Source organism: Xenia sp. Carnegie-2017, unplaced genomic scaffold (assembly GCF_021976095.1).
Source record: "Xenia sp. Carnegie-2017 unplaced genomic scaffold, XeniaSp_v1 HiC_scaffold_57, whole genome shotgun sequence".
Classification (NCBI taxonomy): domain Eukaryota; kingdom Metazoa; phylum Cnidaria; class Anthozoa; order Malacalcyonacea; family Xeniidae; genus Xenia; species Xenia sp. Carnegie-2017.
Window position 1 is genome coordinate 1,536 of NW_025813523.1, and position 144,179 is coordinate 145,714.

Sequence of the window (144,179 nt, forward strand, 5' to 3'; positions counted from 1 at the left end):
AGTTTGACATCAGCACAAAGATGTCTGGCACTAGGTCACACGGACATCAATGGCATACAGGAATTAGAAGACAAATATATAATAACAATTCATTAGAAGTTAAAGCAATCAAGCCGGGTACAACATGAGCCGATTGACTTAAAATTCCATTAGACTGAAAAATTTGTTTAGTAGATAATCTGCAAGAATAAATCAATAGAATCAAAGAATTGAGAGGAGAGAATAATCAATTATTGTTTAGTTATGTGAAAGCTTATCAGCCAGTTACCAAGGCTACCATAGCCAAATGGATAAAGATGATTTTAAAAAGTGCAGGCATTGACGTTAATATATATTCCGCGCATAGTTGCAGAGCAGCTGCTAATTCACATACTAAAAAACGAGGAGTTAGTTTATCCGAAATTATAAAGACTGCAGGTTTGGACTTCGACATCAGTTTTTGAACGGTTTTATAACGGACCCAGAGAACAAAGGGATAATTTTTGGGAAGCATTACTACTCTATGATACTAATGAATATTGACTATTTATCAAGAATTTCAGTTGCATAAGCAATAATGTTGAAATTTTGTAAAGTTGATGTTGTTTGTGGTACTAGATTGCATATGAGAAGAACTTTAAAGACTCATGGGACTACGGAGTGACGTAAACTGATGACACGATAGAGTTAATAACTAAACAAGACTTACCTAGAATTTGAAAATTAATTGTAATACTGTCTTGTCATCAGTCAGGAACAGATGAGTCACATGCCCAGAATCCAACCCTCAACTTTCGGCATAATACTCCGTACTATGATTCCGCTCATATTTGCTTTTAAGACTGATCTATTACACTCGATGCACATCTCGTGTGACTCCTACGTTCCTGACTTATGGCAAGACAGAATTACAATCAAACTTAAACTTCACGATAAGTCTTGTTTAATTATCACTTATATACATTATGACCAGTCTCTCTACATCAACAGTATTCTACATCATCTGTAAGTAATTAAGCACGACACTAGATAATTGCACAACTATAAAAAATGTGGTTTGTTATTGTTATTGTGCATGACAAAGGTTTGCGTTGTCACATCAAAAACTTATAGAGCATGCATTCTGAGGTTTTTATTGATAAAGTGTTTGCCAACATATGATGCAATTGGGCAAATGTCGTCAGTAAGTTTTGAGTGTTTTATTTGTTTTTCTATAAATACAATACAACTGACTGCCAAAATTAACTATTAATACCGATTTCATACAAAATTGCTTGCTCAAAGTGTTTGTATTAATTACTTATATTAAACTGTCAATTGACTTTCAGCGCAAGTTTTAGATTATTATTGCACATTTACAAAGCGATTCAATCGCCTTTTGAATTGTCGCTGTCATATGACGTTTTCTTTTGTCGCGATATACTTACCGTTTAACCTTTTCAAGCAAAACGAAAAAAACTGCTAGAGCAAAGTGTTGACTACAACTGTTAGAGCAAAGTGTTGACTACAACTGCTAGAGCAAAGTGTTGACTACAATGGCCAGAGCAGGTGCATGAGAACTAGAAAGCAATAGACCCAAATTTCAAAGTTTTAACAATCAGTGCATATTAACATGTTTAACTATATCACCAGATAGTGTGTTGCATTTGGAAATGTTATAACGTAGGCAATTATTATTACTACTTTAATTATTTATTAATGTTAGTAACTATATCTTTTCTGTTTGATATTCCAAAACCAGTTTGCAATTATTTCTTGTCATGCTTTTCCATCAGAATTTACTTTTCGAACAAGATTTATTTCTTGAATTGCAAGCCTCCATCTTCGTTTACATGGATGAAACCTTTAGATACAGATGTTATGAAGAGCAATAGAAGTCATAATGATGAGAGAAGCATTTTCCAAGTGACATCCTTTTTTTTTGTCTAGAACTCTCCACCTCCCTCTCATCATGCCATAGGCATGTTCGATAGAACCCTTGCAGAGCAAAGCATTTTCTTAAATTACCTTTGCTTTGGAAACATTGTGCAATCTCTGTATGGCTTTGGAAGCCAAGGGTAACTTGAAAGGCCGAAACACCCACAGTTGTAAAGGTAATCTCCCATAAGAACTAAGGATTAAAGATTTTTTCGGAAATACATGTCCATTATTATTGTCAGTACAAATAGTACAGTTTCTTAGCAGCCTTGAATCACTTCTTGATCCTGGAGCACTGACTGCCACCGATATGAAGCGCTTGTTGTGTCCAATAAAACATATTTTTTCTCACTGAGTACTTTTTCTTAAATCTGTGGAAATTTTTTAAGTTTAGTACATATGTAAGCATGAAAACCATACTCATGCTGCATCATAGGGGAAAGTTTGAAAGACGTTTCTCTGTTCCTCATTCCATTCGTCAATACTTATGGGCAGGTTAGAAAAATGTCATATAAATACACACAATCGCTGTAAAAACGTCGTAAAAATATCTACAGCTTTTGATTCAGCTACACCAAAGAGATCATCAAAATTCAAAAAATTACACCTATTGTGCGTCGATATAAATTTAGTACTACGACAGCAAGTCGATATAAATATAGTACTATCTGAGCTGTATAGGCATGGGCTGGGGAACTATATGTGTTTATTCCTTCTGAATGGGTTTGTCTATTTCCTCTAAAATATAATCAAATATCATTTGAGAGACCTTAAAACTTTTTTCTAATGAATTGTGGTATCAGGTTTGGAACCCATTCGTTTACCAGTTGTTCATTCTTGGCTCATTTGGTCGCAGCTTTTTTCCGTTTCCCTTTAAGAATGCTATCGTCGACAATGCTATGCACATTGCAGTTTCTTTTTAGAATTCTAATGGTTTTAAAAAGCGCTTTTATAAATTTCTTTTTATTGTTGTAAATTAATAAAGTTTAGACTTTTGCCGAAATTTGCCAAAAAAATGTGAATTGGCGCCCAAGTTTTAATTAATAAATTTTGCGCAACTATCACTTTGTACGTGTGGTGCTTCTATGGATAATTCGTTCCGTTTCTATACAAGAGGAATAAAAAAGCTGACGTATTATATGCGTTCAGACGCATTATGCATTTCTTGTATAAAAACGGCCATTTCTGGCAACGAACGTAGTTGAGAGTATTGATGCAATGACTGCAGGAATCGAATCTAATTGTTTGTAAAGTGAGTTTGAACGGATATTAAAAGCGGTTTTCCACGATATTCGTTACCAAACATTCCTCGTAAAAATAAATAAAAATTCCAATACGATGGTGCGATTAACGTACAGATGCGATTTTATCGCCAAGAATTCAAAGCCATCCTCGATACGCAGATCAGCACGTATACAGATACCTTTGAGAACTGTGTTGCCACAATTAAGGCTCTAGTCGAAACTTTAATTAGGGCTCTAGTTGATTCTCCTTTTTTGCACAAATATAATCGTTCTCGCCAAAGACAAGTGAATACATGATTACTAATTTGAGTCTAAAGTGCTTCGACTAGTACATATTATTTTTCAAATTTTGTTGTGTCTTGGCTTGTATACCAAAACTACCTCCCGATTCTATTGCCTTAGGCTTTAACGTACAGCAACTGTAAGTACAGATGATGATACCCGACTGTGACACAACAAAAGTTTTTCTGTCAGTGTAACTCAGCAATAATACGCTTTCTTAAAAACACTTATGCTTACAACATTTATAACATCATGCAATAAACAATGATAAAGATAAGCAAACGCGAAAATCTGCGATTGCCAGTAATAACTATTTCGTTTTGAAAAGTTCCTACTCACATAAGAAAGAAAGAAATGAACTGACACGATACGTGGTTTCTGCGTCTGTTTAATTTCAATAAAATAGGAGCAGAAAAGATCATACCTTTTCAGCTGGTATCCTGTTTATATGTTACATTCTCGAACAATCTGTCGGTTCTGTTTTCTAGACGGATTTCCTCGTTCGTCTATGCATTTGCCTTCATTTTACACCAATGTTACGCAACCTTACCATGTTGGAAATGCAGCGGGATTGTTCCAGAGGGAATTAGATCATCTTGATGTTTATATAATTGCAATCTTTGATAGCATAAGTAGAAAACTAGAGAAAATTAGAAAAGGAGCTTGTCTAATAAATTTATGGAAAACTCAAAGCACTTTTTATTTTTTTCGCAATAGAATTATCAATTATTATTCTATATTAATGTAACTATTCTGATGACGCAAAAGAAATAAAAATGTGTAATGATATGTTAATACAAAGATAACTTGCGTTCTTGATGTAAATTAAAATCAACTAGGACACCAATTATAATGTGTAAATGGTGTTTCATGCAACTGACTAATAGAACAGTAAATTGAAGGGAAAATAAATACTGTAATTGCTCAGTTTCATAAAGTAAGGTGTTAAAACTATAAAATACGTAAAGTTAAATATTCCAAACGTTCCTGGAAAATCGAAGAGTTTGTTGCTATCAATAACAACTTAAGATTTTCTTTTTTTCTTTTCGTGAGCAATTAACTCACTTTACTATGACATTATGGAATAGGAATTTTTTTATTTATTTATTTCTTCCTAGATACGAATGATATAATTTGAATATTATGTTTACAATCATTATTTGTGCATGATTAAGATATTATAGTTTTAAATATGTATTTGTTGTTTATCAACAATATCTTTACGTATAACGCAATTTAATATGGCGATTTATTTTAGAATTCGGTTACATATTCAAAGGAAATTCTGGTGATCAATCTACCTGGGAATTTAATTTTAGTGACTTGACTAAACGAAAACTAGGGCGGAGCTATGTAGAAATGACAAGTTTTCGTCCAAACGCTGTTAATGGAGATTTTTATAATCCTATCAGATTTGATAAAGGAGGACTTGTTTTGTTCGAGGACTATGGTGCTGGAGTTTTCCACAGGCTTGCTTTGCTTCACACTCATCAAGATCTAAATCAATCTGAAAAAGTTGATGAAGTCTCTTTTGAGGTATTTTTCTTATTGACATACATTTAAATAATTTTTACTTAACATGTTGAAGTTTCCAAAGTCCTATGATCATTTTCTTGCCCAAAAAAAGATTGTTTTTCCTTCGTCTTTACATTTTTAGAATTTTTCTTATAAGTTCCTACAAGTATACTTAAAAAAGCAACTTTAGCAACGTCCGGAAAGCAAAGGCCCTAACTTTTGTTTTTTGATGTAAACTATTGCTGTCTAACTATGACACATATAAGTAAAACGTTTTCCTTGCTTGTTCAATACATTCAGGAAAGAACATATGCATCCAAATTTGTTCATAACAGAATGTATACTACACAATAAGGGCCACCCTTGACTTTATTTGTCGCTAATTTTTATGTGCATGCTCCAGTTCCATTATCTTGCATGTTATTAAATTGCTGGCAGCGCTATATCAAAAAATATTGTAAAACCAGTGGTGAACCGGACACTTGACTGTAGTAAAAACTGCTAAAACCTTTTTTAATGTATCGCGTAGTAATTATACTGTAGAAGAATTGTGTAGAAGCGATTCGTGACAGTTTCTACTTTAATACATCCCACTGTTATAAATCTGACTGATCTGATTGCAAAATAGCGTTTTGCCGTAAAGGTGATTACTGTTTTCTTATTAGAGTATTGAGTTTACCCGTTCCCTGATTTTAACCAGAAATCGCTAAATAGTCTATTCTATTAGTATGTCTTATAGATCAATCTCGATTTAATGTAGTCGTTCAATAAACATTTTCAGGTGCGTTTATTACTATAAAAATATATAATGTTAACTGAATAGTCAAAATTGTCTTATACAATTAATATTATCGATATTAATTTACAGTAGGAAAGTGAAACTGACTGTGTGATTCAAAAATTTTTGTTTTCCGTTTTCATTTTCTTAACTTTCGAATGAAACTCGCATGTTTCAGTCTGTAGCTAGGGTTCTTCTACAGGGGCGTATTTGGACGAAAACAGCTAGTCGTGCAATTGCGAGAACAAACATGAAGTTCCACTACAGATAGTGGCAATTTAAGAAGTCCTTGCTGTACGCTTTGTTGTGTTACATTCACTTTTATTGCTTTTGGCAATCACCTTGTAAACGATCCATGTCGACATAATCCGTTTAAGTTCATATAGTTGACTTTGTACGATACAATTAAAATAATCACTTGTTCTCCATACTAGAGCACAAGCAATCTTTCCTTTCACACCAAGACTGTTGGAAACGTTTATCTTTCATTATCCAGTGTGAGGGCAGAGGTTTGTAGTGGCATACAAACAATGTTTTTCTAGAATATAGCGATGCGTGAAAAGACAATCATTCGCAAAAATCAGGAATGGTAACTCTAATTGTTTAAGCTTCAGACGCAACGTTTGACTGTTCTTGATTGATTTCCATGTTAAGAAACAAAAATAAATTCAATAACACAGTTAATAGCTTCTCACGAAAAAATTCTACAAACTGCTTTTCTGCGTATTTCTCTGACTCCAGAAGCCTGTCTGCAACAATATCATCGCGAGCAAACCCACTTGCCAAACCAAAAAACTGCTCATATTTTACGGTGAATGGATTAATCACATGCCCTACGGTACGCATCACATCAACCACCGGTTTTTAATGACGAATGCATTTTGGCTTTTTAAGTTCTTTTCGGCTTCTATAAGGGGGAATAATTTAAAATAAAGGGAATTGAGCTGCATAACGTATGGCCATTGCAGGTATGTAACCAACAGTGCTTGAAGTAACTAAAGTTAAAAAAAGAGCAATTGTACAGCTTTGGTTTGTCATTCGCACCAGCCATATTCTTGCATCTACTAGTAATGGCTGCTCTCCCTCTTTGGGCAAGGAGCCATCTATGGATAGCTGCATGATTTATCGAAAATCCGATGTTACCGTCTTTAGTTTTCGAGTCCTGACTTATCGTCTGCTCTAGGGTCTGGTCGCAAGATACAGCAGAACTCTTAAACCCGACTGTAATACTTCATGAAGTGTAGAATATTGCGTAAACCTGGCATTTATAGTAGGAGGATACACAATTCTTGAAACTGCTGGTATGCTACACAGTCTTAGCATCGTGTTTAATCATGTTCAACCAGGCCAAGGCTCTTCACTATTTGCACTGAAAATCTTGATCAACTAATATATTCGATCTAACTTTTGCGCTATTGCACTTTCGTTGTTTTTGGTGAAAGATTCCGTTGCTTCTACATCCAATTCAGAGTGATCAAAATTCGGTTTTCTTTTTATGCCAACAGAGTATGGGGCTATGTCAATGGTTGGTAATTCTATAGATCATGCGTTTTTCGATAGGATTTCTCTTGAAAACCAATATTGTCAAACACAACACAGATATTTTTTCCAGGAATCAACTCCTTAAGAACAATATTTGATGTATTTATTGTCATATGAGCTAACGTTTATTCATATGCTATTGTTGTGTAAATGTTCATCAATCGAGAAGAACCTGTTATCTCACTGCCATAGCTAGAGATAGTGCCTTTGGCATTTGGGTCCTTAATTTGCTAAAGCATTTATCATACCTGGGCAAATGGCGAAAATCTGGACGGCTTCCTTCTCTCGAACATGGAGATAACTTGAAAGCAAGGGCTCATCTGAAAATCACAACGTCCAAGCAATTAAACTGAAAAATACTGGTGAAACTGATTTCTTAACACTTTCATCGGACAAATCTGTGGCAACAAGAAGCCATGTTTCGTACCACCTTCATATGTAAATGATTTTAGTTTTTATTCATATTAACGATAGATATACATCCATCATATTTCTTTATAAGTAGCAATAATTTACAGCTTATCTTGTTTTCGATTTCTCATTTATTTCTGTTCTTATGGTCATTGCTACATTATAAAAATCCGTTATCGTGGTACCTTTGTCCGCAGGCCTAGCTTTATTTTCACCAATTTCAGTAGAATCACTTTCAGTTAATGAGCTTTAGAAAGCATCCCTATATGCAAGATTCTCAACCACATAACGTTTTTTAGACTATCGGAATACACAATTTCAGTCTTATTTTTTACCTAGTGGAATGTAAAACCAGTTTGGCAAACCGTGACTTCATCCTTTGTTTTAGCCGGCTAGTTTTGTATTTTGATGCATCAGCATTTTAATATTCCACAACAGTGCTCACAAACACGTCTTTAACCTTTTATGTAGAAAACGCCTCTTCCTGAATTATTTTTATTTATACAAACTGCTCGCAAATGGATTCAAATGATGTGCAATAAAGTGGAAGTGTGCTTTTTCATGTTACTGCTTCTTGATCCTCCTTCCCATGACTCAAAAATAAAATGCATTTTTTATGGCGTGGTCTGTGATACTTCATTTCTACGGCAACACAATCTTTGCCTTTGATCTGCGGGAAAGTATTTCGTCACATTTCAACTCTGCTCAACTTACCTCAATCGATTTTTCTGTTGAAACAATGTTATTAATTTTTGCTTTCTACTTATCTATTACCGTAAAACAACAAATGAATTTTCACGTTTGTTTTGAAAAGTCATAAGAAAAAAGAAAATCATCATTCCGAATCACTGTAGTATAAATCCTTCATTTTAAATATTATACAAACAGGGGGTAGAACGTGCTTGTTCTTTGGTCTGGCTGTACTATTTGTTGCAGACGTCGCTAAATCCGGTCCTAAATATTTCTTTGAAATAAGATTATTGGATTCGCTGCTGTCACTGAATTGGCTAACTAACACTGTTGCTTGAAATCATCTGTGGACATTACTAAGAGGAGAGACTTCCTGTGTTTCGCAAGGGCTTAGAATTCCTTAAATTTGTAAACCTCACTTACAAAAATATTCTATAGAATATGACATTGACACGTTCTATTTGATATTCCATGGAATATTCTATAGAAGACTCTAGTAGATTTTGGAACTTATTCTATGAAACTTTCTATGCAATATTAAATTAATATTCAGATAATTATTTGATAGCATATTCTATAGAACCTTCTATGTCAAGTTGTGTAGAATTCTATAAAACACACTATAGAAGATAGCAAAAATATTTTTTATACCATTAAACTGGTGTAGTACCATTTAAAAGGAATACACGATAGAGTAGAAGAATTAATTGTGCAGAAGTATAGCATTTGGTGTTAAAATACGGAAGTAAAAACACAGCAAAATTTTTCTATAATTTTTGTTAAATTTCAAAGTAATCTTATTTCAGGCGCAAAATGAATTAAGTGTCAGCATAAAGACATTAGCACTTGTTACTCATGAATAATGTTCATTTTAGGCTTGTTCTTTGCTTTACTTTTTTTCACTTTAACAATTTGGGTCATACTTAAGTGACTTCATTAATGGAACTTTTTTACATGCGCGCCATGTTGGATAATAAATGATAAATATCAAGTATGTCTACTCTATGGGCAGTACATGGTTTCTTAAATAATGCTACTATAGATAGTCATAAAGGCTTCTTGATGATTTCCAAAATTATGAAAATAACGATCAGAACAAGAAAACTGAAAACAATCCAGTAAAAGAATACGAATGTGGCTTGCTGTCATTAAACACTATGAAAGTCGAGATATCTGAGCTGAAGAAGAAATTACTAGACACTGAAGTCTACAAAAAAAGTCTGAAAAAAGATGCAAAGAGAACAGCCTTTTTCACTGGTCTCCATAATTTCTCGCCTTTAATGGCGGTATGGAAAATTTGTGATCCCTTCATTTCATATCACCGTTCAAATGCACTAACAAAATTTCAAGAATTGTTGTTGCTCTTTATATGATTCCAATCAAATATTTTCTTGGAGGATTTAGCTTACCGGTTCAAAAAATCGAGGGCGACAGCATCATGAATTTTATCAAAAGGATTGATTTAATGAATGCAGCATTTAAGATTTTGATTGTTTGCACTGAAATAGAGGTTCTACAAAAGAATATGCCCAATACCTTAAAACAGAATTTGGCAAACGTGTAGTAGCAACAATCGACTGCTTAGGACTTTTTTAAATAGACCATCATCCCTCTCAGCAAGAGCAATAACATTCTCAAGCTATAAACACCACAATAGTGTGAAGTTTTACATCAGTATTACTCCGCAAGGTGCAGTATCAATTATTTCATGGGCGTTGGAAGGTAAAATTTGAGACAAGCATACAACGGAAAACAGTGGATTTTGAAAAAACTTACTACTTGGTCACATTGTTCTGGCCGACTGGGGATTTTATATAAAAACAAGTGTTGGATTAAAGCAAACATCAATTCAAATACCAGCTTTTACTCGTGAAATAGCACAGCTTTGTGCTGCAGAAGTTGAGGAAAATAGGAAAATTGAAAACAGTAGGATACATAGGATAGAGCGTGTAATAAGACTCGTAAGACGCAAGTATGTTATTTTGCAAAACCGTCTGCATGTAGACCACCTTACTGTAAAAAAAGGAAGCGGAAGCACAATGTGATAAAATTGCCTTGGCGCTTGGTGCACTTACAAATTTATCACCAAATATAGTTCCTTTTAAATATAATTTGCATTTTTTTTATTTATCTCTATAAAGTTCATATTGTTGTACTTAAAATATAAGTAATTCAATTAAAATATTTCATTGCATTTCTTCTTGATGTGTGTTGAGGTTTTTGGGGGGTTCACTAACAAGTTTGAAAACGCCATTTTCCTTTTGGTACTTTGTCAAGTTTCAAGCAGCTGATATGAAACCACGAGATTGTGCATGAAGTATTTTCACAGGCAATTAATGTTGATACTGACAAATTTCTCTGGCAGTAACACACAACATCATTCGGATTTAGTGTTTGCGCCATTTCTCCAAGTATGCTATCTTCTATAGCAACTGGTCTTGTTACCATTTCCCTACCAGTTCAGTGAGAATGGCAATGTTAGTAACTTTGAGGCCAGTTCTTTACCCTTTCGCCAGAAGTTGTAGTCTGGCAGTATACGTTCAATATTGATATCTTTCTCTGTATAGACCACAAAATCACAATAGTCTAAATCGCATATAAAACTTGAGCTTGTACTTCGGAATAGTAAAAATGACTTGTATCCAGTTTTGCTTGACCATCGATTGTCACCAAACAACTAGTTTTCTGATCAACTGCATTTACTAATATTTGATCTTTGTAGCAAAAAAGACATTTAATTTGACACACACCTTTACCACAACAAAGTACTCAACAACCGCATCCGGAGAGGCTCCAATTGTGGTCATTAATAAAGCATATGCAATTCACTGTCTTCAACACTAAAATTATTATGCGTTTCACGAATTTTATTTTGGTATACTTCCCTGGTTGTTAGCTCATAAGAGCATCACCACTTATGAGTGCAGAATATGAACTACCAACGTATACTATTTTGCCCAGGATGATCAGTAATGGCAATTATTAATAAGGTTACAGTACCTTGTGGCTGCTGTTGAAAACCTCTGTGCTTCTTATGACATATTACTTTCACTAAGTTCTTTGATGGTGTGGCATAATTTGAGTGGCAGACTGCTTTTAGCCTCGATGCTCTGACACGACCAGCTCTCTGATTAAACTAAACTTTAGATTGCGATTGTTATCTAGTTTCTGCTTTGATAGACATTCCTCAAGCAGTTCAAATAGTCAAATTCCATATTCTTCTCTTGGTAAATGAATGAAAGTGTTTTTTTACCTCCTTGGGAGTATATGGTTCATTAAACTTTGGAATAATAGATAAAAAACGGCTTTATGTGTTATTTGCGTTAAAGAAAGAATTGACTTCATCAATACGTGGAGTAAAAAATTTTGCTTTTTAGGTGTATCAGCAAATGCACTAGGCTTACAAATTATTGAGTACTTTTTTTAGTGATGTGAAATCAACTTGGTTTATTGGCAAATAAGGTATGCTATTTACATGCCCCAGTGCAAGCTATTTGTTCTCTTGCTGTGTACATGTTATACATTCATATGATTTGACTGCTGATTCAGTGGCAAACATTATAGCTGCAATTTGTCAACAGGCTTCACTAAAACCAGCTATACAATTGCTGTGGGCTAGACCTACTCTTTTTTCGCTAAGAACCATGGCTTCAGTGGATTTTCTCTTTCTCTTTGAGTATGATTAATCTACAGTAATTTGACTAAAACCAGATGAGTCTACTTGAAAACTAAAACGTTATCTTTTATAAACTTCTTACGTGCTTTAAAATTTAAACTTAACACTTACTCGTCTATAAACCGAAACTTTGTCCTTTTCTGCTTGCTTTGTTAATAAAAGTCCAACTCAGCCTGATTAAAAAATTTCAGGCTTTCAGACTTTTATACGCCTTCATTTGCCATAAAACTGAAAAGTAAACACACTAATAGTCGAATTTTTTAAGTCAAAAAAGTCAACCCTGTGTAAGAATTTAAGATAGAGTTGTTAAAATGTACGCTATGTTTACAGTTTGCACCACGCAACCTTTGAAAATACTACGCGTTTTTCATATTAATAAAGTGGTGTATTGATGTTAACATCATCTTTAAGAACGAGGAGTAAACATTTTAGTATGCATTTATATATTTTATATAGAGAGCTACGTAGATGGCTTTAAATGTCCAAACCGCAATTAATCAAGGCACTTGACAGATTTTAGGCTTTATTCTTACATCCTGCACCATAGCACCGCCATTCTTAAATTTAGGATGCGCAACAAAAATTCTGCTTTTGTTGTTGTCTTTGTTTGTTTGTTTTCCCGCTGCATTTTCTTTTAAAAATTCACCGCCGTCAATATAAGTCAGAAAAATATTTTTGCATTTACACTGTTGGAGCTTGCCTCCCTTGTTTCGACAAACAATTCACAATTCACAATAAGTTTTAACTGAGAAAATAGAAGTGGTCACAAATAAAAAATGACATTAGATATGTACACGTAGGCTAAAACAAGTTTACTCAACAGTAAACACGGCTATCCCGATAATCTTGATGTCTCTGTTTAGATGCTGTGATGTTCTCCAAAAATTTCCCTTTTTTAATGTTTTCTAGAGTCTAATATGTAGATTCTAATTGATTTATTCTTGGTTACATTGGTATTTATAAAACAAATGAATAGGAAATTATTGCGTATTTATGACGAAATTGTTAAGATAAAAAATTTTTCTCTCTGGATCATAAAGAAACCATTTACATAATTACATTGGTCTAGGGGAGAATCTTACTTAATGCCATCCACTAGCGATTTTTTTCATATCTCTTTGCAAAGACGGTCATGTATCTGTGACTGCTTACTAAACAAACGGCATACTAAACTAAACTACAAAAAAAGTTGCAGTGACATAATTTTTATACTTAATCTGATAAATGCATTTTATAGTATATCAAGCAGAATGTAAACTTTGTTATATGTATTTGCAAAGTATAAATACTTTTTATAACTAAAGATATGTATTAAAACCTTATTAACAAACTTTTTTAACCATTTTTCGTGACTGATATCTTAATGTGCGCATTTGTCAAACAAAGGGTCATTGAGGTTATCGTGTTCCCTCACTACTTGGCTTATGAATGCTTTAAATTTGGTCAGATGACTAAGCCATTTCCATCTCGAGTGACATGCATTCCAAAAAAAATTGTTTAGGCATGGCATCATTGCATTACCCAAATCTTTAAATGATTTTTCTTATACGATTTTAGAAAGTGCTTTACAAATTTCTCAAACAGATATACAAATTACGTTTGAAAACTTACTTAAAATAATTATAAATCTGAGGATTTAAAATTTTTTGGTAAAGTTTTGAATTATTAAGTTTTGGTAAGTTTTTTATCAAATTATATATACCTGTTGATATTTTTAGCAGCTTTTTGAACCAATGCATTTTGACTCCGATTAAATAAACATTTTCAGTGCTTTCCCTGTTTATCCTTAACCGAGCAAAGTAGAAATGTAAAGCAAAAAGTTACCAGCTCAGATTAATAAAACTGGAAGATTAGGTGGACTATACCATTGCTTTTTATGATTTGAAGAGGGACACTTCATTTTTACTGTACTATTACTTATGTGATGTTTAATTTCGATTTTTGTGTAATCATGATTACATGTATGATAATTTTTTAAAAAAATCAAAAATTGTCATATAAAAACGAAATATTTCGGTTCTGCTTAACCAGTCAAAGGCAATCTATGAGATGTAGTAATTTAGCATACTTCACAAGTATATATTGGGTAAAACATATCAAATAAATCACTAGAATTTTCAGTAGCATACGTACTTTAAGAATCACTTTTTATAAGCCACTACAAATAACCACAGATTTTTTTTTAATTGCGAAAATACTTAAATGAGGACAACATTCAGTGGCTGTGTAGTCTAACCGTATGTTAACTAACCGTATATCAGTTGAGCGTTTGTTCCCGATGGTTTCTGTTTCTGTTTCTGTTTCTGTTTCTGTTTCTGTTTTTGTTTTAGTTTCAGTTCCATTTTTGGGATGTGCTTTTATTAATAGAAGAATAAAATCCATTCCAAATATAACGCTATCAGCGTCATAGTCGAATACACCAAATTTGTATGTGTCATCCAAGTTTTTTCTGACAGGGCTCTTTGAAACAGCTTTAAGATTCTTTAGCTTTGACTGTAGATTTTTAACTAAAAGTACAAAAAAGATTCAATTTGAATAGTAAATTGGAATAGTCAAAAAACCTGTCAACTCTACTTGCATAAACATTTACGTGTATACGGTAGAACTTTGCACTTTCACCCTGCTTTTTCACTATCCCTTTTATTTCTTTACTTTATTTGACAGTTTACTTTTCTCCATCGGAAGCTGTGTACATACACTACATCCTGGTACAACAGCATTTTTTTGTGTTTTGACCATTTGGCACATCTAAGATTTCTCTTTTTTCGACATGTATCCTTCATATCAGAACATTCACCTTTACACCCCTTTGACTAAATGCACTTAGATTCTGCAGCAGCAGGCTTGCGAGTTTTGCTTTGTAAATAGCCCAAAATTTCATAGAGCTACTTTAAATTACGGTGTGAGTTTCCCTTCAAAACATGCCTTAGAAATAGAGGAAAAAAACTTCGATTAAACATGGAAGTCTATATTTAATTTCTTTGAAAACAACTTAAAAGCAGCGCCTAAAACTTTCAAAATTCGAAATTTTTCTTCTTCATCTATTGATAAATTAAATTTTTATATTAAAAAAAAATTAAGATTATTTCTATAGGTACGTACGATATGTTTTGTTACAAAAAAATATCAAAATCAAAATAAGCTATCAAACTTTAATATAGCCTTGTTAATGAAGCTTTGTCGGTGACTATGCACTTCTATCTATATAGTCTCATAATTAGCGATAAAAAGCTTGTATTGCCACGTTTATTTTCCTCCTAAATCTCTTACGTAATGTTATTATTTGTATAATTAATCATAATACCAATCCTTTTGTCGATGCTTTAATTTTTGAGACACGACATTATACATGGAAGGCAAATGTGCCTTGACAAGGACAAACTCAAGATATTATATTTTTGCCTAATTTTTAACAGCGCGATTGTCTTCAGTAAGATATATATTTCTGTTGCTTTCAAACGAATATCAACGACGCCATGTTTTTAAAAATAATTAAATTGTATTACAATGTCAAATATTATTCATGCATATGTTTCACATAGACAAGTCTCTTTTGTTGATAAGCGTACAAAGTATATTAAATTTAGTCTCCATGCTGTCTTCTTTCAACTAATAAAATTGTTTTTACTGCGATAACACATAAAAGAGTTTGATAAAAGTTTCTTATTTGGCATTTAAAAAAACGAAAAACTTTCCTTTTTCTTCTCCTCGCTGTTTTTCGGTTTCGTGCCTTCACTTCTCTAATTTTCGTTTGTAAAAAACATCGTTTGTAATTGTGTCTTCTGGATAATTAAACTCATGTTTCGAGTTTTTTTCTTGACTGGTATTTTAACTGGCTTTACTCTTAAAATCTTTACTATTAAAATCAAATTTAAAACTACGTGCATATTGTATCTCCTGTCCAAAACAAGTTTTCGGACGACTATATGTTTCTGACCGAATCATAGTGCACTACTATGCCTGAAGTAACGATTTTACATAATTCTTTTACTTATCGGAATAGCATATTGAACTGAAAGATTTTATGGTCAATGTACGATTACTTTCTGGCACGACATGGTCATTTTTTTCGTTTCAACAAATAAATGTGAATAATTACAGTATTCTAAGTATTTTTACTAAACTTGTAATGTAATGATTTTCAAAAATTTTTTGTAAAGGTTGACGGAGAAGAATTAATTACAGTACCAACCGCTTGGAAGAGAAATTTTGCCTATCCTTTTCCAAAGACGTTCTTTCGATTTGATGACAAAAACAAAGCTGGTTTTCAATTAACGCACCCAATTTCCTATGCAAAAAGTTTTCGCATCATTACCAGGTGGCCGGGCAGTGAACAGTTTAAAACCGATGATGTATGGAATCAATCAAAAGTGTGTCATGATACAAAGACAGCATGCAACGTTAAGGTATATTTTGGAGTAACTGTAAACAAACTTGAACATGGTGCAAAAATAAACACACATTTTAAAGATTATGTTACCCAAGATATTCACTCATTAAAACGCAAGTACTTGCATAAAATGACATCTATTTTATCTATTATGGCTTCTGAGCCTGAAAAATATGCGCCAGGTATAGGTTCAAGCTGTTCAATGGTATGTCATATTGTAAAACAGAATGATAAAGTAGTCTTGTTTGAGAGCTCGAGTAATGAAGCAGCTAAAGTAATTCAATCAATGCGTGTTCGAGTGTATGATTTATTCAAAGGACAAGCGATCATATCAGAAAATTGGAGGAGAGTTCTTATATCAATGCAATGGGACGGTAAAAAACCACAGGTAAAGGATATTCCATTAGGAGGAATTTTTAATGTTGGCCTTGACTTCATTCGTGAAATAAAAAGTTTGACAACAGGACTAAGAAAAATGAGCTGTGACTTGACAGGAGACGCTGGATTAAAACTAAAGCCATTCGACTGGACGGCATATCTCTTCTATGAAATGCCCTTTTGGAAGTCAGCTAAAATCACAGTTAGTATACCAAATGGATTTAAATCTGCTCTTATTTGTTCACAGTTTTCAACAAAGCTATTAGATTATAAAATATATCACCCCCGACTAACTGGCTACTTTAGTGCTCAATTGACTCAACAAGGTTTTGATTTAAAACACAATAAAGATATTTTTCATTTGCAAAATGAATGGGGTCATGTTGTGGCTGTGAACTTTTTTTGGAGGAGTAAAAAAATCTCACAAGCACAAGAATGGATATAAATATTGAAACAAACAATGCAACTGCTCCAATATTTCCTGGAACCGGATTGGAAGACTTCTTTCACTATTTTCACGACTTTTTTAGAACTAAAAACATCACCGGACCATTTAATGGCATTCCTTCCTTTTACAAAACAAAAAAGATGCGAATGACTAAATGCTTTCGACAAAACACACTGGATCCAATATTGTTTATTAATGGTATTCGAATTTACTTAGAGTCTCACTTTAATCAAAAACCGAATAACTATCGAAAGTTTCTAATGACATCATCGTCATTCAACCAAAATATTTTACCAGATTCCCTTTATACTGTTGTATTGTACTATGGTAGCAAAGGCTCTGGTGGTTTGTACACGGACAAAGTGAATTATTATAGTTTCGAAAATGGTTTGTCTCCCAGATTAAAATTTATTCCTGCAAGAGTTAAATATTTCAACATTCAAAGTATGTACGAAAACCAAGCTGGTGGACTTTCAAACAAAACAGTTGTGTCTTTGGAGCCCGGACAGACTGTGGTTCATACATTTTTTATCTCTGAAAGCAACGTTGGTGTCGTTCTTCGTCGAGAATATCACTCAATAATACCAAATCAAAAGGCAAACGTGGTAGTTGACGAAAAAGAAGCTGGGATATGGTTTTGTCCACAAAGAGCAATAACTGAGTTATACTCTTTACGTCTGAACGATTACCTTCTTCCTCTTCATCAAACAATTGGCAAAAGATCCATTGAAGTGAAGATAACAGCAATTACAAAATGGGAAACGGTCTCAATTCATGTGCTTTCTGTTCTAATTGGAAGCAAATAATTCAAGTGAGCATAAAGAATAATTTGAACTCTGTACCATTTTATTTCAATAAATGCTAATAATAGCTGGTGTTTTAGACTTACAAATTAAATTAGACTAGTCTGTCGTTAATTGTAATTTACCTTCTTTAATTTAATTTTTAATAAAATTTTAATACCATTTAAAATAGATTAATACTATTGTTGAATTATGTTTGTGATATTCAAACTGTTTAACGTACATTTAATCAAGATATATAATAAAGTTAATTGTATGGGATTATCTGAAGTCCGACGTTTGGATTTTGCATTGACTAAATTATTCTTGTCCAAACAAGTGTGGAACAAATTTCTGCATCTTTTGCAGAAAATTTGTCATCCGTGTGTCATGTTATAAATTGCTTATAGAAAGAGCTCTAAAGTTTAGAACGTTGTTTGTAACTAATACGAGTTGCAATTTCTGCAACCTGGCGTTGATTTATTTGCTGGTCCTCGAGCCAAACAACATAATAAACACATTCAGGTACGGCTTATAGAAGAATGAGACAGGTGAAGCATTTCAAAGCTTGCAAAATCCACGTAAAAGTCGATCTATCTTTGGAAGAAAACGATTTCATAGATTAAATGTTAAGTCATCCGTCTTTGGTGCTGCCAGAGGTAAATTTAAAAGGGCTAGTGGAGATTTATGAGCATAACGGAATTTGAAAATAAAGAAAAAATTTTGAAGTGTGTTTCACATTGATGAGTTTAACCAAGAGGAAGATTATAATAATATTTTACACGATTATTACGATGGTGATTCCAAAATTGACAAATGTTAACTCAATTTGTCACATTTTAATTTATACAACAGTTGATTAATATGGGATTAAAGGACACATGCAAGATAGGAGACAACTTTATTTTATTGTAATGCCTATAGCGTGAAAATGAGACGTACCAAGTTTCAAAGTCGTCCGCAATATTTAAAAAGATATTTAGGGTTATAATCGGTAAAAACACGATTGTTTAAGTCTGGGAACTGGGAAAGAGTGACGTAATAGTTGACATAAACAAGCTTTGTTCTTATATCGTTCTACGACTTGCACGCAATTATTGCACGGCTTTCGGTAGTTTGCTATTACTATTTTTTATTTAACAAAAATTAATGGATTCTTCTTCTGAAGAAGCCGATTATGATATTGTTGTCAATAACAATGAGGTACAACCTTACATGTTTGAGCCTTTGGCCAACGCGGAAGGTGGTCATAATAATGACAATTCTTCGTCATCGGAAAGCGAAGATGAATACATTCACAGAATTGGAAATGTTGAATGGTTAGTTGCATTTTATTGATGCTTCATTGTTTTTCCCAAAGTAGAAAGAATGTTTTTATCTTTTAGGTGCGAGTGTAGCTTTAGTGTGGTCATGAGTACAGGACGGGAAAGTTTATGTTGCCAATAGGTAAACAACACTGATCCTCTGATACATGGCGATCATATTTGCATCACACAAGAGGAAGAGTTTGCCACAGTATGTACAAACGAAGCTGTCTTAAAAACAGCTATGGTCGTGTACACACATGACATTGGACCTATGCCTGAGAGTAAAGAAAACGAATAAATATTACCTTAGAAGTGTAATTACGTGTTTGTCGACAAGTGTATAATGCCGATAAGTATCTTAGACAAAATTTTGTATCGTTCAGAGCATTACGCTACGCGGCGTACCGACAGTGGACGGCTTGGGTGCATGGCAGGTTGGGAAAAAAGTACCGACTACCCATACCTTCTTGTGCTGTGGACAAAATCCGGAAAGCATTTCGTTCGCCTTCTGGAGAATACAAAGGATTTGAATATGCTCAACACTACTGAATGGTAGGGCTTATGGCTTATGACAAAGTCTGTTCATTTGTAATTATGTTTATTTCATGTGGGACGTTATTTCTTTTTATTTATTAAAGCGAGATTTATGTTGCTTAATGGCTTCAGCTTTGCTGATTTTTGATTTGTGGTGAGTCAATGGGACAGGTTTTTTTTTCACTCCAGCGACATCAAGAGCTATGGAGAATGTTGGATTAATGCGTGTGCAGTACAAAAGTTCTTTCATCAAGTCCTCAACATATCCTGAAAAGCAAATCATTATTTATGTTGGCTTTGCATTGCACTTTGAGAAAAGGTAAGTGTATTATTCTGTGCTAACCATAAGTGCTGTCAACTTTCAGTGGTTTGATGACCCTTTGTCCTTCTTTTGACTTTGAATAAGCTACTCTCCAAATCAATGCCTCTTCTATTTGCCCACCATTCTTCGTTTTCTGAGGTTTATTTCCATTCTCATTGAAATGAAGAGCAGCAATAAACAATCTACAAATGAATGTTAAGTTTATGTTTATTACTATTGCAGCTTATTGCTTTTGCAATGATGACTTTTTTAAGTAATCACACACTAGTCAAAATTATATTACCTTGCTTCCATTGATCTGTAGAAAAAATGGGTATGTTTTGGTGCAAAAAGAATCACCACTCGGTGGAAACCTTCGATGGATGAAGTCTGCTTCTGATAACTGAGTTTTCCAATATCTCTCATGAGATACTTCGACTCAACAATCGAAGACAGCTCAACATAAGCTTTTGAACCTAAGATCAGAAGTTAGTTAACAAAAAGAAAAAGAATGTTGATGTTACTTTAAAATTTATTTGCCTACAATACCTTGTTTTATCCACATTCTAGGCTCTGACATATCATGTTCACATTTTGGGAATACATCACTATGTCCCTCATGGATGTCACATATATGATTGAGAACTGACAACCACTTTGCCTTGACAAGTTCTTCATCACCATTGCTGGAAGCAGCACACCAGTATACATTGTTGGAAATTGATTGGGCCCAATCCGACAATAATTTGCTACCACTTTTTTTTGATGCTGCCAAAATTTTCTTTTTGATTCCTGTTGGAATTTGATTATTGATGAAATGTGTACAAGGTTGGTTTGTTATGACAATCTATACCTTTTGCTACATGCCATACATCAAAGTAGTGCTCGATTTTTGGTCTTTGTTTTGACATGAAGGATTTGATTAGAGCATGTCTGTCTGGGGTCATTGACTTCACCTTCATGTCACTTTCATCAAACTTTGCCAGACATCTTTTTAATCCCTCAAGTTCCCATGCTCCAGAGTTCGTCACTTCATTGGACTGTGTAACATAATTATGGGAGGATTCTAACCATGTTTTATGTACAGTTGTTGAAGAATTGTTACCTGAACAAGTTGTGTGTCTAAAATGCTGTTAGATTCCAAATCCATGCAGCTATATGACCCATACTTGGCACAATATCCAGGCGAATCACATCTTCCATCTCCTCCAAGATTAATGTTCCTTTCTCTGATTGATTCTAGAAGATGCTTTTGGTTCATATGCCAAACATTTGAAACACTGGTTATCAAATACGCTGTTTGAATATTGCTATATGTACGCTCTGACAGAAATTGTATGCCTGTGTGACGAAGGAATTGAAGAATTTTGCTGGGGCTACTACCACTAAACAAGATGCTGGCAGCAAAGACCAAGTTGCCCAAAGGTATTCGCCCATGCAGAAGTTGGCTATTCCAGTCTCGAACATAACCACAATGACATTTTGCTAGTACGTTAACCATACTACCAGTCGTTTTGGTCACAATGGAACAGCTTTCACCACAACATGGGCATTGACTCACTAACTGTCTCAGGCAACTATCAAACACTATGTATTTTCTCTAATTTTGAACGTCTTCCCTATAACACAAAAATTACCATCAGAATCAGAGAGAGATAAACGTAGCGTTATGAGAAACATAACAGAGAAAAGCAATGTAAAGAATAGTCAGGTGACTGGATAGTTGGTACTAACGTTGCATTGTCATTGTCGGATTCTTCATTTTCGCTTAACTCATTTGAACATTGAGAGTCTGATCCATTGTAGCTATTGCTCATCATCGACGTGCTTTCTGTATCAGACCATACAGCGCTATACTCAAAATGTTCAATTTCACATGACGTCGTCTGTGTGCTGTGATTTTTTGTTGAAATGAACTCAACCTCCGTAGCTTAGCATAAAATTATCGTATTGCTGGATTTTTCACAAAAATCAAAACAGCCGAAATGGAAAGTCTATACCTCTACTTATCATATTTGGCACCTTTGTTTGAGTGGTTCTTGACCTTACGTGTTTTTGCGGACGGATTGTTATGGCTGCTTGGCATTTCACATTGCGCTTCTAAGGTACGTTAAGGAATTTTTTATGAGTTAAAATAACAAAGAAAAGATCAAATGACATTAGTCTGAATTAGTTACCACTGTATATGTTTGTGTTTCGCTGTCTACATATATTTTGACATCTTTCATCTTAGACAAACTTCCTTTGAGGTAAAACGCACAAACATTTTGAGCCGATGTCGACACATCGTGGTCGTCGTCTACAAGAACGTCGTCAATAATCTAAAATTATAAAATTGTCTTCAATTTGGTAATGCTATATAGCTTAGTTTTTGATAAATGTAAGCAAATATTGCTAACTATAACAATAATATTCACCTCTTGCCTTCGTCTCTTCTCAAATGCAGTTCTAACATTTTTTGGCTGCTTCCTTTTAGATGCTACACTTGTGGGTTCCACAGAGTATTCAAAAAATCGTGGGTACAGCATCCTTCTTAAGGCGAAACCGTCTTGCTGTCCATCCTACTGATTGCATCGCTTCAAAATTTTGCACGAAGCACGAACTCTCGAAATGTTGCGAGCACAATTTTGAGCTCTTTGTTGTTTTCCAATTTTTGTTTCGGATTTTTTCAATCCAAATATCTTGCATACGCTTGTTTTCGGGAAACGAAAAAAAAGAAACCTTTTGCTGCGTTTCGTGGCTCTTAGAAGAACCGTTTTTACAATTAAATGCGGCACAATAAACCATATTTTCAATGCTAAAATGACGTGGTGTTAAGAAGTTACCAATATATTTTGAACGAAGCGCACAATTGACTGCGTTTAGCGAATGTCAACTATTACGTCACAACGACATTGGTAGCTGTCGCTATCTCGTCGGGCATTTTCAATACGTTATCAGTAAAGCATCAACTTTAAACCTCCATATCTTCAAAAATATTTATCCTTTGAGTCTCAAACTTTGGTGAACTATTAGTTGGAGCTATACCTTCATGTAAAGTACAAAAATAACAATCCGAATTTTATGTTGCATGTGTCCTTTAAATGAGGAAAGGCTCTGGCGTGAAAATGGGTTATTTATCAACTACACATTAAATGCATTTTAGTTTATGAGTAAAGTGAAGTGAAAAAATACCAAAACCTGATATTAACATGGCTGGCTCTTTAATACTTTTAAAAAAATAGCTAGAGGCTTTAGCCTATTCTTTGTGTAAAATTGTTGTTTTTAATGTGATGCATGAGTAATTTTCAATACGATATGTAATTTCACAAAATCTTTATATCACATTGCAAAGCTCTAACAATCTAACCCACTGAATTCTTCACACGTGCAAATTATGTGACAGATGACAGGCAACTTTACATTGTGACAAATTTGTGGCAAATAACTTTAATGAAAAGGTTTTAACAATTTTAAAGCAGTAAATGTATATTTGTCACTTGTTTATTTTGGCTTAACATAACAGAATTGTGAAGCATCATCAAATACAACACAAGATAAAGATCCGAAAACAAGATCCATAAAGATCCATGGCAAGATTTTGAACTTTCCTAACAAATTAAAACCAGAAATGAAAATGTATTAACTCATTTTCATGTATTCCACGATGCTTCCGCCTTGATCTATTTGAGGTTGGCCAACATTCTTCAAGACAGTAGCATGTGTCAATGTCATAACGGCGCGCTTTTCATGAAAAGAAACACGGCTAATTCTTTTTAATGATCCCATCGAATACGAGTTTTTGTAGAGAAAGCCTATCCTCTCCAAAACAACGGCATTCCTTAGCATCAGTCACCAACTGAGTAAGGTACATACAGGCTACATGCACACTTTAAGAAAAAGTATACTGTTTGTTATTGTATTTACACAAAACAACATACGGACAAAATGACAATTTCTTATTTTATAAAGTTCTCATAACATTTATCGACTTACCAATTATCTAACTGAACGGTTCCTTTGAACTTCGCCTTAAACGCTTGGAGCTCTAATCCATCTGCGTCTTCTTCGACCCAAAATTCTCACTGACAGCGTTCTCTAGAGATTCATTTTCGTACAAATGGACAATAGATTCAGCCACTATTATATCGTCATCGCTGTAATTCAAAATAATTTTTCATTTACTGTATCAGAGTTTCAGTATCCGAACTGCGTTCGCTCTTATTGCTTGAAAAACTCAAATTTTATTGTGAATAAGTGTAAAACATCTAACAAAATACTAGTAAATCAATGCTCATACTTCGACTTCCGTCCTTTTAATTACGTCACATCCGTATAATATTGCAAGATTAAAATTCACACTCATAACGCTACTTTGAGCAAGAATTTATTAATGATTTCTTTCCTCAATTTTAAAAAAAGATTATACCAAAGTTGAGTATAGACAAAATTGATACCCAAAAATTCACTTTGGTAGCACTTTAAACAATATAGCATAATAGGCTTTTCAACACGTCGTCAATAGTGGAAGTTAAGTAAATTTTGGGAGACAAAATCGTGTAACCATAATTCATTTATGGCAATATAAATGAGAGATTAGAGAGAAAATTACCAACATCAGCAAGATATCCTATTGGAGCAAAAGGACCTCGAATGAAAACTATAGGTTAAGGTTTTAAAAATCTGTGGCGTGGTACACATGTTAATGTATTGATCAGATGGTCATCAGCATGCATTTCTGCCAATCCAAAATTATAAGTGACAATTAAGGACAGGATGATGTAACATTGGACTTTAAGTACGTAAAGCTATAATTACATTGTTGATTATGTTGCTAGAAAATCGCACATTTTGTTAACTAAAAAGCTAATGATAGAGAGGTACCAATTTCCATCAATGGTAAAAGCAAAAAGTCGCGTTATCAATGCATGTGGTTTGCGGTTCAGGTGTTAACTGCAAGATGCCCTTCTTGCGGTAAGTGATGTATAGCAACGTTTTAGTACTTTTAATACAACCAAGGGATGTATATTGCTCAATGGTATGCTTTTATATGAGTGTACAACATGAATATGCCTTTTTCATTGACAAACTTTTAAGAAAAACAAAAAAATTTGCTCAGGACAATGCAAATCATGAATTATAAATGTAAAACGCCAAACTAAATTCAATTTCTTCACAACGACAAACCTCGAAGGCAATTCCATTTCTATTGTCATATAACCATGTTTGTAAATGTTGATCGTCGAGGTTGGTATAGTCCTGAGAAGGACTCTTTTTGTTGTTGTTTACTGACGTTTCGACAACCTTAGTGGTAGTCATCTTTAGAGTCAACAAAAACAGTCCTTCTCAGGACTATACCAACTTGAACGATCGACATTTACAAACATGTAACGATACTCCCGGGTTCAAACCATTTACTTTATTACGTCATATAACCATGATGATTATCCAAGGTACATGCGTGTTGCGCTTTGACGCAGTAGTTTCAACTATTCATATAGTTATTTATGGATTGCGGACAAAAAGAATAAAATGCTGATTTCCCACAAAAAGAAGAAAATTCGTATTGTCCGAAAGACTTTGATTAAATGCTTGTAAGATGTATGAGTAGGTTATGCATGTCGGGATAGTATACTTTGAGTGTATCTAACTGTTGCGGGTAAAGTCGCGGGTATAAAAACCACTTTTTTTGTATGGAAAAGTTAGAAAGAAGTCAATGCTAAATGCTCAGAAACTCTTTATTTTTATGTATGCCCACTTGAATGTGCTCTATGAATCAAAGTTCTCTGCTGTCAACATGAAAATATATTACCGGTGCTTTATATATTTAATATATGAGTTTGTTATACTTATTAAAATATACAAAACGTGCGTTGTTAATAAAAGAGAAATTATTATTAGTTTTGAGGGCCGTTAAATTCTTTAACAATTGAAGTTTTAAAACCCAGTTCATAAATGACAAGATATGGTTTATTTATTAATGTAGCAATTTTCTCCTTTCCGCGTTAGCACAAAGCATTTATGTGTTTGTCAATTCCTTTTTGGGGCTGTATACTATCCTATTGTACGCGCAGTCAAAACAATTCTCAATTTTACTCAATATAACTTTTCAGCATCACAGATAATCTTAAACATTTTAAGATTTTACTTTCACAGCGTACTCACTCGCTACTTTCAAAATCTTCTTTTCAAACTTTCCTCAAACACAAGAACCAAATCATCTACTTTTCGGACGAAAACTACCCTTTACGTTGCGAAGCTTATGACACTCTCTGAAACTTGTTAAGTATTCCTTCCTACACCTAGACCAATAATGCTTTTCAATCTCGCTAAATACCTAAACTTACGCTTTACCTCTCATGCATCTTCGTCATTAATATTATGCAGAATTTGTTAGTCTGAAATAGATGTTAATCTTCGTCCAAACATAACAAGTGCAGGAGTTAGTACATCTACATTCACTTCATCTTTATGCACATAAGTCAATGGTCTAGAGTCTAACCTACCTTGTACCTCAATTAATGTTGTTAGCAAATCTTCCTTGTTCAATTTAGCGTTACCAAACACCTCCTCAGAAAAACTTTCACCAATGATACAGTTCTTTTAAAATGCACCCCACCTGAGTGGCTTCGCCAAATTAAACTTCCATATCAACCGATTACCTTCCAAATAGGATTTTACCTCCTTACTTTCATTAATCCCCTTCAACACTTTCTCGGTTGTTTTAAATGATTTGGCGTTATCCAAAACTATTAGCAAGGGTGCTCACATTCTAGCAGTAAATCTTCGCATGCAATTCAAAAAACAACGTGCACTTTAACTATCAACTAAATCAAGATAAATTGCTCTTGTAACACACCAGAAAAATAATGCGATGTATACTTTTACCATCTGTACACCTTCTTTTGAAAACCATGGACGAGCCCAACCTACATTAGAAATGGTGGTGAATACTGAATTCTAAAGTCTGGTAAGCCTGCTTGTATCGGTGTTCTATAAGCCTGTGCTTGATGTCTTCTACAAATCCTGAAATTTCCTATCACCTTCCTCATGATCTTTCTAGCTTGTGGTACCCTGGTAGCTGAACTAAGGTGCTCTTACGGCACTATCATGAACCTACTTGGGGCAATCTTTAATAATTGATTCGGTTAAGCGGTGATCCTTTGCTAATAAAATTGTTTCTCTAGCTTCTAGCTCAAAATCTGTTTTACTAAGTCTTCCTTTACATATAGCTATCCCATTATGCTCTATTAATTGTCTAACCAATTTATCATAGTCAATACGGTCATTAACTCTTTCTGAGCAAATCTAATCAACGCTCGTTCTTTCATTATCGGCTCTCTCGATTACTAAAGTTGCCAAATTTTACCACACAATAAAAAGTGTACCAGCTGTGTGTAAGCCAATGCTGTCTTCCCGACTTCCGCTAGACTTTTCACTGTAGTTTTCACCTCTTTTAGTATTGGCTAATCACAGTCGAGACCTAACAACCACTTCGGTCCCTTCCAACACAGTTCACTTTCCTTAAATTTTGATGCCGTAACGCCCGTAGAACCTAAGTCATCAGGGTTGTCTACACCAGGAAAATGTTTCCAATTATCCCTCCTCCTTAAGCTTAAAATTTCGTTAATTATATGGTGCACAAACTGTTTCCATTCCCCATTACCGATCCAGCACAATGCAATCATACTGCCCAAACTATAGTATGTACCACTCAACTGAACGTAACCTTTACGGCCAACTTCACTGTGCCCATCAACTGTGCTAATGTTCTGGCTGACATAAGTTCTGGTCTAGGAAATGTCTAACTAAGACCTAAGAGATCGAATAATCTTGCAAGTATAATTAGTATATTTTGTTTACTTGGGATGATATCCTTTCCTCTTTCCGCCAATTTCCAGTGCTTAAATACAAAGCGGTCCGACTTACACTCCCATCCAAATCGTAATACTTTTTCATGACATCTGCTGATACTATTTTCGCCAACTGAAGTAGTATACAGAGCGTTGCCGCTGGCACACTTCACCTTGAGAAAGCTTCGTTTCTGGCGCACCTCACAGTTTGAGAAGGAGTATACACAAATCTTAGCGCTCCCGCCCTAGCTAGCGCACGTATTTCTTGTAATTATGCTAACATAATGACAGCGAAGGTCAAACCCTGGACAACGGCTGGAGCCAAAGACAGCCGTCTGACCCCCCAGCGCCTGATCCCCCGGGCCTGCGCGGCCGGACGTCGGGTCTTTTATTTAGAGAGATATAATCTCATAGAGCATATCCAAACGTTTGACAGCCACGAGGCAGGGCAAGAACAAGTGTGCGTGGTTTTTTGCCCTGAAAGCTCACCACATGTGGGCGAAGCTCCATGGGTGAATACTGTTGATTTCATATGAAGTGATTAAGGGAAGGCGTTACAACCATGTCTTAAGTGTGGGGTCGGAACACAGGCAGAAAATATCCTTTGTCAAGCCTGTGGTGCGGATAGGCTGCATCATAAGCTCGTTTATAGCTAGAAACAAGCAAGAAAGAGATTTTCTAGAGTACTCGCCGAATTAATTTTGACATTTGAATTAATTTTGATTTAGAGAATTATCTCGCGTAGGATATAGCACTAAAATTTGCGACACTTGAGATGGATACTGTTGTTAATAAACTTCTGCAACTATATGACCAAGGTGTAATCGACGGACACGCGCTGAACGCCTCTCTTAAGGCTCTTCAATCTCCCGCTGAACGGACACCCACGCAAAGAAATGTCACTCCGCCTATCCCCAAACCGCACAAGGGCAGGCCTATCCCCAAACCACCCAAGCGCAGGCCTATCCCCAAACCACGCAAGTGCAGGCCTACTGAGCCTACTGATCATGAGATGGACGCATACATCAATGAGCTTCTGGCTGAATTTAAACCACGAAACCCCAAAAAGGATCCTCCCCCACCACCTACGGAACTTAAGTGGGATAAAAAGAAGGCCTTCAGCCATCATCTGAGAGCCTGGAAAATGCAGGTGACGAAGGGACACCATCCGAACGCGATTTGAATCAGAAGGTAAAGAATGAGAAGGCAATCGTCAACGTGAAAAACAAAGACGACGACTGCCTCCGTTGGTCTCTAAGGGCTGCGCTGTTTCTAGCAGCTAAAGACGCGCAACAAACGGGCAAGTATCCCACTGAAGGCGGCCTTGACTTTGCGGGAGTGAGCCCACCCACACCACTCTCCAGCTTGAACGAGTAGAGCGTCAGAATGACCTTGCTCTCGACGTTCATGGTTGGGAAGGCGGCGTCGTTCCTTGCCTTCTGAGCAAAGTAGAGAGACCTTGCAAGACTGTGAATCTCTTCCTCGTCTAGGATTCGAAAAACCTCGAGAAACACCACCAAACTTGGATCAAGAACTTTAACTGCCTTCTCAACCAGAGTGGCCACCATAAGCTGCACTTCTGTAAACGTTGTGTTCACGGCTTCACCAGGCAGGATTTGTTGGAAGAGCATAAGCCTGAATGTCGAGGCATCAACCAGGCCGCAGTTCCCATCAGAATGCCAACCCCCGGAAAATACGACAAAATCCGCTTTGAGAACTACCGCAAGCAGCTCAAAGTGACCTTCATAATCTACGCAGACTTGGAGAGCCTGTTTTGTAAGACCGAGGGCCCCGCGCTTAACACAGAAAAGAGCGTCACCCAGTGAACTTCCAGACACGAAGCATGCGGCTACTCATTCATAGTCGTTCGTTCCGATGGTGAAACGCAGCCGCTGCAGCTTTACCGTGAGCCTGACACGGCCAAGCATTTCCTTGAAGCGCTCCAAGATGAAGAGCGTAAGATCAAGACGATGTTGGCTAACCCCGAGCCTATGTACATGACAGGAAAAGACTGGGGGAGCCATAAGAAAGCCTCGAATTGTCACTTGTGTAGCAAGCCCCTCGAAGGACATTCTGTACGAGACCACTACACATACATTCTACATCGAGCACAACATACTTGTGCCAATCATGAAAAACAACCTTATTATTTTTAACAAAGAAAAATCTTGGAACAATTTTATTATATGTATTACAAAAAAAAATTTTTGACATGGGGTGACCTTAATACTATTCTTGTGTTCAAAAAAATTACTAAACAGATGTTTTTTGAAAGCAATCTGCAGATTTTAAAAATATATTAATTCCGTGCATTGAATAGAAAAATTTCTTTCTTTCTTAGAGTTCGAATAACATTTTAAACATGTATCTTTATTTTTACATATATGAAAATCTACATACTCATTAAATTTTGAATAATGCATGCATTTAAAGCAAAATATATTTAGTTTTACATTAGAAAATACTTTAGGACTTAAGATTCAATCCTAGTGAGAATCATTTAACCATAAAAAAATAATTTTGTCACTTATATTAAAGGATTCGTGATTAGTCTCTTTTGAACCATAAATTATTGTATCTAATTTATCTTTTAAAAATGGCCAAACAAAAATTATCTTTTTTTAAATAGTTTTAGTAAATTATATTTAGTTTGTTAATGGAAAAACTTCCCTTTGGTAAATTAGTTTCTTTATAGAATGTTTCAACTTCGTCTTAAGGAACTATTTTAGCAACCGATTTATTAATTTTATTTATTTTAGATGGTTTATCGTCACTATTCATAAACCTATTTCCTATTAATACAGCAAAAGAAAAAAAATAATTCTTAGTTTGAATTTGTAACTTTTCACACTTAATTTGCAAAATGCAATTTATAATCTCTCTTTGATGCTCAAAACTCGACAATTTGTTTCACCCCCTCTCCCTACTATCATCATCAGGATTTAAGTTATAAATAAGATTTTGGTTTTGTTTTTCCGAATTGGTCTTTTTCCTAAATGAGATTTTTTCATTTTTACATTAATTTGGAATAATCATAATACATACATTAGTTTCCCAATCGTTATTTAAAAATTCTGAAATATTACTTTGTAAATAATTTTCAATAAAATCTAATTATCTCTTTATATTGATTTCATTTCAAGGTAATAAGGCTGTCGAAAAAGGTGCTAACTGAGCTTTTTTGAAAGATAATCTAACTAAATCATTCTCAGAGCTTACAGACAATTTTGGTATATTGAGCAAATATTGTAATATTTTTGAAAATTGTTTCAAAAAATCTATTAAATTTTTGAATTGTATTTTTTATAAAAATTTACTACGTGCGATCCTTAACTTCACCATTTAACTTAAAAATTGTTCTTTTATATTTTAAATCAATAAATTTTTTATTTTTTTTGATGTATTCAATTTTTGCGCCAATTTTTGAATGAAATAAATTAACTATATTCATTATTTTACTATTTGAAATAATTTTAATTTTTTTCTTTTGTCTTTGTCAATTTCTTTATTTTTTATTTTTGACATGATTTTCTTTTTCTTTATCTTTTTCTTTATTTTTTTTATCTTTTTTTTTTCTTCACTATGTACATTATCATGACCATTAATTTCATTTTGGAACCTTTTATACACATACAGTTTAGATTTGATTTTATAAGCTGTGTATCGTTGGGTGGTTTACACATGGAATTGCCAATTACTAAAATTAATTAATTAATAAAATGGCTGGAAAAACACTATGTTATATAGACTTTCATTTACTTTTAAATAAAAATGAAAAATAAAAAACAAAAATACTGAAAGAGCCAGTACTATTTCTACCTATGAAATAAGCGAAAACAATAATTGTATTTTATTCTCACCTTTCTTATTTCAACAATCAATTCAAGATTGAAAATCAGATAATAATGATGATAATTCTGTAACGTATTGCGACGTTAATACAATAAAATATATTTTTTTTCGCTTAAAAAAGAATTATATAATATCGAATTAAATCATTCTGATATATGTTTTAAAATTGAGAAATGAATGAAATATATTGAAAGAAATACTGAACTTTATGATGGAATAAGATTAATTTACAAAAATAAAAGAAAGTATACCAAAGATGCAACAATGTGATGGAGTTACTTTAAAGATGTTATAAAAAATTTTAATGACCAATTTATGTTGGATTCACTTGGAAATTTAATTTAAGAGTTAAAATACTCCTAACAGTGGTAAAGGATTATTTGCATATAAAAATTCAATTTCAAAAAACAAAATAATTGCTAATTACGCTGGAAGACATCTTAACTTAAGCCAAGTAAATAGAAAATATGGTGATGGGTGAGCCGAATATGCAATTTGCGATAAAGGAAAATGTTTTTGTGCTAATGAAACAACTGATGGTGCAGCAAGATATGCAAACGATGCTCGTCGTTCACGCTTTAAAACAATTCGTTTTATTTATGAAAAATTTCAATTATCTTATGAAATCATCAGAAAACATTTAACTACATCAATTAATATTCTCTAATTATGGCAAAGAATATTAGAAGAAAAAATTAAAAAAGTGAAATATTTTGTGTATAAATAATATATTTATTAAAAAAAATTTTATTACATAAATGTTTTTTCAATGAATTCATTAAGTACACAAAATTCAAAAAATTCTTTACATGATATATAAATTTATACACCAATAGCAAATTGAAATAAACCCCCACACTGTAAATCCAAATAAAAAATACCTTTTTTTACAAAAGGAGAATCATGCAAATAAATTTTAAAATGATCATATAATATAATATCGTGTTTTTTTGAGAAACTAAAATAATAATAAGGACTTTATTTGAAGAGGGGGACACGTAACAGCTGAAAAGCTGACAAACCTGTGGCCCTCTAACTAGATTATACAGCATTACAAAAAACTGATAAATGAATAAATATATAAATAATTACTAAATTCTATGATAAAAATAGCAGGACACATAAAAAATATTCAGAAAGATAAAATTAATTTATAAAAAATTAAAATTAAAATTAGGTAGTGTGCTATTGCTTAATATTGTTTCAAAGTTGTCCAGGTTTTTATATGAACTTATAAAATGCTTTTTCACAGCTGTCTTGAATAGATTTGTACTAGGCTTTTTTTTGATATCATGGGGAAGGCTGCTCCATAACTTGACTGCGTTAACACTGAATGCCTTGCCACCATCGTTATTTCTTAGGTATTTGGGACACACTAAATTTAAATTGCCATGTCTCGTGGACCTATTGTCAACAGAACTGTTCGTATTGAACAAATCTTTGATATCATGGCACATTTGTTTAGTTTTATTTCGTCAAAAAAAAGGCAACCAGCCTAGTTTAGTGTTGTTTAGTGTTGTTTACTAAAGTTTACAACACTTCTAGAATAAGGGTCTACTCCAAGAATTACTCGGGCAGCCCTTTTCTGTAACCTTAGAGACAGTGGAGTTCTTTAACGTCGCAGGTATTCCAAACCATGCTCCCTTACATAAGGACGGGTTTAATCAAAGCGTTGTAGTATAAAAGTCTTTCTTTTATTGGAAGGTATCTCTTTATCTTTTTCAATAAACCAATAAGCAGAGAAAGCTTGGCCTTTAGACTAGAAATGTGGTCACTAAATGTAAGATCTTGATCGAGTGTTACACCAAGCAATTTATAAGAGGTTACTTGTTCTATTTCAGCCCCATCTACGGTTACTGACAGGTGATTGCCATCAACTAATGATGAATGTAGCCTCTTTCCGGTGATAAGTAATGCTTTGGTTTTAACAGCGTTTAGGACCATCCCATTTTCGCAATAATTATATCTACAAGGAAAATCTTCATTAAATAATAACAACATTATGTACTGTATATAAAAATTACCTCCCTCCTAATAGGTAGATATTAAATAAATGTGTTCAAAGTTTTCATAATCCCAACAACGTATACACCCTAATGTCCCATACAATTTTTGAATAAAATCTATTTTTTTATTGTTTTCTTTTTTGGAATGAAGTTTAAAGAATTTTGAATAAATTTAATTCTTATCTAATTTTTTTATTTTTTTAAAAATTGGTTTTCGATGGGGCTCTTTTCGATCTTAATAAATAACTGCATACAAAATGCAACCGACATAAAAAAGGATGGCCACGATTTTCCATCAATAAAATAGCAAATATCGATAATAAATCCATATCATTGAAATATAGAAACGAAATTATAAACGTTGGGTAAAATGTACAGTTTTTTCCATCAGATAATCATCAAAAAAAGTGTCAATTCATTTTTATTCCTTTCATGATTTTTTTTTACTTTATCTGCAAAAAAATACTAACAAAAATAATAAAAAATATAAAACCATTTAAAAATGAAACAATTGATTTTTAATTGCACATTTCTTTATATACATTGTATAGTTCGAGTTCATATCAACTCAAGGTTTGTATTGATTATAATAAAAATTACAATTGTGTCAACATTTATCAGCGAAAAAAAGGTAAGAAGTTCCAATTTTTTTAGAAAATAGATAAAAAAAGAAATTTGATTTTTTTTTAATAAAATATAAGAAATGTTCATTTTTTTCTATTTATTTACTAAAAAAATTAATATAAAATACCTTAATATCATATTAGGGGAAGGTAAGCATATTGGTGTTGAATAAAGAAAGGTGGAAAAAGATGATATGTATGACGTGCATGACCTTCCCAAAAACAAAGTTGGATTATTTGCAAATCTGACATTTGTAAAGTCAACATTTCGTGAATTTAATAATTTTACTTCAAACCATCTTTCTCCTCTAAAAAGATGTAAACAATCATTATGTACAAAATGTAATTATTGTGAAATTGAATCTTCTGTAGAATCAAAAGTTTTTTCTGTATTTAAAAAAATAATACCATTTTTATATGGAAAAATAAATAAAATGGAAGAAAAACTTGCAGAGAAAAATGATGAATTTATAAATCTTTTAAGAATGGAATTTGAGTTTAATATGAAATAAATGTACGAAAAAAATGGAAAAGAATATGGAAAATTGGAAAAAGACATAAAATAAGACTTTTTTTAAATTAATTTAGTAGAATATAGTGCATAAGTATTACCTAATACTTTTTAAAATAAAATTATTACAAAAATATTTATGTGGAATTAGTTTTGTAAAAAAAACAAAAGAAAGTAAAAGGAAAAGAAAACCATAAAAGAAAGCCTCACAATATTTGTTTACTAATAATCATTGTGAGGCTTGCTTTCATGGTATTATTTACAATGTGTCAAAGAAACTGATAAATGCATCAAGACGCAATAAAAAACAAAATACTAAACCACTAAACTCTTTTAACTATTTTGAACCTCACTCTGATAAATTTCATAATGCAAAATATGATTGCTTTAAGAAAAAAAAGTATTACTTAAAGGATCATTTTCTTTGCAGGGGAAAAATTGTTCATTGGGTGCAAAATTAAAAAGAAAGAATTTCAACGCAACAAATTATCGTTTCGTGAAAACGAAAATTTAAAGATGGATTTCAAAATAGCAAATACCATGGTGAATGGTGATAATAACAACGTAATAGTTCTTAAAAGAACTGTTTTCAACCAGAACATTAACCCAACAATTCAAAGGAGCCGTTATTTTCAGCTAGAATAAGACACTATGCATTTCGGCAGACTATTTGTCAGTTGTCAACGTCTGCTAAATGAGACCCTCCAAATAATGCCATATTTTTAATGTTACAAAAGGTCAATGTCATCTCTATTTTTAGAGATGACACTTAAAACAGAGACTTATTAAACACGTAATCGTTTTGTCGGCAAAGGACAGGATTAATCAATATAATTAATACCGACTCCATGACGCGTATCTGGAAAAACGAGCGACAATTTTAAATAATTTTAAAGTTTTCATCAGAATAAGCATTGGGACAGCGAGTGTTGCATAAAAGATGTTTTCCAATCGCTGAATCATATAGAATTGGATTTTCACTTTCACACCCACGTTTTGGTAGCTGTCGTAAAGGAAAAGATTTATTCCTGACAGAAGCTGGTACATGCTGTACTATTCTTTCACTCAACCTTTGAGAAGTCCTACCTACATAGTGAGCATCACATTCACATTTAAAGTCGCAGACTACATTGCACAGTAAAAAGAAAAGGGCCATTTTAGCCCCATGAGGTCGTTTTGGCTTTTGAAATTGCTAGCCGTATTGGCTAACGATAAGGGCTAAAACAGACAATAGAGCCGTTTTGGCTCCATGAGGGTTGTTTTTGCTCTACAATTGGTGCCAAAATAGAAATATACGGGCCAATTCGGCCCCATGAGGTCGTTTTGGATTTTGAAATTGCTAGCCATATTGGCTAACAATGAGAGCTAAAACAGACAAGAGGGGCCGTTTTGGCTCCATGAGGGTTGTTTTTGCTCTACAACTGGTGCCAAATTGGTTCGAGAGCAACTTGATGACTGCATCGAATCGGGTGACACAATACAAATATGGCGGCCAACTATTTCATGATGCGTTTCGATTGCTGTTTTCACTATGATAACGGCCGTAGATGACTATGATATTGCAGGAAAAATAATATTCTATTATCATTCAAAGTATAGAGTTTTTGAAGACGACCATTTGCTTTGTTTGTAATGGTTTTTAAAGTGATTCAATTGTCGTAGGAGTGAACGGCAGAAAACAAATTATGTCAGGTATTGTCTAGTACGAATGTATTTTTTGCATTTTAGCAGTTTTAATTGCTTTTGAACAAACTAAATCACATATTATGACAAAGATATGATATTTTAGTTCTCAAAAAATTTTTGATAGGCAATATTTCACAATGTGATGATATTTATTATGAACATACACACTGCATCTTTTAAATCAGTAAATATAGGTCTCCTTGCAATTGAAATCAGTTGTATTGCTTTCAGCTGCGACCGATATCGTGGTAAAATGTTACCCAATGTGTAGTAAACAAGTCCTATGTCAAATATAGAGAAAACAAGCAAATTAGTTTAGAATATTTTTAAAGTTGATTTGCAATTTGTGTTTTGTGAACATGACCTCATTTGTGCAACACTTTGTGGCAACACTTTGCTGCAACACTTTGGACAAAAAAGTCAAAATTATAGTAAATTAATTAGGGAGGAAAGGATTAGGTCAGACAATAAATCTGATATAATCTGCAAAGATTAATAAATGTGGCTGATGTAGACCTATAAGTACTGCACCTAGTTTATGTTTTCCTGTCTTGCTTCCCAGGGGATTGACAATTTCTACTTCATCATAATATAATATAATTTGAAGAGCAGTAGGATCGATGGAAAACAAAGGATGGCTTTTAAATTCATTGCCATCACAATAATCTGATAACAGCCCATCTTGTCTTTGGTGTGAATGCAAGACCTAAATAAGTATATATATATATATATATATATAGGTAAGGAGAAGAAAATACACAAAAACTACAATTTCATCCCGACAAGCCTGTTTCGTGATTGCTCACTCTTCAGGGGATTTAATACTTTGTTTATATATATATAGGAAGTTATATATATATAAATGGGATATATATATATAGGAAGTTTATAATTTATGATTTTCCGTATAAAACAGTGCTCGATGCCCGAGAGCAGAGCGTAAATATTGGTAAGGAGAAGAAAATACACAAAAACTACAATTTCATCCCGACAAGCCTGTTTCGTGATTGAGCAATCACGAAACAGGCTTGTTGGGATGAAATTGTAGCCATTTTCTTCTCCACCACTATATATATATATATATATATATATACAAAATGTATAACAATGTGCCCTCCCGGCTATCACCACAGTAAAATGGTGACTCCTGCACTTGGGACACAGGACGTACGGTTTATATATGTATATCATTTATATTCTTGAAATAAGTTTGTTAAAAAATTGAAGCATTGGAGTGCCCAAATGGTGAAAAAATATTGTGAACAAACATAAATTTGGGCAGAAAAGCCAGTCAGCTGCTATATCTAGAATAGCATGCTGTGTATGTCACTAGTTTATTTATGTTTAAGTAACCTGATCTAATATGGCTGGATCTTGCAGCATTTGCTCAAGGCTCTTAAGAAGAGGAATTTCGATGACTTCATCTTGTTTTGGGACTGTTCTTCTTCCAACACCAATTCTTTTCTGAACATGGGTGATTCCCAAGACCCTTTGTTTTGGTTCCTTCGGGAAAAACAAAGATTTAAAATGACAATTAAAAACACTTGAAAAAAATTTGACATGGCAGATAAATGCTTTTATAAACAAAGTATGAATTTCTGTCTATAGGTCTAATTTACTGAAAACCTACAACCACTCCCATAACATCTCTAAAAAAGTTATCTTGTTGCCATTTGCTTTCCATTCCCAGGAAAGGATTGGTCACGACATTTTCCTCCATGAATACATTTTCCAGCAATTCGCAGACGTCTGGCATGTCGTCATTTTCAAGCAATGATAACAGACGACATTTCACTAATTCAAGGGAATTTTGGACGATGGAAGTAGTATTTCTGACGATAGTATTTACTGCTTTTTGAGATAGTTTATGCATTTCTTTAGTTTCTAACAGAAACCGGGCGTTCATCATCCTGATATTCTCCTCTTTGTGGCATATATCGATGTTTGCACCACCATAATCATAGTCTTGAGTAATGTCATTAACTTTTCCTGGCTCACTATTGCGATCTTCATTGGCTTCGCTCATATTTATTTCATGATTACCATTTTTAAAAGAATTTTCATCAATGAAATTATTCAATATATTTGCATGCTTTCTGCGCAAATGAGATTTGTAGCCTTCGAAGGTGTAATAAATACTTGCACAACGTGGTGCCTGAGAAATAACGTGAAAGTTATCCTCAAATTTGTGGTACCGTTTTAAATGATTTCGTAACAATGCCAGCGTTGAAAAGCTCGAAAGGCACATTGAGCAAGTACAAGCCATTTTTCTAAAACTCGCTAAGTCACTTCATATGGAAAAGCTCAACACATGCCTTGCACGTGAATCACTGTGCAAGCCAGCCGCGCACGCGCAATCGCCGCAATGGTCTATTTTATCTTTTTTTTATGGTCTATTATTTAAAAAAGCAGCAATAATGCATATGATAAATCTCCATTCTGTACTCTAATAGGTAAATAAGCTCAAATTTTTCTTAAAGAAATTTTTTCTTTATAATTTACTATAGACATCAGTGGGAGGTCGGGAATATTATTTTTCTGCAAAGCGATCATTTCAGCGGAAATACGTCATTTGGCCGCCATTGTTTTGGCGTCCTCGCCCCAGTAAAGTTAGCCGCTCCAGTTATTATAGAACTCAATGGTCATTTCACTTACTTGCTGATCGTTTTTGTAGTCTAGTCGTAACATTTGCACCGAACTTCTTGCAATGCCTTCATTTAAAGATTTAACCACCTCTGAATTGTCCACGTTATTGAAAAAGAATGGAGTGGATAATGAAGTCATTGAAAAATTTCAAGGTAGTTGTTGTAAATATTTATATGTTAGTATGACGCTTTTTATGAAAACCTAGAAGACATTGCTAAAATTTTGATATGCAGTGGAAAATTTCTCCCAAGTTAGACATAACCAGAGGCGAAACTAGAACGTTAATTGGGGTATATATTCATATATTCAGCTCTGCCCTGCTGATTTCTTTTGTTTGCGATGTTAATTTCAAAAGAAGTCAGCAGGGCAGAGCTGAAAACATGAATATTACCCCAATTCTAGTTCGCCCTGACATAACAGTTATCTTTGAAATATTCTAGGACATTTCTCATATATATAACGCTTTCATTGACACCGTTAACCTTGATCGGCATTTTTTGAGTAAACAACGTGCGTACGACACCCACGTTGTTTACTCAAAAAAAATGCCGATCAAGGGTTAACAATGTAAAAAAATACACTGTTTCACGAGATATCAATCAAGAAATTCTTTTATTACCAATTCTAAAAGAAAAAAACTATATTTATAACGCAGATAAAGGAAATAGTTATTTTCCCAAAATAATGCCAAGGTCGGGCGAAGGTCGCATGCGCTTTCACGTGATTAATAATAGCAGACTTACCGTATGTAAAAACATTCAAGCTTTAAGCAAGAGCTTGGGAAGATTGTTTGATAATGAAAGTGGATTTTTAGCTACAAACTTGCAACTAGGCTTTGCAAAATCTAATTACGATAATATATGCACGTACCTTCTCAGCTGCAGAGATTGATGGAGAACTCTTTCCAACACTAACTAGAGAAGAGTTTAGTGACATGTTTAAGAATCTCCGACAAAAGCGTGCTGCTATTGCAATTTGGTCCAAACTTTCTGGCATGGTACGTACGTGAGCATTTATTAGATCAAACTCTTTCTAAAAACTTTTCAGAATGTTATGTTTATACCAGCAAACGTTTAGTGTTTTTTAGAACTGTTTAAACTTGTCATGCTTATTTTTAAGGTGTTTCATTCCAATGGAAATCCAATGGCTTTAGACTCTCCAGAGTTGAAAAAAAGGAAGAAGCACCATGTTATAAGCTCTTCTGACTCATCTGAAACCGATGATGATAGAAGTGCAATATTTTCTTTTGATGGCAATGCATCCAGTGAAAAAGGGGACTTGGTAAACAAATTTGCCATTTGGTTGATTTTAGCATAAAGGATGAAATTTATTGCTTATTGTATACCAAAAAATGTTATAGCCATTTATGAAATCAACACGTAGTTTTTCCTAGGTTGATATTTGTTCAGTGAAAAAGGTTCCTGACAGTTTTATCGAAATTGACAGTGCAGGAATGCACAAGGTTTGTTTCTTCCTTATTTACATTCATGTACCTTGCTATTTCCTGTTGAATAGTAACAAAAAACTTCAGTGTAAAAAGTTGTTAATGATGAAGTGATTTAAAATAAACAATTCTTTTGACAAACCCAAATCATTGTTAAATTGTGTGCACCATGTGCATTCATTAAAATTTGCAGCATATAATGATATGCTGGTTTAATTTTTTTCTTTAGAGTGATAGCTTACCTGTAACACCAATTCAGGTTGGTGCACTTCTGTTTCTGATCATTTTAACTAGTAATAACACATTTTGTCATGGTTACATATAATAATACATATAGTCATGATACGCAATGGTTCTGTATTGGGGGTGGAGGGTCCTCTAGTTTAGATTAGGCTTTGGTAACTTGTTGCTATACATATTATGTCAAACATTTGTTGAAATCTTATTACCTCTTTATTAATATTACGACATTTCTATTGTTGGTTTTATTTGTATTTTTTTTGTAGTGATAATAGTAACAGCATCACCATAAGTCCTGCTCCTTCACACCCCTCTCCTAAGCTCATTCCTACTTAAACTTGCTGTGAACATTCACTAATAGTTCATTTGTAATTTTTAGTGTCCAAATGCTCTTACTGCAACTACCAGTACCCCAAAAGTATGCAAGTTTATCTTCATTTGTTCAATGAATGGAAATTGAAGTACTTCTAAAAATCTAATTTGCAATTGAGTAATATTTTACTTGTTTCAGGATTGGTTACGGAACTACAAAATTCCAAATCGTGTAAGTACAATACACTAACAGCAGCTGATTTATTACACAGAATAGTAAGAATATTATGCTTAAGTGGTTGGTTAAAGTTGAAGGCTTACAAAAGTCCCTAAGGTTTAAGTCCTTTTAGAGGTGAGCTGATGAATGATCAGCTTTTGTTTAAGAGTTGGTCTCTCAACAGCCATTTCTTTAGCCATTTTACAAATTTGAAAACCACAATTGTATTTCTAAATTTCTGACATTATCTTGCCCCTAAACTAGCCTCCAACCATTTTTTGGGAGGGAGGAAGACAGGTCACAACAAGCGTTTTGTGTTGTAGTATTCTTATGCTGTTGAAGCTGGGTTGAAAACAGAGTATTTACCCCCAAATTTGATTAACGAGCTCATCAGAGATGTCTGCACAAGTGTGCTAAGATTTACAAGCTATCCCAGCAAAACAGAACGTGTAAAGATTGCACTTATGATTGTTGAATCATATCCATTCTTGAAGGATCCACTGTTGGATGCAAACTCAAAGCCATGGGTAAATAATACTTAAAAGTGTTTATAACATTTTGTTCAATTATTGTTTTGTTTTGTTTCATTATACGTATGTGTCAAATAATAATGAATATTGATCACATGAATGTTAGCTTCTTGTAAGCAATAAGACTTTTGCTAAATCATGCCTGCTAAAATCAATAACTGGGTGACTAACTAGCTTTCTCTTATAGGGATCTATTGAGATGAAAATCTATAACCGATTCAAAAAATTGCAAAGAAAGAGATCTAACACGCCTGTTACCAATGTCTTGCAAACTAAAGGCAAAACAACAAAGAAAAGGAACAGTCACTGTTGGACGAACGTTCCCGAGCCTTGCGAAAGTGAAGAACTTACAGCAGTGGTATCAAAAATAAAAAAAGAGTGGCAGTCAGCCAAAAAGGATCATGAAAAAATTCAGGAGTTGATGGCTGCATGCTATGCTTCTAGAAGATCACTTGTCTTGGAAGAAGTCAGAAGAATAGTGGAAGTTGTTGAAATGTTCCCTCTTTTAAAAAACCTGCTATACGTTACTAGCTATAGTAGTATTTTTATCCCATAAAATACGTACATAAGTTTAGCAAAGCTTATAGGTAACTGCTCTATATTTTATTACTACAGATCAAGGCTGAATTTGCAAAAGTTATGGGGAATAAAGACGTAGCTACACAGGTGAAGGAAAACTTCAACAAAGTCTGGCGTCACAGGCTGTTGGCATATGCTGAGAAAAACGGTAATTATTCAGAAGACTTGAAGAAAATGCACAATGCTATTGATAGTGGTATCCTTGAAGAAGGTATTTCAGCTGATAATCAACTTCATACACATCAGAAATTCTCTTGAAGGAAATTAAACTAAGAAGGATCAGCAGTTGTTTCTCGATCAACATTTGTGTAGCAGTGTGTGCTATTTTTTAGGCGAATGTGCTGGTAGAGCAGCTATCAAAATCGCTCAAACTGTCTTCAAGCAGCCAAACAGCAGGAGGACGCCTCGTGTTAAAGAAGCTGTTATCAAAGTTGTTAAGGTAAAACTGGCACTATATCTTTACTATAAAATGAGTATTACCATACTACTTCATTTTTGTTTCTCACATAACAAAAAGTAACTTGTGAACCCTAATGAAAGTAGACACTTAAGACTTTATTGTGTAGTCTCAAGCTAATTTTCTAAATTTTCTCCTGTCTTTTTATCGTAGAATGGCGCTTTCCTTGATGAAGAAATAAGAACACAAATTCAACCTTGTATTTTGGTTGTGGATGACATTTATCAAAGTGACTTAATATATGTAGTGGCAGAAGGAATAGTTTTGTGCCATGTAACGACCAAAAAGATTGGCGATGCTCTGGTTGCTTTGTTGGCCACGTACTATATATACAATATACAATACATTGATGGCAAGAATGTCTATAGCTTTCTTGACATGGCATTATTGGGAATTATCCCAGAGAAGTGTCCATCTTCGGTGAAAAGTTTAGTTGGAGTATTATCAAATGTGTTGAACTAATCATGAATGCACATGCATGGCTATATAGATTATGTTTTATTTCAATTCTTTTTTGTGAAGTTTAAGTTGAGTGAGATAAAAATATGTGCATGTAAACTATTTTAATGAAGGTGTTAAGCACTTGTGTGCTTACGTATATTATACGAGTCTTGTTTATTGTAAGCTTTCAGTAATTTCATTTCTTTCCAGGGCAAGGGGCTGCTTTTTAGCCATTGCGATTTGATGAGATAATGGGGCTAAATTGGCTATTCTGTCTAGAGCTGAATTTCACACAAAGGGCCATTTAGAAAATGGGAAAATATTGACCAGAACGGCCCCATAATTTAGAGCCAATTTTGGCCCTTTAAAGAGGGGCCAAATTTGGCCCCTCTTTAAAGGGCCGAATTTGGCTCTAAATTATGGGGCCGTTCTGGGGTCAATATTTTGGCCCCATTTTGGGGGCTAAAATGGCCCTTTTCTTTTTACTGTGTAGTGTTTCCTTCTTCACAAAAGCCGTCGACATAGTACACTCTACCTAAATCCGAATCTTAAATTTTTTTCTCCGTCATTGAGAGCGTGTTGGATTTTGCAGTTAGTTTGTGCAGATACAAATTCTAGCCACACGATTGTGCTTTGAGATAAGGGTTTATTTTCTTGTTTATTTTAAGATAATTCTTTTATTTTGAGGAAAATTATCTTGCACAAAATGACATTTATCTTTTTTTATTCAAAAACATAATAATATTTGCAGTTTTGCATTTTGGAAGTATGAAAATTATGATGGAATAACGAAAAATGAAAAATTTACGTACAACATAAAGCTTAAGCGTAATTGGCATCAATTAAAGTTTGATTTAAACATAAAAAATCATATCACTTTTTCTGATATTTTTTGCTCAATAATTCTACATTCCGCAAGTATTAACACTTGTACTCTCTCTGACATCCTTTATTCTCATCTGTATTCCTTTGAGTTTATGTCATTTGACTCAGGTGTGATTAAAGGATGGTTTTTGAAGTACAGGCACAGAGACAGCATGGCATATTTCCTGCCTAAAACTAATGACGAAATATTTGGAAAAAATACTGCTCGAACTTATTTTATGGCTATAAAAACTTAGTGTAACATACAAATTACTTGAAGCAAAATACAACTGACAGCACTATATGCATGGTAAACATACTATAGTAGGTTAGTCGACTTTTTAGTTTTTTTAAATTGAGGTTTGCAAATTATTACCAACTTCTTTTCATTAAAACAATAACAATCACCATTTAACTTCAGTGTAAACTTAACTCAAAAGTCATTTAAAGAAGCACAACTCCTAAATTTTATGCATAAACGTCTTAATTAAAAACTTTTTCCAATGTCCTGTTCTGTCGTTTCTCACGGCGAATCTGGGAACATTGAAAAGAGGGTATATGTAACAAAACAGGTTCATCTTTGCATAGCCTTGGAAGAGGCCACTTTTTTGTTGTAAAATTTTAAATCAATTCCATATGGAAACTGACAGTTAAAAGAAATTGGTGGTAAAGCAATTTTCTTGATTTTTGTTTCATTTAATTATATATTCCAAAATAAGCGCATGTCATCCGGATAAGCATTATGCAAACCAAGCAGAGATTGACATATTCCTTGTTGTTTCCTAACTTTACGTATCGTTTTCGTGTCTACGTCTAACAGCCTTCTCTTATCTTGAAAAGGTGTAATCCCTTTACTTTCTTTTAACCATATCCCAATGATCTGGCCGCCAAACATATGACACAATAGGCTGGTATTCTTACGATGAAGAATTGATTCGATGAGGTCTTTCGTGAGAATGATAAACGATTCATCAAAAACTACTTGACCTAAAAGTGATATGATGTTATCATTAGGTAATTAGAAAAGGTAGAAACTTTCTATTGGGTATCTTTTTCTGATTGTTAAGAAAACATATACTTCTGATCTATTATATGAGTGCCAAATTATAGGTGCAGGTCAGCTGTAAATGACTTAATCGCTTTGAATGTTTTGCTTGGAATAAAAAATATATTCATTTCTTATCAATGTGTTTACAATTAATAATATGGTTGCTTTTCATTCTACCGATAAAAAGTGGCATAAACCACTACAAATTTGATAAGATAATCTCAATCACTAAGAATTGATCTTCTCATAGCCAAAACACCAAGAAAATTGAAAAATACTGCAGGAAGTTCATTACAAAAGCCTTTTATCGATATTTTTAGCAGAGGCGGATCTAGAGTATGTCAAATCCGTCACGCGACTGATGTTTGAAATTCAAAAATTACCTATTCATAATAAATAAAAGTTCGTGGCCAGAGATTTGCCAGGCGGAAAGCGAATTTTCAATATGAACATAATAGCCCAACATAATACTTTTAAGAAAGCCATCACAATAATCAAATAGAGAAGGATTTATTAATTACGTTTCGTCTTTAACTTAAGACATCTTCAGATTAATTGAATTAATATATATACACGGGGTTTTAAATACAAGCATATAGTATGGGGTGTTAAATTACATGTGAGAGGAGTAGGAAGTTTAGATGATGGAATAAGTGAGGATGGCGGTATATTAAAAAAGGTGAAGGGGGATTGAGTTGCCTTGGGTGTTAAGGGAGGGTTTAAGTTTGGATATAAGAAGGCTTTCATGAATCATAAGGTCATAATTGTCGGAGGAGGAAGAGAGAATTGAGAAATCATTAAAATCGGCAAGGTGAGATGTATTTCTTATATGAGAAAGAACTGCAGATGGTGGTGGACATAAGGAAGGCTTCCCTGTTAAGGGAGAGATTCCCAAGTGTTCTGATATTCTGGTGTGTAAATGACGCGTGGTTTGACCCACATACGATGCAGAGCAGCATCGACACTTAAATGAGTATACAACACCAGATCTCAGGAGCTTGGGAACCCTATCCTTAAAAGGAAAGAAAGAGGAGAGACGCCTGGAAGAACGAAAAACAAAGCGAACGTTGATATGAGGAAAGGCAGCATTGCAGAGTCGAGTGATTTGAGTGCGAATCTGAAGACAGTGTAGGCCAGTGAAAGGGAGACAGAAGTACATGATTTTCTTAGGAGCAGTGTGAATAAGATCTTTGGGTTCAAATGTATTGTTGAGGAAGCGGTGAACATGATTGTCAAATATGTATGAAGGGAAGTTGTTTAAGGTGAACAATTTTCTAACGACTTCTAGTTCGGTATGAAAGTGCTCATAGCTGGAACAGAGGTTGAAAATTCTGTGAAGTAAAGAGGAGATCAAGGAGCGTTTGTATTGAATGGGAATGAAACTATGGAAATTGGTGAAGAGACCAGTGAAAGTGGGTTTACGATACACGGAGGTGGAAAACTTGCCGTTTGAGCGAGTTATTTTACGTCAAGAAAGGGAGCGTGTTGTCTTTTCCAGTTCAGATGTAAAGGAGATGTTAGGATGTTGGTGGTTGAGATAGGTAAGGAAAAGAGGTATGTGATCCAATGATCGGAAGAGTAGAAAGCAATCATCAACGTAACGTTGGTAAAGAAGGGGTTTGAAGGTGGAGGGACAGTTGTGAAGCCATGAATTTTCATTGAAGGCCATAAATATGTTCGCAAATAGTGGGCCTAGGGGGCTGCCCATAGCCACACCATCAATCTGTTTATAAACTTGGCCGATAAAGAGGAAATTCTGTCTTCAGATGTCATTTTGAGTTGGAACAAGCAGTGTGGACTTTTTTAAATTATTGATGAATGTCAAGAAGATAATTTAAGAATGATTTATGATGTATATGAAAGTAAATTTGTCTTGGAACAAAAATCTCTTATTAACGCATTTATTAAAGTATTAAAAAAATATTTGGATGAAAATGATGATAATCACCAACATATTGAACAAATGAAAAAACTTATGAACAGCAATGTTGAAAAAATAATTTTTTATGTAGCTGAATAGGTTGAAGATGTGTGTGTGTGTTTATATATATAACTTACCCCTTCCATGTAAAAACAGATTGATGGAAAAATGTCTAGTGTACAGAAGTATCAATGTATGTTTACAAATTGTATACAATCCAAAAAACAACTGCTCTTTTTATTTTAAATGTTGTGAAAGATTTTACCCATGTCATTATTGTCATAATAAAGATCATTTTTGCAATGAAAAAGTCACTCCAAAAGATATTTCCTGGATAATGTGTAATTATTGTGGATTTGAGCAAGGGTTTCAACAGTATTGTATCAAGTGTAAGAAAAAGTTGGCTGACTATTTTTGTGACTAATGTAAGGTTTACGATGATTATTCGAAAGATCCTTATCATCGTGTAAAATGTGGTGTTTGTAGAATTAAATTACATAGATCATTTCATTGTGATGCTTGTGGATTGTGTTTCGAAAGGAAAAAGGAAAAAGTCAATATCATATATGCAAGAACGAACATGTTCAATGTATGATATGTTTGGAGGATACATTAACTGGAATCGGGATGTTAAAATTTGGTCACAAAATGCATTATGATTGTTTGACACAATTATTATTAAAAGCATTTTCTAATTGCCCGATATGTAGAGCTGATTTATTAACACCAACAACTATCCCATCAATTAAGCGAGCATCTTTAAGACCCGTGTCTAGTACAACCTGATACTACCCTCAATAAAAACAAAAAAAACATGATTTTTTTATTATATGAAGTATTATATGAAGTATTATATGAAGTATTAGATAAAGTATTTACAAAATGATGTAAATAAACGAATTTTAAGACATTTTTCTAAAAAATACTCCATTGTGTTGTTTAAATTAATTTCTTGGTTGAGTTCTTTTAATTGATCAAGTAATTTTTTTTTCTCTCAAATAGATCAATTAAAAACTTTGCTTCTTCCTCATTTTTAAATATGATATTTCCTTTTATAAGAGAATAAAATTGTCTACTAACACAATTTCGTCCAGTGTTAAAAGATAATATATTACAAGAGTATTCAGGATTTTTAACGATTTCGTTGTTGTATTCTTCAAGTTTTTTTTTTGGTCGGACGTCCTCTCTTTTTTTTATACTTTCAGTAGCATCCATTAATTGTTTTTTTTCCTAACCATTCATTAATATTATGAGGAGGACTCGTAAATACTAGATTGGGATGAGCAAATACTTGATCTTGTTTCATTTGTTCAGGAGGAGGAGTGTATTTCCTTGATTTTGATTCACAGTATAAATTGTATAAATTCAACGTCTTCAAGTTCTCTTAAAATAGTACGCGGTGTGGTGATATTGTAATTTAAGAAAGACATCGTGGTTGGTGACATAATACTTGTAGTTGAGATTGGAGACATGATATTCATAAGAGTTGTATTTTTTTTAGTAGGAGAATTTTTTGTTGAATATACATTATTAATTATGGGTAAAGGAGATGATTTTTAAATATTATCGTGATAAGTATTCAAATGACTTTTACCATCATTCTTTTCTGCTGTATCTTCATCCATGGGTTGTGAAGAATCTGGTGATGATGATGCGCAATTTTGATTTTCGATACAACTTGTCTCAGAACTTGTCTCGTTATTTGTCTCAGTATTTATCCAATTCGGTATGGGTGTTTGTAGAGAAGCATATTCATTATCCTCTTGAAATTGATTTTCTTCTTGAAATTGATTTTCTTCTTGATTTTTTTTTGCTTTTAATTTTTTTTCTTTATTTCTTTTTATAAACATAACGAAACGATTTTTCTTTCTTTTATCTTTCAAATAAAGTAAAAAATCTTCATATGACACGTTTGATGCCATTTTTTCTTTATAATAAAGAAATTTTTTAACGAATAAGCTCTTATATACTAGTCGAATTTGATATAAAAAAAATGTATTTCCTTTCATTTAATCTATTTATGGTATGATTACCCTTGGTTGAACTTACCACATACCCTTGGTTGTACTTGGTACAATCTGATACTATTTTTTACTTAAATTTAGAATATAACCTCGACTTTTAAAGTTGATTGACATTACTGAGTGTCTAGAAGTTACTTATTGAGATGCTTAGCATTTTTTGACGTCAATGAAGAATTACTACATGTTTTTATTACTATATATGGTCATTATATGTATGATAACTTCGAACGCTTCATATTTGCATTGCTTAAATTTTCTTGGTTTTTTTAAAATAAAATTTGTAAGAAATTTGTTTTTTTGCAAAAAAATCATTTATTGCGCGTATATAAAAGACCTGTTGCTTGAAATTGTATGCATTGAAGAACTAACGTGTCATATATTTGTTAAGTTTGTTTTATAAATTGGAATCACAAGGATCAAACGCAAACACATCGCAAATTTCAACTCCAAATACATCTGAAGATGAAAGTCCAAACACATTGCATTGGCTCAAAAGAAAATTTTATTATATAGCTGATGATGATGATGATGTAAACATCGAACTTAGCGAAAATTATAAAAAAATTTGCAAATTTAGAGAAAAAATACTTGACTTGCAGAGTGAATTAGAAGAAACGAAAGAGAAGCTAACGCAAAATGAAGCAAAAATTAACGAATATTCAAAAGAAATTCAAGCTTTAAAAGATGAATTGAAAAAAAAGAAAGAGCAAAAGGAAGCAGACCATATTGAATATTTAAAAGATGTTGCAGGTTTACAAGATGAATGCGATTGTTTAAACAATTCGTTAACTGATCATGAAAAAATAAAAGAAAATACCCAAGTAAAGTTAATATTAGCACAAGAGTGAATTAGAAGTTCTTCTTTTTGTTTTTGATTTAGTTCATTTAATTTTATTTGAAGAACTTCAAAGTGATGAAATATAGTTCATATAAAATTTAATATAACTCATCAAAAATTTTTTTCAAACGATTAATATGCAGTTGTTTTTCATTTTCGGATATGCCAACATCTAAAAAAATACATTCTAAATAATCTTTAGACTTTCTTATTACATTTTCCTTTTTTCTTCTTTCTTCTTCTTCTTTTTGTTTTTTATTTACTTCATTTAATTTTATATCGTGTTCTAATTGTCTTTGTGTTGATTTGACGACTTTTTCAAATTTAATTGATAATTTTTCAATAAAGTCTATCATCTCATCGCAAACTTCTTTCCAAATATGACTTTATATTTTAATATATTTTCTATTCCGTTGTTTATTTTTTTCTTGCGGTCTTTTGTATCGTAATACTCATTCTTTTTGGCATTTTCCTATCTTTTCTTTGTTTGCTTTCACCGATTTTTTTCTCACTGTCTTCGCAATAAGTGTATGGTTGCAAGTGTAGTAAATGAAATAAATGCTTGAATTTTATAGATCAAATTTTGCGCAAATACTACCTTGTGACCTCACTACGGTGGCCCACAAGGGACATGCAACTTACATAAGTATGTTGCTGCAAATTAAGTCGGTTGCTGCAAGTTAAGTCTGTTGCTGCAAATTAAGTCGGTTGCTGCAAATTAAGTCTGTTGCTGCAAATTAAGTCTGTTGCTGCAAATTAAGTCGGTTGCTGCAAGTTAAGTCTGTTGCTACAAATTAAGTCGGTTGCTGCAAGTTAAGTCTGTTGCTGCAAAATAAATGTACTTTAGCAAATATATCATGAAGTATTACCATAACTAAGTTAAAGTTGAATCATTGAATAAGTAAAGAATATCAATATGCAAAAGCGTTTTAATATTAGTTGTTATACTTGTTAATGTACTGTCACATTTGTGGAGGTGTGAATCCCGAAGGGGCAAAATTTTGCTGCCATTACAGAAAGGAGCAACAAAAGGTGAAGAATAGTGGTAACAGTGATGGGATTTCGATTTCCAGTAACAGTGTCAGAGGACTCAGTGCACACCTTACTACGTCTACCCTGCCACAAGAATTAAACAAAGCTCATTCGGGCGAGAAAAAGGTATTGACATTTACGGAATACAAAAAGCGAAAGTGCTAGAGTAGATCTTCATTTTTATCAAAATCAAAGAAGAGTGTGGATGAGAAACATGTGATACAAATAGGTTTAATGAAATATGATGGAAAGACAAAGAAATTCAAGCCAGCTCGTGGCCGTTTAGCGCTTAAAATCTCAGCCAGTGCTTCATCATCAGTAATTTTAAATGCAGCAATTGAAAAGTTTAGGGCTTTTGAGCGGTCATTTGTCAAAGATTGTGAGTATGCACTCCTTTACCTGATGGTTCTGAAGTTGTTTATATTCCTGGAACTTCGGAACCATTTGTCTTGAGTCAGTACAAAAAGGCTTCAGGAAAATCCTACTCAAGGATAACAATGTTCATGGCGACAAGAAAAGATGTTCTTTTTGATTCTTTGCCTAAGGCAGAAGACTTTACATCAGACACTGACTCTGACGATTCTTTTTTGAATGAAGGGGCTTGTAGGTATGGAAACAGTAGCACTTCATGTTTCATCAATACATCATTTGACAACAATAAAGAAACTTGTTTTATTGACTTATCAAAGGATTCTTTTAATCATTCTACCAATACATCTGCAATAATGAATAATCCTACATTTGATGAATCATCCAAACAAGGCTTAACTTTTCCTGCACAAATAGACGATGGATTGGCATCTACTCCTTCATTTGATGTCTTTTCTAAACCTGACATAAACTTGCATGCGGAAGCAGATGATGGATTGGCATCAGCAGTTACTAGTTCAGCTATACAGTGTCCAATATGCTTCTTGCCATTTTCAGTGAAAGATATTGCTGAACATGCTGACATATGTAATAGCTGGTTACTTGATGACACTTCTCATAAGAAAGACAAAGTACTTAGCAATATTGAGAGCTCTGTAAAAGATGTTTTTGAGCTATCATTATTATCAGAAAAACAAGCACACAAAAGTCCAGAGGAGATAAAATCTGTGTTGAAAGAGTCTATAAAACTTTTGAATAATAATATTTTGAAGCAAGACAGAGTCAGAATAAATGTTCGAAGAAAGTTTCTATGGATCGACTTTAAACAAGCACGTCTTACAAAGATCAAACCTGATGACAACTTAAAGGTTTTGTTTATTGGCAATGTGCCATTGATGATGGAGGACCAAAAAGAGAGTTCTTCACAGGTAAACTTGATGTTTTTTCATATTTAACCTCCACAATCACTGAAAAAAAAGTGGTGTTTAAAATTATTTATGTTCATTAATGTTGCTTTTGTAGAATTGTTAGAAGCAGGAAAAAGGAAGTTAATGTCTCGTGGATTTCCCAATTATTCCACAATGGCACTGATGGGTAATGACTTCCGACTACTTGGTGAGGCTATGGTTATGTCTGTCATACAGGGTGGTCCAGCTCCAAATTTCTTAAATGAAAGTATATTCCAATATATTGCAAAGCAAGATTTGTCTGCAGAAAATTGTCAAAATGAGGCATTTAAATCAGCAGCTATTAAGGTATGAAGTATTTTAGAAGATGACCTAACCTTATTGATCTTTTTCATTCTTATGTTTATTTTTATTGCATAAAGTTTAGTTTTATGTTCTGTATTAGAAAAAGTGAAATTGCTCTTTTTTGTATTTTAGTTATCATCCTGTATAACAGATGATGTACTTCATGAAACCATATTGGCAGATGAGATATTAGATGTTTTGCAGAATGTTGGATACACCGGTGTGCCTCAAAAAGAAAGCATCAAATCATCCAAAGACATAGTGCAGTATGTGTTTTTTATTCTGCTAATATTTTTTATCTAAAATTGCTTTTAAAAGTACTTCATCTTAGTATTAATGTATCAATATACTTTCAATTGGCATCGTGTAAAAAATCAAAGTAACCTTCATTCTCACACACCCCTGGGAGTGGCTGCTGGCAAACACTCCTGCTACATAATCATAGCATGATAGTCATAACTACATCAGGAGTTAAAATGACGAATTTTTGCAAAATTGTTTACTCTCCACTCTTGCATAAATGGGTTGCTAGCTTAGTGTGTGCTGCTCACTTAGAGGAAAATAACCCTTTTATTTGCCTCTGCTCACATGCATTAATTGCTTTTGATTTGTTCTTTTCACTAGATCTATTTGTATAAAAGATCAAATCTCTAACAGCGTAGCCCAGCTGCAACAACTTCAAGAAGGCTTGTCTAACTGTAATCTTTTGACGCGATAAGAAAACAGCCACATGTATGGAAGGCAGTGTTTGTGCCGAGTGATATTTTCAAGTTTACTGCTGATGAGTTTCTTGACCATCTGCAACCTCAATATAGTAGCTCTCAAGCTTTGAAGATGAAGGAAGTGGATACCTTTAAATTCTTCAATGATGTAATACAAAAGTTTGAAGATGGTAAGGATACTAATATAAGCACATTAATTCTATACAATAAGGCTTACATAAACAGTGCAGGAACACAATATGTATAGTGCACATATAAATTGTATTCTAGAGTAAAAATAAGATATTCTACAGCATGTTTCATCCGTGCAGAAGTTGCTAAGCTTAAAGGATAACAAAATAAGTTTAATGGTGATGTTATAGATCCATTTCGATGTTTTGAAGACAAAAATTTACCAAATTCGGAGTGCATCGATCTACGCTTTCATTACCAAAACTCTGCAACACAACAATCAGCTCATTAACAAATGAAGTTGCACTGTTATATGTGCGGTGCAATTTTATTTCAACATCTACAGCGTGTGTTATAAGCTATGTTTTTGCCGCTGAGGTAATAATGTTAATGCATTTCAGGTTTGCAAAATATAACTATGACAGATTTCCTGCAATGGTGCAGTGGGTCCAAGGAAGTACCGCCGTTAGGTTTTCCCAATAGATTCAATGTTGCTTTCATCAATGATTGCAAAGATTGCTGCAAATGTAGACCATCTACGTCAACATGTGACTTGCTGGTAAAGTTACCTGTTCATATAGCTTCGGAATGTGAAATGGAAGAATTAATGGTTTCTGCCATTGGGGATTCGTGTGATTTTGGACTTATCTGAAAAGCAGACCTGACAATTGAAACTAATACTTTAATCGACTTGATCATTGCGAAATCGTTTTTTTGATGTTATGGTTATTCGCTTACACTCTAATGTGTTATTAGAAGCGTACGTACACAAACATTTAACATAAACAACATTTACAGCAAAAGTCAAACGTCGTGCCTGGTTTGTCCATGACGTGAAACTCATGTTTTTTTTTGTCGATTTTCCCGTTAACATTTAATCCTTATCATTAGCAGCTTCTACTAAGCATTGAAATAGTGCTAATGCTTCAGTTGCATTATTTGGAAGACGTAGTCCTTTTATTTCCATTACATGTTCGAAATACTCTTTGTAGTCATTTAGTCCTTCTTCCATCTCACATTCTTCCTCCATTTTGTTAATTTTGTCTGTTGGCACTTGGACAATGTAGTCAGCTCCACCAGTTAATTCTATTAAAAAGTAAAGAAGATTTGGCACGCCAGGTATAGTATCATATCGCGAACGTTGGATATAGTGAGTGTTCCAGTGATCAGTTATATCATTGAGTTCATTTTGTAGCACAGATTGGAAACAAAACCAGAGGCACTCCATGTGAAGTAAGTTTCCAAGAAGAACAACCCTATCGTGAACTAGACCTTTAAAAAAATTAATCCACCAGTTGCTTCGACTACGACGAAAGTACGACCACCAATTTTCTATCCTCTGGTTTGCGTGAGAAGAACCATAGCGATGAGCATTCTCTCCTGCCAAGTCATCTGTCCCATTATCTCTAAAATAACATTGCATTGAAGCCGCCAATCCATTCTCTGTGCCACAGTCACTCCATAATAGAAGTGGACATCCGAGGTTTTCTTTTACATTTTTAAGAAAAAGATTTGCAGGCACTTTTGGGTCGTTGTTGGATTTTACCACTTCAAGCCAAATTATTCGTCGGCTGTAACCATCTATAGCCCCATGAATAGGGAATCCATAGGGCTTTAATTTGTCATAGCCTGTAACAATTAGCAATGGTGTGATTAATATGAAATAAAACATTATGTTATGTTTTATAACCAATCAAAATAGGCAAACCAAATAAATCAACGTAGCCATCTTTTGTACTTTAATAAATTTCAAGTTTTCCTACCGTCCATGTGCCAGCAAAAGTTTGGACCGTATGATCGATATACTCGTCGTTGGAGACAGTGAGTTTTCTTTTGCTGGACACCTTGTGGATCAATTTCCTTCATTATTATTGCCACTTTTTTACGTGAAACGTGTACGTGAAATCGACGACGCAGGGCATGCCAGATTGTTCGATATCCTTACAAGCTTCCAGCATCATTTATTAGCTGACGAATAATTTCTTTTAGCCTATCGTCATCAATACAATCATCATTTTTTCGTTTTTTGAAACCATATTCTCTGAGTTTTCTTTTTAAAGTTCTACAACACATTTTAACGGCATGATGCTTGTCTAGAAGTAAGACTATTTCGTTGTATTTATAACCTGAATAAAAATAAGTTTCTATTAAAGTCCTTAAAGCGTTTTCGTTATCTTCAGCAGCCATTTTTATTATTTATTCAGCAGCATACGACAGTTGCAAATCGCAGCCGCAGACTTAATTTGCAGCAACAGACTTAACTTGCAGCAACCGACTTAATTTGCAGCAACAGACTTAACTTGCAGTAACCGCCTTAATTTGCAGCAACCGCCTTAATTTGCAGCAACCGCCTTAATTTGCAGCAACAGACTTAATTTGCAGCAACAGACTTAACTTGCAGCAACAGACTTAATTTGCAGCAACAGACTTATGGAAGTTGCATGTCGCTTGTGGGCCACCGTACCTCACAAACATACTGTTGTTGCGTTTACTTATTTCACATATGTTAAAACTTGCGATTTTTGTCATAACATAAACCTCATGGAGTATTCAATACATTAATGTGTTGAAAAAAAAAATTTGCATTTAGATTGTATAATAAAACTTATATTTTTGATTTTGTTGAAGCTAGCAGTATCCGAATCCATTATCACCCATAAGATAATTGCTTAATAGATGTGATGACAGCAAATGGATTTTGTTTCAGTTATTATTAGTGTTGTCTAAAATTTACATAATTCTGTTTTGAATTTATTTGTAAAAAAATTGTTTCTTTATATATTAAAACTTGCGTTTTTTTTTGTCACAACACAACCTGCATCGATTGTTGGTAATTGAAGGTTAAAATGTGTTTTGTAACTCGTGTAGGATAATGACTTTGACGCCAAACGGGGATTGGTACAATATAATAATAGATGATAAGATATATAAATGTAACATCGCATCGACACCCTCAAGGAATTTATAGAAGACATATTAGAGATGGCGCACTCTGAATTAAAAGAACAAAATTACGATCAAGTTAAAGTTCATCAATATTTTCGGGTGTGTAACGTTGAAATCAAAGCAATCAAAGAATTACAAAAAGAACGCGAAAATCTGATAAAGTTGTACAGAAAATGTTAGAATTTTACTAAATTTTAATACAAATCTTATATTTCGATTTTGTTGAAGATAATGGTTTAATAAATGTGATGACGCCAATGGAAGATAATTTTTTAATAAATGTGATGACAGCAAACGGGCTTTTTTGAGATATTATTAGTATTCTGTTTTGAATTTAGGTGTGATTCTATGTATTAAACATGCGATTTTTATTGTAAGACAAATCATTTTGTTTATTAAATACATTAAAGCGGTGAAAAAATTTTTTTGCATCTTTATTTAATGCAAAAAGCATATTTTCGATTTTGTTGAAGTCAGTGAAAGATTGTACTAGTTACAATTATTGAAGATAATTGCTTAATAGATATGATGACAGCAAACGGATTTTGTTTGAGATACTATTAGTATTCTCTCGAGTTTACAATTCTGTTTTGAATTTAAGCGTGATTTTATGTATTAAAACTTGCGATTTTTGTCATAACACAAATCGCTTTGATTATTAAATACATTAAAGAGGTGAAATCAGTTTTTGTATCTTGCTTAAACACAAAACGTTCATTTTCGATTCTGTTGAAGTCAGTGTCCGATTGTACCAGTCACAGATGTTTAATTGATATTTAATTGATACGATGACAGTAAATGGGTTTGTTTGTGTTCTCGAAGGGCAACTAGCAAACAAAGACACAGTGTTTTGAGATGTAGATATGAACGTTGAAGGCGAAACGGAAACGAAGGGTATTTTGTTGTAACGAGAGTATTTAAGAACGCGTAAATATCACAACTACATTGAAGTTTCTCAAGCTCTGTTGAAGTTATCTTGTTGAAAATCGGTTGGAATCTTAATGGAAATCGTTGACTATTCGCTATTTGTTGAGGAAAAACTTGTACGGGTAAGAGTTTAATATCATTTCCTTTTATTCACGAACTAATTTCTTTTCTCTAGCTACGCTAAAGTCTGTTTATTGGAGACTCTTCCCAATACTGTTGCAAAGACTTTACGTTGTTTGAAATAAAGGTAAGAATTTAATACTATTTGGTTTTATTTACGAACCAATTTCTTAATATCACAATTGCATTAACGCTTCTCTAGCTACGCTAAAGTCTGTGTATTGGAAGGACTATACGTTGTTTGAAATAAAGGTAACAATTTAATATTATTTGCTTTTACTTACGAAGTATGATATTATTTATGGAAAAAATTATAGATGATCACACGGTATAGAAAACGATTAATGGATCATTTGAAAGAGTATTTGCATCATACTGATGAAATATCATACTGGGTTTTTATTATAAAATGTTATTGTAAAGACGTATATCAATTACCCACAAAATTTTTAATGTGGGTGAAAAAACAATTTATTATAAAAGTTAGACAATATGAAAAGAACTTTTATGATATTAAAGATCTTGATAAAGTTTTAAATATTTTTATTTGCATAATCCAAAGAATCAGGGTACGGCTTTTAAAAAAGTACAATAGATTTTTATGCTAGGAAAAATTATGGTTTATTTCGAAAAAAAAGTGTTATGAGCTTATTTAAAGAACTCTGCGAAAGTAAATTTCAGAACTGTCAAAAGTGCAATTATTGTGTAAGGTTCAAGTTAGCCTTAGCAAAATTAATACTGGATTATATTGAAGCTGATTTTTTTCATTTTATTCGTGGAAAGATACAAAGAAAGGATTATTTTCGAATTAAAGACAAATTTCTATTAAAAATATTGCAAAAAGGAAATATGGATTGTACTTTATTAAACACCACCGGATTGTTGGATAAAGTTTATATGCATTTAAAAAAAGATGATAATATTAAAGAAGAAGAATATAACAATGATATTGAAGAAGAAGAATATGACAACGATATAATTGATTTTAATAAAAAGAAAGGTCAGAAAGGAAAATTAATATCTGACAAAAAAGCTATGAAGCGAGTTAACAAAATTAATGATACTTTTTTTTATTAGTAATTTTTTTTGAAATTGAATAATGGAAAGACATTATATCAAAAGTCATGTGCTGTTATAGATCATAATGGATATACTTTTTGTCGTGTAGGACATTTTGGCGGACATACTTGTAATTTTTATTATAATCAATGTATACCCAAAGTTGATATTAACTCTAACTATACAATGTATATAAATATATATGCTATTAAAAATCAATTGTTTCATTTTTAAATGGTTTTTTCATTTTTTTATTGTTTTTAATTAGTATTTCTTTGCAAATAACATAGTGACAAAGAAATTGGTTATATTTGATATCGTTTTTTGTGCATTTTACCCATTACATATCCTCGAAAGAATTAACGGTTATTATAAATTTTTTTATAGTTCAACAATATGGATTTTTTATCTATTCAAGTATTTACCATTTTATTGAAGGAATATCCTGGACACCAATTGTTATATCCCTTGCATTTTTTATGCAGTAATTTACTAAACTTGAAAAGAACCATGTCGCTAATGAAAGTGCTTAAAATTAAACCAACTGTAGAAGATTTAAAATATTCGCTTTATTTTGAATCTTTTTCAAATGATGAAAAATTCAAAACTGTCTACAAAAATGTAGATTTTATTGAATTTCTATATGGTACAGTAGGGATAATACGTTGTTGGGAGAATGAAAATACCGAACATCTTTGTTTAATTTCGACTTATTGGCTACCGAAAGTTTATATGCAACATAAAAAAATATTATTTAATGAAAATTTTTGTTGCAGATATCATTATTTTAATGTAGATAAACAAACGAATAAAATTTTATATGATTATTTCAACATTTATTTGCATGATTCTCAGGTTGTAAAAAAAGATAGTTTTCATTTAAGTTTAGAGTGTTGTAGTGTTGTAGACACGCCCCTTAAAAGTGACAATGACATGTATATGTATAGGAATGAGAAATGTTGTTGACAGACAGATATTAGAGAGCACAATAGATAGATACTAAAGGAAGACGATAAATTCTAAACATTACATTGGCGACGAGGAATAAAATATCAACGCAAACATGGCAACATTTTTATCTCCCATGCCACATTTCAATCCGGATGAAAAAATCGGAGGAAACATTGCAAATAGATGGCGCACGTGGTTGGCAGATTTTAAAACATTTTTAACAGCCAGTAATATAACAAATAGAACTCGGCAACGGGCTTTACTTCTTTATCAAGCAGGACCCCGAATTCGAGAGATATTTCGATAATTTCCAGACCCAGGAGAAGATGATGATCTTGCTAAGGCGAAAATACTTCTTACGGAGTATTCTGAACCACAGAAAAATCGGTTATATGAAGTTTACAAATTTCGACAAGCAAAGCAAGTAGAGTCCGAAACAATCGACCAATTTCATACAAGACTGCGCTCATAATCTAAAAACTGTGAATTTGCTGATGTAGATTTTGAGATAATGGTTCAAATTGTTATTGGTGGACGATCCAGTCGTGTACGAAAACAAGCATTAAGAGATCCTAAATATACCTTAAAAGAAATGTTGCTTGAAGCAAGGCGTGAAGAAACAGGTAACGTACAAGCGGCGGACATCGAAGAGCATTTGGACAGCCACTTTTTAAAAACATACACTAAAAAAACCTACAAATAAAAACTCCCAAGCCGATAAACCACAGAAGATATGCTTTTACTGTGGAGGTAACTACCCCCATTTAGACAAACCTTTCCCAGCGAAGAACAAAACATGCGCCAAATGCGGGAAGTTAAATCATTTTGCAAGCCAATGTCGCAGCCAAAACTTGCAGAAAATCAAAACACCCGCTAAACCACGCCAAGACATACGACCGGTAAAGGCTGATGAGGAGAAAGATAGCAGCAGCGACAATAAATCGGAATACTGTTATGCGGTTTGTAACAACAACAAGCCTAAACGTCCTGAAACGTCAATATCGCTCAACGGACTATATGTCCGAATGACAATTGACACTGGCTCAAGCATAAATCAGTCTAATACTGTTAGAATTGTTATTTTCTTTTAGTCTTAAACTAACAATGTCGATCTATTAAAATGTTGTACGACCATGGTTGTATGAGTCGAAAACTGCCATAATTATATTTCTACCACATTCTTCAAAACACTTTAACACTGTTAGCTTTCTCATCACTCTTTTAAACTTAAACTAGGAATGTCTCTCTATAGAAACATTTTTACCATCGTAGTTAAATAAGCCGAAAACTGGCATATTTTATATTTCTACCACATTCTTCAATGCACTTTAACAATGTTAGCATTCTCATCACTCTTTTAAACTTAAACTAACAATGTTCTCTGGCGAATTCCAAAATTTTAGAATTTTTTTTTATTGGAGTAAAATCCATGACATTGGACAGTTTGAGCAACCTGGCATCTATATTTTTACTTTATTCTGTCACGCCCATGGATCATGCTATATTGAACCTTGGTAGGTGTTTACTCACATTTAATTTAAGTATAAAATACTTTAATCGTTTTCTCACATGGCAAATGCCTGCTGCTTTGATTGTTATATGTAGTGGTATAACATTTTTTCAAGTCATTAGAAGATGAATAAGGTATTTAATATTCTAAATTATTTTACATCAATTTTAAATGGACGTTGGCTATTTTTTGAATATACAGTTAAAACGGTTTTATATTTTGTTCTACTGACAATATCGTTCTTAGTAGTTTTTTAGAATCTTGTTAAAGCTAAAACTAAGAACAGGATTGTAGATGACGATCAGAATAATGTGTTTGCAAATCATAGCCATACAACCTCTTGGATTTTTAACAAAAACGTTTCTACCTCGTTTATCAGTGACATACAACATTTTCAACGAGAAAAAAAAATATCTGCACTCGTGTATTGTGGGACGATGAAGTGCGAAAAAGTTGTGAACAATCTTAATAGCCCATTAATTTCTGCAAAAATTTTGATTTTACCTGATGTATTAAATGAAACTCCATTTAAGAACTGGTATGACTGTCACATTTTGCCAAAGATATTGACTGGCATTAATTTTGAGTGGTATTTAACAAAAGATGTTTTTATGGCACATTTGTGGCGTTCCAAAGGAAATTTTTACATTCCCTCATGCAGAATTTTCTTTTCTATATCTTTTATGATGTCTTGCTCTTTAATCTTGTGGATAAGAGTTTCAATCTCTACATTCAACTTTTCAACATCCAATTTTAAAGCAATCACTTTATGAATACCTCCAAAACCAATAACCATTCATGTATTGAATACATAACAGATAAAAGTTTCTCATGATTTCAAGTGATTTTTATTGAGCTTTCGACTCGTTGCACTGAGCCTTCATCAGAACAAGGATATTTATTTACACGCGCTTTTAGCTTGGAGACGTTTAAAGCATCTAATTGGATTAGTGGGTGGATTAGTGGGTGGATTAGTGGTGGATTTAGATGGTGTATATTAATGGTTCTTTTTGCGAGTTATGTTGAATTCTACGTCAGATGACAATCCGAATGAGATGATACAGAAATTTGCAGAAAAAATACATTTCTTGTTAAAACCATCATGAAGACACTTGAATCATTGTTGTTTTACTTGCTTCCTATTGGTTTGATGGTTCGCCTTCAAAACCGCTTAAACCAAGCATATCAAGTTGTCGAGGACTGTAATTTAGAAGAGCAAGAAAAGAACGATTACATCTTCTTCCATATGCACGCCAAAAGACGCATGTGTAAATACGTCAAAACAGCACCAGGTTTGAAAATCTGTGGTTACCGCCTTCCAACCTTCCAGGCTTTTATTCTGGCGGCCTTTGGTCCATTTTTCGGTTTTTTTCTACATTGAATATTTATTCACATCCACGCAAAACAGAAATGAATTAGCTCTGAACATATTCTTTATGAACAACAAAATCTTTTTTAGAAAAGCCAAAGGGGACTTCAAGTGTCTTGCAATGGTTATTATTTCTTATATGAAAATCAGATTATATAATTCCTTCTGCAATAGTTAATCCTTTTAATGTCGTCAGACTAAAGCAAAAGTTCATAAGGTCCAAAATTTTACAATTAATTCTCGTATTGAGCTCTTAAAAACAGGAACTTTTAAACTACGTTGTAATAATGTTTTGTTTGAATTATCATGTAGTTTTTTATATGCTTTAGTTAAAAATACTGCAAGAGCGATAAACCCTAGAAATATGTTTATGCCTACAACATAGGATGCAATTTTTGATTATTAACGTTATTTAAAAGGATAATTAAGGGGTAATTAAGAAGTTTCAGATGTTTTTGAGATGATGTTTAAAAATAACTGTTAGTGGTTTTACTCAAGAGTATGGAGTAAACAGAACTTAGTAGTAGCAAATGACTTATTTTAGCAATCCTAATAGGATGGGGGACAAAGAGAAAGATAAAGAGAGAGATTGGTTGGTTTTCAAATAATTATCGTTAGAAAAAATTCATCGTGTTCTTCTGCACGATTTATTGAAAAAAATGGTTTTATTTTACTCTTTACAGTTTGTTTCTTTAACCTTATAATGACTTGCATTGCATATCATTTTGTTGGAAAAATAGCAGTTGATATAAATACAAGCTACATGCACACTTTAGCTTGATTCAATTCACCTGTATCGACTGCCAATTTGACTTCGCCAGATCCAGATATATGGATAAAACATGAGTAACATGACATACTTCTATGTAAACAATATCATGTCGATTTTAAAGAATACGATAGACAATTAGACATGTTAAGTATGACTTGACCACATACTCACTGCAATGTTGTTTTTAATAAGTCAAAAGAAACTGTCATTCAATCTATATTTCATTCCCCATTTGATAAATGTGCCAGAAAATGAGAAAAAGATAGTTTGATAACAATATGCGTTGCAAGACAGCGTAACACATTGTTCCTGCTCGCCCATGACTTTAGGTTTAACAACCAAAGAGGGTAAAACTGCGATATTCATGTTGATTTTCATAAATAAGAAAGAAAGAGTCTTTCCATGAAACAAGAAACCCATCAAATGTCACAGTTTTTATAATTTATTGTACTAACATTTTTACTTGCTAAAACATACATATTACTTGAAGTCGTTTGAGAAGTTTCTTTTCTCTTAAATTTATTCTTACCTTTGTCATTTATTATAGTAAAGATGTAAATTTTTATTTTAGCTCTAAGGACTTGAGAGTAGAAAACATTCAGGTGTAAAATAATCTCTAACATAAAAGAAGATTCCGCTACTGTACTGGGGAAATGCCAGTAAATTTGATGATCAATTTTCACATGTTTTGTACTTGTTGCGAAGTATGTCATTTTGTACGTTTTATGTAAATTTTTGTGAATTAAAAATGCTGTGAAAAGTACAAAATAAATTGCCAGCTGATGCAAAAATCATTTTTCACCTTAATGATTTGGTCCTCTCAAGTGTTTTCATCAGTCGCCGTGTTGGGGTGAAATTCCAAACAGTGAAAAGAATTTCTGCTAATTTTATGTTCTGCTGAGCTTCGACACTCTCATCTCCCAACATGGCCTATATGACGTCAAAAGCAAACAAATTATAGCTACGTTTGAATGAAAACAGCCCCAAACATCATTAAATATTTGTTAAAATTGCCTCTCTATTATTACAAAACAGCGATTTTGTGCACGTTATGATGACAAATTTCCATATTCCATTGAAAAGCGTGTTTCGAAAAACATTTATCAAACGCTTACACTTGCTGGCATGGTGACCATGTTTATTTAAATACATATGCATATTTTAAGCTGACAGTCGTTTCAAAACTACCTATGGATGTTTTTATTCATCACGGCATATATGCTTTTCAAACCAACATTATTATTATAAAATCATCACTTAATAGAAATTTGTACAACATTATTCCAAAATAGGTGACAGGAGACTACTTTGAAATACTTTACCACATAATTCGTTTTCTAAGTCAGAGAGCGAGGGAAGTCTCGAATTCAACAGAGTATATTTGCTCTTTGAAAATCCAAGATTTCTTAAAAATCGTATGCTAGAAATGAAAAATCGAAAGCAAACGTCGAAATTAATGCTTTGATTAACATCTATCTAAAAGATAGCCAAAGAAAAAATTAGCAACAGAATAAAAACAAACACATGAACCTGAAAAAGGATTGAAGTCACTAAGCAACAAGTCAGTGAAACAAATAAAAAATATTTATACCTCATCTTGTTTTTTATCTTGTTCTCCATCACCATGCTCCACGTCTCTCCGTCAGCATTCTCCTCGTAGGGCCATCAGCCTCCTTCTCGTAGCATCATCAGCATGTGTAAATACGTCTCCATCACCATGCTCCACGTCTCTCGTAGCATCCTTCTCGTAGCTCCGTAAGCAACTTCCTCGTAGCTCCGTCAGCATCCTCTTCTTTTCATCAGCCTCCTCTTCGTCTAAACGAAAAATCTAAGAACATGTTAAGATTAGGACAGGAAAAATTACAACGTACTCCTGTATCTTCTTCTTGATCTTCATCCCTTGTACCTAAAAATAAACTGAAGAAGGATTTATTTGTTTGATGGTAACAAACAATTGCAAGCACCTACCACTGCCAGGTTCACGTTCTTTCACTGTCCGTAAGCCTGACATGTCTATTAAAGTGCAACGACAATATCATAGCAAGTGATTATTGAGATCGTGCTTTCAGATTGTAATAGATCTGCTAAAAACATTTATATCCATGACTGTTTATGATTGAACATGTATATTAAGTGAAGAGCTCTTTGAAGATTATAACACTCGCGGAAAGGTTATCGTTTGATTCGTGCATTGTGTTGTAACATCCCTCAATGTTATAACAAATGCAGTGTTCTGTAACATTGTCAAATGATTTATTACATGCGAAATAATTCAAAAATATCTAAATAAAAACAAGATAATTAACGAATGTCTCACTCAATATATTCTCTACTCAATGCTTTTCGATTTTATTCAAAAGGTTGTTTAACTATTACGGTAAGGTACGAAGGTTTGTAAAACATCATCGCATTTGAAGATTTAGCAACATTTTGCCTGCATGTTGCAATAACTTGTATACTCTATAATATATATCTGAGGTAATTCATTTAAACGTTTCTCAAGTGAATTACCTAATTTCATGTCACCTACTATAACATCACTTGATCCCAAATTAGTTCCTTTTAGAAGCAGGGATAGATTGACCAAAGGGCAAGACTAGGAAGCTGTCTAAAAGCCTCCACAAACAACAGCCTTCACATTATTCAAAGGAAAAATAAACATAGTTGCTTTAAAGACGATCAAAAAGCATTTAGTTTATTTGTTGGGTCGATTTAAGCTGATGAAGAAGAGACCACGTATGACAACGAATCACAGTAAACTCAGCCTATTTGCTCTGATGAGCATTGAGGACAATATTCCAACAGAAAAAAACTTGGAAGAACTTATCAAAGACTGTGTTCTCGCTTCCATACATAAGTGGATTATGACGATTTTTTACTGCTCCAAGATCAAAACATAGAAATACTAAGAAACCAAAGAAATCGATCATTCCTTCCAACAAAAGGAATATCGATCATTATTCCAACAAATAGGACTCACAATTGGTTATTTTTAATATGACTTTCTTATCACGAATTTTTCTGTAATTAAGGCTTTCAAACGACTAATTCTCGATCATGTTTGTCATCTGAGTTGTCGTTTTCCCTGTTTTTTCTATTTATTCAAGTTTCGAACATCAGTATAGTCGACCGTATATTGCATTTTCTGAAGTTGTTTTACTTTCAACAAGTATGAAATTGTCTTGAAATGTTCTGAAGAACTTATCTAGCACAACAACACTTCATTGAAACACGTCAACAGTTCAATGTGAAACATGCCAGAATTGGAGACATTATTTTTTACTCTTTTCTGATGAAACATTTAACTAAGAGCATGTGTCGAAATTTGTATAAAAGTCTTTGTTGTTTATATTTTATGAATAAAAGGGAAATCTAGAATTGTCATTAAACGTGAAATACAGAGAAAACATCACACACAGACAGACATTCAAACTGGGATGAGCCTTCACTGGCTACATTTTTATTTGTGAACAATATTAATGTCTTGTAAAGAAAGAGAAACGAAGAAGAATGTTTTGGATAAATCAAATACTATGGAAGTGTATTTTGATAGTATCTTTCGTTCATCATGTAGGATTTGATTTCTTACTAATTGAACTACATGATTGTGTCAGTAATTTTGACATTCAGATTGTACATTAAATCCTTGAGTAATATTCTAGTATGGAAAATTTCTTAGAAATAAAGATATCATTGTTATTGCAACTAATGTTAGAAATATTAGAACTGACAAATATGTTCTTAAAGTTGTAAGGATAATCCTGCCAATTGAAATTAAAAACACCTTTAAAGTAAGAAAAATTGCACAAAATTCTGTTGCCTGAAAGTAACACATATTATCTTTATCGTGGCTTACGTTCAATGTTGTCAGCTCATGGAGCAAAAAGGAGTTATTTACTGTATTTATTGATGGTTTCTTTGAAGAACCAGTTGCTGTCAATCTATATGATGTGAAAGTTATTACATATTTTGCTGTAAGAAATATCACATGGGTAATTTTTCAAAGTGTTTACATATGTAATCAAATTTCATCGTTTATTATTTTAAATGTATTTTCTCTACTACAGACTAAGCGAAATGACAAATGATGTTATTAATGCTTAGTTGGTTATTTTGGAAAATATTTAAAGTATCTTTGGACATATTTAGTTAAAATTTTTTCTTTAATGGATTTTGAATGTTTGTTTTAGTAATGAGCATTTGAAACCTTACAAAATGTAAAACATCATTTGTTCTACTACTTTTTACACTCGTTTTTGCTATTTGTTTAATACATACAAATTTCAATTGTTTTAACTAGATGAACGGGGAATGTCCCGATTTTTGGTTTTTCTGATTCAAATTTATCTCTGACGAGAGTGTAGAATGTAAATTAAATAAAAGTCAAAATGTTTTTCATATGATAATAATGAAAATCTCTGTACAATATCTGTAATAAAGTTACCTTTGAAAACTGAAGCAAACCCTCCTCCATTTGCAACACTTCAAATTCAATCGAACTGTTGATTTTTCGATACATAAATATATAGGCATCGAATGGATACTCGTCTATCATAACAGCTATGTTGTTTTCTCTTGATCTTTTTCAGCGTCAACTGTCTGAAGTGATGTTGCTTAAAGGTGCGACATGAGATTTGATGGATGAAAGGATGTCCGTAGTGCTGTGCAAACATGGGTTAAAATTGATATAGACATCTATAAATTGACATTAGAAGTAGCCATAAATTATCGTCTCTTTATTGCTTGTTTATCTCTATGGTCTTCATTTTTCAAGTGGAACTTTGAAAGTTTTCATGCATTATCTAATCATTATTTAAAAATACATATTCAAAGAAGGGTAACTTTCTTCTTGACACTGCGACTCAACGAAAAGACTTAGAGGAAAAAGGGCTTTGCAATGTATCAAAGACAAACCTTTTTCCTTGCATCATACCCTAATAATTTGAGAGCAAATAATAAGTCTTTATATATATTTATTGAGCTAAACGTTGTTCACATTTTTTACCTGTGAAGAAAACTAACTATTGACTGGAGTCTCTTGGCACTTGTACATACATCGTCAATAGCATTCCTTAGAGTTCTCTTCTCACAATACAACTGTATATACAAATTTGCAGAGTAAACTTTGAATTTCTTTAAATCTAATATGGTGATTGCTTCCTGTTCACTTTAATCAGATCACGTATACATCTACTCATTTTATTTATTAAAAATGTTGACATCGAAATATGTTTGTAGATACAAAATTTATGGTCAATTTTAGTAAATGTCGCAGTTGTTTCTTGAATAAAGAATATCTCAAGAAATAAAATAAAGTAAATCTATTTATGAAGATATTACCTCATTTCAATCAAATGCTCTATGTTAAAATCGGAAACTACATGGTAAAACATAGCCGCTTTATTTTAATCACAATGAATACTAATTTTTAGGAATGAAAACAGGTTTTACGTTCATTGGTTTATGTTTATAAGGTGAAGCAGGTGATCCAACAATTAACACGTGATTATCCTTTAACCATAACCACATACTTTATGAAATCCTCGCATCGAGTACCAGATTCGTAAACATCTTATTTATTCCATGTTGTCCAACTTTAGCATGTTTCATTTCAATGTAAAATATATACGTTTTACCGGATGTCTCTGGAACAAAATCGTCCTTTTCTTACAAGGATTTTTACTGTGATCCAACGGCTCAGCCAACCTACAATAAAACAGTACAACCCATTTGCAGATAAATAAAAATTGTTTGGTAACTGAACAATGGAAATGTCAATATATATTCTTGAAAATTCACCTGGTCAACCGTTCGATCTCATTTTCATAATTTTGTTTGATAGCAAACTAACATTAAATTTAACGTTAGCGACATTATTTAAACTGCGTGTCTTGTAAAGAGATTCTTGAATGATAACATTTATATGCTGGCCTTTAGCGCCAAAATGGTACGTTCTTGAAATATCGGAATTATACACTCACGTCCCTTCTTGATCCTGTCATTCTCATCCATATATCCCAATCTATAAAATTATCAGGTTTGGGCCATTTTGGCTCAAGTTCATCTTTATAAAGACGTCGTTTTAGTAACCTGAGGATGGAAATAAATATTTTTCCATGAGCATCGAATATCTTATTTAAGTAAAGAAATTTTCTCTCGTGTTAGCAAAATCATTGGTTGTAATAATTTCACCATCCTAAACCTGCATTGTTTCTACACGATATAACATACAGGATCATTACATGATTGTAACCCTAAAAATAGAAATAACCTTTATCGATCTATTTTCACAAGGAACTGAACCATATAATTATAATAACGAAAACTTAAGTAATTTAAGGTTTTGCAGAAGAAGGTTTGAGATCGAACATTTCCACCTCTGAAAAAATGACTAGACAAAACAGACTCTCAAATTAAACTATTTCATGGACATTATTTGATGTTTTATTTTCACACCTCGTCAGAGATAAAGTTCGACAAAAAACAAAAGAATCAGAGACGTTCAAAATCAGTTAATAAAGTTGAAAACGAACTGAAATTTTTTGTGTAGCAAACACAAACCAACAAAAGAGTAAAAGACTAAAAAGAAGTAAAGAATGTTGTTAGCTTTGTTTATAATAAACCTGATCATTCCAGATATGCAAAGTACAAACTTTCAGTATCCATTAAAGGCAACAATTGATTAAAATAAATAAATATGTCCACAGATACGTCTAAATCTTCTTCCAAAATAATCATAACGAGCATTGGGATAAGCATTAAACGTCTCTGTCAGTGTTCTTTAATGCTGGGAGGAGAGAAAATAAATTTAAAAATAATAAAAAGATAGAAATTTGATTACATCGTAAAACACTCTCAAAGAAAAGTTACCAACCTGTGATATTCTAGCGTTCTTACAACTTATAGGAATATGCTGTACGACTTTCACATCATATAGCCTTAGCAGCTGGTTCTTCAAAGAAACCATCAATAAATACAGTAAATAACTTCTTTGCTCCATGAGCAGACAACATTGAACGTAAGCCACGATGAAGATATATGGCCTGTTACTAGCAATCACAGCAACAGGAATGTCTTGAATATTTTCTAACTTTAATGGTGTTGTTTTAATTTCAATTGAGCAGGATTATTGCCTAAAAAGTTAAGAACATATTTTGTCAGTTCTTCATATCGTTCTAAAATTAGCTGCAATAACAGTGATATCTTAATTTCTAAAATTTTTTCCATGGAGTTTTCTCAGTATTATTTTTCGAAGGTTTAATGCAGAATGTGAATGTGTAAAATTACTGCACAAATCGCTGTATCCAATCAAATACGAAATCTAATCCTACATGGATGTAACGAAAAGATACTTACAACTGCAACTTCCATAGACCTATCACAAAACGTTCTTCTTCGCTTTGACTCTTCACTGTCATCCCAAGCACATTGAGATTGTTTAGCAGGAACAAGGAACTGTAGCACGAGCAGTGACAGGCTCACCCCAGTTCGCTCTGTCTGCTGTGTGATGATGTTTCTCTGAGTAGTTCTGGCCACGTTTTGTGACGATAAATGACCAGCTATCCCGCCATTTTAGTTCATCAACATAAACACTACCAAACTTTTAAGCAAATTTCGAGCAGTTTATTTAAATGTAGCTTCATCCTATAAAAGGTAAAATAAATCAATGTCTGCAAATGATGGCGATGTTAAAAGCAATTTCATCCTATTAGGCATAAAATATTTAAATATCTGATAAATATGGCGATTTTTGACCTCGTCTTTTCAAGGACACGATGCATTATTGTAGTTTATATAACATATTTACATATTTACACCTTTCATAATGTTTTTGTCAACCAAGACGAATATCTTAGTCCATTTGAGTAGAAGAAAAATAAATGTAAAACAACATTTTGTGGAAAAGTTCAAGAATTTGACATAAGGTATTGATAAGCGACGTTTTGTGGTAATTTTAATTTAGCAAATTTACCTTTACTGCAAAACACATAATTCGTCCATCAGAAATCATATTTAAAAAAAGAACCAAGTTAGCACTCTCTTGTTTCGACCTAGATGTATCAAATACTTTCGTTGCCATCATTGCTCCTGTTGATTGATGAAGAACAGTGACATGGATACCTCTACTACGTGCAGCATTTGTATAGGTCTCTTCTTCCATAACCTTTTGTTGAATATACACTTTACTACAAGTTTGTTGGTATAGATCGTCTACGGTAGAGTCCTGAAGACTTTTGCCGTCGATGTTGACTGACGTTTTGACAACTTGGAGGTGTAGTCAACATCAACTTCAAAAGTCCTTCTCAAAAATTTACTAACTTGAACGATATTTATATAAAAATGTAACGGTGCTCCTGGGTTCAAACCCTATTTTAATCGCTCATTTATTTATAATTCTTATTTTTAACCATTCAATGATAAATATCTGTTAAAGACAACTTGAAATTGAATGTAATAATACCAACTTACAATTTTGAGAAAGGCATCGACAAATGTAGAAAGTAAATTCAGTATTATGTACCTTTGTTCCATTCACTAATACATATACATTATCTTTACTGGAGTGAACTTCAATGTTGATTATCTTACAACAATCTTCCTCATCTATATTAACAAAAATTTCTCTAAATCATTTTGTTGAATATTTTCAAAAATACTATGGGAGAGAAATGTGACTCTAAATAAAACAGGATCACCAATCTAATAAATAGGTTTAGAAAGAAGATGTAATAAGTTTATAAAAGGAGACTTTTTTGACACTCTCTTTTTTTTGCTTTACAAGTGCATTTGATGAAAAATATATAAAAAGCAATTTGCGTTGATTGTGCAATGGACATTGAAGTTGTAACATAAAGACATATCGTTCATTTTCATATATTCAAAATCTTTCTTTAATTTTTCGTTTGTTCGGTGGATACTAAGTACTAACGTTATTGCGAATGATGAATAGGGTTTCGTGTAAAAAGCGAACTCAATAGTAGTATTCTTATTATTTAAATATAAATCTGCCGTAAACTCTTTTCACAAGGAGCCGCAATTTCTCCGCTACTTTTTGAGAAATATCCGTTCCTTGATTTTAAATAATCTAAAAACTGGATTGCTTTATTTATTGAGTTTGAAAAAGGCTTTATTGAAAGTCGGAAAGTCGGCTCTTTAAAATCTTCTTTATTGCTAAAAATGACAGATCTAAATTAAAATGAGTTACTGCACCTATTGGTGATAGAAATATTTCCAAATGCCTTAGAGACACCTTGATTGGTGAAATATTATTCTTTAGGAGATTCATAACAAATGATTTTGTTTATTGAGTATTTTAAATTTGAAACCTTAAGATGTAAAAGATGTTTTTTTTTGTGTTTGCACAGAGTTATACGTACATACCAAATGTTTGAGGGAGCTCGACAGTGGCGCAACTAGAACGTTAATTGGGGGCGAGGGGTGCATAATCATATATTCCGTTATGCCCCACTGATTTCTTTGAAAGTAATTTGAATTTCAAACATATCAGTAGGACACAACTGAATATATGAATAAACCCTCCCCAATGAACTTTCTAGTTACGCCACTGGAACTCGATTAAATATAACATCTGGATAGACTAAATAACAGCACAGTGAAAATAACGCAAAAAAAACTTAATGGCAACTAGGTAAAAATTTTTCTTCATTTTCACCGTGATGTGTTAGTTAGTTGGCCGGTGGTGAAATTAGAATAATTACATAATGCACTTAAAGTCTAAGTGGTGTAAAAACAAAATTTTTAAAAGGCTTCATTTCAAACAGGTTACTTTTTATGTCTGTTATTTGAAACAACGTTACTCTACATTAGTTAATAACTCTATCTTACAATGATTAAACTACTTCTATTTGTACAAGATATTGCGTATGGATTTATCTGCTTCTTTACTAAATATGTTTAATTTAAATCAACGGAAAGCTATTAGGAAGTATAAAATATATTGTGACAATTATATTATAAGTATCTCTTAAATTAATCATTTAGTTACTTACACTTCACTTAATTCTTTACCACTTACAGGAAAAATATGAGAGCATATTTTAACAGTGAAAATATTGCATCTTCGCGTGGCAAACAGCGTATATCGAACATAACAATATCTAAGCAATTGTGAGCGACAAAATAATGCTTGTCAATATACTTACCCATATTAATGACTCTCTCTTCAAACTGTCCATTCTTTGGAAGTCCGTATAGATCATTTCTGTGCTTGGGTTTAATGTTCATAACAAATACGACATTCACCATTATTGTTAAAATCAAAATGAACACGAGCAGCCATTTGAAACATTTCCTTATTGATCTCTTCAGGCAAAATTCCAAGCTCGTAAAACAACGTATGTTAAATTTATGGGAAATATTTGTGGGATAAATCTGTTTAGCGTTCGGATTTGGCGTCCAAGACATAGTGGTTTACAGTACAAAATTTCCTGTGTTATGAGACACGTCAATGCAAGAATAATTCAAGCGCAGTGGGTGCAATATTAAAATATATTAACAGGCCTCCATTTCATTGGATAAAGCTGCTGTCGGGTTTATTGCCAGCCAGTTTTTTACCGATATCAATAAATTTCAATGAAAATAGGCACTCTTGACATCTGCTCCTCGTTTATCTTAAAGTCTCTTTGTTTAAAATGGTGAATTTAGTGAAAACAAAAAAATTCCCCAAGATTTTAAATCTGAACGAAAGTATTCATTTAGGCAAACACTGAAACAGTTCAAAACAAAACAAAAGCAGCAAGTTTATCTAAATATGCCACACGTGTTGTGTCAATAATTGCTTAAAAAGACAGACAACCTGCCAATAATATTTGAACGAAAACTTGCGCGGTTTCTTCGACTTACCAATGGAGTTCAATTGAATGAACAGGATCTTCTTGCGCTGTTTTCGGAATAACGAGCTTGCTTGACTAAAAATTATTTGAAATAAATCATCTGAATATGTCAAGTTCACTTGATCATACGCAACATGTTGGAGAAATTGCTTCAGCTCATAATCATGGAAATTACCAACTGCATGAGCTTGCACCTGTTTTCAAAGATATTGGCTCACAGTCAAGTAATATGAGAAATATCATGTAAGCATGCGTAGTTGACTTGACCAACTCTTCGTAATTAACAGATTTATGGTAAAGTTTAGAACTAGTTTATGATCAAAAACATAAATGTTTAAGTATGAATTTGGCTGCATACAGTGGTTTGAAAACAAGAAAAGATGTTTTTAATGATTATTTGCGTTTTTTTGTTCATTTTTTGCAACTGAATAAAAAAATGTTTTTATTTGTGTAACTTGGCAAAACACATTGTTCTAACATCCAAAATATTATTTATAAAATTCTCTCATTACAAATAAAGAAAATATGCAAGTTTTTAATTACCTGAAGATGAAGGAGAAACACAACTTTTTTTAAAATTACATTTTCATTTAAAAAAATTCTGCGTTTGTTTGACGAACGAAAACATTTTTTAAGTTATATCTTTGTTTGAAACATTCCTTTAAACAGTAAAGTGTTACAAATTTCATCAGGAATAACATCTGTAGCTGTTTTTTTTTAATAGAATTTTTTTGAAGATCTCGTTAGCCACCAAAACCGTTTGTTTTAAAACACGTGAATAGAAATTGGTCAACGTTACATGAGGTATTGCAAAATTTTTCGGTGCAGAGTCATGGCAGTGTGCTGGGTTTTTGAGAGTTTTTGAAAAGATAAGCCACCTTTTAAAAGTGAACCAAAGTCAAAATTTGCACAAGAGAATGCGTTATTTGTTTACTAATTTACGCAAAAAAGAAAAAATGTCTTAAATTTTGCTTTCACCAAGTCAAATGGAAAAGAAATGGAGTGCAAACAATGACCATTTATCAACTTAGTGTTCGTCTATACTAAATAAATATTTCATGATCGTCTCTTGCTCCCAATGGCTGCTGTCATTCTTACACCTCCACTTCGAAAATGGGAACAAAGTCGAGTACGGATATTTTCGATATTATTAAAGTCACATTTTAACGGATGGAATAATAGTACAATAATGTTAATGTTTCCTTCACACTTGTAAGAGTTTCTTGAGGAATTCATTTACGCGGAGAACGCTATCTTTACATGATCGCCGATATTACTTTTTAGTAGCAACTGGTGAAGAAGATATTTAGTAAATAGTTGGTTTGTCTGAATATTTGTCATCATAGTTTAAAGTGCTCAAGTCAAAGAAAATGTTGTCTATATTTACGTAATAAGATTTTCAGATAGTAGTGATAGTACAACAAGTACAATATGTCTTGGACGCCTAATCCGAACGCTAAACCATTTCACCGACAAATCCTTACTATACTTAAGGTTTAATCCCAAAGTAAGGTTATCAGAATATTACAATAACCCCCCTACCTTAAGTAAAATACTTCCACCCTCTTTAGTGGAAAAAAGAAACCCCTAATCATCCCTGGTAGACAACAATTGTCTATGAGACTCAGGGATTCTCTACTTAACTTTAAACAAAACAAGATATCAACGAACATTACCACGAACAGTCCTATCTCAGGACCACACGAACATGGACGATATACATGTACAAACACATAAAGGAAAATATATTCTTAATGATACATTCTAAAGGCCATGGTAATACAATTGATGTTGAAGTTCCTTCCAGTAAAGATAGTGTATATGTATCACTTGAGGGAACAAAGGTAAACACTCAGTCTGAACAAAGCAAGAAATTCTGTGTCTGTTCTTTCTATTTTTAAATTTCTAAGCATGTATGATAACCTTCTGCTAAAGATATCAGGAAGGCTTTAAGAAATATTTACCTTTAACAGCAAATAGAAACTTGTGAAAGAGAGAAATTGTTACTCAAAAGAGAAGGCAATAGTTACTTGTTAGAGAGAGCTTTATAATAGAGTGAATATTAAATTCAATACAAGTTTATGGAGGAGACTACTACAAATGATGCAGCTAGAGGTATCCATGTCACTGTTCTTCATCAATCAACTGGAGCAAAAATGGCAACCGGGATATTTGATACATATATGTCAAAAGAGGAGAGCACTAGCTTGGTTCATTTTTTAAATATGGTTTCTGATGGACGAATTTTGTGCTTTGCAATTAAGGTAAGTTTGCCAAACGAGCTAACTTATAAAGATAGTTTATCATATGAGATTGTTCAGTTCTTCCCCTGTTTTAAATTCTATTTTTATTCATCTTAGATATAACGAACTATACAGTATAGTAACAAGATACTGTATATTATTATGCCATTTGCGAAGTTTGTTTTACTAATTCAAACAGATTTTTATGAAATATGTAAATTTGAAATGTTACTGAACATTACATTATACGTAGCTACAACGAACATCTGACGTCATCGAAACACGTCAACAGACTTCAATGTGAAACATCGCCATAATTAGCAGACATTGATTTATTTTACCTTTTATAGGATGAAGCTACATTTAACTTGAAGAAAAGTGCTCGAAATTTGCTTAAAAGTCTTTGTAGTGTTTATATTTATGAACTAAAATGGCGGGAAAGCTGGTCAATTATTGTCACAAAACGTGGCCAGAAATACTTAGAGAAACATCATCACACAACAGACATATCAAACTGGGATGAGCCTGTCACTGCTCGTGCTACACTTCCTCTTATTCCTGCTGAACAATATTAATGTGCTTGCGATGACAGTGAAGAGTCAAAGCGAAGAAGAATGTTTTGTGATAAGATCAAAGGCTATGGAAGTGTATGCAGTTGAAAGCATCTTTTCGTTACATCCATGTAGGATTTGATTTCTTACTTAATTGAACGTACAGCGATGTGTTCAGTAATTTTGCACATTCACATTGTACATTAAATCCTTGAGAAAATATTCTGAGAATACTCTATGGAAAAAATTTTAGAAATAAAGATATCATTGTTATTGCAACTAATGTTAGAACGATATTAAGAACTGACAGAATATGTTCTTAAATGTTGTAGGCAATAATCCTGCTCCAATTGAAATTAAAACAACACCGTTAAAGTAAGAAAAAATTGCACAAAATTCCTGTTGCCGTGAATGCTAGTAACAGCCCATATTATCTTTATCGTGGCTTACGTTCAATGTTGTCAGCTCATGGAGCAAAGAAGGAGTTATTTACTGTATTTATTGATGGTTTCTTTGAAGAACCAGTTGCTGTGGCAAGGCTATATGATGTGAAAGTCGTACAGCATATTCCTATTTGCTGTAAGAACGCTAGAATATCACAGGTGGGTAAGGTTTTTTCTTTGAGAGTGTTTACACGATGTAATCAAAGTTCCATCGTTCCTTTTATTATTTTTTAAATGTATTTTCTCTCCCTCCCAGCACTACAAGCGAACACTGACAGAGACGTTTAATGCTTATTCCAATGCTCAGTAAATGGTTATTTTGGAAGAATATTTAGAAGTATCTTTGGACATATTTAGTTACCTTACTTAATTTTTGCCTTTAATGGATTTAGATGAATGTTTGTTCTGTATATCGGCGTGGAATGAGCAGGTTTGTTATAAACAAAAGCTTACAAAATGTAAAACATCATTCTGCTTCTACTACTTTTTACACTCGTTTTTTGCTATTTGTTTAATACACAACAAAGTTTCAATTCGTTTTTAACTAGATGAACGGGGTTTTGAATGTCTCCGATTTTTTTGCCTTTTCTGGATTCAAATTTATCTCTGACGAGAGTGTAGAATGTAAATTAAATAAATGTCAAAATGTTTTTCATATGATAATGGAAATGAAAATCTCTGTACAAGTATCTGTAATAAAAAGTTACCTTGAAAACTGAAGCAAACCCTCCTTTTTCCATTTGCAACACTTCAAATTCAATCCGAACTGTTGATTTTCTCGATACATAGCCGAAATATATAGGCATCGAATCAGGATACTCGTCTCCATCATAACAGCTATGTTGTTTTCTCCCTTGATCTTTTTCAGCGTCAAGCTCGTCTGAAGTGATGTTGCTTAAAGAGTGCGACATGAGATTTGATGAGATGAAAGGATGTCCGAGTAGCTGCTGTGCTAAACATGGGTTAAGGCTCTCCCGATATAGACATCTATACAAGGTTTTTGACATTCAAAGACAGTAGCCATAAATTATTCGTCTCTTTATTGCTTGTTTATCTCATGGTCTTCATTTTTTCAAGTGGAAGCTTTGAGTGAAAGTTTTCATGCATGCTAGCTATCTAATCATTATATTAACAAATACATATTCAAAGAAGGGTAACTTTCTTCTTGACACTGCGACTCAACGAAAAGGACTTAGAGGTCAAAAAGGAGCTTTGCAATGTATCCAAAGACCAAACCCTTTTTCCTTGCATCATACCCTAATGGCAAAAATTTGAGAAAATAGCAAATAATAAGTCTTTATATATATTTATTGAGCTAAACGAAAATTGTTCACATTTTTTTTTTACCTGTGAAAGAACGTAAACTAATTATTCCACAATCTCATGGAGCACCCCCATTCTCTGTTGGCACTTGTACTATACATCGTCAATAGCATTCCTTAGAGTACTCTTCTCACAATACCCCAACTGTATATACAAAGTTTGCAGAGTAAACTTTGAATTTTCTTGTAAATCTAATGTGGTGATTGCTTCCTGTTCACTTTCGAAATCAGATCACGTATACATCTACTCATTTTTATTTATTAAAATGTTGTACATCGAAAATGAATGTTTGTGCGATACGAAAAATTTATGGTCTTTAAATTGTTACTGTGTAATGTGATGTCGCAGTGGTGTTTCTGCACGATGATAAAGTGAAATATCTCAAGAAATAAAATAAAGTAAATCTATTTATGAAGATATTACCTCATTTCAATCAAATGCTCTATGTGCAATAAAATCGGAAACTACATGGTAAAATTTCGTTTCATAGCCGCTTTAAAGATTTTAATGCACTTAATGAATCCCCTTTAATTTTTTAGGAATGAAAACAGGTTTTACGTTCATTGGTTTATGTTTGGCATAAGGTGAAGCAGGTGATCCAACAATTAACACGTGATTATCCTTTAACCATAATCTCCACATACTTTTATGAAATCCTCGAGCATCTGAGTACCAGATTCGTAAACATCTCGCTATATTATTCCATGTTGTCCAGTCTTTAGCATGTTTCATTTCAATGTAAAATATATACGTTTTACCGGATGTCTCTGGAACAAAATCGTCCTTGTTCTTACAAGGATTTTTACTGTGATCCAACGGCTCAGCCAACCTACAATAAAACAGTACAACCCATTTGCAGATAAATAAAAATTGTTTGGTAACTGAACAATGGAAATGTCAATATATATTCTTGAAAATTCACCTGGTCAACCGTTCGATCTCATTTTCATAATTCTTGTTTGATAGCAAACTAACATTAAATTTAACGTTAGCGACATTATTTAAACTGCGTGTCTTGTAAAGAGATTCTTGAATGATAACATTTATATGCTGGCCTTTAGCGCCAAAATGGTACGTTCTTGAAATATCCGGAATTATACACTCACGTCCCTTCTTGATCCTGTCATTCCTCATCCATATATCCCAATCTATAAAATTATCAGGTTTGGGCCATTTTGGCTCAAGTTCATCTTTATAAAGACGTCGTTTTAGTAACCTGAGGATGGAAATAAATATTTTTTCCATGAGCATCGAATATCTTATTTAAGTAAAAAGAGAATTTTTCTCTCGTGTTAGCAAAATCATTGGTTGTAATAAAAATTCTCACCATCCTAAACCTGGCATTGTTTCTACACGATATAACATAGCAGGATCATTACACGTGTGATTGTAACCCTAAAAAATAGAAATAATTTCTTTATCGATCTATTTTGCGACACACAAGGAACTGAACCATATCAAACGCAATTATAATAACGAAAACTTAAGGGTAATTTAAGAGTTTCACTGCAGAAGAAGGTTTTGAGATCGAACATTTCTGCACCCTCGTGACAAAAAAAAACTGGACTAGACAAAAACAATGGGAGACTCTCAAATTAAACTATTTCATGGACATTATTTTGATGTTTTATTTACATTCTGCACCCTCGTCAGAGATAAAGTAGACTCGACAAAAAAAACAAAAAGAATCAGAGACGTTCAAAATCACGTTAATAAAGTTGAAAACGAACTGAAATTTTTTTGTGTAGCAAACACAAACCAACAAAAGAGTAAAAGACTAAAAAGAAGTAAAGAATGTTGTTAGCTTTGTTTATAATAAACCTGATCATTCCACGCCGATATGCAGTACAAACTTTCATCTGTATCCATTAAAGGCAACAATTGATTAAAATAAATAAATATGTCCACAGATACGTCTAAATCTTCTTCCAAAATAATCATATAACGAGCATTGGGATAAGCATTAAACGTCTCTGTCAGTGTTCGCTTGTAATGCTGGGAGGGAGAGAAAATAAATTTAAAAAAATAATAAAAAAAAGATAGAAATTTGATTACATCGTAAAAACACTCTCAAAGAAAAAGCCTTACCAACCTGTGATATTCTAGCGTTCTTACAACTTATAGGAATATGCTGTACGACTTTCACATCATATAGCCTTACCACAGCAGCTGGTTCTTCAAAGAAACCATCAATAAATACAGTAAATAACTCCTTCTTTGCTCCATGAGCAGACAACATTGAACGTAAGCCACGATGAAGATAATATGGCCTGTTACTAGCAATCACAGCAACAGGAATGTCTTGAATATTTTCTAACTTTAATGGTGTTGTTTTAATTTCAATTGGAGCAGGATTATTGCCTACAAAAGTTAAGAACATATTTTGTCAGTTCTTCATATCGTTCTAAAATTAGCTGCAATAACAGTGATATCTTAATTTCTAAAATTTTTTCCATGGAGTTTTCTCAGTATTATTTTTCGAAGGTTTAATGCAGAATGTGAATGTGTAAAATTACTGCACAAATCGCTGTACTTCCAATCAAATACGAAATCTAATCCTACATGGATGTAACGAAAAGATACTTACAACTGCATAAACTTCCATAGCCTTCGAACCTATCACAAAACGTTCTTCTTCGCTTTGACTCTTCACTGTCATCCCAAGCACATTGAGATTGTTTAGCAGGAACAAGGGGAACTGTAGCACGAGCAGTGACAGGCTCACCCCAGTTCGCTCTGTCTGCTGTGTGATGATGTTTCTCTGAGTAGTTCTGGCCACGTTTTGTGACGATAAATGACCAGCTATCCCGCCATTTTAGTTCATCAACATAAACACTACCAAAACTTTTAAGCAAATTTCGAGCAGTTTCCTTTAATTTAAATGTAGCTTCATCCTATAAAAGGTAAAATAAATCAATGTCTGCAAATGATGGCGATGTTAAAAGCAATTTCATCCTATTAGGCATAAAATATTTAAATATCTGATAAATATGGCGATTTTTGACCTCGTCTTTTCAAGGACACGATGCATTATTGTAGTTTATATAACATATTTACATATTTACACCTTTCATAATGTTTTTGTCAACCAAGACGAATATCTTAGTCCATTTGAGTAGAAGAAAAATAAATGTAAAACAACATTTTTGTGGAAAAGTTCAAGAATTTGACATAAGGTACTGATAAGCGACGTTTTGTGGTAATTTTAATTTAGCAAATTTACCTTTACTGCAAAACACATAATTCGTCCATCAGAAATCATATTTAAAAAAAGAACCAAGTTAGCACTCTCTTGTTTCGACCTAGATGTATCAAATACTTTCGTTGCCATCATTGCTCCTGTTGATTGATGAAGAACAGTGACATGGATACCTCTACTACGTGCAGCATTTGTATAGGTCTCTTCTTCCATAACCTTTTGTTGAATATACACTTTACTACAAGTTTGTTGGTATAGATCGTCTACGGTAGAGTCCTGAAGACTTTTGCCGTCGATGTTGACTGACGTTTTGACAACTTGGAGGTGTAGTCAACATCAACTTCAAAAGTCCTTCTCAAAAATTTACTAACTTGAACGATATTTATATAAAAATGTAACGGTGCTCCTGGGTTCAAACCCTATTTTAATCGCTCATTTATTTATAATTCTTATTTTTAACCATTCAATGATAAATATCTGTTAAAGACAACTTGAAATTGAATGTAATAATACCAACTTACAATTTTGAGAAAGGCATCGACAAATGTAGAAAGTAAATTCAGTATTATGTACCTTTGTTCCATTCACTAATACATATACATTATCTTTACTGGAGTGAACTTCAATGTTGATTATCTTACAACAATCTTCCTCATCTATATTAACAAAAAAATTTCTCTAAATCATTTTGTTGAATATTTTCAAAAATACTATGGGAGAGAAATGTGACTCTAAATAAAACAGGATCACCAATCTAATAAATAGGTTTAGAAAGAAGATGTAATAAGTTTATAAAAGGAGACTTTTTTGACACTCTCTTTTTTTTGCTTTACAAGTGCATTTGATGAAAAAATATATAAAAAGCAATTTGCGTTGATTGTGCAATGGACATTGAAGTTGTAACATAAAGACATATCGTTCATTTTCATATATTCAAAAATCTTTCTTTAATTTTTTCGTTTGTTCGGTGGATACTAAGTACTAACGTTATTGCGAATGATGAATAGGGTTTCGTGTAAAAAGCGAACTCAATAGTAGTATTCTTATTATTTAAATATAAATCTGCCGTAAACTCTTTTCACAAGGAGCCGCAATTTCTCCGCTACTTTTTGAGAAATATCCGTTCCTTGATTTTAAATAATCTAAAAACTGGATTGCTTTATTTATTGAGTTTGAAAAAGGCTTTATTGAAAGTCGGAAAGTCGGCTCTTTAAAATCTTCTTTATTGCTAAAAATGACAGATCTAAATTAAAATGAGTCACTGCACCTATTGGTGATAGAAATATTTCCAAATGCCTTAGAGACACCTTGATTGGTGAAATATTATTCTTTAGGAGATTCATAACAAATGATTTTGTTTATAAAGTATTTTAAATTTGAAACCTTAAGATGTAAAAGATGTTTTTTTTGTGTTTGCACAGAGTTATACGTACATACCAAATGTTTGAGGGAACTCGACAGTGGCGCAACTAGAATCATATATTCCGTTATGCCCCACTGATTTGATTGAAAGTAATTTGAATTTCAAACATATCAGTAGGACACAACTGAATATATAAATAAACCCTCCCCAATTAACTTTCTAGTTGCGCCACTGGAACTCGATTAAATATAACATCTGGATAGACCAAATAACAGCACAGTGAAAATAACGCAAAAAAAACTTAATGGCAACTGTGTAAAATTTTTTCTTCATTTTCTCCGTGATATGTTAGTTAGTTGGCCGGTGGTGAAATTAGAATAATTACATATTGCACTTAAAGTCTCAGTGGTGTAAAAACAAAATTTTTAAAAGGCTTCATTTCAACACAGATTACTTTTTATGTCTGTTATTTGAAACAACGTTACTCTACATTAGTTAATAACTCTATCTTACAATGATTAAACTACTTCTATTTGTACAAGATATTGCGTATGGATTTATCTGCTTCTTTACTAAATATGTTTAATTTAAATCAACGGAAAGCTATTAGGAAGTATAAAATATATTGTGACAATTATATTATAAGTATCTCTTAAATTAATCATTTAGTTACTTACACTTCACTTAATTCTTTACCACTTACAGGAAAAATATGAGAGCATATTTTAACAGTGAAAATATTGCATCTTCGCGTGGCAAACAGCGTATATCGAACATAACAATATCTAAGCAATTGTGAGCGACAAAATAATGCTTGTCAATATACTTACCCATATTAATGACTCTCTTCTCTTCAAACTGTCCATTCTTTGGAAGTCCGTATAGATCATTTCTGTGCTTGGGTTTAATGTTCATAACAAATACGACATTCACCATTATTGTTAAAATCAAAATGAACACGAGCAGCCATTTGAAACATTTCCTTATTGATCTCTTCAGGCAAAAATTCCAAGCTCGTGTAAAACAACGTATGTTAAATTTATGGGAAATATTTGTGGGATAAATCTGTTTAGCGTTCGGATTTGGCGTCCAAGACATAGTGGTTTACAGTACAAAATTTCCTGTGTTATGAGACACGTCAATGCAAGAATAATTCAAGCGCAGTGGGTGCAATATTAAAATATATTAACAGGCCTCCATTTCATTGGATAAAGCTGCTGTCGGGTTTATTGCCAGCCAGTTTTTTACCGATATCAATAAATTTCAATGAAAATAGGCACTCTTGACATCTGCTCCTCGTTTATCTTAAAGTCTCTTTGTTTAAAATGGTGAATTTAGTGAAAACAAAAAAAATTCCCCAAGATTTTAAATCTGAACGAAAGTATTCATTTAGGCAAACACTGAAATAGTTCAAAACAAAACGAAAGCAGCAAGTTTATCTAAATATGCCACACGTGTTGTGTCAATAATTGCTTAAAAAGACAGACAACCTGCCAATAATATTTGAACGAAAACTTGCGCGGTTTCTTCGACTTACCAATGGAGTTCAATTGAATGAACAGGATCTTCTTGCGCTGTTTTCGGAATAACGAGCTTGCTTGACTAAAAATTATTTGAAATAAATCATCTGAATATGTCAAGTTCACTTGATCATACGCAACATGTTGGAGAAATTGCTTCAGCTCATAATCATGGAAATTACCAACTGCATGAGCTTGCACCTGTTTTCAAAGATATTGGCTCACAGTCAAGTAATATGAGAAATATCATGTAAGCATGCGTAGTTGACTTGACCAACTCTTCGTAATTAACAGATTTATGGTAAAGTTTAGAACTAGTTTATGATCAAAAACATAAATGTTTAAGTATGAATTTGGCTGCATACAGTGGTTTGAAAACAAGAAAAGATGTTTTTAATGATTATTTGCGTTTTTTTGTTCATTTTTTGCAACTGAATAAAAAAATGTTTTTATTTGTGTAACTTGGCAAAACACATTGTTCTAACATCCAAAATATTATTTATAAAATTCTCTCATTACAAATAAAGAAAATATGCAAGTTTTTAATTACCTGAAGATGAAGGAGAAACACAACTTTTTTTAAAATTACATTTTCATTTAAAAAAATTCTGCGTTTGTTTGACGAACGAAAACATTTTTTAAGTTATATCTTTGTTTGAAACATTCCTTTAAACAGTAAAGTGTTACAAATTTCATCAGGAATAACATCTGTAGCTGTTTTTTTTTAATAGAATTTTTTTGAAGATCTCGTTAGCCACCAAAACCGTTTGTTTTAAAACACGTGAATAGAAATTGGTCAACGTTACATGAGGTATTGCAAAATTTTTCGGTGCAGAGTCATGGCAGTGTGCTGGGTTTTTGAGAGTTTTTGAAAAGATAAGCCACCTTTTAAAAGTGAACCAAAGTCAAAATTTGCACAAGAGAATGCGTTATTTGTTTACTAATTTACGCAAAAAAGAAAAAATGTCTTAAATTTTGCTTTCACCAAGTCAAATGGAAAAGAAATGGAGTGCAAACAATGACCATTTATCAACTTAGTGTTCGTCTATACTAAATAAATATTTCATGATCGTCTCTTGCTCCCAATGGCTGCTGTCATTCTTACACCTCCACTTCGAAAATGGGAACAAAGTCGAGTACGGATATTTTCGATATTATTAAAGTCACATTTTAACGGATGGAATAATAGTACAATAATGTTAATGTTTCCTTCACACTTGTAAGAGTTTCTTGAGGAATTCATTTACGCGGAGAACGCTATCTTTACATGATCGCCGATATTACTTTTTTAGTAGCAACTGGTGAAGAAGATATTTAGTAAATAGTTGGTTTGTCTGAATATTTGTCATCATAGTTTAAAGTGCTCAAGTCAAAGAAAATGTTGTCTATATTTACGTAATAAGATTTTCAGATAGTAGTGATAGTACAACAAGTACAATATGTCTTGGACGCCTAATCCGAACGCTAAACCATTTCACCGACAAATCCTTACTATACTTAAGGTTTAATCCCAAAGTAAGGTTATCAGAATATTACAATAACCCCCCTACCTTAAGTAAAATACTTCCACCCTCTTTAGTGGAAAAAAGAAACCCCTAATCATCCCTGGTAGACAACAATTGTCTATGAGACTCAGGGATTCTCTACTTAACTTTAAACAAAACAAGATATCAACGAACATTACCACGAACAGTCCTATCTCAGGACCACACGAACATGGACGATATACATGTACAAACACATAAAGGAAAATATATTCTTAATGATACATTCTAAAGGCCATGGTAATACAATTGATGTTGAAGTTCCTTCCAGTAAAGATAGTGTATATGTATCACTTGAGGGAACAAAGGTAAACACTCAGTCTGAACAAAGCAAGAAATTCTGTGTCTGTTCTTTCTATTTTTAAATTTCTAAGCATGTATGATAACCTTCTGCTAAAGATATCAGGAAGGCTTTAAGAAATATTTACCTTTAACAGCAAATAGAAACTTGTGAAAGAGAGAAATTGTTACTCAAAAGAGAAGGCAATAGTTACTTGTTAGAGAGAGCTTTATAATAGAGTGAATATTAAATTCAATACAAGTTTATGGAGGAGACTACTACAAATGATGCAGCTAGAGGTATCCATGTCACTGTTCTTCATCAATCAACTGGAGCAAAATGGCAACCGGGATATTTGATACATATATGTCAAAAGAGGAGAGCACTAGCTTGGTTCATTTTTTAAATATGGTTTCTGATGGACGAATTTTGTGCTTTGCAATTAAGGTAAGTTTGCCAAACGAGCTAACTTATAAAGATAGTTTATCATATGAGATTGTTCAGTTCTTTCCCTGTTTTAAATTCTATTTTTATTCATCTTAGATATAACGAACTATACAGTATAGTAACAAGATACTGTATATTATTATGCCATTTGCGAAGTTTGTTTTACTAATTCAAACAGATTTTTATGAAATATGTAAATTTGAAATGTTACTGAACATTACATTATACGTAGCTACAACGAACATCTGACGTCATCGAAACACGTCAACAGACTTCAATGTGAAACATCGCCATAATTAGCAGACATTGATTTATTTTACCTTTTATAGGATGAAGCTACATTTAACTTGAAGAAAAGTGCTCGAAATTTGCTTAAAAGTCTTTGTAGTGTTTATATTTATGAACTAAAATGGCGGGAAAGCTGGTCAATTATTGTCACAAAACGTGGCCAGAAATACTTAGAGAAACATCATCACACAACAGACATATCAAACTGGGATGAGCCTGTCACTGCTCGTGCTACACTTCCTCTTATTCCTGCTGAACAATATTAATGTGCTTGCGATGACAGTGAAGAGTCAAAGCGAAGAAGAATGTTTTGTGATAAGATCAAAGGCTATGGAAGTGTATGCAGTTGAAAGCATCTTTTCGTTACATCCATGTAGGATTTGATTTCTTACTTAATTGAACGTACAGCGATGTGTTCAGTAATTTTGCACATTCACATTGTACATTAAATCCTTGAGAAAATATTCTGAGAATACTCTATGGAAAAAATTTTAGAAATAAAGATATCATTGTTATTGCAACTAATGTTAGAACGATATTAAGAACTGACAGAATATGTTCTTAAATGTTGTAGGCAATAATCCTGCTCCAATTGAAATTAAAACAACACCGTTAAAGTAAGAAAAAATTGCACAAAATTCCTGTTGCCGTGAATGCTAGTAACAGCCCATATTATCTTTATCGTGGCTTACGTTCAATGTTGTCAGCTCATGGAGCAAAGAAGGAGTTATTTACTGTATTTATTGATGGTTTCTTTGAAGAACCAGTTGCTGTGGCAAGGCTATATGATGTGAAAGTCGTACAGCATATTCCTATTTGCTGTAAGAACGCTAGAATATCACAGGTGGGTAAGGTTTTTTCTTTGAGAGTGTTTACACGATGTAATCAAAGTTCCATCGTTCCTTTTATTATTTTTTAAATGTATTTTCTCTCCCTCCCAGCACTACAAGCGAACACTGACAGAGACGTTTAATGCTTATTCCAATGCTCAGTAAATGGTTATTTTGGAAGAATATTTAGAAGTATCTTTGGACATATTTAGTTACCTTACTTAATTTTTGCCTTTAATGGATTTAGATGAATGTTTGTTCTGTATATCGGCGTGGAATGAGCAGGTTTGTTATAAACAAAAGCTTACAAAATGTAAAACATCATTCTGCTTCTACTACTTTTTACACTCGTTTTTTGCTATTTGTTTAATACACAACAAAGTTTCAATTCGTTTTAACTAGATGAACGGGGTTTTGAATGTCTCCGATTTTTTTGCCTTTTCTGGATTCAAATTTATCTCTGACGAGAGTGTAGAATGTAAATTAAATAAATGTCAAAATGTTTTTCATATGATAATGGAAATGAAAATCTCTGTACAAGTATCTGTAATAAAAAGTTACCTTGAAAACTGAAGCAAACCCTCCTTTTTCCATTTGCAACACTTCAAATTCAATCCGAACTGTTGATTTTCTCGATACATAGCCGAAATATATAGGCATCGAATCAGGATACTCGTCTCCATCATAACAGCTATGTTGTTTTCTCCCTTGATCTTTTTCAGCGTCAAGCTCGTCTGAAGTGATGTTGCTTAAAGAGTGCGACATGAGATTTGATGAGATGAAAGGATGTCCGAGTAGCTGCTGTGCTAAACATGGGTTAAGGCTCCCGATATAGACATCTATACAAGGTTTTTGACATTCAAAGACAGTAGCCATAAATTATTCGTCTCTTTATTGCTTGTTTATCTCATGGTCTTCATTTTTTCAAGTGGAAGCTTTGAGTGAAAGTTTTCATGCATGCTAGCTATCTAATCATTATATTAACAAATACATATTCAAAGAAGGGTAACTTTCTTCTTGACACTGCGACTCAACGAAAAGGACTTAGAGGTCAAAAAGGAGCTTTGCAATGTATCCAAAGACCAAACCCTTTTTCCTTGCATCATACCCTAATGGCAAAAATTTGAGAAAATAGCAAATAATAAGTCTTTATATATATTTATTGAGCTAAACGAAAATTGTTCACATTTTTTTTTTACCTGTGAAAGAACGTAAACTAATTATTCCACAATCTCGGAGCACCCCCATTCTCTGTTGGCACTTGTACTATACATCGTCAATAGCATTCCTTAGAGTACTCTTCTCACAATACCCCAACTGTATATACAAAGTTTGCAGAGTAAACTTTGAATTTTCTTGTAAATCTAATGTGGTGATTGCTTCCTGTTCACTTTCGAAATCAGATCACGTATACATCTACTCATTTTTATTTATTAAAATGTTGTACATCGAAAATGAATGTTTGTGCGATACGAAAAATTTATGGTCTTTAAATTGTTACTGTGTAATGTGATGTCGCAGTGGTGTTTCTGCACGATGATAAAGTGAAATATCTCAAGAAATAAAATAAAGTAAATCTATTTATGAAGATATTACCTCATTTCAATCAAATGCTCTATGTGCAATAAAATCGGAAACTACATGGTAAAATTTCGTTTCATAGCCGCTTTAAAGATTTTAATGCACTTAATGAATCCCCTTTAATTTTTTAGGAATGAAAACAGGTTTTACGTTCATTGGTTTATGTTTGGCATAAGGTGAAGCAGGTGATCCAACAATTAACACGTGATTATCCTTTAACCATAATCTCCACATACTTTTATGAAATCCTCGAGCATCTGAGTACCAGATTCGTAAACATCTCGCTATATTATTCCATGTTGTCCAGTCTTTAGCATGTTTCATTTCAATGTAAAATATATACGTTTTACCGGATGTCTCTGGAACAAAATCGTCCTTGTTCTTACAAGGATTTTTACTGTGATCCAACGGCTCAGCCAACCTACAATAAAACAGTACAACCCATTTGCAGATAAATAAAAATTGTTTGGTAACTGAACAATGGAAATGTCAATATATATTCTTGAAAATTCACCTGGTCAACCGTTCGATCTCATTTTCATAATTCTTGTTTGATAGCAAACTAACATTAAATTTAACGTTAGCGACATTATTTAAACTGCGTGTCTTGTAAAGAGATTCTTGAATGATAACATTTATATGCTGGCCTTTAGCGCCAAAATGGTACGTTCTTGAAATATCCGGAATTATACACTCACGTCCCTTCTTGATCCTGTCATTCCTCATCCATATATCCCAATCTATAAAATTATCAGGTTTGGGCCATTTTGGCTCAAGTTCATCTTTATAAAGACGTCGTTTTAGTAACCTGAGGATGGAAATAAATATTTTTTCCATGAGCATCGAATATCTTATTTAAGTAAAAAGAGAATTTTTCTCTCGTGTTAGCAAAATCATTGGTTGTAATAAAAATTCTCACCATCCTAAACCTGGCATTGTTTCTACACGATATAACATAGCAGGATCATTACACGTGTGATTGTAACCCTAAAAAATAGAAATAATTTCTTTATCGATTTATTTTGCGACACACAAGGAACTGAACCATATCAAACGCAATTATAATAACGAAAACTTAAGGGTAATTTAAGAGTTTCACTGCAGAAGAAGGTTTTGAGATCGAACATTTCTGCACCCTCGTGACAAAAAAAAAACTGGACTAGACAAAAACAATGGGAGACTCTCAAATTAAACTATTTCATGGACATTATTTTGATGTTTTATTTACATTCTGCACCCTCGTCAGAGATAAAGTAGACTCGACAAAAAAACAAAAAGAATCAGAGACGTTCAAAATCACGTTAATAAAGTTGAAAACGAACTGACATTTTTTTTGTGTAGCAAACACAAACCAACAATAGAGTAAAAGACTAAAAAGAAGAAAAGAATGTTGTTAGCTTTGTTTGTCGTACCTAAAAGCAAGTAGCATAACCCAAAAAGAAAGTTTTACAAATATTTGATGTATTACATGAAAAATGAAAAACTACAGCAAAAAAGACGAATCATTCCCTAAATTCACCTAGATTTTCCTTATAATCCTAACTTTTTCAATTTTTTTTTAAATTTAGATGTACAACAAAAGCTGCAATCTGCAACAGCGTGAGTACTTCGTAGCTATATTATATTATATCGATGAACTTGACTTATAATTCATTCAATTCATCTAAGCCCTCAACAAAAGTTACGATTTGGTATTCTCCAATGCTCATGTTGAGAACTTGATTCTTCTCGATAATGTGATGCCTAATATATCAGAGATGACATTGGTATTTTGGATAAACACAGTTACAAGTCGAAAAATGGCACTCTTTTCTTATGCTGTTCAGAACAGTCCTGATGAATTTTTTGTGGGATTTGACAAAGAACGGGTCATCATTACAATAAAATCGTTGAGAAAAGAGTAAGAAAAATTATTTTTAATGGTTAAAAGATAGGGTTCAAACTTCATCAATCTGCTAAATTTTGAATTTTGAATTACTATCTAAATATTTGTATGCTTTTGGTAAAGACATTTTTAGATGCACAATAGACTTGTATTCGAATTTAGCGTTTATACATTCAGGGGCGGATCTAGAGTATGTCAAATCCGTCGCGCGACTGATGTTTGAAATTCAAAAATTAACTATTCATAATAGTTAAAAATTCATTAATTATTCTTACTTTATAATCGCATTTACTTCGTGATAAAAATCCAGCTTTATTTATTATTGAAAACTAATGACTAATCCAATGAATATCTCGTTGGTAATCAGATCAGTTGAATTTTAATTGACCTGGAATAACCGACTGATAAGCGGGGAGGCTTGACTAGTTCGAATGATAAAGGAGTCTATGAACGCCAAAAACGCTTATTTTATTGGTCAATGGCCTGACCATTGTATCTTCTGGAATGGTCTCGACCGATAAGTGGGGTGGCCGGACGTATAAGGGAGTTCAATTGCTATCTTACAATTGGTTCATTTGAATTTTTGTTTTATTGTGATTGGTTTGACCGATTTCAACTGATAGCCAACTGAACTAACATAGTCAAGCTCACTGTCTGAATTGAATGTTTGATCGTTTCATAGTACATTTTATAAGCATGATAGAAACTAAACTACAATAAGATGAAATTTATGGAAATGTTTTACAAATTCATATATTGACATGAATGCTGCTGTCTAATGTGTCAGATTTGAAACAGATTGTTGTTTGAAAAAAAATGCTGGAGAAGTAGAATAGGAATATGTTTGATTTCCTAAATTAGAATAAAGTAATAAATGCATGGGAGCTTTATTAAGTTATTATTAACGAAGATAACAAAAAAAACCCAGTTAAAATAATAAGAAATAACCATTTTTCACAAAATTTAAAATTAAAAATGTTGCATGCTGATAGAAAATTTAATAAAATCTTAATGGGATGTTTTTATGGATGCTAATATTTAACTAAACTCATGTTATCGCATTTTTAATCAAACGGTTTTGTCTATTTCAAGATCATCATGTTTTTAGTGTATTCATGTCGTATAGCAACATTACACATGTTATGTGCACCCCATATTAAAAATATAGTATGCATATTGTAATACGAGTTTACTTCCTAAATGATAATAACCACTAAAATCACCTATAGTCTTTTGGTTTTCGTTTGAACAAAAATGTACGAAACCATGGCGCATGCTATAAACATGTAAAACAAGCAACGTTGAAATGTGCTATCTGCTATTTTTTAAGCACTTAATGACATTAAAAATGAATGACGTTGCAAGACCTGCGTACATCAAAAATTTTGAATTGCCATTAGCTTTTTCAACTTTGTTGATAACATTTTTCTATAAATCATTTTACAATCATTCGTTAATAATATTTTTTTCTTTATACCAACCAATGCTAATATTTGTGTGGTATTTCTTATTTGAATTTTTCTTATTTGATAGAAACCTTCACATTTATCCAATCTACGATGGTTATTGGCACCACCTGGTCTTCATCCTCCCTCTGACGACTGAGAGTATTTTTATTGATGGGGCTATGATTTTAAACGAAACTATGGTCAATAATTCATTACTTTTACTACGCAGTGGAGGTGTTGTCGCTATTGGTCAAAAACTTCATTGCGAGAATGCTGTTTTTGATCCAAATATTTCGTTTGTTGGTAAAATAAATAATTTAAATTTATGGAACTATGACGTGACACGCAGCACATCATGTACCATCAAGGGGCTAGAAAATGAATGTAGTATAGAGCCACATAAACAAATAATTCAGTGGAGAGATCTTGACATTTTTTCGAGAGTAAATGTTTCAAGATTGTTAACTAATGGTAAGTAATGATTGTTTCAATAATTTCTAAATGTGAAGCGTCAAATACAAAATAGTAATAAACAAGAGGATTTCTGTGCTTTTATTGCAACTAAACAAAAGACTTCTTAGTCACATACTTTTTTTTATCAAATTTCTAAGTTGAATATCAAAAGCATTATTTGAATATTTTCCTCAAAAGCGAAAGAAATTATTTTAAAATTTAAAAGGCATGAAAAAATGGAAAATTTAAATAACATTAAATATACTATACAATAAATTGAAAAACGACAAAAAAATTTGCGCCATATTCAAAAGAAATAACATATAAAATCAGAGAATAAAGTAAATGCGATATGTAAAAAGTGTTTAACATTTATACATAGAGCATGCTGTGTCGCTCTGATCAGTGCATTGTTGCTGCAAAGTGCAAGCTAATTGGTCTTTATAGCAAAAAAACGATCATTTGTTCTTTGCAAAATGTGCGCTATTGGTATTACTTAAGGCTGATTTCCACTTAGTGGAAAATTTTGCGCGGTCGACTGTTACAGTACAGTGTTCGAAATACGCATGAGCATTACAAAGACTTGATGAGCGCCCAATCGCTAAAAAAGTAGATAAACTACTTTTCCGTTAGCCAAAGTCAAATTTATATAGTTTCAAGTAAACAAATATGGCGGACGTCAGCAGGAGTGATCAAAATTTCAAGTGGACGACGAAGAAGAGTTTCAAGCAAGCATTGATTTAACATTTACACCAATTGCAAAAAGCCTTTTCACTTATCAAACAAACAAAGTCTACAATATGGAAATGCTTATAGATTTAGGCAAAGAACAACGATTTTTATGGAATAAAGCCTCCCGATCTTAAAAAAATCAAAGAAAAAAAAGAATGCCTGGGCTAATATGGCTTGTCTGTTGTAAAAAGACAGTGAGTAATGTTTTCATATTTTCCAAATGTAAATGAAAAGTTACTGTTTTAAATGAAATTTACATGGAAACAATCAAACGTCTTTAAGCATTTTACTTACTAAAGACTTTCTTATTGTATATTAAAAAATTTGATTAAAGGAACTCAGATGCCAAAAGTATATTGCCAATTCCTTTATATAAATATGTTTTCTACCCTTCCCAACATTTCTCTTCTTTCTTCTCCTTTATGGACAAAATTCTCCCAAAACCTCTGACATTTAATGTAGTCTATTCATTTAAGTGTCGAAGTTAAACGCCTCATATGTGGGTCAAACCACACGTCATCTACACACCAGATTTTCTGGAGCACTTAGTAATATCCCCCGTCCCCCTTCCCCCTTACTGGCAACCATGTGTCCTGCCCTGCGTTATCGATACCGGCCCTCGTAGAGTTCTATGCCACCATCATTGTTGTTGTTTAAACTATTATTTGTTTCTGTCTCAACTGTGGTTACCACTCCTACATCATTCTTTCCCTCGGTACATTCTCTTTCGAAATACAGTTTTAACATATTTACACGACAAAGTTGTTTTACCTTGTGTCTATCAGGGGTGACTGTTACATAATTGTATTCATTCTCTTTCGTTTCAATAAGATAAGGGCCTGAGTAACGCGCTTGGAGAGCGTTCCCAGAAACAGGAAGTAATGCGAGAACCTTATCTCCCGGTTGAAAAGTACGACTGGTAGAAATCTTGTCGTATTGGCGTTTCATGCATTTTTGAGCTGACATAAGGTTATCTTTTGCTAAATCCCATGCTTTTTGACAGTTTAGTTCGAAACTTAGAAACATATTCTGAGACATTCAATGATTCACCACCGTCATCAAGTAACTCATCCTTTAAAATACTAAGTGGTCCTCTTACAATGTGACCGAAAACAAGCTCGAAAGGACTAAACACTAAGGATTCTTGTATTGACGATCTAGCTGCAAACAAAAGAAAATGAACGCCGTCGTCTCAATCTTTTTCAATCTCAAAACAGTATGTGCGTATCATATTTTTTAATGTTTGATGAAATCGCTCAAGTGCACCTTGGCTCTTTGGATGATATGCAGTGGACTTGTATTGTTTGATGTTTAACGCATGCATTACCTCTTGGAAAATTGTTGACATAAAATTTGATCCCTGATCCGACTGAATAGACTTTGGCAGAACAACTAGCGTAAAATATTTTGTTAATGCTTGAAATAATGGTCTTCGTTTTTATGTTTCGTAATAGTATAGCTTCTGGGAATCGAGTGGAATCGCAAATGATAGTAAGTAAGTATTGATTTCCCATTTTAGTTTTTGGTAGTGGACCAATGCAATCAATTAAAACACGGCTGAATGGTTGTTCAAAGGCTGGTATTTCACAACGGAAGTTAATAGAACCGGAAATTAGACAAAAGCAATAGCAGAGAGTGCGCTTCGGGAACTTTTTTCAAAATGTTTTGCTGTAAATGTGGTACTGAGACCCCAGAATTTTCAAATTTTTGTTGGAAATGTAAAAACCCCATGAAAGACAAAACAACAGAAGCATCCAGCAAAAAGTTAACTATGCTATGGAGCATAGTTAAATTTTCAAAACAAAGTTAAATATGGCGGCTTAGCTTCTCCAAGAAAATTATGGGAGAGATATTGTTAATCAACAAGTTTTTACCTTGAGTTTTTAATCACATATGTATCTTCCATGGCAAAGGCTTTTAGAATAAGATCTTTATGGACGGTGTATTTCATTCGTCAGTGCTGTAAACATTCCAAGTTTTGCAGACGAAAAACAGCCAACAACTTATTTGCGTAACAAACCCCTTTTTACACAAGAGCAATTACATAATTGCATTTTGTGTTGTCTTTTTTGCATACGGTAGCTCTTTCAACTCATAAGCAACACTACCAATTGAGATAGAGTCACTTCTTTAAAATTAATGCACATAACTTGCTGAAATTGTCTTACAACCACGTACAATTCTTTCCATGACAAAAAAGAGAAAGAATGTTTATCGAGCAATAATACCAATAGCCTTGGATTTATCAAATATTTAAATTGCGGGCTTTTCCCTATGCATTTTGCTTAATTTGAATATCCTATGCATCATATAAAGTCGTTGCTCTATGTAAAATGAGCTAGATTATGTTAAAACAAAGAGGTACTACAGAATAAATGTTGTTCTAAGTATACCAATGATAATACATATAGATACATGAGCTTTACAACAGTTTTTATTCATGACTACTCTTTTGTGTATCAGCTGCATGAGATACGATGATTTTAGTTTTTTAAATACATAAAACATTTCATTAGCATGCATGGTGAAGGTCCATGTTGCATGATATATATACACTATAAATTGCACATGGTTTATTACACAAGCAGAAAATATACATTACAGACATCTAATGGGTTTTATTGATATTTAATAAGAATTTCCTGTGTAAAAATGTTTATTTGTAATGTACATGCAATCGTGCCTGCCAATACTTTTCTAAGAAGCAGAAAGCTCTAGCTACTGTTTGATAATTTAAAAAGTAGAAAAAAAATGAATAAAACTCCCAAGCTTTAGAGAAAAATAGGTTAATAAATCACAAAGGCAAAAATAAAGTTTCATACCTAAGGCTCATTCAACAAATATACGCAATAGCTTTTATAACTCATTTTTTTGCAAGGCATAATTAAGAACAAATATGTATTTTGTGTATAGCTGAGAATATATTATGTCACACAAGCAGAAAAAAGACAGTTGCTGGATTACATGGCTACTAACTATGCTGACTCAAAGAAATGTTTTCTAAGAATAAAAAAGTCCGTCGCTGTCATCTTTTACAAATATGTGTGACTTATGTCTGTACAAACACATTTCTTTCAAGCATTTTACTTAGCTGCTATAAAGAGAAACGAAACGACCTTTAACTTTGGTACCCTCAATCTCTCAGTTTTAAATTCTGTGAAAGCAAGGCCATTCAAATATTTATATCCTTGAACAAAGAACACAATATAAATCAATTGGAGAAGAGTTCAGTGTTTCGTTTGCCCAAGTCCATTATATATAATTGGTTCATGAAAGAAAGCAGTCCTTGCAGAGACTCATATTCATCAACATCGTACTGTACTACACAGAAGATAAGGGTCGAGTTTATGAGAAAAATTCAAAGTATATGCTACAATTTGATCCAGTTACCATGTCACCGTTAGGTTATGTCACTGATATGCTACAATTTGATCCCATTATCATGTCACTAGGTTACCACGAGTCACGTTTAACAAATTTTCTTTTTGCACCATCAACATCCGTAAAAATGACAATAGTTTGCCATATTTTAAGATTTTTACCAAAGCCAAGACATTTTTCTTGATTTTAAAGTCATTTTAAAGTTCACTTGCCCGCCATTACAAAGCATAAATTGATTAAACTTTATGTCATTTAACGAGAACAACACTCCACGCAATTTCCACGCAAGTTAACTACGCAGTTACTTAACTATCCGACAAACTAAGTTTTGTGCAACGCAGTTAAGTCAAGAAGCTAAGTAACTACAGTTAAGGAGTTAACTACGGTAGTTAGCGTTAACTATAGTTAAAGTTAAATACGTTTTTATACAATCGGCCCATGGACTATTATTATTAATTGAGTTATAAAAGTCCACAGAAAATCTATAACTATAGTTTTTTGGTGGCCTTTTCATTTTCTATGTGCACAGTAGCTAATAATTTTAAAAAAATAAGTTCCATGCAAACTATTTACTTTGCCAAGATTTTATGTAGTAAAATTAACAAGACTCCAAGTTTATACAGTAAATTTTCTAATATATTTTTGTAGATATATCGGAGGATCTTTTTGACTTTCTTATAGATTGTCATGTATGTAAGCAAGTTTAAAAATTCACTTATTGATGGTGCTCTCATTGTTTTACTTTTATTTTGAAAAAAGCAAGATTTTCATTAAAAAATTAGCTTTAAGTGCATGCATATTAATAAGGATGATTATGAGGAGAAGAAGATTGTTTTCTTTACAACAAAATCAAAGAAAGTATACGTGAATAATATATCAGTTTGTTTGAATAAAGAATATAACAGAACTTTTCATTTTAGGCGTTCGTAAACCACAGTCTTGCATAAACGCAGGTTGGCAGAAATCATTTAACGAAAAAAGATGGTCAACTTGTGTGTCCAACAACAAACCTATAACTGGTTTTCGGCGCAGCCAGTTCAACAATACAAACGATGATGGCATTCAAAAACTCCAAAAAGCTAAGTGTTGTTCGTCAAATAATAAATATAAAGGGCAAAGTAGCATATGTCAAAATGTTAGCTGGCAAACGTCTTTAACTAGGTGAGTATATTTGATAGAATGAACCAATTAGCACTTTGAGGAGGGTTTAAAAAGTAATTAAAAATGTTAAGCAAAAAAATACTACATCTAATTTTGCCATTTATAAAATTTCGTAAGTTATACAGTGTCTTTTCTAAAGATTGTTTTGCTATTATTGTGATAAAATATTTGATAATTAGTCAGCATTTGATGAAGAAAACAAAGCCTTCCCTAAATAGCAAAAGTAGTTTATTTATTTGTTGGGTTCTGTAGCTACTTATGAACTAAAAAGTCTGACAGGTATATTTTTTATGTAATTTAACCAAGTTGTTACACCGTAAAGTTTCAATTATCCAAGACACAGTAAGACATAGTTTGTTCTATGTCGTTTTAAGACTTTTATAGAATATTTGAACGAATGGTGTTGATAAATTCTATTTTGTTTTGATTTCAATATTGTATTTTAGAAATGACACTTGGGGTGTTTGCTCTTATGGTTAATTTTTAAATGGTCTCTTTCACACACAAGGCAGTAACTTACACAATATTGAGAAAGGAAAATGTTGCAAACCAATCAATCATCCAGACAAGTATGGTGGTTGTTACTATGAAAACATCAGTGAAAACTTTAACAAAAAAGGATGGGCAATATGCAAAAAAGCTGGTTATTACATAACAGGATTATTCAGAAGTCCAGGAGGTGACTGGCTACACAACATTGACAAATTAAAATGCTGCCAAATGGTTGAAGATATATAATTTTTCTTGCTGACAAAAATTTTTATACCAAATATTTAGTTTACATAGATGATTAACCCCCTTAATTATTGATTACGTCATGACCGTTATAAAAAATACTAGTTTTCAACAATTTTTCGCACCGCGTGTCAAGTGTGTCTAATGACACCGAATCACGTATTGCACTTTTGCATAAGGCGATATCGCATTACAGAGATCGAATAAATCAAAGAACTTTAATACTATGAGAAAGGCACCAACATATTATTCAAACGTAGGTAAGTTTATATTTTTTTATATTACACAGAATTATTTCAACACAATCCTCATAAAACACAAAAATTTTTTGTCGTAAATAGCCAAATAATAATGTCGACGAGGAGCTACATGATACAATATCAATAACAGATTATAATGTGTGAAATTTTAAACGATCTATGTATTTAGCAGCATTGCTTTGAAGTTGACCTAGTACTTAACCATAAACGAGCCTGCGATTTTAAAAAAGAGCATTTGTGACATCGTCGGCAGTTGGAATATTGCACAATTTTCAATCTTCTGACACAGTGGATAGGATGTTAAGCCAATCACAGCTCAAGTATTTTACGCGAGTGACACCTTGAGACCTGGATCTACAGTATAGCTAGAGTTTTCTTGCGCAATGACTGTGGCAACGCAGCAGATAGACAGTAGTAAGAAAAGACCTTGCCAAAATCTATAATATTATTTCATATAATATCTACAATACTCTCATACTAGGCCGCACTCTGTGGCACAAAAAGTCTCTTAGAAAACGATTTTTTTGCTCCCGATCGTACACTACATTTTAACACGATAGATAAGTTGACATATCATAGAATGTGATCATTCACTTGTTTGTACCTTCAAAGACCCGCAGTTTTGAGTATTTCACCATTGAAATATCAACAATTTGAAATATCATTCCACTGTAGCTTTTTAGAAATTTATAAATTTTAAGTCAGCTTAATGGCAAGTTTATTTATATTACCTAAGCTCATTTGGTAAATGCTTTCTTGTATTATATTAAGACTAAGACTAGATATTTGATCAAAAAAATTATCTTTACTAACTTTAAAAGGTTAGGAAAATTGTAATTCGGATGGCATTTTGATTACACTTCGATTACTTTAACTTTGCGTATAAAATATTCCTCAGCTTAAATATTTATGCAAGGCCTCAAAAATTAAACAAACAAAACTTCTAAACTTCAACTCACCAAATGTAAGTATTTGTTATCATACCTGACTGTTAAACTTAGGCTAAATACTCTTTTGCCATCATATACATTATTTTTTCATCCCCAACGAATGACATTCGATATTATGGATTTAGCCATAGGCCAGATCACACAAAAGAAATTACGGTGGCTGTTGTTTTTGTAAAGATGACTATTCCAAAATCTATGGTAGCAATGCGTGCTTATGCCTACCAGAAGGGAAAAAATGTAAATTTAACTTTATGAATATCATTAATACAAAAACAACTCAGAGCAAATAAGGAAGTTATATACAACGTGAGATATATATTATACAAAACTATCACATAAGTTAGGGTATAGATATAACCTAATTATTAAAAAAATTTAGCGATTAGTTACGGAATGTGTGTTCTGCGTTTTGATGAGAAAATAAGGAAGTTAATGTTTGAAAATAGCGCAAACAACTGCACTTGTTTGTTCAAGTCACCTTCGAATTTGCGTACGTTGAGTACTTTCTTAGCTTTGAGAGGCATTAGAAAATTTGCAGTATCATTTTTGTACGTTGCTAGCATGCTAAAATTCTAGGCTATCTCTTCTCCTAATGTCATCTTTTTTCCATAAAAATGTGTTTTAAAAATGTACTTTTCGTTGAATTAGTAGTTTCTTGCAGGTCCACGACTGGCAAGCAAGTTTGATTGTGACAATACACATCAAGATGGAATATATTTCAACTCTTCCAAGCAATTCAATGCATTTTGAATATCATTTTGGATCACAATGTCTGATGATCCTTATTACCAGACCCGAAGAGCATCGATGATATCTTATGCATTAAAAAAAAAATGGCAAACTCTATCATAACGCTCCGCTGTTTCATATCTTAAACAAGAAATTATCTGTGGTTATTTTTCACTCAGATTTTAGGTAAACAGAAATTACATTTTACCTAAAGTTTAATTGATTCTTTAAAAATTACTTAAAGATGCAGAAGGAAATGGAAATGGGCCTTTTCAATTTTTATGAGTCATTTGACAGCTTTTGACATTTTCTAAACCAAATTTTTCTACACTTTTTAGAACTGACATTAGTGATATATTTGATGGAAAAGAACATCATATTATGATCCCGTGGCAAAAGGTTAATGGACAAATGATCATTTACAAAGACGGCGAACACAAATTTTCAAAAATAGTTGCAAAAGGTCAAACTCTAATAGCAGGAGGAGTATTGGTGGTTGGACAGGATCAAGACACTTTTGGTTGAGGATTTCGTATTCATGACAGTTTTAAAGGAATTATAGATGCTGTATACATATGGAACAAAATTTTGTCGATTGATGAGATAAAGCTACTGGCAAAAAACTGCAATGCATATTTAAGTGGATACAGTATTGGTTACCATGACTTTGAATTTACTAATATAATTTTTTTTATCGAGCCAACTTGCTCCACATAATCATCACAGCTTTATTCCGTTTCTTTTCTGATATACTATACAATTTAGAGATTTCTACAGGTTTAACTTACTTTTAATAAATTTTTATGTTAAGTTAACATATAACGATAGCTTTATGATGTAAGTAGGTTGAATTTACCGTTTTAATCGCATTATAAAGAGTCCTTGCTATATTAATGTTTCTTGTGAAGTTTGCTACAAAAATCATAATAATTCATGATAATGTATGAAACGAGATATTTATACAAAACTACGTCACCACTATTCTTATGTTGTTAACAAATAGGATAAACGATACTGGAATTTAAAAGGCCGTTAATTTTTTTTAATTAGGATGAATGTATATAATACACATTACTATTGGTCTGAACTTGCAGGAGATTGATAATCTGTCAAGATAGTGACGTTAATTGACACTCGTACTGTTGTAGCTACAACAGATCTCATTCCGATCATTAAGTGCAATGATTGACTGACAAAGAGTAGAAAACCTTTGATCTCGTTCAATTGAATGAAGTAAAGAAATGTAATGCACACGCTTAGTTTATAAGAGTTGTGTATAATACCCCAGCTAAGAGTTTATTAATCGGATTTTTGACCATCATGTTTCATTAAACGAGTAAAAATTAAAGGTGGCGAGAAACTTGTAATAACCCTTAAACATAAAAAATGTCCAAACGCCAAGCCGCTTGGAGTTGAGAAAACTAAGCTACCGTTCGTTTTTGAAAAAAACAAAGGGAATATTTTCTATAAAAATTTACTTTCAAGATTATACATCAGTAAAATCGATGAACGCCTGAAATCAAGCCTTAATGAAATCAAAAGCTCACTTAAATCTTTAAATCACACTATTCAGAGTTGGGACTTCAGACCAGTTTCCCTAACATCCAATAAATGACTGTTGCAATCAATTAGCAATCTAATTGATAATAAGCAATTTTTTTGGATTAAATGACATAATTCTTAATTTGTGCTCATTTATATTTTTTATAAATGGTATAAATATATGAACACACCAGACACCTTAATTCTAAATTGGCACTCATTCACATGTTCCATAAATGATGTGAATATTTGAACACACCAGGCACCCTATTTCTAAAATTGTACTCATTTATATGTTCAATGAATGGAGTGAATATTTGGGCACACTCGGTACCTGCACGCTTAAATGTTCTTTAGACGATTCTAAAGCTTTCGACAAAATTGCATGATCAAAATAATGTGATGCAAAGCCACAAATCTTAAAAATCTACCAAGCTCTGATTAATTTGACTGCAAATTTTCTCACAAACTGAAGATAACGCACGTAAACTGGGACCAGCTTTTCGTGTTTAGGCGAAGTCGTTGGGCGTTTCCAAAAAAACCAAACTAAGCCAACGTTATTTAAAATGATGGAAAATGATCTTGATATTTAGGAAGAAATAGTTAAATTTTTCGACGACACTATATCATGGGATATATTTTAGAAAGCAAAAACCAGAAACAGGTCTTTCAATAAATTTTGCGAGTGCTCTAACTGGGCATTAAAAAACTCTATGAAATTTAATCCTCCTAAAACCAAAAAATTCAAACATGTTTTTCAAACACTGAATCTCCTTCCCAATCCACCATTGTTGTTGACAAATATGATGTTTGCAAAGGTAAGCCATCTGTCAAACTTATTTTAGTTTGCTGCATTAAGTTTCTCGTACGCAGAACAGGCTAGTAATCAAGACCTGGGACTGGATTAACGAGTTAAGCATGTATTACGTGCGTGGTCCCGAAAGAATAACTATTAATTTTGGTTCTATTTCCACACGCAACAAAGATAGTGTGAACCAGTTATATTTATCAAACAATTTAATGCGTAAATATTAAAGTAGATAAGTGTCTTAATAATAATATCAATAAGTATGTGTAAAACTTATCTCCTCTGTCTGAATACAACCGCTATTCTTTATTCTTGAGCGTTCGTGAGTCCAACAATGACTCACAATAGTTTCCAATAGATTAAAGCACAGAAGCCAAAAGATAGTTATGGCACGGAAGCCAAGATAGTTGTCTGGTAGATTGTAGCTTGTCAACCTACTTCGGTAGTCTATGCCTCCTAAGTTTATCTCCTCGTAGCTTGTGCTCGTAGGTTGTCCTCGTAGGTTGTCCGCGTAGGTTGTACTCAGTGGCGTAAACTACTGATATATATATATATATATATAATATCTAATGAGAAGTATTGTGGTTTTGTGACCTACATCCCATACGCAATACAGTATGTTACAGCAAGATGTAGTTAACCACAATAACAACAAATGCGGTTGCGGTTCTAAAATGTTTACACATTTAAGCAAGCTTCTAGCGCATGCAAGCAAATTTCTAGATAACGTCCTGATTATTAATATATGAAATTATGATATGATAAAATAATGATATTACATGATAGCAGATGGTATCATGTAACACCCTCCCTCTTGGAGAAAAAGAAGCACACAAGGGCTTTCTTTTAAAGTCGCAATGTAATAATGTCCTACGGTCGTGAAAGACAATCTGCAATGAGGTAGTCATGTCCCTTTATGTGACGGATTTCTATGTTGTACTCCGACAGTATAAGACTCCAGCGTAAAAGTCGTTGATTCTTTTGACGTAATTTATGCAGAAATACCAATGGGTTATGGTCGCTGTATACAATCAGGGGTATGTTGGAGGATGAGACATAAACGTTGAAATGTTGAATTGCAAGGACAAGAGCTAAACATTCTTTTTCGATGGTGGAATAGTTTCGTTGACTTACATTAAATTTTCGGGAAAAAAAGCAAACTGGATGATCTATTCCCTCGTCATCTTCTTGTAGTAACACTGCTCCGGCAGCTGTATCACTGGCATCAACTATTAGTTTAAATGGACGTGAAAAGTTTGGTGCAGATAGTATGGGTGAGCTTTGCAACATCGCTTTTAACTGATCAAAAGCTAACTGACATTGATCTGTCCAGAAGAATTTGACGTTCTTTTGTAATAATTTCGTCAATGGTTCAGCGACTGAAGATAAATTTGAGCAAAACTTCCGGTAGTATCCTGCCATACCGAGAAAACGCATGACATGTTCCTTGGTAGTTGGTTCTGGAAATTTGGCTATAAGAGTTTCTATGTCTTTTCGTTTTCCTTCGTCAAAATGACCAAGTTTTAATTTCATATTTTGTAGGACATCAGAACTGTGTAGCTTGGTCGACTCAGACAGATTGTAGAGCTCTATTCCATCATCATTGTAGTTGTTTAAACTATTATTTGTTTCTGTCCTAAATATGGTTACCACTCCTACATCATTCTTTCCCTCGGTACATTCTCTTTCATAATACGGTTTTAACATATTTACATGACAAAGTTGTTTTGCCTTGGGTCTATCAGGGGTGACTATTACATAATTGTATTCATTCTCTTTCTTTTCAATCACATAAGGACAAGAGTAATGCGATTGAAGAGTATTCCCAGGAACAGGAAGTAAGGCGAGAACCTTATCTCCCTGTCGAAAAGTACGACTGGTAGAAATCTTGTCGTATTAGCGTTTCATGCATTTTTGAGCTGACATAAGGTTATTTTTTGCTAAATCCCATGCTTTTGACAGCTTAGTTCGAAACTTAGAAACATATTCTGAGACATTCAATGATTCACCACCGTCATCAAGTAACTCATCTTTTAAAATACTAAGTGGTCCCCTTAAAATTTGACCGAAAACAAGCTCGAAAGGACTAAACCCTAAGGATTCTTGTATTGACGATCTAGCTGCAAACAAAAGAAAATGAACGCCTTCGTCCCAATCTTTTTCATTCTCAAAACAGTATGTGCGTATCATGTTTTTTAATGTTTGATGAAATCGCTGCTCAAAAGTACCTTGGCTCTCTGGATGATATGCAGTGGACTTGTATTGTTTGATGTTTTTGTCAATGCTTGAATAATCCTCGTTGTTTTTATGTTTTGTAATGGTATAGCTTCGGGGAACGAGTGCAAGCGCATATGATAGTAAGTAAGCATTGATTTCCCACGAGCAAGAAAAATATGCAGAGCAAATGATACATTTCTCGTCTCTTGTTTGCTCTGTTACGATCATTCAATATTGCATGAATATTTTTGAACAGATTGCAAATGCCTATTAATTGTCTGAAACAAAATATTGAAAAAGTAAAAACTTTTCATTACTGAAAAGCTGCATTCCTCTATTTAGTTCTTTAGACTTTTTTATATTGATAGTTCTGTCAAAATGCTCATAAATTTTATTCAATTCAGAACTTATATAATTATACGATTCAAACTTCTCTCTACGACTGACATATGTTGTTAACAGAATATAATGTATATCATGTAAAGTGTAAGTCGTAAATTTTCCTCGGAAAATGTTTAGGGGAGGGGGGGGGGGGTTACAACCATTAATATGTCTTCTTTGTATTTATTTTCTGAATTTTGTAGAGAGGAAAGGGAATGAATACGTTGAATTGAGCTCAATTTATTAAAAACGAGAACGAAAAATTGAAATCATGTGAAATAGGATAAATAAAGATAATTACCTAAGAAACTGGCCTTGTTTGAATTTGATATACTTTAGAAAGTTTCATGTTATGTTAAGTAAAAACGGGGTAAACTTCATTAAAATGAACTAGAAAAATTGAACAAAAGTTGCTTATAGACAATTTTACAATTTGGCTTTGTAGTATCTTATCTATGAACGGAAAGTAACATCTGCAGTGCACATTTTTCTTTAGGTTTATGGAGACACTTGAAATAGTTGACCAATTTGAATAACGTCAAAATAAACATATTTTTTTCCGCGGTGTTGTTATAAGGAATTAAAATATTTTGGTCTCTTATTTTCGATGTAGATGGTATTTCTTGCAATTGTTGAAACAATAATTTTGTTGCATATTGTGTCTGACACTAAATTTCTGCAATTACGGCTCTTTATCCCAAATAAAATTAAAAATCATGAAAATTTTGTGTCCCCGTACACAGAAAAGTACTAGTCTTGTGTTGATGTCAAAATTCAAAAAGCCAATATTACTAGCACTTTAGGAGAAGACAATTTCTGCTTCAGTTACATTTTGTCTAAGCTGCTGTTTGAGAAGGATTGAAAAAAAACTCGCCAGAATTCAAAGTAGAAATTTCATTGATAGCCGAATTGCCTCTTCAACGGTAAGCAAAGTAAACATAAAGAAAACCTAAAATTCAGAGCCTATCACATAATGCAAGAACATGAACTCTTATGGATTTGACTTCCTTATTAAGAGCATACATTTCATTTTTCATAGTCATGCCTATACGTAATTCAACAGATAGTCTAACACAATCTTTATCTTATAAAATACCTAAAGCATTATGAAACATTTTTCTATGTTTTTTTAAACATTTTCTGTAATTTAGAGTAGCGCAGCTATGCATCATATATACATAGCTGCCATAGATTAATTTGACTAGTCTAAAACTCTTTCAAAAAATTTACCATTTCGCAAATCTTTTTATCACATCATATTTATTCTTGTGATGAAAACAAAAACTAATTGATTAATCACAACCAATGATAAAGTTCTACTAATTAATATTTATGAATGTCTGGAATGTATTATATCTTATTTCCATTGATACGCCAGAGAAAATAGTAATCTAAAACTTAAATGTATGTGTGATAAAAAATATTTAATTAGACATAAAAAGTAAAATTTAGGATTGAGGGAAATGATAAAGAAAGAGATGTACATAAATGAACAAATTGAAATGGGGCAAATCATCATCAAACATCAATACAGAAGTCATTTTAAAGAGCAAGAAATATATGCACAGCAAATGATACATTTCTCGTCTCTTATTTTCTCTGTTACGATCATTCAATATAGCAAGAATATTTTTAAACAGATGGCAAATGCCTTTTAATTGTCTGAAACAAAATATTTGAAGAAGTAAAAACTTTTCATTACTGCAAAGTTGCATTCCTCTATTTAGTTCTTTAGACTTTTTTATATTGATAGTTCTGTAAAAATGCTCATAAATTTTATTCAATTCAGAACTTATATAATTATACGATACAAACTTCTCTCTACGACTGACATATGTTGTTAACAGATTATAATGTATATCATGTAAAATGTAAGTCGTAAATTTTGCTCGTAAAATGTTTGGAGGTGGAGGGTTGCAACCATTAATATGTCTTCTTTGTCCTTATTTTCTCAATTTTTAAGAGAGGAAAGGGAATAAACACGTTGAATTGAGCTTAATTTATCAAAAACGAGAATGAGAAATTGAAATAATGTGAAATGAGATGAATAAAGATAATTACCTAAGGAACTGGCTTTGTTTGAATTTGATGTACTTTAGAAAGTTTCATGTTATGTTAAGTAAAAACGGGTAAACCATTTTAAAATGAACTAGAAAAATTAAACAAAAGTTGCTTATAGACAATACTCCATTTTGGCTTTATAGTATCTTGTCTATGAACGGAATGTAACATCTGCAGTGCACATTTTTCTTTTAGTTTATAGAGACACTTGAAATAGTTGACCAATTTGAATAACGTCAAAATTAACATATCTTTTTCCGCGGTGTTGTTATAAGGAATTAAAATAATTTGGTCTTTTATTGACAATGTAAATGGTATTTCTTGGATTTGTTGAAACAATATTTTTGTTGCATATTTTGTCTGACACTAAATTTCTGGAATTATGGCTCTTCATCCCAAATATAATGAAAAATCATGAAAATTTTGTGTCCCCGTACACAGAAAAGTACTCGTCTTGTGTTGATGTCAAAATTCAAAAAGCCAATATTACTAGCACTTTAGGAGAAGAGAAATTCTGCTTCAGTTACATTTTGTCTAAGCTGCTGTTTGAGAAGGATTGAAAAAACTCGCCAAAAAATAAAAGGAGAAATTTCATTGATAGCCAAATTGCCTCTTCAGTGGTAAGCAAAGAAAACATAAAGAAAACATAAAATTCAGAGCCTATCACATAAAGCAAGAAGAATAACTCTTATGGCTTTAACTTCCTTATCAAGACCATACATTTCATTTATCATAGTTATGCTTATACGTAATTCAACAGATAATCTAACACAATCTTTATCTTATAAAATACCTAAGCCTTATGAAACATTTTTGTATGTTTTTTTAAACATTTTCGGTAATTTAGAAAAGCGCAGCTATGCATCATATATACATAGCTGCCATATAGTAATTTGACTAGTCTAAAACTCTATAAAAAAATTTTACCATTTCGCAAATCTTTTTATCACATCATATTTATCCTTATGATGAAAACAAAAACATATTGATTGATCACAACCAATGATACTAAACTAAAACTTGAATGCATGTGTGATAAAAAACATTTGATTGAACATTAAAACGAAAATTAATGACTAAGGGAAATGATAAAGAAAGAGAGGTACATAAATCAACAAAAGTAAAATGGGCAAATCCTTACTAAGCATCAATACAGAAGTCATTTAAAAAAGCAAGAAATGCACGCAACACAAATGATACTCTTCTTGTCTCTTGTTTCTTCAGCTACAATTATTCCATAATTCAAGAATATCCTTGACAGATGGCAAGTGCCTTTTATTTGTCTGAATCAAAATATCTGAAGAAATAAAAACTTCTGGTACTACAAATTAGAATTCCTTAATTTAGTTTTTTAGATTTTTTTTACTTTATTAGCTCTATTAAAATGCTCATAAATTTCTTTCAATTCAGAACTTATGTAATTATGAGAGTCGAACTTCTCTATACGACTGACAGATGTTGTAAAGCAGAATGTCATGTATTGCTTAAAGGGCCTCTCTTTCGTTAACTAGACGGCATGTCGTTACAGAGAGGCCAGGGAGTCTGTTAAACACGAAGCAACAGACTATTTTGCATTTAATTTTGCTGGCATAGTTAAGCAATACGTTTTTCCAATTCATCTGGTAAACTGAGTTAACATAAACAAATTAGAAATCAACCCATTTTAAATTTTTTGTAAACTGCTCTTGGTGAATTTCATAATTTGCGTCATTTCCTTATAGTGGACATTGAAATGTATTATTTCTTTCTATGCTTTCGTTTCCTAGAAACCTTATATCTCTTTCTTCAAAACACGTTCTACGCTGGCGAACTCTACTTATAAAAATTGTTGTAAGCATGAATCGTTATAATGAACAATTTGCCTAATCTCCTGCAACAATATTCAATCATTATCAATTTTATGAAAACAAACGTGTAAATACTTTTTGGAGAAGGAAAATTAAAATGTTACATAATTATAGAAATCAATACTTGATTTATACATCCCAAAAAAATTAAAAACAAACTGATTATATGATTATATTGATGATAAACCATTCATAAAAAATGTAAATTTTTTACTACGAAAGCTTTAAAGAAATTAATAATCGTCCATCTTCTAACAAATAGAAAATAAAGATGATATCAAGCTCAACAAAAGCGTTTCTTGGGACTCTTATAATCCTGCCTATTACTGTACAAATAGTAAATAGTAATGACGACATATCAATCTGCAAGAAAATCTTAGAGACACTAAAAGATAACGTGAAAGAGTAGATGGAAACTTGCGTTGATAAAAATGGCAATGACGATAACACATCTGCATGCAAGGAATTAAAACAATACAACAAAGAAATGATGCAAATGCAAACAGAAATGTGTTTCTACAAAGGTATAATCTTTAGATTTGTTAAATTTTCATAGTATCTTGTTCATAGCATTAAAAATTATATGCAACAATAATAGGTAGAAGTTATACAGCCAATCTAATTTCAGTTATTACTGATATTTCTACAGTGAAAAACTCTTTCTAAAAACACATGTTGTGGTCTTTCACCAAACATTATGATTCTAAAGTCTATAAAAATTTCATTTTTTTAATCCACTCGCCTCGTTGTTATTTATAGTTTTTTTATTGTTTATTTAGATGTTTATCCAAAGCCATATTTGATTATTATGAGCTTTGATAAAGTGTATTCTGTTGATTCTATTACTGGAGATATTCATGTCAGCGCTATTAATGGATCCAGTAAGACTAAATTTGACCATGCATCAAGATATATTGACATCGAAATTGATGTAGTTGAGAATGTGCTTTACTACATTGATGACAAAGACATCAAACGGGGAAATTTTGACTTGACTAGAAACGAAATTTTTGCGAAAAATGTTTCTGTTCATGATATTACAGTTGACTGGATTGGTCGTCGTATCTTTTACATTGACTCCACGAACATTATCTACCAAATTTGGTTGAAAACGAAAATTACAAGTTTTATGAGGCTTCAACCAGGCTTACAATTTTCGAGCATTGCATTTGACTCAAAACATGGGTAAGGCTATATTGAAATTATTTTTATTAACTTGTTAACGCAAAATTGCGAAACTATGTCAGTCTATTGGAGGTTTTTCTTCAGTAAGGTAAGAGTTTTTATTTTTAGAAACGGCATTTTAGTTTAATAGAAAAGTTGAATTTTTGAAGTCCGTATTATGGCCTGTTATTTAAAAGTACATAGAATAGAAAAATATCCCTTTTTCGAGGGACAAATTAATTTTTTTTTGTATAAAGAAACAAACGACAGCTTTTCAATAAAATCAAGGAGATTTGGCGAGCAAAATTTTATTGCGTGATTATGAGGCATTTCAAATCAACTGCAAGGATAAGCTCAGTTCGTGTGATTATTCAGCACACACGCAGTAGAAAGAACAAGCATATCCTGAAATTGCAAAAATCGACAGAGATATTTATGTTGAGCAACCAAAGAGCTTTGACAAAAATGTAACAACGGATAAAACAATGTTTATAATTGATGTAGTCGTTAAATGAAATAAAACAGAGAGATAGAAACTGCGATAAAGTATCAAATAATTACTTAACCGCTGAAACTTTAGTCAAATGCTCACAGAACATTGGTTTGCCACAACCTACAAACAAAAAGTAGTCCAATTTCACTGTGCAACTTGGTGTTGTACATTTACTGGGTTCGGCTGGCCACCTAAGAGCGCTTTTGTTTATCAGAAAATACAATTTGCTTGACGCCTCCATGGTAATCATATGCTTAATAAGATATGCCCTACACAAAAGATTTCAACAGATTGGGAGCATTGTTTGTTGCTTTGCTGTGCCCTTTCATATACTTTAACCCTTTTTTAGGCAGTGTAAGATATGTTCAACAATCTCAATACGAAATGGCAATAAAGTTTTAAAAAATTCACGAAGGTGGTGAACGAAAAAACTTCAACTTTTCGTTTTTTTATTGAAGATAAAAAAACTGCAAACATTCCCACGTAGTTACATCAAAAATATAAAAAAACATTTTAGTTTTCAAAAAATGTGGCAATTTAAAAAAAAATCAATATATCAAGTTTTTCAAGCCTTCTTTTAACTTGCATTGAACGGCAGAGTATATTGAAAAGTCAAAAGCTGCAAATTAAGTGTCTGCACACTACCCTTCAATAAATCCAATCACACATCCAATCAAATCACCAGAATTGAAAATCGTTCCACTACCTTTAGTTCATGCAGTGGTTCTTAGTGTAATTTAGGCAAACGTTAGATCTGTAGTTCCTCAACTAATGATAAATCTGAAGATAACAACCAAGTTAGAGATTAAAAAGAAATTGACTGAAAAGTCTGCGAAGTGAGGACTTTCTGAATATGTTATATATATTTTACGAATTTAAAAAAAATTCCTCTTCTAACGAATCCTATGAACTGTCCATTCATGAGAGCCTTCATATCAATAAATACAAGTCTTCACTCATCGTTCAAGAAAGTTCCATTCCACTTAACCTCTCTTAGCTTCAGTATATTTTACTTCCCAACTTCTTTATCAAATATTCCATTTGACACCGCCTCTTAAGTCGTAATTTAACACCTTTTGTAAATACAATATCTTGTCTTAACACCTCATTATAAACTATAATTTGCCTGAATATGCCTTGACTAAGGACAAAACGTCAGTATGAATTCCATTTTACAACTTTTGGTCTATTTCTATGGCTCTAATTAAAACTTTATGTGGGCATTAATTTTTGTCATATTACAAGAAAAAATTAATTTTCACAAACACAAAAACCAAACGAACGGTAGTATATACGAGAAAGTTTTTAAAGAGTTCGGGGAAAGGTAAAATGAACGACAAGAAGACATGGACTTTATTGTTACTCAAATGCATAATATAATTTAGAAATGTATTGGAGAATGCAAATATGATGCGATGATAATCAAAACTGCCAGTTGCATCAAACATTTTCGATAAAGTAAAGGCCATAGTATTCAAGCAGTTTTTGCAGCTTGTCTAATCAAGAAATTCTTAAAAACACGAACATGACATGGCGATAGAATCAACTTTTTCAAATGATACCAATAGCGCTAGCTCCAGTGTCAATCTTTTTCTGATTTTTCAGAAAAACAATGAAAAAATTTGACAATTAAAAAGAGAAGGTTAAGATAGTTGTAAAAAATCGTTTGTCCAAACAAATTGGAAAAAAGTATCAACAAAAGACAATGTTTGTGAAGCTATAGCTCTTTTGAAGACATTTGTAGACGATGATCCATCCAAGGAGCTGCTACTTTTCATGCAAGATGAAACTGAAATATTAAGAAAGCTTGAAATTGAAATGACAAAGCTTTCTTAACTTTATATCTACATTAAATTGTGCATATCATTTACCAACACCAAACTTTCAATTCGAACAAAATTTCCACCCATCAGCTAATTTTCGGCATTATCAATTACCAACACAATTCATTCGGCAGCCACTCCAAACTACAGCATTACTCATTCCGACAATAATATCAGACAATACCAATCATATAAGTTATGTGAATAAAAATAACATATTACATTTATTATGCTCTGAATCACATGCAATGTTTAATTACTTCATATATTTTAGTTCGGTTTTTAAAAGAGAGATTTCCAATGATAAAAATGATCTTTTCCTGTTAGTTACAATAGCTTTATGTTGCTGTATTATCAAATTTCATGAATATGTTACATTACACCGTCTATATATGAAGGAAGTTCTGAATGCTTTGACAACATCTTTGTCTAGATTAAAAAAAACATTCTATCTTTCCTTTCTTGCATATATTAGCCTTTTTATTGTTTATGTATCTCAGTACGTATAGCGAAAACTAATATACAAAACAAATATTTTTATTAAGGTATCTATTCTTGGCAGAAAGTACAGAAGTTTTCTTATTGTTATGGAACATGACTGCAAATAAACATCATATTCTTTCAGTTTCACTTCAGTCAATAGCACATGACCTAACGCTTGACATGGCTAAAGAGAAGATTTATTGGCGAGTTTCAAACGGAAATGTTTTTTCTTGTGATTACTACTCCCGTAATGTATTTGATTTTGGAACTTCAGGAGGTCCCATGGCAGTATTTGGGGATTTTATTTATATCATGACTAGTGTCGGACGAAGTGTTGTTAGTGTCAATAACACAACAGATCAACGTACGAGACGTAAATATTTTCTTCCTGTAAACAACGGTTATCTTGATTTGCCTGTAGCTATACACAGTATCACTCCTGACTCAAAAGGTAGTTAAATATTTACTTTTTAAAATAATAATCCAAGACTTGCAAAAACTCCCACGCTAATGTTCAGAAAAAAAGAAAGACGTTAAAAAGTTCAAATGTACATTGCCTTAGTAAACGGTTGTTCTTCCTTCCAAAATTATAGAAAATTTGATAAACATTAAGTTCAAAGTGCATAGTGCCTAATTTGGACAGTTTTGTCGTTTGTCTATTCTTGCCAAACGTCTTGGGTGTTAAATTTAAGTCTTTATTGTTTCTTACATCATTTCAACAATCACTCTGGCTTGTAATCAGTCCTAAATAAGAAAAAATTCATGAAAATAGGTTGAAAGACAAAAGCATCCAATTTGAGTATGTTGTGCAGTGAGCTTAATATTTATCAAATTTTCTAAAGTTTTAGTACATTGCAAAAGAGAGTTCAAACTTTTACATCTTTGGATTAAACTAGATTTGAAGCTTTTCATTTTCTTTGTGCATACAGTTCAAATTGAGACAATTACGAAGTACTCTCGTGGTTTTCGAGATTAAATTTTAATTCATTTTACTTTTAAATAAACAAGACAAGGCAATGCCAAAATACATGAGCTTTGACACATTTTGCGACAACTATTGATGAATTGATTATTTTCTGAACATTTTCAATTAAATAACTTCTTTAGATACATCCTATTTTAGTATCCCGAACAGCCAGCAAATTTGTTCATACTCTGTAAAGTTTCAACGTTTATTTAATTGTTTTGTTTTTACGATATTCGCGAACACCAAAGATAACAACACTATATAGCAAACTTGCTAGCTGGGTACGTCATAGTGGATACTGAGTGACAAATTGCGTTCTTTGAGGAAGAATATGTTTCGTTTAAAATCTCTGGTTGAATTTATTTTTAATTTTATTAATATTTATAGCGACAAGAACTTTTCGCTTTCATTTATGTGGACCCTACACATACTATCGTAAAATTAATGGAGCATTGAAGTGCACGTGTATGAAAGGATTCTCAGGAGAATGTAACTCGTGCCAAGGTATGGATGTATTAGTGTCTTCTTCAAGACGTTTTAATCACGGATCATGAATAAAGAGCATCTCTGTGCAGTTTTAAAATTTTGTTTTCTGTTGAAAAATCTGAAGAATTCTCTGTGCAGTTGCTATTTTGCAAGGAATTTGCTGAATCTACATTTTACATGAAACCACAAAAATAAGGCTCACAGCCACACATACAAGTTCATCATTACCAATACAATCAAGCAGGAAATCGTTAATAAATATATGAAAAGATTCAATACACTTAAAACTCCCTCAGCACACTAAATTGGAAGTATTTGGTTCTCTAAATGATATAGCATATGTTAAATATTTGTAAATGTAGATCGTCCAGGATGGTATAGTCCTGAGAAGGACTATTTTTGTTTTTGTTGACTGACGTTTCGACAGCCTTAGCGGTAGTCATCTTCAGAGTCATATGTTAACATCAACACATTTTGATTTTCTCTACATAAGGGAGGGGGTAGGTTTAGGGTTAGGGTTAGGGCTAACACTCCTCCTGCCGTTAGCCATCTAGCTATGGCCCTGCTAACGTAGATACACTATATTAAATAGTTTTGACTTCATTATTGTTGGCTTCTTGAACTAGGAATTCTCTAAATCCAAACTATAAGAAGCATTTTGACCGACAAGTTTTCAGACCTCCTAGAACGAGCGCACCTAAAAAAAATATTTCATAAATTTCTTAAACCAATGATATTGTAGCTTTATAAACTTATTCCAAGAATTGACAAGTATGGGTAGTGTCTAATTAATCATTAGGCTATGTAGGCTGAAGCTAACAGGCCCACATATTAAAGAATCCTGCTCTATTTAAACATAATTTTCACTCTGCCATTCTGGATGAGCTAAATGTTCAAAATTTCCATCATATATGCTTTGTTAGACTTGCTCTTATTGTTTAAACCGTTGAAAAAACATTTGAAATAAAAAAATCCGAAATCATTGCTAAATGGTGAAACAGACTACAATGTTGAGTTTGCAAAGATCGTGTATTTAATTCTTGCGTACTAGTTTTTAAAAAGAGAGTAGTAAAATAATAAGCAGATGGCTGGTTGATCACTCTAAGACACTTACGGTCATAATGTTAATTTAGAGAAGCTATATACAGCAATATTTTTCCTTTATCTAAGTCTCTTATTTTCTCTATAATGATTAAAAAGATACTGCTTAAAGGATTTTTACCAAGAAAAATCTTTAACTGTTATCCTCTACCCTCTAATGATCTAACCGATTTTTAGAAAGCTGTAAAAGTCACTTAAGTTTTTCCTCTTTCGATAAACGTAGATCGTATGTCACATTTTGTAGAACTTAATATTTTTGTGAACTTTGCAAATGAGAATAAAGATGCATCTAAGATAATCCATGACGCAGGGAACATTCTCTTCACACTTTTGAAAAAAATTGAAACTTTAAACGCAGAGCTACAAACATCTGCATGTTCACTCTCAATGTGAAAGATATTGAAAAGTTATATAGTTAATAAAGATTGTCAATTATTTGCAGCTAATGATGAAATGTTAATGGCATAAAGACAAAAAATGTCTTATCGCGAAAAATAGTTTAACATATTCAACTAATATTATGGTGGTACTAAATTTGGCAAATCTGAAAAATTGCAAGTGTATCTTAGTTCATACTTAAAGATTTCAAGGCAATAAAGTCCTAATATGTCGGGAGTGGTCACTTTAATACCAAAAATCATCGAGAGTTATGCTTAGTAATAGTCTTTGCCCGAGTAAATGTGTGAAACATGAAACCTTAGATGAAGCTTCCTCAAACTTATATAAATTTAAAAGATCTGCCTTTAAGCAATAATTAAAATGCCATACTTTCTCGGCCAATCCAATTTACATAACTTCTTTGTCGGTCACTACCTACTGCTGAGCACATTAGGTCACAAAACATGAATATTCACACATATATAAAAACATAATCATTTTGTCGGCAGAAGACAGGATTGTTTAGCTCAATTAAAACAGCCCCCATAACGCGTAACTGAAAGAATAAACGGCATTTCTTAATGATTTTAAATTGTCCTCTGAATATGACTCAACACAATGGGAGCGATTCAAGTGATGTTTACTTATCGCGGAGTCACATGAAACTAAATTATTTTTCTTACAATCACGTTCTGTTTGTTGTCTTGAGGGGACCGTTCCATTTTTGATTGAAGTTGGTACATGCTGTTTAATCCTATTACCCAACCTTTGAGACGCTCTACCAATATAGCGAGCATCACACTCACATTTACATTTATCTATTTCATTGCCTAAAAGTTGTGTCGCTAGAGACTTTTTTAGGGTTGGTGGTAGAATAGCTCTTTTCGAAAATATAAAGATAACATTGATCGCAAAAAGAAATTATCCATATTATTCTTAGTTTTCCTTTCAATATCATCAGAAACCTTACCCATCCATGGAATTTTGATCAACACAGGGTAGTTAGCTGCTCAAAAATGCCTGTTTTGCACATTTTTTGTGGATGAGAAAAGTTATGAAATATTTTTTCCGGATATCCATTTGAGAGAAACATCTTTTTCAATGAGTTGAGATCACTCTCAATGAACTCCTCCGATGACAGTCTAAGCGTTCAATTTGTTAAACACTTCACTAAAGAAATTTTCTCTCTGTGTGAAGAAAAACAGTCAAAGCGTGTGTACAAACCCGCGAAAGATGCCTTGAGGTTAATGCATGCGAAGAATTGACCATTGCGTTTATGGACAAGAACATCCAAAAACGCTAACTGACAATTTGATTCATGTTCAAGCCTTTTTCACCAGCTATGTGCCCTGTGTTTATCAAACTTCCATGGATGGGTAAGGCTTCTGGTGATATTGAAAGGGAAAGTAAAAATATTATTGATTATTTTCTTTTGCGAGCAATGTTATCTTGATATTTTCGAAAAGAGCTATTCTACCACCCACCACAAAATATCTCTAAAAAAAATTTTAGGAATGTAGTTTTTGAATATAAATGTGAGTGTGTTGCTGGCTATGTAGGTAGAGCGTCTCAAAGGTTGGGTGATAAGATCAAACAGCATGTACCAACTTCAATCATAAATGGAACGGTGCCCTCAAGACAACAAACAAAACGTGTATGTAAGAAAAATTAATTTAGTTTCATGTGACTCCGCGATAGGTAAACATCACTTGAATAACTCCCATTGTGCTTATTCTTATTCAGACGACAATTTTAGAATCATTAGAAAATGCCGTTTATTATTTCAGTTACGCGTTATGGTGGATATTTTAATTAAGCTAACCAATCCCGTCCTCTGCCAACAAAAAGATTATGTTTTTAATTTATCTTTGTTTTGAGCGTCATCTCCCCTTTTGGAGATGACGTACACTCTTTCTTGGTATTGAAAATATCGATAGATTGTAAATTTGCATTCAGTAGACGTTGACACTTGAGGATTAGTTTGCGAAAATGCATCGTGTCATTTAATTTCGAACTATTGGGTTAGTGCTCTTTATTTAAAACAGTTCTTTTAAGATTTATCAACTTATAATATTGGAATATTTATATGTACATGCAACCATGAATATTTTTGATTTGAGATTTCTATAGATTGCAGTATCTATATTCTTCTTATTTTATCATTTGTCAAGTCTGACAACCCTATTTTATGACTGCCCATAAAAAGATTAGATAAGACTAGAGAAAAAGGGCAGCCCATTGACCATATTTTCCGTGGAGGAATGTGATAATCCTTATATTATCAGTTTTGTTACGATTGTTTACATTCATTATAGCTTTTTGAAGCTGTAGGCTGTAGCTTATGAGGCTACATTGATTTTTGTTTCATATTTAAAAGACTATCTCTAAATTTACATTGCGGTGTAACATTATGTCTTGTAATGGCGTGCTGTCTATCTTAAAAATTCATTTCTAAATTCGTTTTTTATTGACCGTCAAGGTTTAGCAAAATCCATGCCTAGTGAGCATTAGAAACGTATTTTTGAATAATTAAAGACAGTTATTTTAAAAATACGATAAAGATTCCCACGCTCTAAACGAAGAGTCTATGTGAACAATTTACTGTTTACTGTTTATTTTTTGCTTGTTTCAACAAGTTATGAGGCAGTGTTGCATATGGCAATAAAATCAAATGATTGAATGGAAAACCAATGGGGAAAATTCGCAAGTTAAAGGGTTAAGAAGCTATTTATATTACATATAGAAATAAGGACTGGTCTAAATAAAAAGTTTTTTAGACTCATGAAAGTAAAATGGTGTCTAATTGTCCAAAACTTTTTGATATTGTACTTATGTAAATTTTTTTTTATCAATTTTTTTTTACTAATTTAAATCATTAATTTCTCCCAAAAAGATTTTACAATTGGTCGGCTTTTACAACATGGTGAAAGTTTACCAGTGTCTTGCAGTTACTTACGTATACAAGATTTCTCGTTTGTATCTTCATTTCTCGAAACAGTAAAATTTGTTTAGATATTTGCTACATTTTTGCCTTCCCTGATAAGTGTTCACTTTACAATGAAAACATGACGAGAACATTTAACTTAAAACAAGAACTTTGCAAATGCATACAATAAAAACGACACTATAATATGTACAGTAGAGCAAGTGGTAAAGTGCCTAATCATCATGCTATGAGTTAGGAGTGGCGCCAGATGAGTCCATGGGGATTATAGTCTCCATGTGAGGACCTTCAATACTCCCTCCACAGTGGGCAAAAAGTGACAACTTGCTGGGAATAAACAAAGAAAATGAATTGAAAACTCTTAAAGTCAGTGTTTGTTTTTTTGAGTGTCGGCAGTCAACATTATTCTATCCATAATTGTCTTTACGGTAGTTACCAGACTTCTTAATCCCAAAAAGAGGTAGTTTTCTGATGTATATTTATGTTCTGATGCTGCAAATCGCAAAGAGTAATTCTTTATTTTAAACCAAACTTTAAAATTTACACTTGCTACGTCAGTACTAAGTAGTCTGACCGAAGCCATCAGCTAAATTGCTCGGTTATTAGATATATTCTAAGCCTGTCACTTCAGAGCAAAATTCAAGTAGTTTTTGATGAGACCACAATAGTGGGGGGTTGTGAAGATGAGATTCGAGAATGTGTGACTGTTTTGTATCAAAAAGGTACCGGAGAAATATTTCATTAATAAGTTAGTTAGGGTATCTTTAACGAATAGTAAACATAGTTCACTTTTACGTCATTCAATGACACAACAATAAATATCCTAATTAACACTTGCAACGTTTAAGCTCTCGCTTGAAGAAAACCCAAGAACAGCAAAAGTATCCTAAACATTTTATATGTTTTTATTTTTGTTAACTATATAAAGATTCATGACTATTGTTCTTTCTTGTTTAACTTTTTATGCTCTCTCCAATCTATATCATTTACCTTCTTTTCTTCCCTTGACCAACTTGGATGCATGAATATCATTAGTATACCCAGATTAAGTTAAACACTACATCTCTCCCCTTTAATAATTTACTTTGATTGTTTTTCTTTGTTTAGTTTACATGACGACGTCTTTGTATATTGTGTATATTGTATCTCTACTAGTTATTCTATTATTAATCTGCCTTTTCTTCCTTTGCTCGTTTGGACGTTTGTCTCTTTGCAAGCCATTGTCTGGTTATTTTTACCTTGCTAAATTTTGTCTTCATGCGCTCTTCAATCTTCTCTTTTTGATTTCGCTTTACGTCTCACTCACAAAGACGGTTCCGTTTCATTTTTGCTTTCCCATCAACATTATAGTTTAAATGCAAACATATAGCCGTGAACACACCGTTGATCCATAACGCCTGAATATATTACAGTTGTCTATTTGTAAGGTTTCACAAAGCATATAATTTGGAATTAGAACAATTATTTTTTTGTGTAACATTCCGTAGTTTGTTGTTTGCTATGTTTTGCATCTTTTTCAGCATAAATAAATACAAAAAAATCAATAGGTCGAAGAATTTCAGAAAATATGGTGCTCAGAACTAACACAAATGTCCGCTTTACTCCGTAACGCGTTGCCGTAAAATGGGGACAACACGTTCCAGATTATTCAAAAAAAATATTCTTCTTAAAGGAGAAATAGTCTACAATATTTCAAATGAGTTTAAGGGCATATTTAAATTTTTTGCTCAAAATACTTGTAAAGCCATCCATAGCTCTCTGGTTGAAGCTTGCCTGAACAGCGGATTTTAGCGAAACTTCATTTAAAAATATTTGTAAAACTGCAGAACCTGAACCATATGTCGTATTCAACATCAAGTATCCCTGAAATTACGTTATCAAAATTGCGTTAATCGATTGCGAAAGACATCAAATTATCGATATTTCAATGGTGAACTACTCAAAAACTGTGGGTAATTGAAAGTGGAAAAAAGGGAACTAGAACATTCCATTACTCATTCTACTTATCAGTCGTGTTATAATCTGTATCAACTAAGTCATAGTTTCAGTCTATTTAATCTTCAAAAAGGAATTTCCTTCGAGATTTCGAGGCTCAATTAACTTGTGAACGCTTTTTGGTGCAAGTGAACAAGCAAAATTAAAATAACGTGGAAGAGCATTATCTTGTGAATTATTAAAATTGCCATTCCTGCAGAATCAAATTGCTTTGTGCAACAGTAAGGTCAGTTTCTGACGTAGTTACTTGTTATAAATGATAAAAATAACTCAATTAAGCTTATAGTGCTGTAGAGAGGGACGTGATCGGAGGAATGTAAAAGTAAAAAACAGTCGTCAACGTAGCGTCGGTAAAGTGGTGGTTTGAATGAAGAAAAACTTTATTAAACCAGGATTGTTCTTGAAAGGACATGAATATATTAGCAAAGAAAGGGTCCAATGGACTGCCCATAGCCACACCATTTTCCCATTTTCCCATTTTCCCATTTTCCCATTAAAGATAAAAGGACAATTCTTAAAAGGTAGAGAGAGTAGTTTTTCAAATTCTGTTGCAGTGATTCCGTTGAAGTACTGGTGGTTGTTAAAAATGCTTTTGGATATTATGTCAATGGTTTCGTCGACAGGTCTGTTAGTAAATATGGATACGACATTAAAACTAGCAAGGACAACAATACTGAAGTTGATATCGCAATTTAGGATTTCTTCAACAAACGAGAAAGAGTCTTTGATGATGAGGTTGCTTATAGTGAAGGGTTTTAGGAGTGGGATGAAAAACTTTGCTAGTTTATACGAATAGTGATTAATGGACGAAAGAATAAGTCTGAGAGGGATGTTACACTTATGTATTTTAGGACAGCCATACAATATACCTATTCGTGAACCAATAGGGTAAAGTTTATTGTAAGTTTCCTGGCCAATAAATGTAGCATCTTTCAACTTTTTTAATAAAGACTTCACTTGATTTTCTCGTTGTAAAATGACTTCAACTGGATCTCCATTAAGAGGTTGAAACTTTGTAGTGTCAGATAAGAGTGTGTCCATTTTCTTTGTGTGGTCGTCTTTGTTAAGTATAACGATGCCATTTCCTTTTTCAGGTTTAGTGATGAGGATAGTTCTGTCGTTTTTTAAATTATTTAAAATGTTCAAGTCTTCTTGTGAATATAGAAAAGGTGGTGGGCTGTAACTTCAGAAACCTGAGTGGGCAATGTCTTTTACTTTGCATTTGATTGATTCTGGAAAAAATCCTGATGATTCATTAACAAGATCTCGTTTGAGACGGTTGTAGAGTTTTTCAAAGGGTGTTAAGAAGGTGCAAATATTTAACTTTTTCGGTGGGATGGAAAAGTTTAAGCCTGTTGAAAGGATTTCTTTCTCTCTGTCAATAATGAGGCGGTTTGAGAAGTTGAGCACTACTTTATCAGGCTCGATTAGGATGTTGTTGTCATGTTTGGATGTGAGACGGAAAAGTTTGTGATCTTGGATATGTGATGTTGCGTTAGTTTTCTTGAATTTTCGAACACGTCCCTCTCTTTCTTGACTATCTGAACCGACAACACCCTAACATCAAATTCACAGCTGAAGTCGAAGAAAATAGAAAGCTCTTATTTCTTGACATTGATATCTCTCGTACTAATGGAAAATTCACCACTTCCGTCTACCGCAAACCTACTTTCACTGGCCTCTTACCAACTTTCACAGCTTCATCCCACTTACTTACAAATTTCACTAGTCTCCTGCTTACTTCACCGCTTCTTCAATCTTTGCTCTACTTACGAAAATTTTCATACAAAACTCAAATTTACCAGAAAGTCAGTCACCAAAAACGATTTTCCTTCACGTATAATTGACCAAATCACACGTCGCATCCTTAACAGCATATTTGCCCCCAAACCACCTGTTTTTACTGCTCACAAAATGCCCATCTATTTCTGTCTTCCTTTCACCGGCATAAACTCCCTTCAAATTTGCACACAAATCAATAACCTTTGTGCTGCAGCCTTCACACATATTTCTATTAAATTTGTTTCCCGCACTTCCCAACGTATCTCTTATTTTTCTCCCTTTAATGACAAAATTCCCAAACCTCTGAGATCTGGTTTAGTCTATTTATTCAAGTTTCGAAGCTACAACGCCTTGTATGTGGGTGAAACCACACGTCATCTACACACGAGATTTTCGGAGCACTTGGGAATATCCCACCTTACAGGCAACCAAGTTTCCCACCATGCGTTATCAAGCATTCTTGCTCACATTAACGCAAATGGACACATCCCCAACTTAGACGACTTTAAAATAATCTCCTCTTTCAGCGATACTTATGAACTCTTCATTCATGAAAGCCTTCTAATCAATAAATACAGGCCTTTACTTAATGTGCAAGGAAACTCCATTCCACTTAACCCCTTTTAATTTCTCTTTATTTTACTTCCTAACTTCCTTATCATATATCCATTTGACACCACCTCCTTTATTAGTAATTTAACACCTTTTTGTAAATATAACATCTTGTCTTAACATCCTATTTATTATTTGTCTGAAGATGTCTTGAGTAAAGACGAAACGTTACAATCATTTAATTTAACAATTTGTTTTTTTTTGTCTATTTCTATGACTCTAATTACAGCTAATTATTTGCGTTTTCTTTAACTGCACTTAAGATCATTTTTAAAACACCAAATGACTTACATTATTATAATGTTTAAAACATTATAATAAATGCAAAACATCCACAAACGCTTTTTCTGCAAGCTTATCCTCAAGTAAAGAAAGATTTATTAAACTCGAAACCAGTTTATTGTAATGCTTATTTGCTTAATTGACAAAAAAGTAAATTGCAACTAAAGATCAGCAGAAATATGGTCTTTAAAAAATGAAAACCTTGTTTTTAAAGCCAAAATTCGTTCACTTAACCTTACATAACGTAACACTTAACGAGCATTCATAAAATTTCAAAAATTTAGAGTTATTCTATTCAAAAGCCTCACACTTCATAAAACATCTTCCAAGCTTCAACGAACAAAAATCCTCTGAAATGGTTACTCTAAATGTTCTTTAAAATACAACGGTCAATTTTTAATCCAAACCAATTCTCGTTTCCCTTAGCTTCGATATTAATTTTATGAACAGCTTTAAATTGCAAGGCAGTTGAATGAAACTCGCAGCTTTTTTCATGTTTTGAATGCATTTAACGTGCGAAAAAGAAAACATGTTAATTTTCTTAAATAGTGAATAATTTTTTTCTTAGCAAAAGATTGCTCAGAGCTTTACAAGAAAGGTAAAAGAAAAAGCGGAATCTACAACATTCATCCGGACAATCGAGGCAGTTTTAATGTATGGTGTGACATGAAGACATCTTGAGGTGGCTGGACCGTGTTTCAACGTCGTCTTGATGGTAGTGTTAATTTCTTCAGAGGATGGCATGATTACAAAAATGGCTTTGGAAATCTAAAATCCGAATTTTGGCTTGGATTAGATAAAATAAATAGACTTACATCTAGAACAGACAAGAAACTTCGGATTGACATGGAAGACTTTACAGGAAACACAACATACGCCGAATATGACCTCTTTTCTATTACAAGTGAAAGGCAGAAATACAAGTTGGACGTTGGAGCATATTCAGGTACAAAATGCTGATAGCTATCCAGTAGTCGAATGAAATTAAGAAAAAAAGATTTGTGAATTTTAAAAATGATAGAGGCTTCCTAAAGCATGTCATTGCCACAAACTTTAAACTTTTTTGTTGTTTTTAGTTTATCAATCAGCACTTCAAGTGATTTGCCTGTAATATTACAAAAAATTTCCACTTATTTCTTAGTTGATCAGAAACATTTGGATTAAAAGAAAAGGCTGAAATTTATCTCCATACCACTTCAAACGAAAGCAATATTGTCAAATGTTAATCTTTTTAAAAAACTAAAGCGCTTGCAACAGTGTCACATACACAATTTAGATTTTTAAGATTTTACAAATCAAAATACAATTTGATAAATTCACTCCCATACTAACTAGTAAATAATACTTTCAAATGATTGTCTATTTGTATCAGACATTGCAAAATGCTTTATAACTCAAAGTTTTGCATAAGAAATATAAATTTTAGACTCAACTTTATCTTTATGCTGACCCGAATTTTTCTGTACACATTTTTAGGAACTGCCGATGATTCGTTGAACTACCACCAAGGAATGGAATTTTCGACAAAAGACTCTGACAACGATAAATCCTCTATTAATGTGCAAGAGTGCTTAAGGGAGCATGGTGGTATAAAACATGTCATTCTTCTAATTTAAACGGGATTTATCGTCATGGTAAACACTCCTCATATTCTTATGGTATCAATTGGCATGCGTGGAAAGGCCGTCACTACTCCTTAAAATTCACAGCCATGAAAATACGACCTTGTTAATTTTTTCCTTAAGTAGTGCAACTAGCATTTATTTTCTTCCTTTTTTTTGCTTTTGAAAATTTAATGCATGTGTAAAAATAGAACTAGAATTCACGCATGAATAAAAACTCAGAACTTAATGATGTGCAATATATATTCCGCTTGGAAGGTTTCACTTTCGGTATTAAATTTATCGTCAAATTAATAATTAATAGAGTGTAACTAATAATTAATTAATAATTAATAATTAATGGCATTAATAACTAATAGATTAACAATCTTTGAATGCAAGTTATTATAAAAATTCATAGTTGTTGTATGTAGTTGTTATAATTTGTAATACCTTCTGTACAACAAATTACAAATAGTTTGTTGTCACATTTCTTAATTTTCTTCTACTAAATTTAGCACTTGACATTTTCTGTTGTGGGGAAACAAGCATGAAAAATGCGACACTGCGTGATGTGGACGGTAAAAAGCTTGTTTTTGTATGTTTGATGCAAATACTTTAATTTTTTTATCAAACATCATAATTTACCTGGGGTAAAAATGACATGCAGAACATACAAAAACGTCTTCCACGAATGTAATGTAAATCTGGAAGTAGCGAAGTGCTTTTAGTGGAGTATTTTTGGCTGAACTTTATATCGGATGCTTAGTTAAATTCTTATTTGCAAGAGCGTTATGATATTCGTTGACTATGTTCTTCTTATAAAACCATTGAGCACTTACTAATTTACACTAACTTACGATCAATTTCTATTATCTTCATAACTGTTGCTTTCTTGACCGTTGCTTATTATCTTTGATATTCTTTTATCATACACATTCTCTGGACCACTTTAGAGCTGTCTTGACAAGTCTCAACTTATTTGTGTACTTTATGCAGTGTGCCATACTAGGGTTATTTGTTTAATATTTGTCGTTGCTTACATTTTTATTAAGATGGCTTTTAATCGGCATAGCACTATATATCTGAAAAATTTGATGCAATAAGCTTCCCTATTGTTTTATTCGAGAACAGAAGTAGAAATTATTTACTGATATATAAAGTAGACAGTTATTTCAAATAATGACAACTTATGGCATTAAATGGAAATGTCTTTAAATTTCGGATCTTTATTTATCTTGAAGAAAAGTTTTGAAATGTTGACATTTATATTAAGTCTGCGAGTTTTAAAGTGTTATTGGTAAATTTAATAATTAACGTACTTTGTTAATGGTCAGTCAAAAATTGGCGCAATATTGCGCTTACTGATGAACGAATTTACAAAGGAAAATGGAAGTACCAAAATGTGGAATTCTGTCATTGAATATAATTGATGACTTGATCTTTGTACACAAAACTCTATTTGCTTTACTTTCACCGTCTAGACAGGCTATACAGTTCACATGCCCAGGAGTACAAGGACAGTTTGTGGAAGAAACATAACAAATCGTTTGGTATTATTTTATGTTATAGTTTAAAACGCACCTTGTAGATTTTGTTACTCTAAATTTATTTTTATATTCTTGTTCCTTGAAATCAACATTACAACAATTATATATTCACACATCACAGGAAATGAAATTTTGTAAAGATATGAAAAAATCATAACATAGTATTTAAATTTCCCATTTTGACTTTATTATCGTTTGATTTGAGACAGGCCAAAGTTTTAATAATTTCACGATTTGTTTCTAGTTAGAGCAATGAGTACGTGTTTGGCAAAGTGAAAACAAAATTGCTTCTTCAAACATTGATCCCACTTCAAAATTGAGCTTAGAATCTTTAGTTTGACCGAATTCAGTGTAAAACCACGAAATTGTTTTGCCAAAACCAAAGGCTCTATTTTAGGCTCAACACAATCGGATAAACTAATCGGAACAAGTAATTTTGAAAACCAAGTTCAGTGCACCTGCACAAAGAGGGTTTACGCATGGTGAGAAGGTCTTTAGGAGAGAGTCTATCTATCTTTTTAATTAAATGTTTCTCATTTTGTAACAATCAGAAATAACAAACTGTTATACTCCAATAATAATTGCAAAACAAAATAGCATAATGCAATGTCGGAAATTTAGTGCTTTTAATGATATTTCATGCTGTTATTTGAATATAAATCAATTAAACAAAGCTTTTTTTATCGCGAGACAGCCTTCATTAATATACAATACCAAACACTGCATTGCACCATAGAATAAATTAAATACACTTTTTTTAATACATACTGTACCAAAATTGAACAGTTAGACAAACATCATTAAATTCATAAAAGTGCAATATTTACAAAACTGAGTAAAATTGTGCCAGTTTTTGCAATTTTTAAGTGAAAATTTTCTTTCCTTAAGGCCCACGAAAATTAAACAGCTGAAAAAAAGTGGATTATATAGGTTTGAAACATGGCATGTATATATTATTTAGGCCGACAGAGTGTCAGGAAATCCGGCGAATGCGTACGCAAACCACTTAGGTTCTATCTAAAATTTTGAGCTTATACCATGATATAACTTTTTAAGGTTTTTTGAAAAATGACATTCATGTGCTGAAAAAACACAAAAAATCTCTTATTTTTAATTCTCAGTGTTCTCGTACATGTATAGGTCTAAAGAAAATTTTCTTATAATTTCGTTTAGTTTAACATCATTGACCGTGTTTTAACCCTAAATGTTCCAGTTGCTTTTTAGGTTTGTCCTTTTTGTGCGATTATACTTCAAAATTGTTGGAATTATACAATTCTCACTATTAAAATGTTTATTATTTGCAACATTTTTGTTGTCCGAAGATTCATTCTGTCTATACCTTCCTAATCAACCAATTAAAGGATTTTGCAAACGTTGCACGCGGACCAATTTAGTGAAGTTCTCACACCATTTCAGAGTTTGTTTGTATTAGCTAAGAATTAGTAATCATTATTAAGACTGGACGATTAAGTACTCTGGAACTGCATGCATAGGTTACAAAACCGTTTGCTTATTGAAAAGAATTATATTTTTAAAATTAAGTTCTATATGCATTTTGGAGTTACATGTCTAACGTAAACGAACACGAAGCAACATTCTTGCATTATAGTTCTATTGTTATTAAATAAACTAATCTCAAGTACCTTCATGCGAAACACGTTTAGTCAACTTAATTAATACCAACTTCCAGACGCCTAACTGAAATGAGCGACAAGCTGGTAATCAGTAGAACTATAAACAACATATTAATTGATTTACCACTTATTATGGTTTAAAAATTTTTTCTTCTGCAGCATTGCATCGGCTTTGTTCAGCAACATCGCCAAACTTTAATTTGTAACTATTATGTTCCAGACTATTTTAGTCTTTCAATGAGTCTTTATATAAGAATATATCATATTTATTCTTTTTCAATTTTGCGTATGTTATTTTGGTAATTGCATTTATGCAATGAAAGAAATCCTCTTTTTAAACGTAGCATTTTACATAAGCCGAATGCATTTAAAACAAAACACAATGAAGAGTTTTATATCACTTTCTTTTGTCTTTAATGTATTTGGTGCGTGCAAAATGCAGCGTATGAAACAGGTCTTAAAATGTTAGTATTCATTACTAAAATTGAAGTATTAATATAAATTTGGTTAGATCAGGCAACAAAGATTGGCGAAGAAGGTTTGCATGATTTCAAGTTCTCATTTTTTTGTTCCTGGGGGTGATTTGTATATGTTATCAAGTAATGGCTCCTTACGACAAGCCCCTCCTCCAACACACGCATCGAATAACTGGTTTGTCGACTCAAAAGTAATTAGTGCTGGAAGATGGGATCGTTTCATGTTTCTGTTCTAATTTTCTAGATTTAATATAATGTTAACAATTTATTACTACATGTTGACAGTTCAATGTTGTTTAGAAAACTAATCTTAAACTATTTTGTCAGTAAAAAATTTTTAACGCATACCTAAACTTATCGCCAATAGATGTTCGTTATTAGCTTTCAAAAATTTTTTTTCAAGAATTTATATTTTCCGAATCTTGTTATGTTTCTGCTTATAATATAAGAAAACTTTAATTTTCCCAGTGTGTTCGAAGTCCACAAATGTCGTTATGCGTTGTGTGTTTTGTCCGGTCACGGCTTAAATTTATTATATTGATGTAAAGCTGCTTTTTGAGTCTGACTGTAGTCTTATAACAATGAAGTGCTGCTTTGTCATTATTTTGTCTGCCATTCACATCTTACATGATAGCAATTATTTCGGTTTCAATTCTCTCTTTTTATTTTCTACTTGGCCTTTGGTTATTGTACGTCCCTTTTTAGCCAAGTGTTTTTATTCATCAAGAGAAGAAAAACTAATATGGAGTTGTGCTATGTATACTGCAAATCAATACAACTATTTTTTTTCATTCTTGTGGAAGAGTGAACACGGAAATACCTACATAAGAAACTATAATGCAGGTTGCACCATTGCCTTCTATTGTGTTTCAATGAAATAAAAACATAAATAGTTAAACCGTTTTAAGAATGTCGCACAACTTTCAGTTTTGTCTTTTTTGACTATGGCAAAGATGTCGTCGACATATCTTTTCCATAATCTGATGTTTGTGTTGTTTGTGACTGATTGTGTCTCGAGGTGTTGCATGACGGCTTCAGCGAGGAAGGTGGATAGTGGTGACCCCATTGGTGTGCCTGGAACTTGTCTGTCGTATGTGTTTTGGAAAGTGAATTCAGTGGAGAGGCAAAGGTTGAGTAAGTGTAGGATGTCATTTTTGTCTAGTTGTGTTGTAGCGTGCCAAATTTGTCGTTTGTGAGTAGTTCGTTTGTAATTTCTTTGGCTATTTCTTGTGGTATGGATGTGAAGAGTGATGTCACGTCGTAGGATATCATGATTTCGTCTGGTCGTAGTTTAATGTTTTCAATACTGGTGAGGAAAGAGGTGGAATTTCTGATGGTGTGAGGTGAATTTTTGACTAATGGATAAAGAATGTAATAAAGATATTTTAAAAGTTCATACGTAGGGGATCCTGGAAGCGATATAATAGGTCGAAGTGGGCTCTTTTCTTTGCGTATTTTTGCTAGTCCGTTAAATTGGGTGGTGAATGCGTCATTGGGTCGGATTCTTTTATAGTCGTTTTTGTTGAATATCTTTTTGTCTCTTAGTTGTTTCAGTTTATGGTTAATGCGGTTAGTGGTCGTTTGCTGGACTCTGCGTGGAGAACTTCGTAGGTGATAGTGTCTTGTAAAAGGGTTTTGGCTTTGTCGATCTATTCTGATCAGTCCATTATAACTGATTTGCGTACTTTGTCAGCTCGTAATATGATTATTTGGTCGTCGTTTTGTAGGTTTTTAAGTGTTCGCAGTTTTTCGTAGCTTTGGGTGACAGGTGGTTTGTGGCAGAGGTTATTTTATGATTTTGTGACAAATGTCTTCTTTCGTTTGATCTGTTAAGTTGCTGTACTTTAAAGGAGATTCCAGGTCGGCAAGGAATATACACAATAAAGATATAGATACATATACTTTAAAAATAAAAGTTTCTCCGGATTTTAAATGACTTTTTATTGAGCTTTCGACTTTTGCTTCCAGTCTTCATTAGAATAAGGATTCGCATTTGTGATAAGCAGAAAGATAATTTTAAAATGTCAAAGACGAAATGTAGACATGTTCAAGTACAAATTTTGCAAACTTTATTACGTTCCCATAGCAACACTTCAATCAACGTGAAATAATGTTATCTGCAAAATCTTATAAACATTTCTGTAAATGACGAAACAATTAATGAATTTTTTCACATTTAAGTATGTGAAATAGCACCATAATAGTTTGAATTTGAAACCACCAGTGTTACAGCTAATGATTTGCTTACTTCTTTAGTGCAAACAAGATCATTTTTAAAACACCAAATGACTTACATAAATAATTTAGACATTATAATAAATGAAAAACATTTAAACACTTTTTCTACAAGTTTATCTATGACTAAAAAATATTTATTAATATGATAAATAAGTAAACCTCATCTGATGATAAGAAAAATTTTATTCTTTAAAGGAGAAGTTCTTTATCTTTGAAGCCAAAAGTCGTTCACCAAATGTTAGATCGCGTGATATTTAAAGCGCATGCAAGCACACGTAAAATGTCAAACATTTACAGCTTTATTTAATTCAAAAGCCTCCCAAGACATAAAATATCTTGCTATCTTCATGTTCTTCCTGAACAAAAATCCTCCAAAAAGTTCTCTTTAAATGGTCTTTAAAATATAATGGTTAATCCTTTTTCTAAACAAATCCTCATTTTTGAAGAATTTCCATATCAATCTTCTGAACAGCTTTAACCTGCTAAGCAATTCAATCAAACAGGGAATCATGTGATTTGACTAAAAAGTGCTTTCTTCATGTTTCGAATGCATTTAACGTCAGAAATACAAAAAAATATTGATTTTTTTAAATAGTGAATATTTTTTTGTTAGCTAAAGACTGCTCAAATCATTACAAACAAGGCGAAATAGTAAGCGAATTTTCAAGATTGATGCGGACAATCAAAGAAGTTTTAATGTATTATGTGACATGAAGACAGCTGGAGGTGGCTGGTAGCTTCAACGTCGTCTTAATGGTAGTGTTAATTTTTATACTGCATGACAAGATTACAAAAATATCTTTGGAAATCTAATATCAGAGTTTCGGCCTGGATTAGATAAAATAAACAGACTTACATGTAGAACAAATAATAAATTTTACATTGAAATGGAACGAACACAATTATGGCTGCCTTCTCTATCCTGTAAAATGTTGCTTACATGGAAACTGTGCAGACTGTGCAGAACTCTCTCTTCTCTCAGCTTCTTTAGTGCTTGAAATTTCAAAATGAATCCTTAGAGTAACTAAGCGTTTGCAGGTTCTATTTAGATCTTGAATTATAAGTAAGGCCCGTATTATAGTATCTGCTTCTCTCTCCTCTCTAAAACATCTGGTTTGAAGCTTGTAGTATTCTCTCACTCGTTGGTAAATCATAAAATTTTTTCACACGTCTCTTCCAGATGGTCACCAATGTTTCGAAATGATCTAGAACTTTTAATTCCTTGTTATTCAACGTTTGTTCAACATCTTGTAATAATTTTAAAGTGACTCCAAAAAACTACCTACATCGCTAAAGGCAGCTGTTTCGCATGATGGAATCATAGCCATTTTGAATTATACTTATATTAAACCATCACCAAGCCTATATAGGCCTGCGTGATACGCCTGCACAAGGCTGTGGATGAAGCCGCCAAGACCGCAATGCATCTTACAACACGATATATGAAAAAGACCACGGTGTATGCAACAAATGTTCGAGTAGCAATATATTGTGATAGTATATTCACATTATCAAAAATATGGAACGTGTTTTTAAGTTCCATATAGTTATTACGAAAGAAAAGAACATATTAAAGGTTTAACATACTGCATGTATATATGCGAAAAATGTCCAATGGAGCGCCTCATAGGCTTTAACTAAATCGCAAGCAACGCTACCCTTCAGATAATCGGTTCCAGGTAAAAAAATGTTGTAAACATTTCAAAGGTCTTTAAACAAATACACTTGTCCCAATTTTACATAAAATCCGGTTCAGTTTCTTTTTTGAGATACAGATGCATCGATATTCATCAGGTTTTTAAATCATTAAAGGAACTAACTTGATTAGGACTGCCAGCAACACAGCGTTTTCCTCCGTGTTTGATTTATAATTACTAGTAGATTACGCCATGTTGATATATGTGTTCAACTATCTACGTCACAACTCATTATTATACCGGCGAAAAAGTTCGCCAAAAAAATACCTGAAAATGGTGACTTTGAACATTCATAAAATCACTTCTACAATTCCAATTTCAATTATAACTGCATGAATATAATCACTGAAACGTCGTCTTTTAATATGGCTAATAAAAAAGAGTGGCTAAAATTCGTCGTATAAACACTTTAATACACGACTGTAGATTTGTTAGTTTAAATTAATTTTTATATTATAGTTATTTCAAATTAACATAACATTAATTATAACTCACACATTACCGGAAATTTCAGTTTGTAAGGATATGAAGTAAATATTAACTTACCATATATATTTCACATTTCGGCTTTAGCATTGCTTAATTCAATAAAGTCCAAACTTTTCACCATTCTTTTCTTGTAACAGTAATGAAATTCATGCTTGTCACATGGAAAACAAAATGGCTTCATCGCACATTCAACCAAACTCAAAATTCAGCCTGTAACCTTCAGTTTGCGCCAAATTTTGCGTGAAACTACATGTTATTTTTGCCAAATCTAAAGCATCAATTTTAGGCACAACACTAGTATACTAATCAGAAGGAATGATAGGGCAACCAAGTTAGTTGAAAAAGGACAAAGTCCTCACACACGCAAAAATTGTTTGTTATAAGACTTATACTAGAAGCAAATGCAGAATTTTTGGTAAAATAGCATTTATGCCAAGTGTTAGAAGAAAAACGAATTGCAAGGAACTTCATTTTTGTCTTTTAAATATCAAACATGTTAAACAACAAAATGTCGGAATAGATATATTAATTGAAAAAAATCATAGAAATAAGTTGGGAAAAATATCTCATAATGCAGCAAACAATTCATGATATTTAACTGTGTGGCGTGCCGAATGTGACGTAACGCTTCAAGATTTGACCTCAATATCCTTTTAAGCCTTTCTCAAACCCAGTTTCCCGAGATGATGTTAACAGTCCCATGATTAATTTATTGTAGATTTGCTCTAAAAATAATAATTCACAATTTATATAAACCATTAAATCAAGAGAGTAAACACATGGTGAGAAAATGTTTATGAGAGATTTCCTTTTTCATTTCTTTTCATTTCATAAAAATCAGAAATAACCAAGTACTATAGTCAACTAATAACAAAAAGACGAAATAACATAATCCAAAGTTGGAAATTTAATGCTTTAATGAATTTCAATCTGTCATATAACAAAAAAGCAATAAAACAAAGCGTTTTTCTGTGCAAGATAATCTTCAACCATTATATTCAACCTCCAACATTTGAAAAAATGCAATTTCTATTTTTATTTTAAGAATAAAGTTGTTTGTTTCTGATTAAAGGCGTCAATCATGCGATAATTGGGGGTGGACCATATTCATATATTCTTTTATGCCAGTCTAATTTCTTTTGAATTAAAATTGTTTTGAAAAGAAAATAACAATGAATAGCATAATATATGAATAAGGTCCCCCAATAAACACAGAATTGACGCCAATGTTTCTGATTGTTAAGATTTAAAAATGAAAAAATACCACAAAACATTTTTGTTTCTAAAAAACGAACATATTGAGTACAATTTCTACCAAACACTGCATTGCGCTATAAAAGAAGAAAGTTAAATACATTTTCTCGTACATATTTTATCAAAACTGAATAATTACACAAACGTCATAAAATTCATTAGTGTGCAAAATTTACAAAAACTAAGTAAAATTGTTACAGTTTTAATAATTTTTAATTGAAAATTGTGTTTCCTAAAGGCACTTTATTTAGATTGCGCACAAAAATGAAACAGCTAAAAATGAAGTGGATTCAACAAGTTTAAAACATTGCATGCATATACTGTTTAAGCTGACATAGTTTTAAGAAATCTGGCAAATGCGTACGCTAACCATTTACGTTCTATAAAACTCGTGACATTCTTTCCATTTTTTGTTTTTAAATGCTTTGTATAGTTTATAAATTATACGTTATGTCTAAACTTGAACTTATTTTGCAGAATATTTTTAAAAAATGCATTTATGTAAAAAAAAAACCCAACAAAGTAGTTCCTAAGTTCAAAGCTATGCATTCGTGTACATGTATTGAACGACTTTCTTACAATTTTTCTATTTGAACAGCATTTACCATCCTTTATCTCCGTAGTCAAGCTGTCTTTTATCTTCAATATGAACATAATAGCCCAACATAATACTTTTAAAAAAGCCATCATCACAATAATAAAATAGAGAAGGATTTATTAATTACGTTTCGTAAATCGTAAATTAATAAATCGTAAATCGTATATGAACATAATAGCCCAACATAATAGTTTTAAAAAAGCCATCATCACAATAATAAAATAGAGAAGAATTTAATCCTTCTCTATTTTATTATTGGGATGATGGCTTTTTTAAAAGTATTATGTTGGGCTATTATGTTCATATTGAAAATTCGCTTTCCGCCTGACAAATCTCTGTCTTTTATCTTTCTCATTTTTGTGCAAATGCTATTTCAAAGATCTTTCTACATAAAACAATTTTCACTCTAAATTTTTTTATAATCGTGACAGTCTTATTGTCAGAACACTCATTCAGTGTATCTTCTTTATGGATCAATTAAAGGATTTTGCAAAACTTACAAGCCAATGAATTTAGCAAAGCCCTCCCAGAGTCATAGAGATTTCTGAAATTGAATAGAAACCCAACAGTCCTAAATTTTATTATAGAACTGGGTTGATATTAGTTTTCAGAAGTTTTGGGAGCTTTATCATTTTTCTTTATTGACTATGGCAACTGCACTTTTAAAGGAAATGTGATAACAAGTTAAAATAAAGAAGATAAATAAGAAATAAAGATCCATTATCAGATCAGATTATTTTACTTGCAAAATGTTAGTTTGATCAACACACTGAAACTTTAGAGATGTGATTTTCGAGGGGATATTCAAGAATGAAAGTGAAATCTATAAATGCTTCAATAGGACAACTGTTTGCTTTGTTATGGCAACCATGACGTATTTTCTTTAACGCTTTGATTGTCTAGTTTTAGAAGAAGTTACCGTATCTTGTTTTTGGTTAATTTTTCTAATTTTTCGTTTGACGATTGTCAATCATTCAAGAAACATTATGTTCAACATTTGAGGAATTCTATAAATAATTTTTTGTGATATTTAAGAATTTCAGCTTTATGAAAATTTATTTGTAGATTCTGTTCTTTTTTCGCGTATATATAATTTTTTTATGATAAACATCCACACAAACTTTTAACAGAACTTCCCGAACTAAGAACCTTCAATAAAGCAACGCGGCCAAGCGTTTATGAAAAAAGCCCACTTGACATGAGCACAATATGTGTATGCAAATTTTCTCCAGTCCCCTGCTAAGTAAATGTAGGGACCCTCGTTAAGTTTATTTATTATCTAAATTTAAAGAAATAAATAAATAAACATGACGCTGACGTTATGTGGTTATTGTTGGATAGTTATATTATACTGCTGTTACAACTAAATTTTTCCTGACATTAAAAGATACATATCTAGACTGTCCCTTAATAAAATCATCCCTTATTGCCATATGTAACAGAAAAATTAAACAAGTGAGTCAATACAACTTCAAAATATATTAAAATCGTTTAAAAATCGTATTTTTGTTTGTATCGCCATGACAAACAAATAATGTGTAACATTTAGAGGAAGATGATTAAATTGTTTATGTGTCGACTCTCTTACTATACATAAGAAATAACGAAATTACCAAAGAATGATCTTGATCACAGCTTAAAATAAAGTTCTTGTTTTTAAAATCTCAAGAAGAACAATGTATTTTACAACACGCTTGTAGATTAATAATTTAGTGGGGAACTTCATCAAAATCAAGAAAGAGTGAAACGATAAAAATTTATTTTCATTCTTTCGCATTGAATTTATTACAGAACATGAGATCACAAGGTTGATCACAAACTACCAAAGTGCATCTTGTCATCTAATTTATAGCTTTCTTAAATTTTGTTTTTAAAAAATATTTTTACATCGCCATTAATTTTAGAGACATGTCCATTAAGAGAAAATGTTTTGTTTGAAACATTTTTCACATCGGCAGATTCATGTGCATTGAAATGTTTACAAGAGCCTTTCTGTGTTGGTATTAACTTTTGTGAAGACATAGTGATAAGGGACGTAACTTGTCGATTAACCCACACACCTCCACTGAATTATGAACATTGCACAGATAACAAGTGGAGTTTCTATGAATTGTTATATCCACAAAGAAAGGTACGAAGGAAAATTATATCAGCGGTATGAATTATTTAGATATACAGAGCTACTTTTCTTTATTAATTGCCCGTTTTACTTTTGAAGATACCATACAACAAAGGAAAAATGTGTGAAGGTGGAGGAATAACGACTGTTGTCTTGAGAGACGGACCTGGTTCTGATCCTTACAGAAGTCAATGTCCCTTTGGCTTTACAGGAAAATATTGTTCAATAAAACTAGGTAAGTATGTTATGATATGGGAAACAGTAAAATTTGTTTAGATATTTGCTACCTTTTTGCCTTACCTGATCAGTTTTCACTTTACAATGAAAACATGACGAGAAAATTTAACTTAAAACGTTAAAATTGCAATTGCATACAATTAAAACGACACTATAATATGTACAGTAGAGCAGGTGGTAAAGTGCCTAATCATGATGCTTTGAGTTAGGAGTGTCGCCAGATGAGTCCATGGGGATTATGGCAGTCAACACTATTGTATCCATAAATGTCTTTACGCCAGTTAAAAGACTTCTTAATCCCAAAAAGAGTTAGTTTTCTAAAGTATATTTATGTTCTAATGCTGCAACTCGCAATGAATAATTCTTTATTTCAAAACAAACATTAAACTTTGCACTTGCTACGTCAGTACTAAATAGTCTGACCGAAGACATCAGCGTAATTGCTGGTTCTTAAATATGTTCCAAGCCTGTCACTTCAGAGCGAAGTTTAAGTAGTTTTTGAGACTACATTAGAGGGTGATTGTGAAGATGAGATTCGAGAAGGTGCAACTGTTTTGTATCAAAAAGGTACCGTAGAAATATTTTATTAATAAGTCAGTTAGGGTAACTTTAATGAATATTAAACATAGTTGATAAAGAATAGAAAAGATTTATCTTTTTAATTTCTCACATTCATAGGTAAAAACTTTCTTAAGATGTTTACCTCATTCAATGACATAATAACAAATCTCCTCGTTAACACTTGCAACGTTTAAGCTCTTCCTTGAAGAAAACCCAACAACAGCAAAAGCATCATAAAGAATTTTATCTGTTTTTATTTCTGTTAACTATATAAAGCTTAATGACTATTGTTCTTTCTTGTTTAATTTTTTATGCTCTCCTCAATCTATATCTTTTACCTTCCTTATATTTTTTCCCTTGACCAACTTGGATGCACGCATACCATTAGTATCCCCAGATTAAGTTAAACAATACATCTCTCCCCTTTAATAGTTTATTTTGATTGTTTTTCTTTGTTTAATTTACATGACGACGTCCTTGTATATTGTGTATATTGTATCTCTACTAGTTGTTCTATTTCTAATCTACCTTTTCTTTCTTTGTTCGTTTGGACAATTATCTGTTTCCAAGCCATTGTCTGGTTATTTTTACCTTCCTTAATGTTGTCTTCATGTGTTCATAAATTTTCTCACTTTTTTGCTTTGAGTTTGCTTTACGTCTCACTTCCAAAGACGGTTCCCTTTTGTCTTTGCCCTCCCATCAAAATTTTAGTTCATGTGCAAACACATACCGTGGACACATTCTTGTCACATAACGCCTGAACAGACTATTGTTGTCTCTTTGTAAGGTTTTACAAAGCATACAATCTGGAATTAGAACAATTCTTTTTTGGTGTAGCATTTCATAGTTTGTTGCCGGCCAAGTTTTGCATCTAATTCAGCTTAAACACAAATAAATTAATGGGTCGAAGAATTTCAGAAAGTATAGTGTTCAGAACTAACACAAATGTCTGCTTTACTTAGTAACGCGTTGCCGTAAAAATGGGGACAACACGTTCCAGATTATTCAAAAAAATATTTTTCCTAAATTAAAGGAGAAATAGTTCAAAATGTTTCAAATGAGTTTAAGAGCATGTTTTCGTTTCATTCCTGTTTGAAAACTTTAAATTTTTTGCTCAAAACACTGGTAAAGCCATCCATAGCTTTCTGGTTCGTACTTGCCTGAACAGCGGATTTTAGCGAGACTTCATTTAGAAATGTTGGTAAAACTGCAGAAATTCGTATTCAACATCAAGTTTCCCTGAAAATATAGTATCAAAATTGCGTTAATCGACTGTGAAAGACATCAAATTATTGATATTTCAATGGTGAATTACTCAAAAACTGCGGGTCTTTGAAGGTGGAAACATGTAAATTATTACTTTCCACTACATATTCTACTTATCTCTCGTGTTATATTCTGTGCCAACTAAGTCATAGTTTTAGTTTTTTAAATATTCAAGAATGTATTTCCTTCGAGATTTCGAAGCTGAAGAAACTTGTGAACGCTTTCTAATGCAAGTGAACAACCAAAACTGGAATAACATGGAAGAGCATGACCTTGTGAATTTCTAAAATTACCATTTTCGCAGAATCAAAATAATATATTGACTATTGCTTTGATCAACAGTAAGGACAGTTTTTTACGACTTGCTATACATGATAAAAATCACTCAATTAAGCTTATGGACTTTAATGATGTATGTATCAAACGGAATTAATATGATGGTTAGTCACTTAGAGGAGTCAACACAAGCTTTAGATAAAGCCATTACGCCCAATTCAAATGAACCACATCCTATTCCCAACAGAACCATATACTGGCAAGGATAACGCTTTAAGTCTTTTGGGGGAAAATGATTAAGAGTTAGAGGGAGAAATTGATCGTTTTTTAGATTTGATTGATTATTCTCTTAGACCATCCGATTGTAAGTATCTTAATATTTCAGATACGGACGCATATATGAATGGTGTAAACAGTGTCCGCATAGTGCTAAAGCACTTCAATTTATATAATAATCTTCTTTATTGCGAATGATTTGTGATTTACTGGTGAAGAAATTAAGGATTTATTGGTTAGGTTAGTTTTTCGTATATTAGATTATTACTTTGCTAAATTACACTAAAGTAAACCTAGTTAGTCAGTTTAATGATTTTTACATAAAAATGTAATCATATGAGCCACTTTTGTCAGAAATGGCGTAGACAAACCATTTATTCATGAAAGTACTGCATGTTCTTATATTTTTAAAAATTTACTAAAAAGTTAAATATCATATTTTCTTTGTAATGGTTTGCAAAACTTTGGATATAGTGATAAATTTTGCTCTTCAAACAATTTTGTGCATACGTTTATTTGTGAATTATTTTCTACCACATGAACTTGTTAGGAGAAATTAGAGACTCTGTCAGATGTAGAGTGTAGAACTAAGAGCTTCAACTGTCCAATCTTTTTGAAGTGGATGTAGCTCCTCCACATCATTAGCTGTAAGATCCAATTTTTATTTTATTTATGGTACATAAAAATCATTGTCCAAAATTATATCAAAAAAAAAAAATTATATCAAAAATTTATTAAGGAAATTGCACAATTTTGTTATCAGGAGCCTGGTGTGGTTGAATTAGTTAAAGTATTTCCTAGCACCCTTACATCCGATTTTGCTGTGCTCACTGTAAATCAGTATACACTGCTGCAAGGTGGCCAAGTGTAAAGTGGATACCAACACTACCAGCAAATTTATTGAAATGAACTAAGGCAATCACTTTGGCATAATTTTGATAGCTTTTTACACACATCTGATAAGGAGTAGTGGCATTGGTATGGGTATTTGATTTTACCATTAAATGTATTAACTTCATTCATATATTCATTATTTCATACAAAAAACCTTTGCTCTTTCTTTGTACATATCATGATGCTATTTTAATTAAAACAAACGAACGAATAAGAATAAAGACCACATACTTGCCGGGTTACAAAAATTAACGACTTTGCTAAATTGAAAGGTTTTACTGCACTACATTTAAATACAATTTGGTAATATTAAACTTACAAATTCGACGTCAGTTTAATTACAAGTTTATTTATATTACTGAAGCTCATTTAGTAAATGCTGTTTTGTATTATTTTAAAACAAAGTCTAGATGTTTGATCAAAAAATTGTCTTTGCTAACTTCAAAAGGTTAGGAAAATTGCAATACGGATGGCATTTTGATTATAATTCGATTACTCCAACTTTGCGTATGAAATATTCCTTAGCTTGAATATTTATGCAACGCCTCAAAAATTAAACAAACAAAACTCCTAAACTTCTACTCACCAAATATAAGTATTTCTCATCTTACCTGACTGTTAAACTTAGGCTAATTACTCTTACGCCATCATATTAATATTTTGCCATTATTTTGCCACCCCCAACGAATGACCTTCGATATTATGGATTTAGCCATTGGCCAGATCACACAAAAGAAATTAGGGTCGCTGTTGCCTTTATAAAGATGGCTGCTCCAAAATCTATTGCAGCAATGCGTGCTTATGCCTACCAGAAGGCAAAAATGTAAATTTAACTTTATTAATATCATTAATACAAAAACAACTCAGAGAAAATAAGGAAGTTATTTACAACGTGAGATATATATTATACAAAACTATCAAAAAAGTTAGGGCATATATTTAAACTAATTATTAAAAAACTTAGCAATTAGTTAAGAATGTGCGTTCTACGTTTTGATGATAAAATAAGGAAGTTAAAGTTTGAAAATAGCTCTAAACAACTGCACTTGTTTGTTCAGATCACCTTCGAATTTGCGTATGTATATTACTTTCTTAGCTTAGAGAGGCATTAGAAAATTGGCAGTATCATTTTTGTACGTTGCTAGCATGCTAAAATTCTAGGCTATCTCGTCTCCTAATGTCATCTTTTTTCCATAAAAATTTGTTTTAAAAATGTACTTTTCGTTTAATTAGTAGTTTCTTGCAGGTCAACGACTGGCAAGCAAGTTTGATGGTGACAATACACATCAATATGGAATACATCTCAACTTTTCCAAGCAATTTAATGCATTTTCAATATCATTTTGGATCACAATGTCCGATGATGTTTATTACCAGACCAAAGAATCATCGATAATATCTTATGCAATTGAAGAAAATGACAAACTCTATGATAACCCTCCGATGTTTTATATCTCAAACAAGAAGTTATCTGTGGTTATTTTTTACTCATAATTTAGGTGAACAGTAATTTCATTTTACCTAAAGTGTAATTGATTCTTTAAAAAATTACTTAGAGATGCAGAAGGAAATGGAAATGGACCTTTTCCATTTCCATGAGTCATTTGACAACTTTTGACTTTTTCTAAACCAAATTTTTCTACACTTTTTAGAATTGACATTAGTGATATATTTGATGGAAAAGAACATCATATTATGATCACGTGGCAAAAGGTTAATGGACAAATGATCATTTACAAAGACGGCGAACAAAAATATTCAAAAATAATTGCAAAACATAGAGATTTACTGGCAGGAGGGGTATGGGTGGTTGGACAGGATCAAGACACTCTTGGTGGAGGATTTCCCATTCATGACAATTTCAAAGGAATTTTAGATGCTGTGTACATATGGGACAAAATTTTGTCGATTGATGAGATAAAGCTACTCGAAAAAAACTGCAATGTATATTTTAGTGGATACAGTATTGGTTAACATGACTTTGCATTTACTAATACTACTA

The 144,179-nt window shown here is 32.6% G+C and overlaps 6 protein-coding genes, 5 long non-coding RNA genes and 1 pseudogene across 14 annotated transcripts; 7 read left to right on the forward strand and 5 right to left on the reverse strand.

Annotated features, from left to right (window-relative positions):
* The first annotated feature begins 4,684 nt into the window (after positions 1–4,684).
* On the forward strand, positions 4,685–18,323 carry LOC124456599. Of its 3 annotated transcripts, XM_047007008.1 has the most exons (4): positions 4,685–4,958; positions 6,150–6,224; positions 16,195–16,812; positions 16,919–18,323. In XM_047007008.1, exons 1-4 carry the CDS (start codon positions 4,782–4,784, stop codon positions 16,931–16,933), a joined length of 885 nt encoding a protein of 294 aa, XP_046862964.1. In that variant the 5' UTR covers positions 4,685–4,781; the 3' UTR covers positions 16,934–18,323. The 3 variants fall into 3 exon arrangements, with proteins under 3 accessions (XP_046862964.1, XP_046862962.1, XP_046862963.1); XM_047007006.1 differs by having other exon boundaries at positions 16,195–18,323; XM_047007007.1 differs by lacking the exon at positions 6,150–6,224 and having other exon boundaries at positions 16,195–18,323.
* A 1,503-nt stretch (positions 18,324–19,826) lies between these two features.
* On the forward strand, positions 19,827–20,014 carry LOC124456604. The gene is made up of 2 exons (XR_006952345.1): positions 19,827–19,891; positions 19,978–20,014. It is a non-coding gene; the product is annotated as an uncharacterized LOC124456604 (long non-coding RNA).
* Positions 20,015–20,132: 118 nt separating this feature from the next.
* On the forward strand, positions 20,133–20,677 carry LOC124456602. Its single transcript, XR_006952344.1, has 2 exons — positions 20,133–20,192; positions 20,500–20,677. It is a non-coding gene; the product is annotated as an uncharacterized LOC124456602 (long non-coding RNA).
* Positions 20,678–36,711: 16,034 nt separating this feature from the next.
* On the reverse strand, positions 36,712–38,670 carry LOC124456601. The gene is made up of 3 exons (XM_047007010.1): positions 38,315–38,670; positions 38,038–38,187; positions 36,712–36,965 (listed from the first exon to the last, which is right to left on the reverse strand). The coding sequence occupies exons 1-3, from the start codon at positions 38,591–38,593 to the stop codon at positions 36,912–36,914; spliced, it is 483 nt and encodes a 160-aa protein (XP_046862966.1). The 5' UTR covers positions 38,594–38,670; the 3' UTR covers positions 36,712–36,911.
* A 535-nt stretch (positions 38,671–39,205) lies between these two features.
* Positions 39,206–42,565, forward strand: LOC124456587. Its single transcript, XM_047006997.1, has 8 exons — positions 39,206–39,293; positions 39,359–39,482; positions 41,004–41,033; positions 41,394–41,432; positions 41,526–41,558; positions 41,867–42,070; positions 42,261–42,431; positions 42,521–42,565. Exons 2-8 carry the CDS (start codon positions 39,447–39,449, stop codon positions 42,563–42,565), a joined length of 558 nt encoding a protein of 185 aa, XP_046862953.1. The 5' UTR covers positions 39,206–39,293; positions 39,359–39,446.
* Positions 42,566–42,599: 34 nt separating this feature from the next.
* LOC124456600 lies at positions 42,600–43,733 on the forward strand. The gene is made up of 3 exons (XM_047007009.1): positions 42,600–42,863; positions 42,985–43,091; positions 43,263–43,733. The coding sequence occupies exons 1-3, from the start codon at positions 42,713–42,715 to the stop codon at positions 43,569–43,571; spliced, it is 567 nt and encodes a 188-aa protein (XP_046862965.1). The 5' UTR covers positions 42,600–42,712; the 3' UTR covers positions 43,572–43,733.
* Positions 43,734–57,591: 13,858 nt separating this feature from the next.
* LOC124456611 lies at positions 57,592–59,079 on the forward strand. The gene is made up of 3 exons (XR_006952351.1): positions 57,592–57,912; positions 57,988–58,037; positions 58,103–59,079. It is a non-coding gene; the product is annotated as an uncharacterized LOC124456611 (long non-coding RNA).
* Positions 59,080–64,172: 5,093 nt separating this feature from the next.
* LOC124456614 lies at positions 64,173–65,674 on the reverse strand. Its single transcript, XR_006952354.1, has 3 exons — positions 65,038–65,674; positions 64,769–64,866; positions 64,173–64,376 (listed from the first exon to the last, which is right to left on the reverse strand). It is a non-coding gene; the product is annotated as an uncharacterized LOC124456614 (long non-coding RNA).
* A 5,230-nt stretch (positions 65,675–70,904) lies between these two features.
* On the reverse strand, positions 70,905–72,053 carry LOC124456613. The gene is made up of 3 exons (XR_006952353.1): positions 71,968–72,053; positions 71,419–71,610; positions 70,905–71,090 (listed from the first exon to the last, which is right to left on the reverse strand). It is a non-coding gene; the product is annotated as an uncharacterized LOC124456613 (long non-coding RNA).
* Positions 72,054–77,948: 5,895 nt separating this feature from the next.
* LOC124456618 (protein O-linked-mannose beta-1,2-N-acetylglucosaminyltransferase 1-like) lies at positions 77,949–84,608 on the reverse strand. Of its 2 annotated transcripts, XM_047007015.1 has the most exons (10): positions 84,252–84,608; positions 82,632–82,714; positions 82,083–82,274; positions 81,447–81,753; positions 80,952–81,220; positions 80,681–80,854; positions 80,187–80,254; positions 79,782–80,075; positions 79,504–79,688; positions 77,949–78,793 (listed from the first exon to the last, which is right to left on the reverse strand). In XM_047007015.1, the coding sequence occupies exons 1-10, from the start codon at positions 84,517–84,519 to the stop codon at positions 78,729–78,731; spliced, it is 1,905 nt and encodes a 634-aa protein (XP_046862971.1). In that variant the 5' UTR covers positions 84,520–84,608; the 3' UTR covers positions 77,949–78,728. The 2 variants fall into 2 exon arrangements, with proteins under 2 accessions (XP_046862971.1, XP_046862970.1); XM_047007014.1 differs by lacking the exon at positions 77,949–78,793 and having other exon boundaries at positions 79,098–79,688; positions 84,252–84,600.
* A 5,133-nt stretch (positions 84,609–89,741) lies between these two features.
* On the reverse strand, positions 89,742–110,923 carry LOC124456619 (protein O-linked-mannose beta-1,2-N-acetylglucosaminyltransferase 1-like). The gene is made up of 6 exons (XM_047007016.1): positions 110,919–110,923; positions 107,577–107,583; positions 99,767–99,769; positions 90,831–90,898; positions 90,426–90,719; positions 89,742–90,332 (listed from the first exon to the last, which is right to left on the reverse strand). Exons 4-6 carry the CDS (start codon positions 90,866–90,868, stop codon positions 90,017–90,019), a joined length of 648 nt encoding a protein of 215 aa, XP_046862972.1. The 5' UTR covers positions 90,869–90,898; positions 99,767–99,769; positions 107,577–107,583; positions 110,919–110,923; the 3' UTR covers positions 89,742–90,016.
* A 3,853-nt stretch (positions 110,924–114,776) lies between these two features.
* Positions 114,777–126,743, forward strand: LOC124456588 (annotated as a pseudogene).
* The last annotated feature ends 17,436 nt before the right edge of the window (positions 126,744–144,179 follow it).

What these genes read in the sequence shown, in the direction of transcription:
- LOC124456587 (XM_047006997.1), top strand. Translation starts at nt 39,447, where the DNA reads ATGGAGTGGATAATGAAGTCATTGAAAAATTTCAAG. An exon ending in AGTCATTGAAAAATTTCAAG is followed by an intron (nt 39,483 to 41,003) that starts GTAGTTGTTGTA and finishes TTTTTTCTTTAG; the next exon opens with AGTGATAGCTTACCTGTAAC. An exon ending in CAACTACCAGTACCCCAAAA is followed by an intron (nt 41,433 to 41,525) that starts GTATGCAAGTTT and finishes TACTTGTTTCAG; the next exon opens with GATTGGTTACGGAACTACAA.
- LOC124456618 (XM_047007014.1), bottom strand. Translation starts at nt 84,519, where the DNA reads ATGTCTTGGACGCCAAATCCGAACGCTAAACAGATTTATCCCACAAAT. An exon ending in AGAACGCTAGAATATCACAG is followed by an intron (nt 80,855 to 80,951) that starts GTTGGTAAGGCT and finishes TCTCCCTCCCAG; the next exon opens with CATTACAAGCGAACACTGAC. An exon ending in GAGATCGAACGGTTGACCAG is followed by an intron (nt 79,689 to 79,781) that starts GTGAATTTTCAA and finishes GTTTTATTGTAG; the next exon opens with GTTGGCTGAGCCGTTGGATC.
- LOC124456601 (XM_047007010.1), bottom strand. Translation starts at nt 38,593, where the DNA reads ATGATGAACGCCCGGTTTCTGTTAGAAACTAAAGAAATGCATAAACTA. An exon ending in GAGATGTTATGGGAGTGGTT is followed by an intron (nt 38,188 to 38,314) that starts GTAGGTTTTCAG and finishes TTTTTCCCGAAG; the next exon opens with GAACCAAAACAAAGGGTCTT. An exon ending in ATCCAGCCATATTAGATCAG is followed by an intron (nt 36,966 to 38,037) that starts GTTACTTAAACA and finishes TATTTGACATAG; the next exon opens with GACTTGTTTACTACACATTG.
- LOC124456619 (XM_047007016.1), bottom strand. Translation starts at nt 90,868, where the DNA reads ATGTTATATCGTGTAGAAACAATGCCAGGTTTAGGATG. An exon ending in ACAATGCCAGGTTTAGGATG is followed by an intron (nt 90,720 to 90,830) that starts GTGAGAATTTTT and finishes TTCCATCCTCAG; the next exon opens with GTTACTAAAACGACGTCTTT. An exon ending in GAGATCGAACGGTTGACCAG is followed by an intron (nt 90,333 to 90,425) that starts GTGAATTTTCAA and finishes GTTTTATTGTAG; the next exon opens with GTTGGCTGAGCCGTTGGATC.
- LOC124456600 (XM_047007009.1), top strand. Translation starts at nt 42,713, where the DNA reads ATGGGGAATAAAGACGTAGCTACACAGGTGAAGGAAAACTTCAACAAA. An exon ending in TAGTGGTATCCTTGAAGAAG is followed by an intron (nt 42,864 to 42,984) that starts GTATTTCAGCTG and finishes GCTATTTTTTAG; the next exon opens with GCGAATGTGCTGGTAGAGCA. An exon ending in CTGTTATCAAAGTTGTTAAG is followed by an intron (nt 43,092 to 43,262) that starts GTAAAACTGGCA and finishes TTTTTATCGTAG; the next exon opens with AATGGCGCTTTCCTTGATGA.
- LOC124456599 (XM_047007006.1), top strand. Translation starts at nt 4,782, where the DNA reads ATGACAAGTTTTCGTCCAAACGCTGTTAATGGAGATTTTTATAATCCT. An exon ending in TTGATGAAGTCTCTTTTGAG is followed by an intron (nt 4,959 to 6,149) that starts GTATTTTTCTTA and finishes TCTCCATACTAG; the next exon opens with AGCACAAGCAATCTTTCCTT. An exon ending in TATCCAGTGTGAGGGCAGAG is followed by an intron (nt 6,225 to 16,194) that starts GTTTGTAGTGGC and finishes TTTTTTGTAAAG; the next exon opens with GTTGACGGAGAAGAATTAAT.